The sequence below is a fragment of the Centropristis striata genome, chromosome 9 (genome assembly GCF_030273125.1).
Source record: "Centropristis striata isolate RG_2023a ecotype Rhode Island chromosome 9, C.striata_1.0, whole genome shotgun sequence".
NCBI lineage: Eukaryota > Metazoa > Chordata > Actinopteri > Perciformes > Serranidae > Centropristis > Centropristis striata.
This window is the reverse complement of record NC_081525.1, coordinates 8,284,246-8,428,424: the sequence shown is the minus strand read 5'-3', so window position 1 is coordinate 8,428,424 and position 144,179 is coordinate 8,284,246. Positions and strand designations below refer to the sequence as shown.

Genomic DNA, 144,179 nt, shown 5'->3' with positions numbered 1-144,179 from the left:
AGCTGACTTGTCTTAGCTAGCATTAACGTTGGCGCTTGTTCAGCTAACCTCTGCCAAACAGCACATCGTCCATTGAAATTTAACATTTAATCAGCCCGCTTCATATTGAAAAAACAATGGCAGAAATAAACAGACTTACTTGAGATTTGGTAGCTCCAGGTGGACTTGAGGAAGCCACGGCCATATGCGGTCATGACGGGCGCTCTCTCACCAGTGTGTTTAATATGCAAATGATATGCAAATCACACCTTCCTTGTCCCTCCCCTCAAGCCCCTCTCCTCTCCACGCCAAAAGAGTGACAGAAATTTGAAACCGGTGACGTTGTAAAAAATCCTGACATCAAGGAAAAATGTAAAGTTTGAAATTGAAAAACCAATCATAATGCATAAAAATATCTGAAATGAAATAATATAACATGATTGTGAGATTGTAATTTTTTAATGTTTGTGTTTTATTTTTCAGTGCCAAAACTTTTTGCTTCAATGCCAATTTTCATTTTCAATAAAAGTTAACTGTCACTGTATTAGCTCCATAAGTTTCCAGGGCTGCTGGATGGTATTGATTGTACTCATATACCAATGTAGAACCTTGGTGGAATAAATGGGGAGCTCTTCGGCTGTAGTCATTATGAATGGTGCTGTAGAGTAGAATAAAACACAGAAGTTTCATTAAGCGAAGGCAGGAGAGTCAAACAAACCCAGAGAACGTGTCGGTGTACCATATGAATACAAACGTTAACCCTGAGATTCAAACATCACTTAACTTCCTCATAACTACTTTGTTCACCTAACCAGGAACTTTTTTTGCCCTAGCCTTAGAAAAGTCTTTTGGATACAATTTAATGAAACTTTAGCCTTTTTTTGGTTTTACATCAGCAAACCTTAATGTCCTGCAACCAGTAGGGGGGCTATTTTTAATGTGCAAATGTGCATCCTATATTTTGCAAAATGTTATAGAGTATGCATTGCACATAGTTATTTAAAATTGTACAGTTGTGTTATTCATATGCAGATTAGTGAGACAGGGTTGGGACATCATACAAATTGTGCTGCATACGTTTTTTGTAGGAAATCAAAAACATTATATTAAACAGAGCTGCTTTCACTCATTTTGAACTTGGTTTTGCTAAAGTCTACAGCCCTGACTTTAAATCTGCTGTAAATTGCAGAAAGTTACACCAAGCTCACCTCGAGGCTTCTCTGTCTTCTCCTCACTTTTGGCCCCTGATGTTACTGTGTTACCATAGTTATCTATTACTCCAATAGAGGTTAGAATAATTATTTAAAAATGGGATTCGAACCATGGCAGGTGGTCAGGGATCAGCACCACCCACATTATTTACTGCATGACCTATTCCCTGAAACAAGGTGACTCCTAGCCCTCCATTAGTTTCTTGCTGTGGGAGTGAATTACATTTTTAAAAATCATATGAAATCATGTGCTACATCCTATAAAGCTGTTAAAAAGTTTGCAGCAGCAGACCTGTCAGTGAAATTGGTCGGCCCAGGGGAGGAATCGTTAAACCTTCCACCCTGTTTATACTGGAATCAGTTAATACTCATTCCTTTCAAAAGTAATTGTTGTACAAATTTGTTGTATTCCAGTCATATCAGTGGTCTTACAGATGGAGTTAGCCTCATGAGAGAGATTGCACAGCTCTTACCTCCTCCTCCTCCTCCTCTCGTCTGATCCTGCCAACATAGGGGGCAAGCAATTAAACTCCTTGTAGGAGTGAGGTTATCTCTGTGTCCATGACACGAGCACAACAACAGAGTCCCTCTGCAGGGCTACGTAAACAAGACGTGCCATGGGATGTTTGTAGCCTGTTAGGAAGCAGCTATCGGCACATGGAGGGGGATCAGGGGGGACCCAGCCCTCTTCTCACATCGGCATGAACAATACAGATTAACCTCAACAACACCCGTGGCTGATTAAGAGGCTCTGGAGGGCCCTGCTGCTGTTTTGGGGGGCAACTGTTCTGGTAAAAGGCATGCCAAAGGGCAACATTTTAAAAGACTAAATAATGAAGAGCGAACCTGTGGCCCTCTCATTACTGCACCTGTGATTGTGCGGAGATGTGGAGCCGTGCAGCAGAGCAGCAGCGGGGGTGCCGCTGCTGTTATCTCATGCTAAGATTGGAGCAATTTAGATCCAATCTCCCTCTCAGGGCTCTGACCTATTCCCCGCTCGGCTGGGAGGATATTTTTCCTACTGGAAACAAATGACCAGAACATTTCCAATAGTTTCCTGGAGCTCAGTGTCGTATAAGAAAGGGAAATAATTTAAATATCTTGTGTGTTTTTGCAAATGAAAATGAAATAAAAAAAATGATGGTCCTTGTTCAGTATTCTTTTACAGAAGAGTGCCATTACCTATTTGTTTTTATCATCATTATGTTTCTTTCAATCTCAGTTTTCACACAGGTTAATTTACATTCTGACCCACGGTGGCAAGTTGACATTCATCTCCCACTTGGGTGCACATATTTGGATATTTAAGCTATTTATTTTTCACAGTTTGACTCTCTCTACAAACATATATACACTCATTGAAATTGCCTGCCCACTCCATCATTTCAGCACTTACTATCCTTTAACACAAAATGTTCTGCAAAAACAACATGTGACTGAACATTTCTGCATTTATTCTATCAGTGCATCTATGCTATTGAGTTTCCACCTGGATTTTCTGGCCCAAATATCCAAAAGTTGTATTTTTTCCTGTAAAAAAGGAAGAGATAATGTAGAAAAACATGCATTATGGATGATTTATCAGATATTAATATATATATTTTTTAAAGATAATCTTTAATAAAGTATTTAATTATAGAGAAAAGTGTGTCTGTGTGTGTGTGTGTGTGTGTGTGTGTGTGTAACTAATGGATGCAGCGGTACTGTATTTTAAAATGAGAATAATATTCTGATTGGTTGCTGGCTGTATCCATGATGATGATGTTGAGAGGTCAGGTGACCGTCAGATTTTGGACAGCGACCTGTCTGAACTTTTACTGGTGCAGGAAGAAATTTAAAATGCTTTTAGAATCTGTAATCCAGATCATTATTAATAAATGTATACATATGTCTACTATAATAGAATAATGATTAAGATAAATCAGAATTTACATACTTTGTCCTCCAATAAAAGATGAGTTTTTATTTATTTATTTGTTATTTCTGTATTATTTCCTTATGCTTCTGCACCTTGTATGTACAATTATTTTTACGATGCCGGAATGGTTAGGCTATATTTATCACTGTTCTGTTATGAAACATGTTTAAATAAAGCTTTATTTAAAATAAAAAATAAATAAAGATTCAAGAAAAAAGAGAAAAAAAAACTTTTGCCGGTGACCGACTGCTGAGGTGAGCGCTTAATTTCTTTAACGGTGAGGAATAAAGGTGAACTGGGACTAAGGATGAGTCAACAACAACAACGCTTGAACTCTCTCACTACTTGGACTGAACTCTGAACTGGACTTTACTGGTGTCATGGAGCAGTTTTTCGAGAAGAAAGTGCAGAAAGAAGACCGGTGCACGAGGTGAGTCAGTGTTTTCTGTCGTCGCTCCGCCTGAGGAGAAAGTACTGAACTCATCTCATCCTCAAAGTACACAGGGTTCAGAGGAGTCGCGTAATGGCAACTGCATGATATTTCATACAATTTTACAGCAGCGGCTGCATTTAATGTAAACACTGTAGGTTTTCTCCCATGTTATTTACATAGCCTACATTATGGTCTGTCATAACTCGGTATATTATTTCTTGTTGTGTTTATACAATAATAGACATTAGACATTTACATTTGTTTAGGCCTACATATGTTTTTTAATAGTAATGTAAGTGAATAACTAATAATAGTAAATTAATATAAATAATATATATATATAGGCCTATATATATATATATATATATATATATATATATACATAAATAAATAAGGTAAATAAGTTTATGAAATATCAATAAGGGTTAGATTAGTTTAACGATGTACATACATATACAGTTACATAGTCAGGGCTAGCCCATAATTACATCTCTCTCTCTCTCTCTCTCTCTCTCTCTATATATATATATATATGTGTGTGTGTGTGTGTGTGTGTGTACATAAATATTAGGGAATAAAATAAACAAGGAAAAAAACAACAACAAAAATAGCTGCATTTCTTAGTATCCTGTATATGTCTCTATTTGTCTATTCTATGCCTAGAATAATGCATTTTGGTTTGAATGTTTGATTTGGAAGATTTTCATGATATATTTTATAGTTTGTTTTTATAGTTAGTTGCTAGTTTTTGGAAAACATTAGGCTGTTTACAAGGTTTTTTAAACAGAAAAACTGGGGGAGGCTGGGCAGTATGATGAGCTCACCTGATATTGTTGCTACTGGACCCTGGAGAGTAGGCCTACTGTTGCAATGGTGGTGTAAATCCTCTAAGATATCTATGGGTGCTGTCCTTCAGGTTGTGATCATAAACTATTATAGTATAAATCCTGTATGATGATGTATGATACAATCTATATACATGTGTTCATATTGTCCTTCAGGTTGTGATCATAGCCTGTAGCCTGCCAGTGTGAATCCTGCATAATTTACAGGTGTGTCCAACGAATGGCACACTAAAGACCAGTAGCCTGAGAGTGACGTTGGACTACTGGATTGCAGTGTTTGAATGCAGAGTGGGGTGTCACGGGTAGGGTTGGAAAATTTGGGGAATTTCCAAAGTTGGAAACTTTCCATGCAAATTAATTTTGAATGAATTTGAATTTGCAATTTGGAATTATTTTTGGGGGGGAAAAACGAGAAATTACAAAATTGAAGGTTGACCATTAACAGGGAACTTAAATATAGTTGGGGATAAATATATTTTACCAGAATATTGACTAAAACAAGCAGATTTCATGCAAGTACACTTGAATAGCTGCTATTCCTCAATCACATGCACACAGCACACTGCCTACTGCAGAGCTACTGAGGCCACGCCCCCTACCGAGGCCACGCCCCCTACATGCACTGTGCATTCCTCCATCACATGTTCAACTCAACATTTACATGTTGAATGGGACTTTTTTTGGAGGGACAGGGGATCTTTTCATTTAACATGTATGTCGACTAATAATTAACTCAACATTCATTTTTTTGTTCAATTAAATAAATAATTGTTCAATAAAATAATTAAAACTTGATCAATTTCTACTTACAAATAAGTCTCTTTAAATGTTTGATTTTTTTAATAATTCCAAAATTCCCAAATTTAACTTCCAATGGAAAGTTTCAGGAAATTTACCCGAAATTTTCCATCCCTTTGCAACCCTAGTGGGGGGCCTCCTAGATTTTGGAGGTTAGGAACCTTCACATTTGTAATCTGGGCCTGACTTTACAACTAAAGCAACCTGCAGTGGGGACTTCATAAAAAAATAGAAAAAGGAAGAGAGGAAAAAAAAGAAACAGTTGGAATTGTGCCCTCTGGCCTCACAGCTATTTCCCCCATTATGAGCCAGCACTGGCCCTGTAGGGCTTTCCTGCTTTTAGGCGAGCTGCAAGCCCAGAGATAGCCCCATGCTGGCCTATAGTGGTTTCGCTCATGTGTTGTAAACTGCTTGGGCCAAATGACACAACAGGGGACTTCACAGCTACACTGTGCACAACTGCCATATCTGGCTCAGCAGTACGTCCCATTACTCGCACCATAACTAGATATTTCCTTGGCTTAATGATAATATTAGATCAAATGAATAGACAAACATGCATAATCAGACCGATTCTGCATTTGAACATAATCCTGAGTCATTTTGCGAACGCAAATCAAATCCTTTTCACTCACTGTTTTGATTTAATGTCTTTAAAGAGAAAATCCAGTGGCATATGGTGGATGGCAGGACCTGTTGTCATGGGTTTTTAGTTTTTCTCACCTGTGCCAATTTGGTACTTACCGCGGAATAGGTTGCAGCTAAGGAGGGGGAAAGGTGAGGTACAGGGTATGTCGGTAACAAGCGGTGCAGTGAAGGATTGTGTCAAGGATTAGCATGATTTCAGCTCGTGTCGCCCACTTGCTCAAAGAGGCGCGGCACAAAGTGCAGTCTGTTCTCTGGGATTCTGTTGGCTTTCCCTGCAACCCTCATAAACAGATTCTCCTCAGAGTTTCACCAGCATTTTGACTTGCATTGTGTGTGGTTTTTATTTTGAACAATTTGTTTTTCTCAATAAATTCCTGAATAAAACATAAAACTCATTCCACTGTGGCTGCGGCGTAAATAAAAGAACCCAAAAACATTTTCACTAAATATCACACATTTTTACTATTATATGTCATGAATTAATTAGTTGCTCTGATCTTTTCCTTGTTAACGAACTTTAGTGAAGATCAAAGTCTCGGTTTTGGGTTTGTTTTAATCGGCTAACATGTTTTAATAGGTCATTCTGGGAGCAAAAGAAGCTGTTTTGAAGATTTAAAGAACCAATTTTTGGAAACATTATTAAAATTGACATTAATGTCAACCTTTTTTTGTTGTGTTATTTTAATTGATGTTGTGATAACGAGCAATGTTAGGGTGTTCAGCAGCACTTAAGAACAGTTTCTTCTGTTCAACAAAAAGAAAACGTGATTCAGTGATTTACCCCCAAAAAATTGTGAAAAGTGATTGTTTGTCACAATTCAATTAAATTTCAATTCAACTTTATTTATAGAGCCCATTTCATGCACAAGGCAGACTCAATGTGCTTCACAATGTATACACATAATTACAGTTAAAAACAACAACACAGAAAAACAAACAAAAATCAATTACAAATTAATTGAAGAGTGCAGGTAGACAAGCTATTCCATATTCACCACATATACACTTACTTACTCACACATGTGCACCCACTCCCACAACCACACATGCACACAATTCAACCAAATGCTGTAGAGAAAAGATAGGTCTTTAAAAATGGCTACTGATGTGGCATGTTTTACTGTGTCAGGCAGGGTGTTCCACTTTCGTGGGGCATAAATACTAAAAGCTGCTTCTCCTTCTTTGGATCTGGTTCGAGGGATGAGTAAGTTGCCACTGCCTGTTGACCGAAGTGTTCTTGCTGGGGTGTAGGTGTCACACAGCAACTCTCCACCACCTCTGGATCAAAGTTCACTCATTTTTATATTTATTGCCTGCCCCTCGCCCGACAATGCTCTCCTGGTCGGATTAAGTGATTTGCCACAATTTGTAGTAAATGACGGATGGTGGCCTCTCCTCATTTGCCACATTGTGTGTTTTCAGTCCGTCGCTTTAAAGGGAAATAAAAAAATCTGATTTGATTGATCAGAATAGTAAAAAAAATAACCACACATACAGTACAGGCCAAAAGTTTGGACACACCTTCTCATTCAATGCGTTTTCTTTATTTTCATGACTATTTACATTGTAGATTCTCACTAAAGGCATCAAAACTATGAATGAACACATATGGAATTATGTACTTAACAAAAAAAGTGTGAAATAACTGAAAACATGTCTTGTATTTTAGATTCCTCAAAGTAACCACCCTTTGCTTACTAGAATATAAGACATGTTTTCAGTTATTTCACACTTTTTTGTTAAGTACATAATTCCACATGTGTTCATTAATAGTTTTGATGAATTTACAATGTAAATAGTCATGAAAATAAAGGAAACGCATTGAATGAGAAGGTGTGTCCAAACTTTTGGCCTGTAAATAAACTGTACAAACTGTAAAAAATTGTCTTGGATTTAAGCTGCTTGTGCATAGTATATTATACGTTTTGCCAGAGATATATATTGAAAACATAATAACATTTTGATACTTTTGGCCCCTGCCTGAATTTGGAGATTATGTGGGCGTACATTTACAGTAAGAACATTAGGTCAGAGTTTAACTAGCAAATCTGCAAAATCTAATGAACACGTACAGACAGACTGGGTAAAGTTTGAATGTATTCCCCAAGTAGACATGGAGACTTGTTTCCAGTCTCTCCACCTTCCATGCAAAAAAAGTTATAATAACTAATAAACAAAACTATGAACACAGAGATGTATTTTCTTGCTAATTTGAGACCAGGAACACTAACACAAACCTTGTTGCTGTTATTCTTGAACCCTTCTTCTCCGTTTCACCTTCACACACAAATGCACAAACAAGCACCGAGAACACTCAGCTAAACCCTTTGAGCTGTCTTTTTTCAGCCGAGACAATTCATCGAGACCAAGGATGTGGCACGTAGTATTTTTTCACAGCACAGCCAACATTTTATTTGTATGACAAAAATAAAGAAAATGCGAACTTTTATGTTTATTTTTGCCATATTCACTGCTGCCTTTCAGCTCTTTTAATACTTGTTGTATTTCAATCTAATATCTACTTAATGCACTTGACATTTGACAGGAGCCACATCTTCAAATAAATGAGTGTTATAGGCAACTGCATTTCAAAGCTGCATTCAGCTGTGAGAGTTTATTTGTCTGGGTGTGTGTGAGTGTGTATTAGAGAAAGAGCATCACCCCCTGCCAGTCTCCAAGGAGAATAATTTTGTCGCGAATGATTTATGAGAGTCAGAACCCATATCATAGCATGATATATACAATACGCTGAATAAAAAAAAAAGAGGGCAATACTTTTCTGTGACCTCCAATGTGTCTTTCTGTAACATTTTGGCATTTCACTTAAGATGCAGTTATCCGAGGCTGTGCATGTTGGTGTGCAGGCTGCAGCGAGATGTTTGCCCTGTCACATTGTATGATCTGAAATGTGTAATAGCAGATCCCACTGCTCCGGTCCCTCTCTCTTGGGTCTCTTCTGAGGAGAGTGTCAACACAAACAAAAAAGAGAGCCACCCCACCACACAACACAGAGACAGAAAACACGATTATTGATGCTTTTTGTATTCTCAATACGAGGGCTGACAGTACAGATGTAGCCATTACAGAAATCCAACTTTTCTTATAGAGACACTGCTTGTAACTTTGGATTCTTGCCGCACTGCTGCTCCGGGGAAAATTTAAATTTTGTTCTTTCTTTTTTTTCAGCTGTCAAAATGCACAAGAGAAAATATGGCAACCAGTTGAATGAGACACAAGAGATTTGTATTGTGTGTGTTCTCTTTCAGATTTGAGGACATGCTGGTTGAAGCTGCATGATCGGGTATGGGGCTTAGAGAAGTGTTTTTCAGTAAAAGAATCAGGCCTCTGTGTGTTGTAGTAGCAATATGTTCAACATTATGACTACATACAAAAAAGTGACACTGCATGTAGGATAACTTCAATTAAGGCACACATGATCACATATATTCTTGATGTCATATTATGTTAAAACGTGCCATGGAATTGCTCCACACTGGGAGCATTACTTACTATCCATTTGTCACAGTGTCCCTACATTACATGTCATTTAGCTGATGCTTTTGTCCAAAGTGACTTACAATAAGTGCCTACAAACCCAGCATCACATACATCAACCTTTTCTAGTTGCGACCCCCCAGAATAATCAGGTATGGTGTTTGCGACCACATACTGTGTCATTTAATGCTATTTGGGTTCTACATAGCTTGTTATTAGGGGTTTGCCATATCGTATCATTCTGAATTATACCGGTATATATATTTTTTGAGTAAAAAAAATGCATTTCATGATATTGGCAACATTCTTCTTGAAGGAGCGGCGTAAAGGTTTCCCATTAATGACCTAGACCAGGGATGGGCAACTGGAGGCCCGGGGGCCGCATACGGCCCGCACCCTCACTTTAAGTGGCCCTCAGTACAACTACATGCATTTGAGCATGAAATCTTGTGCAGTATAAAAATGCACAAAATTACTTCTTGTAATTAATGTTGGTCTGCTGTTCTTGCACTGAAAAAAAAAGAAACCATAGTATGTGGTTATTTTTTATTTGCTTCAAACCGTTTATATTCCTATTTATACTGTTATACATGCATTTGAGCATGAAATATGTTAAGTTACTGCACTGTAAACATATTTAAAATTGCAGTTTCATCATATCTGATTAAGTGCACGGTCCTATATGTGGCCCTGTGGTAGTGTCCATGAAAAATTGTGGCCCCCTCTAGCATTTAAGTTGCCCATCCCTGACCTAGACCGTACGGCCCACTATAGTCTCATGTGCTGCGCTAAAGTCACATTTCAAGCTGCTGAAAGTATATTTACACTATTCATAATTTAAAGTTATTTTGCGTTGTGTTGCCATTGCATCAGCAGAGTGTCTATCACCCTTCAGTCAGTCAAACCCCGACCCACCTCTCCGTCCTCCTCCGAGACATGCTCGCACATTCACACACTGACACACGTGCACTGAATATACCAAGCTGCCCTCCCCATTGTGCTTCAAAGCAATTCCAGCATGGCAGAGAAACGTGCCTACCTGTCTTTATCAGTCCCTCCCCACATCATCTCTCTGTGTGCTTCTGCGTGTGTGCCGAATTAAATACTATCAACCTGTCCGGGCCGTCAGATCCAAACACACTGTTGCATTATGCCGTCCCTTAGCCGTGAGCTAACATTAACTAACAATTCAATTTGTGTTAATCATAAAAAGCTACTATTACTTCCTGTTGCTAAACACATGTAGCTTTCAAAATAAGAGCACAGTGCGTTAACAGAATCCACCACAGAATTTACAAGAAGACTGTCAAAATAAAATGCTACAAGAACTCTTATTCTCCTTAACAGTATTTCATTAAAATATGCAATGATTAAGATCGGTGTATATGATGGAATAGTGGCCACCAAAATTTGGGCTTTTATGGAGAAAAAAATTCTCCCGGGGGGCATGCCAAAGGATCACCCTAGCCAGCTATTTTTCCACACTGGTTGGCTCTTGACAGCAATTAATGTCACAGTAGCATAACAATAAAAATTCTATAATACAGTATCTCTACTATGAAAAATGTTATGTGAGGTGCTTGCTCTCATTTAGCTCTCAAAGTGCACAAGACGTGCATTTTACTTCTACTGGTACAAAATGTTCTCCTGGAGGAAATACTGGAATTGTTTTGTCCAATAAGACAAAATTCTCAGTGTGTTCACCTCACTGCAGTCTTTTTTATTTCTCCACAGTGACAGTCAAACCCACAGACTGATATCAGTTCAGTTTGACTGAATACTTTGTTGGTCAAACATGTATTGACGACAACAACTGCAGCATTTTATCAAACTTTCCTCAACTTAAAGCTTCACTGCTCTGAATTTTGTTGAATGAAACATAAAAAAAGCCTAACTTTGCAGCGTTATTTCGACAACTTCCTGACATGATATCCTGACACATGGTGCCTTACATCTTCTAGTTTCATATGATACGAGGATCTACAGTATATTCCTTAAAGTGAGCTCGTTGAGGCGTAAATACTAACAGCCTGCCGGCCGTCGTAACACTAAATATTGATACTTGGCAGCCATGAATCGATATAATATTGCCACGCAAAAAATCACGATACTATGCTCTATCGATTTTTTCCCCCATCTCTACTGGACAGTTACTTACTACTACTGATGTGAAACATTATTCCGCCGAATATGATGAGTATGAGCTAACCACAGAGCTTACTGACCCCCATTACTACTGTGAGCTCTGTTGGTCTCACTGCTCACACACATTTGTCCTTGATCAGCTGTTTAACCCTCTGTAGTCCATCTATTTATTGAAAATACATGTTTTATTTACAGCAATAACTTTATTTATATATGATATGTTGACAAGCTGAGAAAGCCAGTTGAAAGTGCAATCATAGGAGCTTTCAGTGTGCCATTTATGTTTCTAGACCATTTTTAAAATGTGAATTTTCTTTCTACAATGAAAACTATTACTATTTTTATTTTACATGCAAATAGACTGTTCAGCAGTTTTATTATTTATTATTTTTTTGCTGTTTTTGTGTGTATAAATGGTTAAAAAAAGAAGGGATAAAAGGTAAATTTCCATAGAAACGTGTCTTTTGTTTGTATATTCGGTTCCTGGCAGGTTTATACATTGTTAATTAAAATAAAATGAAAAATCTGACTGATAGCCAAGTTTGTGTCGAGAAAAAGAAGCCATGAAATGAAATGAATGCATTGGAAGTTGAACCAAAATCTCCTGGACTTCAGCTGTTTAACAGTGACCTCGTATGCACACCATCCAGAAACATTCACATTCTTTGAAATCTTTTCATTCACCTGAAACCATATAATTTGATATGACTTGAGTGGAATGACACAACCCTGGAGGTCATTGTCTCTCAGAATTAAGCGCTTCCTTAACATAAACTTTTTAATTGGTGCATCCAGCGAGTCCGACCAGGCTGTGATGCTTTTTGGTTGACCTACTTCTCCATCCTGCCTCAGCCGCTTCAGAGGAGTCTTAATTAGAAGCTAATTGAGAAGTTTAACAACATCCTCAGATCATAAAGTGGGAAGCGCTGCAGATATTTAAGATGTGAGGGCTTTAAACATTTACATGCCGTTCAGCTGGAACGCAGTTAGAAAAGCAGGACTGGATGGGGATGTGTCAAGCATTTGGGCACTTTGCTGGGCTTGATTGATCTGGGCCTCTGAGAGTTTCTGAGGTATTTTGGGACTTTAAGCGCAGAGAGGACTGTGACATCAATGCGCAGTCACTCAGCATCAGCAGATGTCTTTTTAGTGCTCGTATTCCTCTTATGTAGCTAGTCGATGGAAGTAGAACTCTTATTTTGAAGAGATATGTCCCTCTTTTATCTGCATACAATGTTCAGTGTGTTCTGAAGGCAGACTTTAATATTCAAGAACAGAACATGGAGAGGGGAAATCTGGAGTTATTGTGTTCTTTTTTCCCCCCCGAAGAATTATTATGTTGCCGCTTACAGTGTCACTTTTGACAAAGGAGACAAAATGTCTTTGGCTTCCATTAATGGATCATTTTAAAGCTCTGTACCACTACAGTCCATTAAATCTTAAAGGCATTTTCAACATCAGAGAGTCCAAAGAAGAGATAAGCAAAAAGGAGGTATGGGGGTGTATTGTTTCACTGTAATTAAAAAAGTAACTTCTAGTGCTCTTTAGAAAGGTTTTTATCATAGCATTATGTGAGCAAAGGAAAGTTCTGTTGTTTTACAGCCTGAGTCTTATTTTAGCTATCATTCTTATGTGTCAAGATAACACTTTACTCGCCAGATTAATTGCAGAGATGTAGGGCTACAGTGAGACCACTACACAGGGCTGCATGTGTATGGCATTAGAAACAATGAGTAGTTTAATCTAGTTATATAAAACACTTTTTGAGGGTGAAAATGAAGGTGATTGTGCCCAAAAGATCCATTTTGTATCATCCACTGAAGTTAATACGATGCACACACAACTCAGCTTATAGCAACATGATCTCACAGAAATCTGTGAAATAGCCACGGATTTTGCTTAACTCAAAATCCGTGGAATAGCCACGGATTCGCTCAAACTTCCGTGAAACTGACACGGATTTCGCTACAATGCAGGTTAATGACAGTCATATCCCGTGGCTATTCCAACATACAAAGTGATTATGTACATTCACTGAGTGAATATTTAGAAAATAAAACATATATTTCTTGCTAGAAATGTGATCAAAATCCATTTTTATGCAGAAACTAAGTCAAAATATTGATTTTTCACTAAAAATGAGAGAACTGTCCGCCATGTTTTTGTTCTGACTGCTGGGACCTTGAAAGTCACGTGACTTGGAACAAACCAATAGCCAAGAGATATGACTGTCATTAACTTGCATTGTAGCGAAATCCGTGTCAGTTTCACGGAAATTTGAGCGATTCCGTGGCTATTCCACGGATTTTGAGTTAAGTGAAATCCGTGGCTATTTCACGGATTTCTGTGAGACCAGGTTGACTTATAGGTAAAATTTCAGCTCTGCAATAAAATACACCATGCAGTGCCAGTGTCACCATGGCCCTGTATGTACATACCTTATATGAGTATTTTCATCTCTGTGGTTTAAGTGAGCAAAGATGGTCTAATCAATATTATTTTATGAAAAAAAATGATTAAATGACCATGTGAAAGGGATTGCTCATAAAGAATTATCACCCGACTCTGCAGATCCCCTAAACTTCACACAGCATTTTAGTTTCTTTCAGTTCTTTCATTAGTGTCCAAATGCAAAAAGAAGCTGTTTTTGGTATAAAAAAAACACTGTATGCGATTTGTCCTGCAACCAACGTGGAGCATTTAGCAGCAAAAGAGCCAGAAATCTCCCTCAGGGTATGGTGGAGACATAAACAGCTAAAAGGATCATAACTATTGGACTTAAACCCATCAGGTGGGCAGAAACAGGATTTCAAATGAATGGTAATGATGCATGTAATCTGCTGAATGTGTGAAGTTTGACATAAAAAACTTAAGCCTGTTGTGCAGCTTCAAGTGGTCAAACTAATAATTAATGCTGATATAAGGTTTGGCAACTAAAGCTCAATGGTTAAAGTCCACCTCCACTCAAAACAATTGTTTTTTTTTTATGTCGCCTAAAAAGTTGTGACCTTGACTGTACTGATTTGTATCTGAATAAACCTCTCTAGTGACAGACATTGCACACATTTCTCTAGATAGGTTGGTCGGTATAGGTAGTTAAGGTATGTCACATCTTCTGTATGTCTCCTTTGATGTGGATTATTTTGTTTAATTTTGTGGGAAGACCATGTTAAACACAATTTTAAAGCAGAATTCAGCTTTCAGAAAAGATTGGAATTTTCCATTTTTTTTCCACATTTTTTGCGGCGGTGCTGAAAATCCAGCAGCGCACCGCCGCAGAATACATATAGGCGCAACACTGCATATTCCTTTTTGGTTAATATGAAATGTATTTATTTAGTTCCAACTAAATAGCTGCTGGTTAGTGAACATGCTGGAACACATTGTTAAATATGTTTACTGAGACTGGGATGTCTGCACTCGAACCAAAATTCAAAACACCCAGAACTGTAAGAGTCAATAACCTTATTGGGGCTAAGATGGATAAACCAAAGGAAGTAAAGGCAAAATTTATTATGACCTCTTTGAATCTCGCACCCAACACATAGCCCATTACAAAAAAACTAAAAATAATAAAAACTAAACTAAAACTCAGCATTTTCAAAAGCTAAAAACTAAACTAAAACTAGCCAACTCACTCTAAAAACGAATTAAAACTAACTGAATTTGAAAACAAAAATTCACAACAAAACTAAAACTAATAAAAAAATCCAAAGCTATTATAACCTTGATCGGGATAACATCGTATCATGGAGCCGATACACTGATTGAGTCCTGAACAGTTGCATATAATATGTGTTTAAGCAGTCTGGAGGCAGTCTTTAAAGTATAGAAAAGAGAGGTTTCTGTCTTTTTAAATTGGCTACAAGATTGATGATGGAAAATACATAATGTTAGTGTGGCTCACTTCAATTATGGAGCGTGAGGATGCAGTTGACGCGTGTCTTAAGCCGAAAAAAATTCCACAGTTTCTTTCTTATGGTTTATAGAAAACCTTTCGTTTGAGCATGACAAACGATAAACTGCAGCAATCCAAAAAATAATAATAATTTTGAGCACGGTCAAAAACGAGTGTGCTCTACTCGTCTCCATAGTCTTAATTAAAACAAAGTATGCAATTATGTCGTTACACACGTCTCAGCCAATAAGAAGAGTGCAATTACTACTAACCAATAGGCATTCCTACAACCTCAATAAAGAACTATGAATCAAATCTGAATTATTTATCAGCTTCTCCACAATGTACAAAATGGCTCTAACACATAAGAAACAAATAATATTTCCACTGATCCCCTGATCTTCCTCTGTTCAAGTTGAATAACTAAAATAATGGACAAACTACAGAAGCAAGACTGAATTTCCCTTTCACAGCTACATGTAACATGGCAGTGACTTTACACTGTGCGCCGTGCCTTCATTAAGTGTTCACATTAGGCCTACACCATTACACTGCTGACACACATGACAGAACACTTAATGTACAAATAATTCCTGCTGGTTCCACTTGATGTGTTTGGCTGTTGTTCATTGTTACTGTGGTGGTCTCTGTGTCAGCCTACACACACACACACACTGCTACACACACACTCAGGTCAAATATCTGTGAAATATTTCCATATATATTCAGTGCTATATATAAGGTGGCCATATACCAGAGAAACAAATGAACCGCTAACTCAAAGGGACCGCATGTTCACTGGTCTTTCATCATAGGCGATAAAGCTAAAGGAAGAATTGTTTTTTGTTAATGCAGAAAAAGACAGACGATTAATTCTCTGCTCCTATATATATTTACACACACACACACACACACACAAAGACACACACACAAGCTCTTCTTGAAGTGCACTGTGGACTGAGGTAAATTTAAAGTATTCAGCACTTAAGCATTTATACGCTGAGTGTTTGTGTTTCCACTGTGCTGATGTTAACCAGAGTTTCATTAGTGTTTCAATTTTGTGTACTCCATCTATTTTAATGCCTTTATCATTCAGTGGTTATTATTGCAGAGCGGCGAAAGAACAGCCACAAAACTTGGGTGGCTGAAGATTTTCAGTAATTCAAAATAAAAGGAACAATCCAGGAACTTTGCCAGGGGATTTTCTTAATCAGCTTCTACTCTATTGCACCATCTGTTAGAGGCAACAATAATTAGCTCTACAATTACCTGTGAATGTATAACATCCTCTTAGGTAGGTATGATTACCACACTATACTTTTATTCTTTAACGTGACCAGTGTACCATCTGTAGAGAATGACCAGGGAGAACATAGGAGGCTCCACAGAGATTTCTTTGGAGATGAGAGAACATCATTTTATTCAGAAAAAGTTTTTCGATTAAAAAAAAAGAAACTATCTTACTACAAACCTGCAGCCGAGCAGTCATTTACCTTGAATACCCTAAAATCTACAGACTCTTATGCCCATATGTAATAGCCACTTGGGGCCAATCGTTGCCCTAAAAGGCTGTAGATTTAATCTTATTGCAAATACGAACACTGATGTGTTTTCTGTTACTCTGATGTGAGGCTCAGAGTTGAGATGGGGACAGAGGCACGGGTGTAAAAGGTGAACTCAGATACAACACAAAATGAAACGATGGGTTCCTGTAATCAAATGCAGGTGGGGGGGGGCACAAAGGGTGAAATTGCAAAGTCAAGTTGTAAAGCTTCAAGCTCATCAGTGATGTTGTTTCAGGTATGAATAATAATAATTTAGCCCATAAGAACCCAGGGTGACACCCGTGTAACAAACACTTTAAATCTTCTAGAATCTCCCATATTCAGCTTTATGCTTCACATTAACTCATTAAGTCCCTAAGTGACGTATACTCAACACCCTGGTGTGGTGGTCATGTGACCTTGACAAGAAGTGACTTCTCCAAAATGAGGCTGTGACTGGAAACAGAAATGTGACATTTTTTAAAAGCTTATTTTTTGTAACTAGGATAAGTTTAAACCCATTTAACAATTCTAATTCGTTAATAGGGTGTCCTGTATTGCATTTAACTTGTTCTGACCAAATTTCTTGAACAAATTAAATTCAAAATTTTGATAAATGTTATGGAGATGCAAAAGAAAAAGGCAAATTTGTGTCTCTGCAAGCAGAAAATGTGTCTAGTTTTTTTCTATTTTAAAATAAGAAATATGATAAACATAAATACCTATACGCCCATTGTAACGTTTATATGTCACATCACAGATCTTTTAAATTTAGGGGTAGTATTTTTTTTTAAAACATCAGAAATGTGTTCTATGTGGTCCACTTATAGAACACATCCTTTAAGGATAACTGGGTCTGGGTTCTTATGGGTTAATGGTGGACAAACAAACATTATCCTTCTTTAAAGGATAATCACTGCTTCTTAGGACTGTTTTAATGCTTTGGCTATTGTTTTTCGTTATTTTGTTATTATAATAAAGCAAAGCAATCGCTGACATCTGACTTACAGCAGTCAGAAAGATTGGAAGTTAATCAAATTCATTTGGAAGAGAAATCTTTCAACAACCTTCTGCTTCTACTTCAACTTCTTCAGCTTTTGGTGTTCAACTTTGACAAACCATATAAAAAAAAAAAGAATGAAAGAAAGGAAAGGAAAAACAAACCCAGAAGCACAGATTGGATTTGTCAAGTTAAGATAGTACACTCCTAAGATTGGCAAAAAGTTTGTTTTGGGAGGTAAAAAGTTTATTAATAACTTTATCTATATCCAAATGAGATATTATTTAGCAAATGAGCAACCGCTCTGCATAGTGAGGAGATAATAATCTTTGTTCCCTATCAGTCATCAGTAATAAAATGCAATCATATTATGGCAGGTAATTTAGAAACAAATCATTTTTGAAAGACAAGCTTGACAGACTTAGTGTCTTCATGCCTGGCTTAAATTGTTTGTCACTTTATTTCCATTAATAATGGATGTTTGAAATATTGCAAGGAAATTACTCTGCTTAATAAAATCTTTCAGCTGTCGGGATGTCCTCAATAAAAGCACTTTTACCAGAGCGGTGGGAAAAATAACTTGCGTTAATTTTGATTTTCAATTTGTAATTTGATTTGAAATAACGATAACCAGTTATTGGGACACGACATTTGACGGAAGTGTCAATCAATCTGAGGAAATACAGTGACTTTTACTAATTCAATGTAGCCTTCCAGATCCTGTGATAACTACGCAGGAATAACTTTAATTTGATGGAACTTTAGTGACATTCTTCCAATATCCTCTCGCTGTACTGTAGCCCATACTGTAATTTCTCAATCTTGCAGTAGACGTAGCCCTGTTTGAGAGTCTGCTGGTGTGCTGTGTGGTGGTGCTGGGGCTTGGCAGATGCATGAGATGGTGGAGGGCTCTCACTAAGGTGATTAATCAAAGCTGACATTTGGATGGAAATAAGCTAAGTTGGAGGGCTCATCTCTGTAATAACAGAGCGCTGCAGAGCCATTGTCCAATATACAGAGTTTAACCAGCATAAAGTATCGCAGCCGAGCCAGAATAGCTTCATATCAGGACATAATGTAACAGAATCATTAGCCCAAACTGCTCATTTGCAATGAAAAGTGTACTCAACAAACCATTCCAATAGAGTCCAAATTTGGCTCAGACATTAGCATTCTTTATTATTATATGAGGTCATTTATATGTAACTTATGTCTCCTACTGATGCTAGAATGAAGAAGCAGCAGCTTTATTGACCAATTACATGTCTCCCCTTACAAACTCATAATCAACAACAGATTTGGAGCTGTTGTATTTATTGTGCACAGAAACACAAAAGAAATCATCAAAAGAACAAAAACTGCAGAAGCATCATGTCTGTTTAAAAAACAGGAATAATAAAAGTATTATCAGGTCATTTTATGTCTCAAAGTCAACTTAGTGAAAACGTGGTGAAGCACATCTTAAAACCCTCATCAGTGGATAATGAGACAACAATAGGCTCTATATAAAAATGTTTATACCAGTTAGTGTTCAAAGTCCTTTTTTTAGAATATGGGGTTTTGTGGTCAATGGTCAATGGTCAAAACCCCTCCAGAATATTATAGCAATACACCAAGACCTTTGGAACCACATAGAAAAATCCATGCTGTGATTTTGGTTCAAAAACGTTTGTCATTTTGGAGATTTCTGTATTTGACGAGCACTAGAAACCCATGGATAGATACACCTAGGAAAGCTGAAGTTTCTGCTGAAGTTTCATGAGGCTGTGATTATCCTAGAGGTCACAGCAGCTCATTTTATACAGTCAGGTTGAGACTCATTGAATCCACAAGAGTCTCAGCTTTCCAGTGATACCCAGTTTATGTAATTCAAAGCCTGTTTAAGGACCTCAGTGTGCACTAATATTCACATACAGTAAGTGGAAACAGCACATTTGTACTACATGAGAAAAACTATGTGATTTCTGCCTTAAATTGCATGTTATGTTGCATGTTTTTTAAAAAAAAGCTCTTCTTTTTCTCTTCTTCTCTTCTTTAACCTATAGCACTCCTGTAGCGATGACAGTTAGCTCTTAAAGTTATGTACTTACTTGATTCCTGTGGTCTATGTCTAGTACCTTCAGGTTGAATGCACTTATTGTAAGTCGCTTTGGACAAAAGCATCAGCTAAATGACATGTAATGTAATGTAATGTAATGTAATGTTATCAGCATAAAGTAGTTATGTATGTAAAGGCGGGCTGTTGGAACACTAACTGAAGCAGCTGTGTAAACCCAATGTGCTGATGAAAGCCACAAGATGTGACTGAAAGTTTCAGAAAGTTTCCAGTGAGTGGACCCAACCTTGTCACCAGGATGAATGTTGGCATTGTATACGTTTCTGCAAACCACAGATATGTTGGATTGCTAAATTTCTGAGCCACGAATATGCTGAATCCGAAAGTTTCTGAATCACTGCAACCCGTCTTCATAACCCAAACACGTTGTGGTGACATCGCTGTTTTAAAAAGAAAAATTTGACCTCGGACAACACTTCCCACACCGCTCTCCTGGTTTAAAGTCCAGAGTTGGTTGGGATGTTGGACCTCAAGTAAAAAAATTTGTGTTAGGGTATGTGTTCCAATAATACATCTTAATACTTAATACGGAGTAAATTGAACACTAAATGTTATGTGCTGCAGACATGGTGCACCTCTTTATTTTGACCTTGAGGGGATTTTGTCAATTCAGCTTTGGCTTTTACTGATGCATCGGCTGATATAAATCATTGTCCTGGGGACCTTTTTAATGCTGCCCACAGCCTCCAACAGTCAGTCTCTGGTGGCCATGCAGAGGGATTAGAATCTAAAGCATCGACAAATAGCAATCAAAATGCTTAAAATAAGTTTAAGTGCATAGGTGCCTTGCTAGACAGACAGTGCTTGCACTTTTGGGGGAGATTGAATTTGTTCCATTGGGCCAGGCTGAGGGATATTATTCATTTCGAACCAACTTTCCACCTTACATAATCACCACTTGCTGTGCCTTTTAGGGAGGCTATTCTGTGGAGTGACAGAGTAAGTGTCAGAGTCACTATGTCTGCATAGCAGGGAGGTTATGGGTTTGCTTTGCATGTCAAGCAGTGCACGAGAGAAAGCGCCCTCACCAAAACCTCAGATTAAAATGAGGGGTGATTGCAGCAAACGATTTAAAATGTTTACGATGACATATATGTGCAGGGACGGTATATGGAAATATCATGCAGCCTTATTGCCAGGTAGAATGCTTGTTATGTATTCTGCAAAACTTTGAAGTTGTTATCGCAAATGGTAATAGTCAATGACTGAGAAAGGAAAGTACAAAAACAAATACTTGTCATCCAGGGAAAACACAGGTAAGCTAAGCCAATGTTCTAGTTTAATAATTAAACTGGATTGCTATTTCCTTTTACTCAATAACCCAGTCTGACTGTTTATGTTGGCCATTTCCTGTGGGGAAAGGGTGTTATTATGGCCTTATACCTTAGCAGTGACTATAATAACCGACCTGTCGGGTCTAATTTTCCCAAATGTGAGAGAAATATGACTTAAAACAACAGGAAGAGCTTCTTTTTCCCAATTTTAGTTCTACCAACTTTGCTCAGATTGGCTTGGCTAATTATGAAACTGAGGGAACAGGAATGGAAGAGCAGAACCCCGGATTAGAATCACTGAAGGAACTTTGAGATGTGGGCAGCGAATCGTGAGGTGCACCAGGAGCAGCTCTGATCCAGATCACTGAGACTTTGAGGGTCTTACTGTTGCTTGAAAGCACATCCCAGCTGTCAATTACCTGTGTGATGGGCTTTATCATGAGTGGAAATCAAAGAAAGAGCCATAGCCAGAGTAGAAAACTTGTTCCCATGTCCCTTTGCTATGCAACATCCGTTTTATATACTATGGAGTCAATTACAGTAAGGCAAGGCAAGTTTATTTGTATAGCACAATTCAACACAAGGTAATTCAAAGTGCTTTACATACGCATTAAAACAGCAAGACACAATTGAAAACAGTAAAAACAGTCAATTAAAACAGGGAAATAGAAATAAAAATCCAAATAAGATAAAATAAGATACAGCAGGATAAGAAAATAGATAAAATAATAAAAAGCACAAGTCAAACATTGCATAGTTAAAAAGTAAGGGCATGTAGAACCTGATAATGTAATAAATTCCCGTTAATGTAATAACCCCACTAATAAACCCCGTTAATAAAAATCTGCACTTGAGTCCATTGAAAATGTAATAAAACCTGATAATGTAATAACTTCCCGTTAATGTAATAAAGTGCATTTCCCAATAATGTAATACACTTTTTTACCAATAATGTAATAAAGTATAGGGTGAATTCAGGTAATGTGGGACACTTTTTGCAATTTTGACTTTGTTATATTTTTCTAAATTTAAAAATATTTTATGTAATTTCAGTCACATTACACCCATGGTAGACCAATAGTAAATGTTTTGATGACTATATTTACTTTAAGCAGGAAATGAACCAACCAAACCTTAAGTGTCTTACCTTAAGTGTTTGATCAAATCAAAGATGGCGGAAAATCCAATATGTAATAAAGTATTACATTATCAGGAAGTTATTACACTATCAGGTTTTATTACATTTTCAATGGACTCAAGTGCAGATTTTTATTACATTAACGGGGTTATTACATTAATGGGAATTTATTACATTATCAGGTTCTACAGGGCAGTAGAGTAGAGCAGATAAGTGTTAAAGTTAAGAGTACGCTGCAGTAAACAATAGTGTTTTTAGTCCTGATTTAAAGGAGCTGAGCGTTTGGGCAGACCTCAGATCTACAGGTAGTTTGTTCCACAGGTGAGGAGCATAATGACTGAAAGCTGCCTCACCCCGCTTAGTTCTTGTACACTGTAAAAAATAATCTGTTAAATTTACGGTAAAATACTGGCAGCTGTGGTTGCCAGAATTTCACGGTAAAAATTACAGTGAGTGGGTTTTCTACTGTAAATTTAAATGTAAATATCAGCAAAAACTGTAATTTAGACTGAGTAGTCCCTTTATTTAAAGGTAATTGTGTCCTTGAGGCAATATGGTATTTCTCCATTCATTCTACATGATTTTTTAAAATATTTTTACAGTAAAACTGTGTGTTTTTCAAAAATGTTGTTCTATTCTGTGATTTACAGTAATTAAAAGTGTCTATTATGGTGATATGCAATTTTTTATTTTAGGCTGTATTTCTCATGCAATTTGACAGCATTTTACTGTAATTTCTACAAACACTTTTTACAGTGTACAACAGTAAAACTCAACTGCTAAAAATGTGTTATGTGTTACCTAAAGTACTTGGTTAATGTTACAGAGGGACTGTGGCTTAGTGAAGCCTCATTTTCCGCCTGCCAAGTTACTATTTAATGTGCTGAATATACCTGTGCTGACTTTAGTGATGCTTTGTAGAGTTAAAGAGAATTCTCTGAGGTGCAATTATAAGATTCAAACATAACAGCAAAACCATCAAATTGGTATGCCTCGGAGATAGGCACTGAATCTGTTGTGATCTGTTTGTGTTAAAGGAATACACAGAAGGTTTCATGTCAATACCATATACAGTTAAATTAATCCGAGGCTCATAATGGCCTTCATCTGACTGAAGCAGTCTGGGATCGGCTTTGTGTTCCTGAATTTAAATGATTTTCTGAGTGTTAAAACAGCATGAAATTGGTTCTGTTTGCAAGCAATTCCTGGGACACATATTTCTTTTAGAAGAGGAGCACCAAATATTTCCAATCAGAAAACTCTGTGTGTTCAGTCTCTGTGGAGCAATGGAGGTGCTAGACAAAAAAGAACTCACTGTTTCTGGCTCATTTTCCATAAAACCAAGCAGCAACATTAAGACAAGGCCTTTAATTTTGGAACTCTTTCAGGGAAACGACCCAAAAAATGTATTTTTTGGTATCTCTCTTAGTGGTTATGAGCTTGAACTTTATTTATTGTTTCATCCACAGCCTGCTGCATGCTCCTAAGCTGGACATTTATAGCATATTAAATACAATAAAAAGGATATTTGCTCACTGATTTGTATTGAAGAGGTTACCATATATTGCTCTATTAAAATGCATAAGTGTAACTAGATGAAACCAAGACATCGCACAATCCTGCAAGTCACACAATATTCAGTATTACATTATCAAAGATCTCTCAGGATTCAATACTTGCAATAATCACCATCCACCATTAGGTTAACCTTTAAACTGTCATTATGGTGGAAGCAATGGTGGTCCTTTGCAGGGTAATGTGCAAAGAAATGCACCAACAAAAAGCAGTGAGGAGAAACATACAAGCTAGTAAATGCAGATGTAAACAATGCTGGATTTAAAATACTTAAAATTGTCATTGCCAATGTTAAAATACATTGTCTTAAAATTTTGAGATACTTGAACTTTACGCGGGTACTTCAAGTAGCACATAAAGTACGATTAGTATACAGTGCAGCTTTACTTTTACATTAACAGTTTAGATAAAACACATGGTGTTCTTATAAAACATGACATATTGTTATTTATTAAACAGTTCCTAATATGATTTATTCATTTAGAGATTTTTTTTACATTTATAAGTAAAATCTATCAGTCTTGTGTACTTTGAGAGCTAAATGAGAGCAAACACCTCACACAGCATTTTTCACAGTTGGGAGATACCGTATTATAGAATATTTGTTATCCTACTGTGACATTTTTAATTGCCGTCAATATGCTTTCCACTAGGACATGGACTAGCCAGCCAGTGTGGAAAAACAGCTGGCTAGAGGGGTCTGGGAGCATGCCCCCCAGGATAATTTTTTTCCATAAAAGCCCAAATTTGGTGGCCTCTCACTCATTCTAATGCCACTATTCCATCATATACACTGATCTTAATGATTGCATATTTTAAAAATTATTTTAAAAGAGAATAAGGGTTCTTGAATATTTTATTTAAGGCACCTTATTTTGACAGCCTTCATGTAAATATTGTGGTCGACACTGTGCTCTTATTTTGAAAGCTGCATGTGTTTAGCTACAGGAAGTTACTCAAAACAGTTAGTCACAGTTTAGTGTGATAAAAACAACTTTAAAAGCTAATGTTAGCTCGTGGCTTACGAACGGCGTATGCAGCAGTGTGTTTGGACCTCTGACGGCCCGAACAGGTTGATAGCATTTAGTTCGGCTCGCACACAAGCATACGGAGCGATCATGGGGGGCGGGACTGATACAGACAGGAAGGCACGTTTCTCTATCATGTTTCCATCTCATGTTGGGCAGCTTGGTAAAGTCAGTGTGTGAATGCGCGCGCATGTCTCTGAGGACAGACAGGTGGGTCGGGGTTTGACTGACTGACGGGTGACAGACACTCTGCAGAGGCAGCAGCAACACAACGCTAAAAAAGCTTTATATTATGAATCGTGTAAAAATACTTGCAGTAGCTTGAAATGTAACGGTAGCGCAGCACATGAGAGTCTGGCGGGACCATAGACTGTATATAAATAATGGACGTAGTCACCGTGACGTCACCCATTGGTTTGTGGACTGCCCGTTGGAAGCCTCGAGTTCAGCGTTACACTCGTCGCCATCTTGCGTCGCCATCTAGTTTCCGATACGCGGAGCAGACCATAATTGGACTGTGGCGGAGCGCGAGGGATCTGACGACACTGACTACAGCCTCTCTACACCGGCAACCTGACTGAGAGAAGCCACTGCTAATTCATGTTAGCATTAACTGGAGCATTAACTGGGATGTTAGTTTTGGCTTGCAAAAAACAAAAACAAAATGTATCTTTCTTACCTCAGAAAACTGAGCAGCAACTCCTTGGAGTGTCTGTTAGTCCAACCAAACGCTGAACAAGACATTTTACTGAACAAAACTTTCAAATAAACTGTCATCAAGTGAAAATATGGTGTGAAAGGGTCAAAGTTATGAGACCAAACCGCTAAACGTCCTCTTTTCTATTTATATAACGTTATATATAACTTTATTGACACGTTGCCGTGGATACGCTCTGCTTCTCTCCTGGTGACGGCTCGCCTTGTTAGTGACCTGTCAATCAAAGCTAGAAACGCCCCAAATCATACGATTCTTTATCTTCTATTTTCTTCTAAATGGGGCCCTTATTAGAACTATTGACATCAAATTATCTTGAAGAAGATTTTTTACTAGCGATTGAGACCATAATGTTGTCCCTGAAAAATTTTTCTGAGGTAATAAATCAAGTGAGAAGTTTTCAAATTTAGCACTGAAATGAATGGGCAGATTTCTTTTGCAGACAAACTTAGCACCCCCTATTGGAATTTTCGGTGAATTGCAGGCTTTATGCACTTCCTGGTGGCTTCCATGCTCAGGCACGGAGATTGCCGCCTGGGCGGGACAGATTAGAGTCTGGCAGCCCACCTGACTCCAGGTAATTAATGGGAAACCCTGGAATACTATAACACTCACAGTGGCCAACTTTATTCATGTAGTACTTGTATCTTTAATATGTTGCTGACAGTATATATAGTGTTATTATTATTATAATAATCATACATTTTATTTAGAGGGCGCCTTTCTTGGCACTCAAGGACACCATACACAAAATAATACATACACAATAAAATACACAAAATTAAGAACAGTAAGTGGGACAGGGCAATTGGCATCAGAGGGAATAGGCAGTTTTAAACAATTCAATTTAATTCAACTTTATTTATAGGGAGCATTTCATGCACAAGGCAGACTCAATGTGCTTCACAATGGATATACATAATTACAGTTAAAAAACAAAACAAAACAAACAAACAATTAAAAAAAACAATTACAAATTAATTGAAGAGTGCAGGTAGACAAGCTATGCCATATTCACCACATACACACTTACTTACTCACACGTGCACCCACTCCCACACAGTTCAACCGAATGCTGTTGAAAAAAGATAGGTTTTTAAATCTTTTTTTTTTAAATGGCTACTGATGTGGCATGTTTAACTGTGTCAGGCAGGGCGTTCCACTTTCGCGGGGCATAAACACTAAAAGCTGCTTCTCCTTCTTTGGATCTGGTGTGAGGGATGAGTAAGTTGCCAGATGTGTTTTGAGTTGTGATTTGAAATGGAGGAGTGAATCAATGTTTCTGAGTTGGGGTCGTAATGAATTCCAGAGGCTGAATGCTCTGCTCCCCATGGTGGTGAGACGGGCGGAGGGGACAGACAGGTGTATGGAGGAAGAGGATCTGAGGGAGCGGGAGGGAGGGGGGACATGGAGGGGGTCGGACAGATATGGGGGGCGAGGTTGTGAATAGCCTTGAAAGTTACCAGGAGGAATCAACACTTTCAGAGCAGGACCGTCTGAATGTTATCACACAATCTAATCAGTGACCACAAATGGGTAGGGGCCTTCTCTACCTTCTAGTAGGTTGTTATCAGCCCATTCAATGGCTGGTCACTGAAAACTAACCACTTTTGTTTTGTTAAAAGGCAGCAGTTTTATTGGGTTCTGCAAAAAAAAAAAAAAACTTCTTAGTTTCCGTTAGGGGGAAAAACACCCTAATTAGGCATTATACAAAATCATTTAAAAAGTAAAATAAATGCTCGTAAATTCTTGAAATGAGGTAATGACAGGGCAGTCTGTGGCCTAGAGGAACCGGGCTTGTAACTGGAGGGTCGCTGGTTTGAATCCCAAGACTGACAGGTCAAGGACCGAACTGCCCTCGAGCAAGGCACCTAACCCCCGACTGCTCCCCGGGTGCAGTGGGGGAACAAATTCACTGCTCGCTGTTCCCGTGTGTGTGTGCCAAAATAACTGAATCTTAATCTTAAAACATGACACACAGAAGTTAAGTGACTTTACTTCAAATTACATTATTGACTTGTGTTTTCTTTGGGCATGAACCCCGGTCTCCTGGGTGAAAGTCCTGGGTTTGTTTGAGCCATAGCCCTCCCCTCCCTCCCATCCACACGGTGGCCCTGAGAGCTCACAGCGCTACAACTTAAGAGCACACATTCAAATACACAAACACAAGCAAATTGAGAAAACATCTTCATCAATTTGACAACACGAGCGCAGCATTTAGAAAACGCGCTGCAAAGACCACAACACGATAAGAAAACGCGCTGCAAATAGACCAAAATTCAACAGAAGTATTTCCAGAGGACCCTTAAAAGTGATGCACACGTTAGCAACGATAAAAAATATCATTATCATGAAATAACATGATAATGAAAATTATTTAATGTTAATGATAATTATCCATTATAACGTGTAAGTATCATGTTATTTCATGGTAATGATATTTATTTCATGATAATGATAATTATCACGTTATAACATGAAATTATCATGTTATTTCATGATAATGATAATTATCACGTTATAACATGAAATTATCATGTTATTTCATGATAATGATATTCTCATGTTATAAAGTGATATGTAGCGTTAGCCCGCTAGCCCGTATCAATCACATTGCAGTTAAACAAATCAAATAAATGAATGATACACTACATTTTAGATTTAGGACATTTTTTATTTATTTACACAGACTAAAAAAACATTTTCTATATATTTTTCAGTATTTTGTAATATCATCAAGAATATCGTTATTGCACTAATACCCTGAAATAGCATGATAATCTTTTTTTAATCCCCTATACTGATAACAGACATTCGTGTGATAACTTCCAAAATGGATGGCAGGACTCTGCAGGCATTTTACAGTGTGGTATTTCTACAGACGTATGAAAAATAAGAAACAATGAACTCTGATTCATCACCACAATAGTATTTTGTGAGGAAAGACCGTTAAAATAACTACATTTGCTTCATTTTATTTCTAAGATATTTCCCAGTTTAGGCTTACTTGTTCACTCTCAACCAAAACTGATTACTTTGCCTCACTTTTACTGTAGCTTACCTAACCATGTGATAAACAGGTGAAAATCAGTTTATTGTCTGTGACTCTACTCAATTTCATGCAGGAGGAATGTAATATTATTTACAGTATGTGTCCAAAAACAGTAATGAGCATTTCAGAGTTCACGTTCAGTTCAGCTCAAGTTTTAACTCTCAGTTATATGAAGATAGATTGCTCTTGCAGTCAGCTTGGTAGAAAAGAAAATACCCTCACAGTTCAGTTTGAAAAATTATAAATACTCAATTCATCCTAGTGGGATTTGTTGTTTCCAATAGACCTATTTTTTGCTTTCGAGTTGTGACTAATTCAGTCAGGGTAGATTATTTTCGCCAGTCACCAGACTACAGCTCTGTGCAGAGGCAAACATGTGGCACTTTCTTGATTGATGGAATACAGCATATGCACAGCCATATTACTGTTGTGACAGCTGGCACAGTTTGAATAATTGCTTGCTTCTGTATCTTGTTTTATGCATAATTGGAGTATTTTTTTGTCAACAGGGTTCACTTTGCGCACGTTTTAAGTGTGTGCGTGTGTGAGTGACTAGGCTGATAGTTTGCAAACATGTGTGCTGTTGAGAAAGGATAGGTCTGGGGATGTGTGCATATGTGCACCCTGTATGTGTGGGTTGGTGTTCTGTCAATGCAGAATACATTAAACCAACAGATTGTTGTGAGCTGTAAAATCATTATTTAATGAAGCTATCTGCTGGCTGTTCTATGGTGTTTCACTAATGATGTAATTCCAAAAAATTATGCGATATTGAAGCCGGGAAGACATCTGTTTTCTTCATGGGCATGCCGTTGCCTTATCCTTAATTTATGCAATGCATATGAACATACAATATGGGCCTGTGTTTGAGTGGAGACGTCAGAATAATGCAGTTGCTATTAAGGTTTTGTGATTACTTTAATAGAAGTGTGATTTCAGAAACTCTATTAAAACCAGAAAGATCCCCTGTGTAGTGGATGTCCATTACAAAAATATCAACATATGACCAGAGGGGAAGTGAAATATGGAAATACTTGAATTTTCACTCTCACCTAAAACTTGTGTGTGTTTGTCTTTATGTGGGAGTAGCTTAGCCACCGAAGGCGAGTACTAACAGCAGCAGCTATAATGAAACTTCACCTGTTTTGATTTCCTATTTAAGCACCAATAGTGGCTGTGGCAGTGGAGGCTCCCTCTGCCTGATCGCCTCATTAAAGAGCCATAAAGCAGTTTGACACTCACAGGATGCCAATCCATCACAGCTAGGCCACTTCTGATGGGGGGGAAACCTCTAGGGGAGGCAAGCTGCAATGGCTTGGAGGAAGGGAAAAAAAAAATCCATGTCAAACTGAGCTGTCGTCTGGTGAGCTGAGATGCCAACACCCCTGAGGCGCCAGAGCTGGATCCAGATCCAGTAGCCGACTAACACGTCCCGCAAACTCATGAGCGAGGCAATTAGCAGGAGCCCCTGTGGATAGCACATTTCTCTCCCAATGATTATTTCTTTCACCCACCCCCCCACCCACCCTTCCCTCTTTCAGCCTGTCTTTGCTTCCCTTAAAATTCCTCAGCTTGCTTGCCAGTCCAGCGCTTACATTCAGCCATCAACACATTTCAGTGCAGCAGTGGTTGTCTGCCCAGGCAGTTGTGTGGCCCGTTCTTGTTAAACAGAAATGTTCCTCATTACTCTAATTACCTCTGCAGGAAAATGAAAAGAAATAAAATGCCGTTTGGGGGGCCAATTAACAAAATTGAAAGTTAATCTATACTGCGGGACACTCAAGCGTTAGCATTTAAAATGTCAACGCCTCGTCATTGTCAGAGAACAAGTGATTTATCTTTATCATTTAAAATTTCTCAATCAATAAAAAAATGCCTTATTTTGAATTTTGAAAAATTACAAAATGTTTTTGGAAAAGGATTTTGTCATTATTGGATGAGATAAACAGTGTATGCCAATGCAGTATGGTTCTAGCAGAACAATCAGACAATGACATTTTATCTTGTTGCTTTTTTTCACTGAACAAAATCATTTTCCCAATGCCTGATTACCAAGACACTGTAACGTAGGCTAGGTTTCATCAATAGACTGACCATTTTATTTTGTGAATTTGTGTCTGTTGAGGGATTGTCTTATCAAAAAAGTTTGTTAGTAATAAAGTGACTTTAAAACACCTACATTAAGCAATATTTCTGGATACACATCAGAGCCGGCCCAAGGCATAAGCGAACTAAGCAACTGCTTGAGGCCTCGTGGCCACTAGGGGGCCCCCAAGAGCAATTACCAATGATAATACCAATAATATTTTTTAATTTTTTGAGTGAGTGATTTGTGAGTGATGATTTCTGTATGATCAAAGATATGTAAACAGACCTATATATATATATATATATATATATATATACACACACAGTACAGGCCAAAAGTTTGGACACACCTTCTCATTCAATGCGTTTCCTTTACTTTGTGTTCATTCATAGTTTTGATGCCTTCAGTGAGAATCTACAATGTAAATAGTCATGAAAATAAAGAAAAACGCATTGAATGAGAAGGTGTGTGTCCAAACTTTTGGCCTGTACTGTATATTATACAACCCCAGGTCGCTCTTGTATTTGAATGTGCTACATTTTGAGATTAAAAACCATATGTGACACCCCGGACACCATTCATTTATTGGTATTATTTGTATTATTATTGCATTGTAATTATTTATGTTATTAACTTGTAATTAACAATCAATATTATTGGCAGAATAAAAGGGCCCAAAATCGAATTCTGCTTAGGGCCCCATGGGGGCTTGGGCCGGCTCTGATACACATGTTTGGTATAGCCACCTCCAGCCCGTTGTTATGGGTTACGTTAACTTTATGATACTCTAAATTACATATAATTACAATATGGTTTGGTACCAATCAAAAAATAACAACAAAAAACTGGGTAACAAGTTGGTTGGAGCAAATGAGAGGCCATGGTGCTAAAATCTGTATGCTGGATGTATATTTTGGGGAAACTGGTGATATGTGAGGCTATGTATATGTTGTTTGTGTTTTTCTTCCCCATATTGATCAAAAATCCCTTAACGCAGACGACTGCATGTTCAAATAATGTACAATAAACAATCAAAGTTAATGCTATAGAACATATAACTTACAGCATCTAACCTAGATACGACTTCTTTCCATCAAGTTGTGATTTATGAACATGGTTTCAACAGCCTCATAACAATAGAAAGAAAATATAACGAGAAAAACACACACAACCCTTGGGACAATATTTTCACAACACTTAATGATATTCTGTCATCAGTAACCCCCTAACCAGACAGCCTACATTTTATCTGTGCTGCACACTCACATGATGATATCAGTCACCTGCAAAGCAGAGATTAAACCCGTAACGGTTGTAACAAATATAATATGGTCGTAGTTTCACACTCATGTTCACATATTTACAATTACTGGATATACTCAGTTTGTTGTGATACAGATTGAAAGTAACCCTGGGCTTCCTGTGACATTTTTACTGTCAGAAAAAAACACTGGGTACGGAGCGAGAGGACGGGTTAAGTTTGGAAGGAAAATGTCACAGAACCTGAGGGACATGTGGTAAATAAGCCTTCCCTCCCTCTCCATAATGACACTGTAGGATGGCACAGTGCTTGGAAAAACAAAGAGTGCTCTTTTTCCCCAGGCCTGCACATGCTGTGATATTAATAAGTGTCCTTCATCATTTCCCGCAGTGGGATCTTGTTAACCTATGCACCACACCTAATCAATCCTGAGCAAAACAAACTGTGTCACCATCCAGGTGCTTTTACTTAGCCTGTAAGGCTAATAGGCATGCAAACATTAAATATCTCTTAAACAGAGAAAGTGTAAGCACTGCATATTTGCATTTGCTGAAAACATTACTGAAATGTATGTGTGGTGAAAGGATCTGGCATGATGAGCATTTCTAAGGGTCATTTGTTTCATTTCGTATCCATTTATTTCGGTCAATGCATGTCATTAAAACAGAAGTAACAAACCAGAAAAAAACAAAAAAACACAGTAAACAATAAGTAAACAGAGAAAGAAAATTGATAATAGACATTTGGACCGAAAAGGCTGAAGCATAGCTTATTACACCTACCCTGTTACAACTCAAGTAAATTTGAAAATGAGAAAGGTACAATCTGTTATTTATTCATAAAAGAAATAAGCAGTCACTCATTCTCCTCAACCTCCTTGACCCTGGACAGGTCTCCAGACTATCACAGAGCTGACACATAGAGACAGACAAACATCCACGCTCTCATTCACTCCTACGGGCAATTTAGAGTCACCAGTTAAACTTAAGATGCATGTTTTAGGACTGTGGGAGGAGGAGAGAACCCACGCTGACACCTGTGACCCTCTTGCTGTGATGCGAAAGTTAAAGAAGGTTGTGTGTTTTTTTTAAATAAATTTTAATGAAATTTTAATATTGATATTGATAGCAGCCTTAAGATGTATTCAGCTTTGGAGCAAAAGGCCAAAAAAACACAATTTTCCAAATATGAAATGTGGACATTGACACAATAAACTGAAAATATAAAATGTGGAATCTAAGAATCTAGGGTCATTGGCTGAAGATTGTTTGTTTGATTTTTGTTTAATTTCTCGCCGTTTCACCTTGAACAGCTGTTGTAAAAGAAGATGTAGAAGATGTGTTACTGCAGGCTTTGTGTGACTTTTAAACCTCAGGCTATACAGCCATCTTTGCCATCAGCTGTGCAGGGAGTTCTTCCTTTGAACGCTCCTGCTGGAGGTCACAGGTCACAGACAGTATCATTCATTTCATGGTGGAAAAAATGACTCAACCATTGATAACTGGCAGACATTCACTTCAGTTCATTGCTGTGAAAGATTGAAATAAAGCCGGTTCTGACCTACATGCTATACATATTCTGAAAAACCTTAAATATATATATATTAATTTAGTAGGCAATTGAATAGAAATTTTGCACAGCAACAGGAAAGGCTAATTAGTAATGGCTTTCAATAGGTGTCTGACAGTGCTGCACATACTGGAAAGCAGCCTTTATTAATCATGCCTTAAACTGATATGAAATTATAGCTTTCATTGTTGCAATAACTTTTTAATTGAATGTGTTTCTAAACAGAGTTCCACTGGTAAAGTACAAATATTTTTCATACGCCATCACTTAATAAGAAGACATACTGAATGCGAGTAACTGGACACTGGCATCACCAAATCCACAAAGTGAAATCAAGGAGGCTGCCTGCCTGAGGTCCTGTGAGTTTCCCCAATGGACCAAAGACAGGAGAATTCACAGATAATTAAACACGATGGATGGTTATAAAGCCACCAATTGCTTTATATATTACAGATGTTACCAAGGCTACATTCAGACTGCAGGCAAAAGTGGAACAAATCAGATATTTTTGTTCATATATCACTCAGAGCTGCAGTTTTTTAAACAGCTAAAATCACATGGAATCTGATTTTTTCTTCAAATCAGACCATAGCCACTTTAATATGTGGTCCTAAACCAGATACAGGTCTGAAGTTTTCCTATGCGGCCTCTCTGAAAAGTCACGTTTACATCAAACTGGAGCGACAATCGTCACAATTCTGCTCTGGCAGGAGCAGAAGTCAAGACTCTTGTAGGGAGAACACATTTCTCAGAGAAAGAAATATATATATCCTTTATTTAACCAGGTAAAAGTCTCATTGAGATTAAAAAAAAAAAAATCTCTTTTCCAAGAGAGACCTGGCCAAGAAAGCAGCATAAAAAGAGACAAGTTACAACATTTAAACACAGTCATCATAAACAATTAAATACAAATACAGCCATCACAACAACACTGAAGGAGCCTCAGTAGCCGACTTATAAGAAGCAGTCACACCGACCAAGGGAAGTTATTTCTTTGTCCTTTAGAATCGATTTATCGATCGATCGAGGTTTGAGGGAAGCAGCCCAAGAATACATTCATAGATAAAAACTAACCAATGAGACTGCCTGCGAACATACAAAGACGGCATTTCAGCCGTGGCATACAGAGTACAATGATGTGTACGATTTCCCAAGCCAGTTATGAAACGCAGAGCACAATGATAAACACAGTCCAACTTCTTAAAACTCTGATTAGTTGCATTCATAAAAAGCAGGTCACCGTAGTCCAGTAGAAGCAAGAAAGTTGCAGAAATGAAATATTCCCTTGACCGATTGGAGAAACAAGATTTGTTTCTGAAAAAGAATCCTAGTGGTCAAATGGCCAAACAGCACGACAGAAGAACATGACTACAATGTCATAGGGCCTGTAGAACCTGATAATGTAATAACCCTGATAATGTAATAAAAATCTGCACTTTAGTCCATTGAAAATGTAATAAAACCTGATAATGTAATAACTTCCTGATAATGTAATAAAGTTCATTTCCCAATAATGTAATACACTTTTTACCAATAATGTAATAAAGTATAGGCTAACATTAATGGAAGGTTTTTGATCAAATCAAAGATGGCGGAAAATCCAATATCGCCGAAAAACCCCATTGAGGATTTTTATTACATTATCTGGGTTATTACATTATCGGGAATTTATTACATTATCAGGTTCTGCAGGGCCTCAAAGCCAAATTTAATGACTCAAACCAACAAAGTTATCTTGTTCCTATAACCTGTCCGTTTTATGATAGGCTTGACTTTATTTTGGGTGACAAGCAGCCATTGGAGCTACTCGACAGCATGCTGCATGTGACGTCTTGTTGTTGTTCTACTGCCCTTGCAACCATTTCTGGACTGTGAGCAGTTCACTAGTTCACTGATATCACTGATATCACATTTAAAAAATAATGTGAACAGCAAAACAAAAAAATCGGATCGGATGAAAGAAATCCATATTGAGCATTAAGGCATGCAATGTGAACACAGCTAACAACAGTTTCAAAGCTTTCCCCTCATTTTTCTTTTCTTCTAAAGTAAAACGTTTAATTGAAACAAAAAGTGCACAATAAATACAAAGCTGTTGTGAGCCACGTTTCTCTAACAGTTGGTGTACTGTGAGCTAAATTGAATAGAAGTCTATTGCTGTAGGTGATTTGTTTACATAGTGTAACACTTGATTACTGAGCTGAAGCAGCACTTATGACCTCAAGCAGATTAGACAGAATAACAGAGTATTTCCATTTAACAGCGCACAAATCAGCTTGTGAGAATGCAGCTTACCTTGGGTCATCGCCCCCAGCTCCACGGGAAGAGATCTAACTGAATCAGTGACTTAGAGAAGAAAAAAAAAAAGAGTAAAGAATGAAGAGGATTGGTTCCTTCTGACTGAACACACTGTGATATATTCATCAATACCGTTGAAACCATGCAAGCAAGGCCGCAGATTGTTTAGCCGTTCTATTTTTGGCGAGGCAGATAGCGCCTCTCTTGTTAAATTCATCTGTCAATGCTGTTAGAGGAGGAGATAAGAGAAGTGGAGCGACCCCCGCGTGGAATCAGTCGAACTTGTATCGATCACTCTTCCTTCATTTCAGCAGGATGGTTAAAAATGATTAGAGTTCCGGAACTGAAGTTAATTCTCTGGGATTGGCTCTCTATAACAAGAGTGTGACATAATCAATGCAAATGATCTCACATTCCTGTGCTATCAAATCCCACTCCCCTCATAGGCAGAAGCTTAATCAAGGACTATCTGTCATTGTTTAAGCTTTGCATTATAGCTGTCTGCAAAGTCCTTACACAATGTGTCCTGCCAAGCATCCCGCACTGTGATTTTTAATGTCAAAAAAAAGCTGAGCTAATTTACAATGAATCTCATGACCATACAGAGCTCCACAGCTCTCTAGTCTTTCAGCTCAGTGGTGCTGGAGCAGGAAACTATTTCACAGTATGCACAAGAACCCCACTTCCAAAAAAGCCGGGACGCTCTGCAATACAATACAGAATCTATCTATAAAAGCAAGAAGCGTGTGTGTGTGTGTGTGTGTGTGTAGGGCATATCTCGCTGACCGTTAGTCAGACTGACCTAAGTTTTCGTATGTGGCTTGCGCATGGAACAAAGGTGTGCATCCTCGATTTTTGAAGATGTTTGAATTAACTTTTCAAAATATCATTATTTACGTAGGACGTGTTGCAGCATTGCACTGTTTCCGATCGGACGCCTTTTAGGGGAGCTCCGCCCCATTGTGTGATAGGCCTACACCTGGTCAGTAACACAATTCACTCTGGATTTCCACGCCTGACTCATCTCATCTATAAATCTATTTAGCCTACCCATCTTTCAGACTTTTGAAGTGCACTACAAGGTTTGATTTTCCAATAATATTCTAATAGTTGCCAGCGAATATCAATGTTCAATGTGTATGTGCTGGATGGTGTGCGTACCTTATGAAAAGTAAGTGTTTTATGGAGTTGCAGACACTGTAGAGGTGTGCATGTAATGTGCAAATTCTAGTTGCTATTCGCAATTAGCATGCTAAGCAGAGATTTAGCTTTATTCACTTCTTATGTTGCATCTCCCACTATACAAATACATACTTCATACGGGCATTGCACTAGTGCATCAAATTCAGAATGAATGCATATAGTTACAAAAAAATAAAGTTTCACACTTTGATCATTAGAATTAGCAAATCATTGCATTCTTTTATATTATGCCTTCCACAATGTCCCAACTTTTTTGGAATCAAGTGTACACCTAGAGTCCCATGTGCCACATACACATTCTACTCAGCAAGCAAGTGAGCAAGAAAGGAAGAGAGAGATTGATTCATGTTGTGTGTCTGTTTTTTTTATTTTTATTATTTATGCACCAGTGTTACCCATACAACAACACCATAAAACTTTGATTATACTATGGCACGTGTTTCTAAGATCAGCCAACAGTCCAAGTTTACGGAATCATGACTGTGGCTCTCATACAGTAGCTCATATTTGCAGAAGAGTCATGCAGAATCCACCACACACTGCCAGGAGCAGGACAAACTGCTAAACCAGTGACGCACATAGAAACACACTGCACTAATCAAAATAATGTAGTCATATCAATATGCAGTGTTAGCCCCATTGAATGCAATGATGTCAACTGCAAAACAAACAACAACTAGAAACCTGCACACACACAGAGAGATAAGAAGGCTGTATACAATTTTTTTTTTTTTTTATGGTGGAAGTGAAGACCATTGGGGGCCTGACCTGAAACTGCAGCTTGAGGAGGAGAGGAAGCAGAGGCAGTAGGCCCTGGAAAAGGTGGAGGTGTGAAACCCCAAAATGGCAAACCTGGAGAGACATCTGGAACAGAGCTGGAGCCACCCTCAAGAGTAAAACTGCTGAACAGATTGTGAAGGAGGAGGAGGAGAAGGTGCAGAAGAACGTGCATTTGAAGATAGAAAACAATGAATTTCTGAAACTGCAGTGTCGGTGTCCCAGAAGAAGAAGAAACTGAAATACTCAATAAAGAAAATACAATACAAAATGAATTAATAAAATGAAAGAAACATAAAAAAATAAAAATGCACTGGCCTAAAGTAGAATCTAAAAGCATCTGTTGGACAGTGTCCTGTTGTTGCCACAATATTGTTTTCAAACAAAAGCATAAAAAATAGATATTTGCTTGGTGCATACAGGATCTAGAATACCAGCACCAACTCTCTTTCAGTTTTCGATCCCAAAACTTTACCGTTGGTTCTCTCTCACTGTCATAATGCTGTCTGCAGCTACATCATGCAGCTTATTTCAGTGGAAAGTCCGACAAATAGCAGCTACAGCTGGTGAACATAATGGAACACGTAGGAGCCAGATTTCTCCCTCAGGAGCTTGCTAAGAGCATAAAGGAGCTGAAAAGACGAGCGACTATTTGACAGAAACATGACCCATAATAAAAGCAAATGCTCCATAACTGCATATATAGTGATAATATGTCAATGTTTTCGATTTATCTTAGTCATTGCACAGTGTTGCTGTGACCGAGGCGCAGAGTTCAGCAAGGTGACAAGCTGAGTGGAGGAAGTTGTTCCTGAGCCTGCTAATGCTGGAACGGAGAGTCCTGCAGTGGCTCCCAGAGGGGAGAAGGGTAAACAAACTGTGACCGGGGTGAGAGTTGTCCTTGATGATGGTGCGTGCCCTCCACAGACACGGCTTTGCACAGAACAACCTCGATTGCAGGACGCGGTGAACTGGTGATGCATTAGGTGGTTTTCATCACCCTCTGCAGTGCTTTCCAGTCCGAGACAGAATATTTGCTCTACCAAACAGTGATGCAGTCGGTAAGGATGCTCTGTGTTGCAGAAGAATAAGGTCACCAGGAGATAGATGAACTTTTTTGAGGAAGAGATGTTGTTGAGCCTTTTTGACCAAGGTTAAGGTGTCGAGGGTCCAGGAGAGGTCCTCAGAGATGTGAACTCCCAGAAACTAAAAGCTAGCTACAAGCTCAACTTCTGTCCCGTATGAAAGTGTGTGTACCACCTTCAGTTTCCCTAAAGTCTTGGTCCTTGGTCTTTTATAGACTTTGTTTTTACTGTGATTCCATTCATCTCCTTAGTACTAGACAGGACATATGTATATATAAACCATAGACTGTATATAAATAATGGACGTAGTCACCGTGATGTCACCCATTGGTTTGTGGACTGCCCGTTCAGCATCGAGTTCAGCGTTACACTTGTCGCCATCTTGCGTCGCCATCTTGTTTTTCGATACGGGCACATATTTGGACTGTGGAGAAGCCGCTGCTAATTCATGTTAGCATTAACTGGAGCATTAACTGGGATGTTAGTTTTGGCTAGCAAAAAAACCCAAAATGTACATTACTTACCTCAGAAAACTGAGCAGCGACTCCTTGGAGTGTCTGTTAGTCCAACCAAACAGACACCAAGTTCAAATAAACATTTAGTAAAAAAAGGCTTAAGGCACTTCCTGGTTTGCCTCCCTGCTCAGACCTGGAGGTTGCCGCCTGATATAAACCAATATTTTTTTGATAATGAACAGACAATATCTTTTGAAATTTTTTAAACCAAAACAGCCCGACACTCCCAACTTGCCAGATAGCCATGCTCTGTCCAGGCCCTCTGCGTCTGATACCGGTGTGCAAGACTGCAGCAATATTAAATGCTTGGAGTAATGTATGTAATAAACAGTGTAAATGACTGTTTATGGTGGGCAGGGTTGTGGTGGTGGATGGGTCAAACAAACCCCAGACTTTGACCCAAGAGTCTCGTGTGAAACAAAGTCAATGTTGTTATTTGGAGTCAATCTTCCTCTTCCTGTGTCCAGTAGTTGAGTGCAGAAATAGTTGTTTTCAAGCCCAAACCTGTTCTTTTACTCTGATACCGTTAATATTAACAGTTTCCTGTGAACACAGAAGGTTTTTTTTTTTAAATCCACTCTGTCTGTCTGTCTGACACGTTCAAACTAGTGCAAAAGGGTGTGTCTGGATCTGACGAGTTGGGATTAGAATGCATTAATCAAAAACAGGATGCAGGTTCAAATTCATTGTCATGTTTTCACATATGATTTAAACATTTTGGAACCTGAAAATTTGAATTAGAACAAATGTGAAATCTATGTGTCATATAGATATACTGGAATAAAAATGGACCTGACAGGACGAAAATATATATAGGCCTACCATATGTTTACACACGCACTAAATAATCAAGTATTGAAGCAGAAGAAGAAAGAAAAGATGAATTATCCTGCTTGTGTAATGCTCATGGTGTTTGTCTATATTTATGTGCAGAGAAACTGGATGATAGGACCTTTGAGAGACATTTCACATGTCATAGTGAGAAAAGCACAGGTGTGAATAATTAAATTATTGATGGCTCAATTGCATTTAGCCTCTGGTGTTGTGGAGCCGTCGTTAATGTTATCAGTAACACCTGTGCTGCTCGTACAATGACATGTCAGAACGTCTGCTATGGAAAAGATCTATTTGTGGACATTTATCACTGAAAACTGCAGTTTTCACTGTTCATTTCAGAAAATTATGCAATCAAATGGGAATTATACTTCCCATTACTCCACACCTGCTGCTGTAATAACATCACAGTTTAGCAGCATTCCTGCTGAGTTCTCATGATAGATGGCGTATGGAGGGGACGTGGCATTTTCACTCGGTGGCCTTGAGTCATTGTAAACATGACTTGTCAAAGTCAGAGGAAAGGCACGCTGAGGAGATGTGTCAGCTGCAATCAAACAGCACAGGGCAATTTAAGTGTCTAGAGTTTTGCAGATATTTTACCTATTATCTGACTGACAGTGAATGAAAGTCACTGAAAACAAAATCAAATGGTCGCTGCTGCAATCAGATTTCTGATCTCTTTTTCCTTTCCAATGTATTCCTCCATAGTTTTGTCTGGGGAGTTTCCGTAGCTGTTCTCGCCTGTTCAACACCTGTAGATCAACACAAAAATTGAGCAATGTGATGATTTACCACCCTGTCCACTCTCTATAACAAGTGCACTGCAAGTAAGCCAACTTGTATTTTTGGCCTAAAACAGTGATTTAAGTTGGTAAAACCTAGAAATATAAATTGTCTGCTCAAAAACAAGTTTGTGAGTTGTTGTTACTTATATCTTTAAGTTGGGGTTCACAACAAGGGACAATAGTTCTGCTAACTCTTATTTATTTGTTGTGAAATGCAGGAATGCGGTGAAATTCAGTCATTAGCGAAAGCTAACGACTAACTGATGCTAGCGGCTAACTGATGCTAGCAGCGCTGCTTGTTACAGCTACAAGAGTAGTCATTAGCGTATCAATGCTAACTGAAAATTGTGGTCGCAATATTAGCTGACAAGTTATTACAATGTAAATGATAAGTTAGTGCAACTTACAGTTGAGTTGACAAAAATATTCAGAGTTAAGCACACTCAAAAACAAAACTTAAAATATTTAGTTTAATTGTCCAACTTTAAATTTTATCGATGTTTGTTGCCTTGAAATTTTGAGTTCACCCAACTTTTCTTTTTTTGCAGTATGGAAAGACAACCAAAAACGCTGTGAAGTTAATAAATAGGAAGTTTGTTTTTTATGTTAAGTTGAAATCTAAATTTGTTACAGTCGAGAAAACATTAGATCTAATTCATGTTCATATAAGAATATTTGTAAAAAGCTGTGATTTTTTTGTACCTTTTGTTTTGAGCAGTAAGGTTACTGTGACTTGAAGAGAAAGTGTTTGTTTTTTTGCCAAGTTTTTTTGGGCCACAAGCTTTGAAGTAAGTTCCATTAGTTGAGGCTCACTGAAGTACCGAGCTACATCTCTTTACTGTAGTTATAGTTATGGATTAGGATAAATCACCATTGAACACTTTTGTAAGAACAGAACTGTGGAATAAAGATTTTTGTTTTATTGTTTTTAGACTGTATCAAGTACTGAGGAAGTTTGTTTTTCTTCAAGTAACTTGAAAATCGAAGGTCTTCTTGGCCTCAAAAAATACAAACATTCTTTCAGCAGTGATGCTCCACAACTTGGTAATATTGATTAAAACCAGGGATGCTAGCCAACAGCTGTGTGTTTCAGTAAGCGTTTAACACAGACTATTTTACTTCCCTTCAGGCATCTTTTAATATGTGCTGGTACGACCACCCCAAAGAAAGCAGAAGCAGAAACATAATAGCCATCGTGCCGGGCAAAGAAAATGAGGAATGCCAATTAATTTTTTGTGCAGTCTTACTGCATATCACACTCTTCATTATGCTGAGAATATATTGTTACTAAGATGGCCCTTGTTGTGCACTTGCCCCATTGAAGAGCAGAGACTTTATAAAAGTCCACTTGAGTTCTCAAAGTAATGGTAGACACTTCAAATTGCAGCAGGGATTACCGGAAGGGAAGCGACTGAGAAAACTCAACAGGGGCTTGTTAAACAACTATGGGGACGCATCACAGATTTGTTGGGCTCTGAGGTTGTCTGCAGCTAATACGGGGAGACGAGGAAACTCTAGTTCTGAGAATAAAAGTGAAAGTGCACAAATGTGAAAGTCTAGGCAGCAGAGGCTCTGGGACTCTGAGCTGGTTTGGGAGAAGGTAAACTACAGAAGAATTGGCAATTGGCCATGAACATTTAAAATCTGAAGCATTTGCTAAGATTTCTGCCCTCTGCCATCCTGCAGAGCAGCTTTTAAAAACATGGTTTGTTATGTTTCATGGGTATTTCACTGTGGAGGAACAGTATTAACTAAATAGTGTGTTTTGTTTTGCTCCCCCCCCATCGTTTTGTTAGTGAGCTAGCATGCAAATGATTTTGTCCTTTTTTAGTTTAGTATACATTTACAATTAACCCATAAAATGGCCATTTGTATAGCAAAACTTTGCTTTCCTTGCCTGTCTCCATGTGAACACAGAAACTGAAATTGAAGTAAATCCTTAATGAATGGAAATAAATGGAGACTTTTTAATGACAGCAAAACTATATGAAGACAGCCTGCGCATACACACTGTTTGCATGGACTTGCAGCCTTTCTGTAAAAACATTGGACAGTAGTGGTGGTAATGTGTTAAATCGTAACATTTCAGCAAAAAATGTGTTTTGGCACCACTGAGCATATTATTGGATAAATAAGGGTTATACTGCACAAGTTATGTGTGAGTTTGTTCACTGTTTAAAATAGTTTTAATGTTGTTAACTGCTGCTCCCAGGTTTATGGTAGGGGTTAGGGATTAGGGTTAGGTTAGTTTTAGGATTAGGGTTATTCCTAAATTTCACTGTATAATTTGCTTTTTCAAAAACAACCCACAAACTTTCCTTAATGCAGCTAAAATATTATCTACCAACTTAAAAAAATAATAATAATTACTTTCACTTTATATTGAATTTTCTTTGTTTATGTGCCTTTTAAAATTCATAATTACACTCGTGTGTCATTGCTCACGAGACTTCAGCACAGAACTGACTGAGGACACAGTCATAATGCATTAGGGAAATAAGATAGGCCTTAATTAGAAGCAGCAGAGACAGGGGAGCACAGGACTGCATGTGGGAAACACACAATGGGAGACCCAGGGACTTCTCCTTGGCAGTTCTACAATGATTTGCATCTCAATTCAAAAAGTTGCACAGAACAGGTTGACAGACGTTTCCAAAAGCAGAGAAATAAATGCAGCCTTACTTGAAATGGGAGGATACACAAACTATCAAACTGCTGTACCCTTTGCGGCCCATTATGCAATGGTCAATTGTTTAATGGTGCAGTCAGAAGGTCCTTGTCAACATAGGGAAGTCTGGAAATCTAATGTTACTCTGTCATATTTACCTGTTGTTTGCAGACAGGCCTTTATCAATCAGTTGGGAAAAACATCACCAGCACTGCAGTAAGTTAATAATTGAAACAAGGCTTTAACTCCTTTTCTTGACACAAATAAATGGAAGTTAATGGCAATGTTTGTAAGAGAAATCCATTGCACATCATTTGTTGAAACAAAATATCACCTCTCATAAACTAAATTTGGATATTAGGGAAGTTACCCTTATTTTTAACTGGTATCTAAGGGTGTCAGAATCATTTTTGAATGTAATATTTCAGCACATGCACCAGCACAATGCTTCCCATCGCTGAAGATCACAACTGCAGCATTCTGCACCTGCATCAAAAGAATATCCTATTCTCTCCAGGAGAAGTTTTTGTTCCGCAAGAGTTCTTTTGCATCATTGAAAGGAGTTTTTGAGCACAGCTTTTAAAGGGAAATACATTTTAAAAAGAGGCCAGTGATTTAGTTAGCCTGGAAATGAAACTCCCCTGTTTCTTATCCACATGTCCATACTGTGCTTCTGGACACAAAATTACAAAAAATTAGCATACATGCTCTGAGGACTGTTCACTGTGCTTTGTACCGTATCCCAGTGAACACAGTGTTCTACATTTAAAAAATACATGAAAGAAACAGACAAGTAGAAAAAAGCCACCCTGTGAGATAAAATTGAAAAAGTTAAAATTGATCAAATTAGTCTGATTATAACTTTTATGCATTAGCAAGTGGCAACGGCCAACGAATTTAGAAGAGCTTTAAACCTGCATTATGTGTAATTACATTACATTACATGTCATTTAGCTGACGCTTTTGTCCAAAGCGACTTACAATAAGTGTAATGACCAGCAGGGGGAGACTCCACTGGTTGTGAATAGAAGTCTAATTGTTTAGAAGTCTTTGAAAGAATGGCCCTACTTCCATAATGACTTTATGGTCTCAATCACTAGTTTTAAGCCTTCTTCAATACAGCATGATGTTAATTTAATTATTTTTGTCTACAAACTTGGACCCTGTCACAGTTTGTTTTTAGTTCATGAAACGGTAACATTTTGGTTTCCTAAAAATGTCTTTGGTTTTTTTCACCTTGCTAACCAAACTAGCTGATGGCTCCAACTTCTTGTCTTAATATGGCCACTTCTGGTTTCATAAAAGCAAGATGGCAAGAACCAAAATGCAAAACCAGAGGCTTCAAAACATTAGTCAACAAACCAAACAAACAGCTGACTTCATAAAGCAGGGGTGGTCAACCTGTGGCTCCAGAGCCTCATGTGGCTCTTTAGGCCACCTGCAGGGGCTCCCCGTCGCTGAGACAAAAAAATTATATATATTTTTACATTAAAATTTGTCAATGGTGTATACCAAAAACTATTTGTATTCTTCAATTGTGATATTGTATAACCTTTTTACAGCATATTGAAAAAAACTGACATTTAAGTCAACTTAAATATGCTTCATAGCTCTCCAGCCCGACGCCTTAACCTTTAAGTTTTGCCAACTTTGAGTTTAGTTTTGAGTTCCCCTAGATAGACTAGTTTTCAAAATTATATTAATAAATGCTCAATATGACTATGAATAATGTTGGTAGGCTAATTTAGACTTATTAGGCTGTTTAATTTTCATTTTAGGCTCAATATAAGGTTTGCGGCTCCATTCTGCGATTTTCTCATTTTTTTGGCCAACAGTGGCTCTTTAGTTAGTAAAAGAAAGAAAGATAGATAGATAGATAGATAGATAGATAGATAGATAGATAGATAGATAGATAGATAGATAGATAGATAGATAGATAGATAGATAGATAGATAGATAGATTACTTTATTCATCCCCGAAGGGAAATTCGGTTGTAATAAAAACAACAATAGAAAAAAAAAACACAGAATAGAACAAGGACACTTAAGAAGTTAAAAAGAAGAACAGAAGAACATCAGTTGGTAGGATGGTTGGCAGATGATGGTAATAATTAAACTGGTGATATGATGGCAACAATGCTATAGTGACTAGACGGTATATAATATAATAGTACAGTATATAATATATATAATATAATATGTAATAATAGATAAAAATATAAAAATAAAATGAAAAATATAAATAAAGTAATAAAAAGTAAAATAATATGATATATAATAATAATAGTAATAATAATAATAATAAATAAATAAGGCCGGTATAATAATAATAGTAGTATATTACAGTATATAGTAATAATAGTAATGGCAGCAACAGTATATATAATACTAATAACAGTAATAATATTAATAGCATAGCAAAGTGTCGTGCGTAGATTTAGTGCATAGATTTTAGTGCATTTCAGTAAAGTTGGTTCAGTAAAGGTTGCCCACCCCTGTCATAGAGGCTATGTCCACATCCTATATACAGTCTATGAGCTTTGGTTAGAGACAGTTTAAATCTTTATCGATTTGTTTCTGCTGGTAGAAACCGGTAAAAACTCATCTGAGCAAATTTGATGGAAATAGGAAAAGGTCACTTACTTGAAATCTTGCAGCATAACATGTGGTTTTTGTAACCTGCCGCCATCTAATTTACATACCTACTTGATTTCCAGTGGCTGTCATTCTGAGCAAACAAGGTGACAGAAGAGGAAACGACTTGCTGTGAGGCACCGTAGGCAAGAATTCAGCAAAGTGAGAAGGATGAACATAATATGATGAGTTGATATTCAGAGTGCGACGATGTTAAGGAACAGTCACCCCACTCTGCCACCACCAACCCCTCAGGCCTTCTCAGACTCCAGCTGACTCCTGCTTGATAGTAGTGTCAGTCAATGATTGACATTTGCTAATTTCCCACTTTTACACGGGCAGTTTAAGGACAGTTAAAGGCTCGAGGCTCTAAGCAGGAGTCCATGTTAATGACAGCCCACGCTGGGGCAAAATCAGCCTTAGAACAGTTCATGTGGGCTCCATCTTAATAATCGTCAATCCATGGCTCCACCGAGTGTAATTGGGGGAGTGTATTTCACTGGAAATGACAGAAAAACCTTTTGTATTGCAAATGGACAAATGAGAAGTTGGATTTCTTGCAATATTGAAAATACAGCAGGAGGCAGAATGTTTTATATTCTTATATTTCTACCAAACTTAAAACCAGTATTAGAAGAGCAGTGTGCCTCCAGATTCTCCTTCAGTTTCATTATGTGTGGTCATTTTCTATAATTGCTTTGATGGATTTTGCAACTAGATACTAATTGGGATTTATTTGTTTTGATATAACAAACCTTTTTCAGTCCTCACAGTGATCTTGTTATCACAGATGCAGCAAACCTGACCGATCAACAAGTGTGCAACAAATTCAATTCTTAGCAACACATTTAGTACCTCCATTGTCCAAGTTTTTTGAATGATATGAAATATACACCTTAACGCCTATATTATATCAAAAACTGTTTTATTACTTATACTTTACTTACTTATTCATCAGACAGTTGCTGTTTTCTCATTCTGTTGCAAACACACATCTGTTCAAATTGATTTTCATTACTTTTTCAAATTAATCAAAGCCAATGACTTCATAGAAAATTCTCAGCTATAACACTGCATGTTTTTCAACAACATGGTAAACAATAAGAACCCCTGCCATGTCCTTTTAACTGAAAATGTCACAAAATCAGTAATAACATCAGATTTAGAGTCTAGAGACGTATTCCAGTTCCAGCTCCAATTTTGAGATCCAACCAAGCTCTCTTATTTAGAATTTATTTTTTCTTGCTATTACAATCACACATTTCAAGCTATTTGGTTTCCAATCTTATTTAAAGTGAGTAACAGTGGAAGACATCAATCATAAGGTTGATGGCTGTAGTTGCAACAAGTTGATAACTCACTAGCACCTGTGTCTTTTCCCATAAACCCTGCTGCTTCCTGTTGGAAAGAGGATGTTGCTTCCACTCTGGCTCCCTGCTGTTTGTTTTCAAGTACAAAATGAGAGACCATTACAACCAATATGCATTCTGTCCAGGAAGGCTAATGTGAAAACTGTGTGAAATTTTGCTTCTCCCATAGTACAACTGAAAACAACAACAAACTAATATTGCCACCTCTCAGTTGCACACTTCTGCCAAGCAACCAAGTTGCAGATCCAGACTCATGTAGCTGTAGCATAATGCTTCAAATGTGGATGTTGCTTCCAAGAAGCTTTAAATTAAAAAAAATTGGATGCTTCACACACATTTTCAACCTAGCAGTTCAGAAGTTCTGTAGCAGTTACCACAGTTCCAAGGTGGGAACCCAATATTAGTGTGAAAAATTCATTGGCCATGTGACCCAATGTCTCCCTCTCGAACCTGGTCTCACAGGAATCCGTGAAATAGCCACGGATTCGCTTAACTCAAAATCCGTGGAATAGCCACGGAATAACTCAAATTTCCGTGAAACTGACACGGATTTCGCTACAATGCAAGTTAATGACAGTCATATCCAGTGGCTATTCCATGTATATATATAAACAATAAAACATAATGTGTAAAAACATTAAAAAGAAGGTAAAGAATACAAAGACAGAACGTATATATATTTTCCGATTGGTTTGTTCCAAGTCACGTGACTTTTAAGGTCCCGGAGGTCAGAACAAAAAACATGGCGGACAGTTCTCTCATTTTTAGTGAAAAAAAACAATATTTTGACTTTGTTTCTGCATAAAAATGGATTTTGATTACATTTCTAGCGAGAAATATATGTTTTATTTTCTAAATAGTCACTCAGTGAATGTACATAATCACTTTGTATGTTGGAATAGCCACGGGATATGACTGTCATTAACTTGCATTGTAGCGAAATCCGTGTCAGTTTCACGGATTTTGAGTTAAGCAAATCCGTGGCTATTTCACGGATTCCTGTGAGACCATGTTTTCCTCTCTGTTTCTGAGTTATGGCAAAAAAATAATGTCCAAAAAAGTGTTTTTGAAAGATCATTGTGAGGTCACTGTCAAGCTGACTTTTCACCTTTGGATATAAAATTGTATCGCATCATCATTTCATCCTTTGAGACATGTTGGCATGTGGTTTCTTTTAGTTATGGCTAAAAAACATCTTTTTGTGAAGTCATCTTGACCTGACCTTAACCTTTGTCTACCAAAATCTATTCAGTTAATCCTTGAGTCCATTTGGACATTTCTGCTAAATTTGAAGAAATTCACCTGTGGGTTGCCTGAGATACGCTCTCAAGGATGGTGCAGTGGCTTGAAAAGTATACTTACAGAATAAAAAATAACTTCCAGCGGAGGCAGACAGGCAGCATCACTAATGATGGGTTTGTTTGTGGTAGATCAATGTGGTGAAAATGTATCATTAAAGTATTTATATATATGTATGTAGTGGAGCCCTTTAACTATAGTTGGCAGCCTCTGAAAAAAAAATGTGCTGGTCATACTGAAGAGCAGCAGTTTGCTTTCATTCAAATAACATAAAAATACATTCTAAGAATAAAATGTTGCCAACAACAATGTTAGCAAAACCAAATGTTGTCCACATAATTGATGCACTCAGAATTAAGTTCTCTTGAGATCTGAGTGGTTACGATCGACCTGATACTTGGAAAAAAATAGTAAAGTAAAAATAAAAGTCTTAGAGAGATGTTAAGATGTTAAGATGATGTGTAATATAAAAGCTAAGCTTCCTATTTACATTTTGTCATGCATTTTAGAAAAAAAAAATAGTTTGAGCATTAACGCAATACATTTTAAAAGCTGAAAGAAAGATTAGTGTGATGCTCTAATCAGAGAACAACAGGTGAATCTGTTTAAAGTCTACACACCTGTGGCACACGCACACTCACACACACACACACAGGTGTGTTCATTTGTTCTGGCTCTGTGGGAAGAACAGAGATGGTGTGTGTGTGTGTGTACATATATATATATATATATATATATATATATATATATATATATATATATATATATATAGGCCCTTGTAATAACCATTAATTAACAAGTAATAAGGCCCTTGTAAATCCTTACAAGATGCTTATTAACATTATTGTGTGTTTATAAGCTTATATAAGTGTTAATAATGGCATTACAAACACCCATGACCCACGCATTATGTCTCTGCCATGCATTTATTAATCTTATTTTGTTTGCTTATTGATATTAAAATATATTTTATTGCTCATCTATTATAAGTTGACTATAAGTTAACTATACTTTTTGCTACTACCGGATCTAAAGCGAGAACAATGCCTAATTACTTGTTAATTAATGGTTATTAAGGACCTTATTATAAAGCGTTACCTGCACTTTTTATAATGTTAGAAAGATTGTTGGAATTGTTGAAAAAAAAAAAAAAAAGGCAACACACACATATGCCGACACAAAAAGCATAGGCTCAAGCACAATAAAAAATGAATGAATACAAAAATAAATAAATAAATAAATGCACAGGAATCAAAATAAGGATTAGAATGCAAACATACACCCAAAAGAAGTAACATTTTATTTCATGGCTTCTGTGTATGTTTCCCAATTTAAGAGTTTAAGCAGTAAAAAGAAATGACTGTGATTTTGTGCTTATTTAAGACAAAAGGTGTATTTGTAAGGATAATCAGTGTCTGTTTTTCAGGCACAATGCATGCTGGTTACATTCCCGTCCAACATCATCCTGACATGCTGACTGCAGTGACAGTTTCTTCAGTAGAACAGGACAGCTGCAGGTTTCAAAACAAGCCTCTACAGCAAGACTCTAATACACAGATACAGATGTGAGATTTCTGACAGCTTGAGCCCAGAGATCCTGAATGAACTCAGGCCAAATACAATAAGAAGGATTTTTTATTAATGTATTGTAGGTGTTATGAACACAAACAGTTTGGATACCAAGTGTGATGTGTAAATTTTCCTAAAATAACATCCGTACATAGACTCTTCCCAGACCATCGAAAATAAGGAAGCTTATGGCATGAATGGCTGCTTATTCTGACTTTTAGTTGCCAATTATGTATGATCTTAAAGATCCATTTATAGCGAATATAATATTTCTGTATTATTTATATATTTTATTCTGCATATTTGTTCCTTCTGCGTTATATAAGCGAACAACTGGGATACAATTTTGACATGCTCAATTCCCTGAAAAGAAAAATGTAATACCACATTGTATATTCCTTTTCGGATTAACCTTTTATTTATAGTTGCATTTTGATTTTCTGTCCTCTAAATATTTTAGAACAGGGTGAATTGGGCTATTCTGAAGAAGCAGTTTTTTTTTTCAATTATTTATATAACACTTTAACATATCACTCCCTAAACATTATCTTCATTTATACTGCATGATGGTCCTGTTTTACCTTGTTACATGTTTTATTCATAGCCAACATGAAGCTGAGCAGAGGTCTAATCAGCCTGAACTGAAAGCACCTGTGTGGGCCTTTTAACATGACAAGCTGTGAGGTTAAACACACTCGTGTTGTTCTCCACACGCAGTGCAACTTCTCTGCAGCTCACTCACTGCTATGACTTTACATGCATTTAAAAAAAACATGCCTTATGAATATTTTATATCAGTCCCTAGGGGAAATCTTTTGACATCAGTGAAGCAATCAGACGATGGCCACTTGTTTACTCACAGCTGGCTGCAAGATAGAGAACAGACCCCGTTTGTATAGCCATCAAAATCATTTTAAAATAAATACTCTATTCGCTGCCTTTCCAGCTCTCTTTGCTCAGACGTACAGTGAGTGTGAGTGACATGTCCACAGGCTTGTGAGTAAGGCCTGGGTCAAAGACTACTTGCAAATCAATCCCAGTGTTTTAATCTGCGTGCAGTACATGATGGCAGGGATTTACCGCTCCAGCACAATTAAGAGTGAGTCAGAGAAGTCGACAGGCAGTCAATCAAACAGAAATATACTAGGTTGACTTTCAAATACATTCCTGTTACCCTCACCAAACTAATTGCATTGATCTACAGCAAACCTAAACATCATGGCCCCTAAAAACAAACACGGTGTACTTTGGGTGGATGACTGATACAGTGACGACTCAAGCTTTTCATTTCCTTATGTTTTGTACAGATGTTCAATAAGTCTGGATATCAGCTTTGCAAAACGAGTATTCATTTATTTGCTCAAGGCTTGGGCTCAGGTCAAGAATACTCATTGTTTCAGGGCATGAAAGCTCTCTTCAGACTCCATTCATTTCAGGAAGAGAAACACACATTTATAGTTGATAGGTTTTTAAAAAAAAGTATGTAGAAAAAGAAAAGAAAAGCAAATGGGAAATGTGTGTTTTTATGATTTCTTTATTGTAACTCAGAAGGACTATCCAAAGCAAAGTACTGAGCAACAAATGGGCTGTTTGCAAACTGTTACATATTCATCAAACAAGGCAGAAATGCATTATGCTATATGTTGCTGTATGTCCTAAAATAAACTGAAATGGTTTCCAACATTTTTGCATATCTAAATTGTTGTGCACTTGTGAACTGAAAAACTTTACAACACATGCACAGCCAGGACATGTTATTTCCTTATTATGGGAAATGCGTTCTCTATTTAAACATCTAACCACCCAATTGTTGAGCCTTTGGCTTTTTAGCTGTTGCCATCTTGTTTTTGTTTTTTTTAACCAGAAGGAACCAGAATATCAACTTGCCACTTGAACAGCCAACATTTTAATAACCAAGATGTTGCAATGAACAACAATCAACTGAAAAGACTCTTTGAAAGGGTCAAAGTTTAAAAACACGTACAACAATCAGGTCAATGCCTTTTCATCCATGTTACTCCAATGGGACCATTGTTTATAAAATGAGTACCAAGCTGTTTTGAAGAACACTTTAAACTCACACGGAAAAATGTTTATTGACGAAATAAATCAAGTGAGAGGTAGATTCATTTTCTCATAGACTTCTATACAATCTGACTTTTTTGGGCAGCTAGTAAAGTTTCCCCCTGCTGGTCATTAGAAAGACTGCAGGTTTGAGACACTTTGGCTGCACTTTTTGGGTCCAGAGGTTGTGGCTGAAATCTAAAAAAAACAAAGGCTTTTATCTTTTTGAATTTGTGTTGTAGATCCACAGAACGTAAATCCATTTATTTGATAATTGATGAAGTAATTCAAGTCAAGAAAAAATAACATTCACTGGTGCCAACTTCAGATTCAGTATTCTTCAATTATTTACTATTTTCAACTATTTGTAATCACTTTATATACTTCCTTGACATCATGAATTAATCTTTCAGCTTTACTCCCTATTTTAAGTGAATCATTTATCATCTGCAAACTAAATACTATAACAATGCAGTGCGAGCAACACCTTTCACATTGCAAATAGCCTTTGTTTTATTGGTAATTTATTTTTATGTTATTAAGGCACTAAATTAACTGTGACTCTTACATCTGCTGTTGTTTTCTTCCCTGAAACACTGTTTACCTGTATGGTTTCCCTTTTAAATAAGCATAACAAGCCTGAGGATAAAGAGCAATACAGAAAATATTGATTCGTGGAGCTTTTAGCAAATTAAAAAGATGTATTGGTAATTTCTCTGGCAGTGTGCTTCCACCACAGCGTTTCCTTCTTTCCATTTAATGACTAATAGAAAAAAATAAATGTACTCCACAGTGATGCACATTATCCACATGCATCTCAAAGACCTGTGCGGTTATGGTGCTACACAACCAAATAGGTATGAGGTGATAAACAGGAGACACTTCAATTTAGACAATTAGGCGGGAAGTGTTTTATGTCAGCTGATTCATTGGCTCTAATGATATCACACAGTGACTGGTGGCAACATGCAGGAATAAAACAAGCTGGAGAGATAAAGGGCCCATAGATTTCTGTCCCTTCCTGTCCTGTCCTCCCTCAGCCGCGGGCCTGAGCGATGGCTCTCAGTAACTTATGTGACGGTGAAGTTATCGCCATGATTGATGGAGCCCCAAAGGAATCAATAGCTTGCATGCCTCCGACGAGGAGGAAAATGCCTACATATTTCAGAGCCATTAACTGACCACAGTTACCATACTCAGGGCAATGTTTCTCAATTTGACCTGCCTCTTCATATCAGGAGGTGGGTAAGATATGAGGAATCAGAGAATCAGATACACAATGCAAAAGCGCCTCGTGTGCTGCTCCTGCTCTCTGCTAAAAGCGTCGGGGGCCGAGCGGGAGGGTACGGCGCTCTGTTTCTCAGGTCAAAGGAGATTTGTTAACAGCGTCTGCTGGATCTCTGCAATGCCTTTCTAAGTGATAGTGTGTACGGGCAGGCTAGATGATTTATGACCTTGCCTCCCACAATCGTATATCGCTCTCCATTTCTGAGATACCACATGTAAAGCAAAGTCAATTAAATGGCTGGGTGACACGGCGTTTTATCAGAGGGGGCAGCATCGCAAATGAAGGCACTACCTTGGTCAGTCATTCGACCTTTAATTATCTTCCCTTAAAACTGGATTAGATAAAGCTTTGCACCCAATGGAAACATGTTGTTATCTATCCTTTCAATTACCCCGGTCCCTTGATGAAGGGGAGGAGAGATTATATTTGAAAGGAGGGAATAAAAAAGGTTTGGAACTCCTTTTGTAAGTGAACGATAGGGCCAGAATCAGTCAGAGTCTCGCTGGTTGGGAAAAGCCCCGATTAGACAGAGCGCGGTTCGCTCCATCGTTTATTGCTATGGAACCACCTAATCACCAGTCTTTAGCCTAAATGTTGTTTTGCTGCGAAGTAAACACTCTGATTGTGGGTGAGAGGATCTCCCCCAAATAATACATTGGACAGGAAAATGGAGACATGAGACCCTCGGAAGGAGGAGAAATCACCACTGGCTTTGCCTTGGTGATGGTCGAGTCGAGGCTTATTTTAGGACGAGTTCGAGACAGTTTCAAACCTCTTAAGTCATTGGATGAAAAATGCATTCAATTTGTCTGAGGTGAAGTTTTCTTCGGCAGCACAAAAGTTGTGAAGGAAATGCTTCGCTCGCTTTTAAAATAATAATAGAAAGCTTTTAAAATGGGCTCCGTGTGGATAAATGCAACGATTATCTGAAAGGCAGAATTCTTCTTTTCTCTCTTAATTATGTTTTTGTATGCTATTTTTTGTCCTGTCTTTTCATATAAGTTCATAAGTCATATCATATATATTTATTTTTAAACATTTTCTTTTGCTTTTTACTCAATTTTATTTATCTATTCATCACTTCATTAGTTGAGCTTTTGTGTCACAATGAGTTGTTTTGTCGAGTAGATCTACTTCTCACAGGTGTAACTGTTTTCCTGCTGATTGATTGCATAGTCCTCCATGCTCTAGCTCTGTGAGGCTGTCAATAGCCGTGTTTCCATTTAAGTTTAATCGAATTTGAAGCGAAACTTTGAAATGCTGCATTAAAGAAAATTTAAATTAGTCAGTTTCCATCAACTGGTGTAGATCCAATAAACAAAGCTGCTTAAACATACTTTGGTCAGAAGATGGCAGTGTAATGTGTTGCTGCAGGCTAATCTGTCAGTAAACAGTCGAAGAAAAAGAGATTGGGCAAGAGAGAAGAAAATAATAAAAATGAGGTTGCTAATCAGACAACTTTGGCCCCATGAGAGAAAATGTGTTTTCAGGAATAAGATTCAACTTCTAATTGTTCTTTCATGTCAGAGGAAGAACCTGGTCTCACAGGAATCCGTGAAATAGCCACGGAATCACTCAAATTTCCGTGAAACTGACACGGATTTCGCTACAATGCAAGTTTATGACATATCCCGTGGCTATTCCATGGATATTTTTTCCTATTGGTTTGTTCCAAGACACGTGACTTTCAAGGTCCCGGCGGTCAGAACAAAAAACATGGCGGACAGTTCTCTCATTTTTAGTGAAAAAATCAATATTTTGACTTAGTTTCTGCATATAAATGGATTTTGATCACATTTCTAGTGAGAAATATATGTTTTATTTTCTAAATATTCACTCAGTGAATGTACATAATCACTTTGTATGTTGGAATAGCCACGGGATATGACTGTCATTAACTTGCATTGTAGCGAAATCCGTGTCAGTTTCACGGAAATTTGAGTGATTCCGTGGCTATTCCACGGATTTTGAGTTAAGCAAATCCGTGGCTATTTCACGGATTTCTGTGAGACCATGTTGCAGAGGAAACAGCTGATCAGCCATGTGATTAAATGTTAACTACGTCAGAACTCATTTAGAGAAAGAGTTTCCATCTCCTGTTTAGCGCATTAACTATTTTTTTAAAAAACAAAAAAACACCTCCGGCGAGTGTAAAAACTTTTTTGCGCATTTTTGAAAGTTTTGTCGAATCTTGGTGTTTCTATCAAGCTTGTCTCAGGAGAATCTTCAAAATGCTCAAAGAAATTAGTTGATGGAGACACAGTTAGTTTATTATATATTTGGTTGCAAACAAAATATTTTATGAAGAATTGTTTGCCAATCCATTCAGTCGATGTTGAGAACATTAACTTGCTGGTAGTACTGAATGAAAATGAAGGAAGGCACCAAGCAAATCTGCTCTAAATGTGATGGCAAAAATTCAATAGTTGCTGAGATATTTTGAATGTGGACCTTGAGTCATGACTGCTAATGTCATGTTCTCTTGAGGGCTTTATACAGAAAGACAAAAGTATATTGGTTGGTTGTAATTAAATTTACCTCCTTAAAATGCTTTGGGCAAAACAAACCTTCAAAATGTTAGTGAGCTTCAAATAGATTATGCGTTTGTAAAATTAAGTTTTAAACCAACAATAACTTTAGAAACTACTACAGATTGGATTAGTTCATTAGATTATTATTTGAAAAAGTTTTTTTTGTGAAACACAACAGATCATAAATACAAAAACAGAAATATCCTGTCAAAAGAAGAACTAATTGGATTTCATCAGATAAAATTCAATCAGTACGTGCTGAGTGAAATCTATCCACTTGTGTGGAAGCACTAACTTCTTTTCAGATCTAACCGCACATGGAAGCCCCAAGAGCCTTGATAGCGAAATTAATCACAGCACTTTTTGGAAAGCGATGTCTCTGTAAACAAAATTAACAAAGCAGATGAGAGGGCCAATAAGGGCATGTCCCACTGACACCAAAGCATTATTGTCACAACAGACATGTACACAGCAGAATATTTTCTCCTTGGCATTGTATGTCATTATGAGGCCCAAGCAGCTGGGGTTCTATTAATTAACTTGGCAGTAGCAACGTTTGGTTTTTGTTCAGCGCCGAGTGCACAAGGGTGCTTTAGGGCTGTTAAATTAGGGCTCAGGAACAAGGGAATGCTTGCACCAGATTCAGGGAAAATTACAGCCAGTCAAACCATGAGGGAAGAAGTCTCTTCTGGAAGCTTTCTGTAATTTAACATGGCTGTCAATCATTGTTTCTAAAGGGCTACTAAATCCCTTGTCTGTAGCGAGGGATAAAACAACAACGCCAGAGACTAACGACAGCTCCCTTTCTCACTAAAAATCCCCCAAAACCCTGAAAAAACAAATGTCCAGGATTCAAATCCTTAATGGATGCTGATGGCGGAAAGTTTTTCTTGAAAGCAAGCCAAATAGCCGTGTTTATAATCCCGACAGAAGCACATATCAATGTATATGTGCAACAGAAACTTCCGATTATGTTCCTGAGGCTGGCAGTTATGTTATAAAATGACTTTGAGTTTGGACTTAACAGTTCACTGATGCAAAAAAATGCTTCTAGCAATGACCTTTCCTTGTTTTCAGGTTGGGGACCATGTATTTTTAAACTTTTCTATTTCCGATTCTATATATGTTCTCTGAGGTCTTAATTGATAGTCAGTTTCTAAATGTTATGCATGTGAAGGTTACCAAATCTTTCAGCAGCTGCAATAGTTTTCCTTTTTCACTGTAGTAAGTGAGCACTACCTTTATATTCTCACTGACATTGAACATTTGGCTTCCTGCAAATCAATTACTTGTTTTATTGAGACACTTGTCAGTAATATTTTATTACTAATCACCCCCATTAGCATCATTAATAATAATGTTTTGGATGCCAGTATGAAAACGACAACAAGATCTCCAACCGAAACAACAGAGTAGACCGTTTTATCATTCATAATGACACATAAGTGTTTGCAAAAAATGAGCCATGTGAGCGTTTTGTGGCTCACTGTACAGAGCAGAGTGTTCTAAAACTAGCACACACGTCATTATACATACACATACGGTTCACAGTTATAAAGAAAAAGCTGTAGTTTCTGTGTTAACTCCACTACCAGTAAATTTTCCCTGAATAGTTTTTATTGTGTCAATCATGAACTCAATCGCTTGCAGCATGACTAAAAACACTGTCCAGGCTTTATCCTGAAGAGTGTTTGCAGGCTTGTGAAAAGTATGAAATATTTTTTTGACTTCATTAATATTTATTCAGGGAGTATTATATGAATTTCAATAAAAAGGAAAGTAACTCTAAAGTTAGAGGCAGAAATTGTGAGGAAAAATCATTCAAACATGTTCACAGCTCTGCCCACTCAGAGGCTCGCAGGCTAAAGGATGTGAGGGCCTTTTTTCAGACTTTTTAATAATGTAAAATAACTTTAAACAGCAAAACACTTCTTCAAACGTCTATTTTCCGAACCATTTTCTTTCAAACGTCTGCCATAAATGTTCCATGTGTAATGCACAGTAAATGTACTTACAGATAAATGCTGCAAAGCAATGATCAGCTGAACATTGGACATGGTGCATTCACTGACAGAGAGTAGTGCAGTGAGAGATGTTTGAAGTATGTTATGGTAAATGTTATGGCATATATGAGCTAAATCACTTGACTGCTCTGTGAACCTACAGCACAAACCTCACAAGGGAAGTAATTAAAAATCATGGAGTGATAAGAACTGCTGTCTTACATAACACACATCAGTGAAATGTATTTTGAATACATAACTACATTTACAAACTTGCCAGTATGTATGTGTAAAAACATTTTCACAGAGATGGGAGACTAAAAAAAATGCTTAAACTACAGTAAACCCTAATGGTGTTTCTTTTCATCCGCATGTATAAGAGAAGGAGTGACGGGCTTCTGCTCTATGGCCAAAAAAATGCAAATCCATTTCGCTAAGCTCCACTGTAATTGAAGTAATTAATTTGGCCAGACAGATATAAGGGGTATTATGGTAATGTCTAAAAAAAGAATATCAATTTCTCTGCATAACGTTAGAAGCGGTGGTTTTAGTAATACTTCAGTGGGGAAAGCCAGGTTTTAGTTATGCTTTTAATTTGTGTGTTTAATCAGGGCTCAGAGTCCACAGAAGAATTTCATCAGTTTTATCCATGGGTTTGTGCACACGTTGAGATCTGCTTGCTGCTTTCGGATGCTTAAAAATTCCCTTTTCTAGAATAAAAAACTGGGCCTCATCTCAAACTGGTATAACTTTGGAATAATTCAGCTCATTCTCCCAGCTAATGTCCAGCAGAGAGCCAGTCTCAACACCCACACAGATTGTAATGTCACCGTTTGACAAATGGAAACCACACCTCAGCCATAACAGTTGACGTTGTTATGACTTTACACAGAGACAATAAGTATCTAAGCAGCAGCGGTCCATTATGATATTGATTATTCAAATTTGAAGCCATATAAACGTCTTCTGCAACATACTTTAGCACGCACATTCATGGCTCCTCCTCCTTCAGCTTCGCTGATGAAATGAAAGCTGAATATTTTGACATCTTTAATGACGGAGGAAGATTCAACAGCCGACCGGGCAGACAGTGCACCAGCCAGCTCATCCCTGATAAATTAACTGTGGACAACACAGTGCCAAACCCATCACTGCTTCGACAGCTTAAGTAGAGGTAGGTGTAATAAATGATTCAGTAGTCCCGAGAAGTAGGGTGTCAATTTGTAATGTCCTCCAAATGCCCAACCACCTCTGCCTACAGCCACAGAGCTTACAGATTTGTCTGAAACCAGCTGTAAATTTAATTTTAATGGTGCGACACCTTTCGCTGAGTCATGCACTTTCCCCCCTTCTCTGCTTTTTCCCCTCTCTTCTCTGCTTTTTCCCCAATGCTGTCACAAAACAGTCTTTCTCTCTGCTTTGTATTATCTCTGTCAGCACAGGGCCCATGGATCTATCAGGCCAAGCTGGGAAATACAGATAGTGACGGGGGTAATGTGGACCGGGTCACTTCACATGCCTTAGCCTGTCCCTTCTTCCAATGCTCAATCCTCTGCAAACCACAGGTTGAAAATTTATCTGTACGACTTCCACTCGGCTTTGTGTCATTTGTTTACTCTCTTCTAGCTCAAGCAAAAGGCTGGATAAGAAGAATACACAAGGGAAAATAAGACAAGACAACCATTCCATTTTCTAACACACTTCAGTTGCAGTGAGAGAGCTTTTCCATGTGAAACCCACTTCCCCAGCCCAAATCATGAAGTGGTGTTGCTAGGCCTGCCAAGATAATTACTATATCGACTTATCGTTCAATATATAAAAATGGACATGATAGTTTCTTTCTGGATTCAATTTATTGCCGTTTACATGCGGGACTTTTTCTGCTTTTTGTGTTGTTTCTAAAGTAAAGCTGCAAATGTTTGACAGGTAGTATGAATTGCTGAAAAAAAATCCCAAGCAGCCATTCCAGCTGTTTATATGTTATTTTAATAATGAAATAATATAATACATAATGTTTATCTCACTGCAGTTTTTTTGTTAACAGAGCCTGAAAGTTTATTTTATTTATTTAGGTTGTGGTTTATTTATTTATGTTTTATTCATCTAGGATATTTTAATATTTCTTTCCCACATTTCAATTCCAATGTTTAATATTCTCGAGATTAAAAAAATAATTGCTGTGGAAAAGGATTTACTTATTATGCTCTAATATCGTTCTAAAACTAAAACAACAACGATGCTATCGTTTATCGTGATAGTTTCTGGGAAAATATATCGTCCTAAAAAATGTTCATGTTAAAAAATTATCGTGACAGGCCTAGGTGTTTCAAATAGATGCCATTGTTTTGTTCTACTTGCCATTTTTTTTGTCTGTGACTGCATGTGACCATTAAATCCATGAGGTCTCTTTCTTCCATCATTTGTAAGGCTGTTCCAATGCACTTTTGGAAACCTCAGCAGAACTACATTACAACTCCATTGACAATGACCTGACAATATGTCTTCCGACAAAACAAACATGAATATAGAAATAGTTTTGTCTATGCAAGTACAAGCCTTGATGACTGAGCAGTTAATGGTAATGAACATCTCCAACCCTGGTACATGAGGTTTGGTCATGGACTCAAACAAAGACAGTCAGCCCTCTAAAAGGGTAGGAAACCAGTGAGGGAGCTTCTCATTTTGCTGCAAAACTGACTCCTAATGGTTGGACAGTGCATTCAATTGAACAAAGATGATTCAATCTTCCCTATTATAATAATTTTTACATTAAAAATACCTTGTAAAACGCCTGTAAAATTTGTTTTCACAGTTTGTTTTCCCAATTTTGTAGTCATTGCAGATCAAATATTGCCTAGATAATGTTCACAATTGTTGGTGCACAGAATGCAAGTTGTTTGGGATGGTGGTACTTTGCAAAGACTCCACATTTTGATGTTTGCATGTGGTTAAGTTTAGGCAATAACTTTCATTAGGTTTTGAAAAACACGTTTGGTAACGAGCTTTCTAGCATTAGCTTTATTAAACTTGGTCTCTTTTCCTAACCCTAACAAAAAGTGCAGACTGCCTCAACATGAAAAACCTTCAAAAATGAAAGAAAACAAATGAAAGCTACCTTGAGTATTAATGTATCCCCACCGTCTTTATTGAACAAAACAACAAAGCAAATAAAATGAAATATTTATAGCACCATTCGGTGCATCAGCAACCACCAACGGTAATGTTTTAGGATACTTCATTAGTTTTTATTATAAACTTTTAAACCTTTGACATATTTTTTTAGTGCATGGGCATTAACAAAATATTTAAACATATATAAACTGGCTCATTAACTTTAATGCAGGTATTATGAAATGCATGTACTGTGCAGCTGTGCTACAGTACAAAAGAAAATGTAATAAGTGTCTGCTGATTGAGGTCAACCCAATATTTTAAGGAATGAAATCAGGACTGTGAGCTAAAAACTTAATTGGGACATTGGTACTTAAAAGGGGATTGTTACTGCCAGGATGTTATTACACAGTTTCAATGCTGAGGTCATATTTTTGGAGCTTTTTGAAAGATGAGTCATCTCTTTGGTAAACTCTGTTTATAGGCTGCCATTGGTACAGAATGTTGCCGTTTACTGTTGCCAGTGATTCTTGGTTACTGAAGTGCTTAAAATAAAGCCTGTCCTGAGCTGATGTTTCATTCCACTAAAGTGCAAAACTAAACAAAGCTGGGGACAGATTTTCTGAGACTCGTGGTCATCAAACATTTACATGACAATGCAAAATGCAAGCTCAGCTGCGGTCTATTTGTTGCTGTCATTGCAGAGTAGAACAAGTGTACAGGCGAGGCTTCACAGGCGAACGAAGATGCACATCAGCTGCACATCGTGAGAGTAGCCTTCTGACTTCTCCTTCAAGCACTGATGTTGAGGAGAGCAACTTTCCATCCCATGTCTGGAGACAAACTGTGTGTTTGTTCTTTTTTGTCAGTGCGCACACACCACCCCCAACAAGTAATAGTGTTGATATGAGTTCCCTTGTACAGAGACAAGCTCTGACTGTTGTATTGAAAAGAGGAGGATGTGTACGCTGGGGTGGCCATGGGGGAGTTTTCGCTTTCATCAACGAGGTCAGCCTCTCAGCGAGAGCTTGTTGCTGCCTAGTAGTTTATCTGCAATACATCATCGGTGATGGATGGGTAATGGAGAAGCCATAGCCTTCTCATTCACAGCACTATATCATTTCTGATAAATCTCCAAGCTATCTGTTCATTGGGTTTCAATGATAGGCTTCCTCCATGGCAGCATACTCTAGGTATAAAGGCGCACTAGTCTTTCCATATCTCGCCTCTCAATTCCCCTTTTTTTTCTGGATGAGAAGTGACTGATAACGCCCGCGCTGTTAAAATGTGGAACTACAAAGATGGACACATGCTGTGCTGCAGATCATAATTATTTTTTATTGTTATTCTAATCTTTGGAACATTTTTACAAGGCATGTTAAAAATGAATACATTAACGCGTGCAACAAGGCACGCGTTGCAGTGGGAATTCTTTGTCAAATGTTTATTACAGTTCTGTTTTGTTGGCCAATGAACAGCTTAACAGGGGGAGCTGTAAGTTTGGTGTCTAACCTAAGGGCACTTTGACTGGAGTTGATGTTCGACTATTTCTGTTTTGTGTTTCGAGCCTGTCCAGGGATTTGTGCCAACAACTTTTCTCCGTCATGACTTTACTTCTCGAAAAAAAAGGAATCATAACTACATTTCCAGGTTTGATTCAACTAGACTAAAGCACTCTCGGCCTGCAGTTCTTATTGCAGCATATGAACGGGAAGAATAGCACATTATCTGTGAGATTGTGAATGTGATCTGTGTTTACTCAAGGGTAGACAAAGCGGCTTACCTTCCCCATCTCCCTCCACAGTTGTTTTATCAATCCTGCGATCCCACTGAATTAGCAGCCTCACTGTTAAGCGCTGAAGCTGTCATAGCATGATAAATATCTTGAATGAAAACACTGATTGCTATCGCAGCATAACTGTTGTTGCTTTCAGCCGAAAACAAGGTTATCTCACCTTTTATAACACTGCCTCTGGTATCAACTTAATTCCTTTTCTCATCAGGGTCATCATTAAGCCTCATATTGGCCATTACACAAAGTGTTGTTTATGGTATAATAAGTACAACAGTACGGTGCATTTGGGAACTGGTTATAATATTATGAGAAGTTCCGGTAGATTAAAACATTAACCCTGAGTACCATTAAGGCTTTTTTTCAGCACCCAGTAAGAGTGTCAATGGGGTGGGTCCTTTGTGTTCAATGAAGGGTAAATGATGATCGCTACTCCACTTCTTAAAACGTGAAGAGGGGAAGAAGCGGGAATTTGTTTTGTGGTGATACAAAAGGTAGAATATTCCCTTTGAGGAGTTTAAAAGTTCCTTCCGTTCATGAGCCTTTTGTCCTGGGTAGGCGGTGATAAGCATACACCATAATAAACAGGGTATGATACTGCAGCCGCTGGCTTATGTTCTAATACCAAATCTGTAGTGCTGCAATAGATAAAAGGTAACACAAGATAGCTAGAGGTAATCTATGTGAAGTATGAGGTATATTCATCCCCTGCACCAAATAATCCTGGCTGTTTTAAATATAGAATAGATAACTGCTGGTCTGATGGTATTCTGGGGAAATGATAGACGGTGAAATGGAGGCAAAATGAATGGGCCCTTAGTTGAACAGACCTAAATTCATTTCACAGGCCTAGTGGAATGGAGTTATCTGAATCAACTGTCCTCCATGGCTGCCTGAGGGATATTGGAGACGGCTAAGGTCAAATTATAGCGGGGTTCAGATTGTGTGCAACTGTGGAGGAATTGCCTTAAGAGTCCGACTGTCAGACATTCTGCTACAGGAAGATCAGCTGAGATGGAGCACAGCATGGGGAGAAAATGCAAATCCTGTTGTGTGTTAAAGTTGCTATTGTTGAGAATGTAAAATCAAACGAGCGTGCAGGCCAAACCGAACAGCCACCCCCCTAAAAAAAGGTTATATCTCTGATTCAGGGATGATTCATCTCTGACATGAACGTGAACTCTTTTTTGAACAGAACGCTGGCATTAAAAAAATGAGGAATGACAGTGAAAAAGGCCAAATGTTACACGTGACAGCCGCTCTCTCCCTGTTGGAGGAACATTTTCTGCACTCGTCCAGACAGACACAGAGCTGAAATGAATGTGAGGCTCTCCAGACACTCCCAGGTCGTCTAATGAGACTGTGCTTAAGGTGTAAATTAGTTACACAGCCTCGCTCATCACAGACACTGGAGCGGCAAATCCACCGGGTTGCTCCAGTTCCACCAGACATGATGGAGATCCATTTCATGAACATCACTCATTAATATGCTAATGGCGGTCATTAATGGTTGATAGCGAAATTAATGGAATTAGAGTACTTAGCGGGTCATGGCCAAGAAGAAAGGGACACTGTTTCCAATGAAGAGTCATTTGGCAGAAGAAGAAAAAAAACATCCTGTGAAATATCTGCTCCGGTGAAGAAAACAAAGTCACATAAGTGGTTAGTAATTATTATGTTTTGCTTGTTGTTATGTAAGGAAAGCACTCTTGATAATGCTCTGCTAATATAGATAATCTGAATCACTTATCCAATCAAGCATTTAAAGTACTTTTTAATCTAGAAGTTAAACTTTGAGGATCCCAGAGGCCCCACACAGTGTGAAGCTGGTGATTCAGCACCATGGACAGCACCCCCTCCACCAGCTTATTACCTCCAAGAACAACCAGAGAGCTGGGGTGGTTTAATAGGAATGATAAATGGTTTGGGAGGGAAACAACTCTGTCATTTTTCTAATTTAGGACACAGATGGATAAATACACTTAAGGAAATGGTTAAATTAACGACACCGTTTTAACAAGTTGTCTTTTTCGCGGCAACATACTGATCAGAATTGACAGTTTGGAATATAGAACGGATGCTGTGACACACCAAATCTGGCACAAATCTCTGCTGGGACGAGACATAAATCAACTTCAGAAGCACGGACAGCTACAGCACAGCACAGCATACTAAATGGACACTGAAATACATTGGGAACTGGGTTAATTAGCACCACACTGAGGCTGCCGTGCCTGTAGAATTCCAAGACCTGATTGCCTCCGCAGATTAATTTCTGCTGTTTCTGGGTAGATTTAGTCTTTTAGTTTTCTGGAACCTTTAGCAGGATAAGGAGTTAACACATGGCATATGGAAACCACCCACACTGTGCTGTATATGACCCAGTAGTTTATCAGTAGTCATAACATGCTTCTGTCACATAAAAACACTAATTAGAGTAACATTTGCATTTTGATATTTGATATTCCGTGTTCATACTAACAATTGAGACTTCTGTCTTAGCCATTAAGTGCTGCTTAGGGATATAGATAGATAGATAGATAGATAGATGGAATTAACATAAACAATGAAATAGAATAAAAATAAAGTCTATGCATAATATTCGGTGAAAAAAATCTGTGCAAATCTCCAGTAGTGCAAATTAATTGACTAAAATTATTATATATATGTTGTGTGATGGGCTGTCCATGATGTCAAGCAGTTTTAAACAGTTCAGACAGTTCTACTGTTATAATTCTGTCTAAAGACAAGAAAATCTGCTTTCAGGACCAGTTCAGATCCGACATGCTCCGCCACTGGTTCTGAGCAATGCAATCTGAAATGAAATCTGGTACCTTAGCATACAGTTTAACAGTGCTGATCCCTGTTACTATAATGTGTGCTGTCATAGTCATTATGAAAATGCCACCATCTATTCAGTCACTCTGTGCTGTAGTCCCTGCTGCAGCTCCACTTAATGACTCATGCTTCATGCATAGGCATGCTTCACAAGACAAAACCAAAGATGATTAGGCATTATGCTCAACACCTTCACTCTCCTCTTACTAATGTGACAGCTCAGACAGATAAGGACTCTGATGTTGACGTCCTCTCTTGAGGCGCGTTTTGGGAGCGGACCAGCCGGGCAGTTATGGGGATATTCAATTACTCCCATTGGCCCCCCTTTATAAATAACTGCGACATTAAAAGAACTATATTAGGGCATAAAGTTAATGACAAGGGTGTCATTTCGCTTAGTGCACACCGGTGCTTTTCAGAATGAGAGGGGGGATGTTAACAAAACGCTTGTTATCATTCTGTCCACGTCGTCCTCACTGCTCTGGCAGCTATTACAGAGGGTTACTTGTGTCTTAAACATGTGACTAAGTGAGAGAGGGGCACAGGGGAGAGCTCCGGCGCCCATGCCTGCTATCTGCTGCTGGGCGCCTATACCTACAGTCTCCACAGGATCCGGCTCCTGCGCTCCTCCACACAGCGCTGCGGAGTAGGCGGGTCAAGTAAGGGGAAAAAAACCGGCGCCGGGGTGGAATTCATAACGGGATATTTAACCATCTTCGTGGGGCGGCTGTCCGCGTCCCCGTAGCCGCATTCCGTCGCATCCGTCCGGCTGAAAACAAATGCGCAAACGCGTCTTTTTAATCTCCTAATCGACAGCCCCTTTGCGCTCCTTGAGTCCTCCTCCTTCTCTCTCTCCTCCTCTCTCCTCTTGACTACATCTCCTGCTGGATGATTTCATTTTGTAAAGTCATTATCCCCAGAAAGGTCAAAGCCTCTGCTTCTAGGAACTGAATTACAACGGGATAAGGCGACTTTTCACCCCCCAGCGAAAGTCAAAGTTTTCTGCTGGTGTAGAACCGAGCGACGGATTGGTCCGGAGCAGGCTTCCTTTCGCCGATCACTTTTCCCCTCTTCTCGGATCCCTGAGTGTGTACTAGTGTTTTTGGAGTGCTGTGTTTTTTTTTGCTCTCAGCGGAGTTGCTATTGAACCCTGACAAACAGTGAAATGAGTTTACATGATCGGCAGTTAAGAGCCACCGAGATTGCGCCAGAGAATGGGAAATACTGAGTTAAACTTTATCTGCTGTTCCAAACCGCGGTGAGTTCTTGCAAATTCTGTATTTTTATTTGTCGAATATGGATGTGTGAATATAGAGTAGAATTCCTTAACATCTAAGCAGCCTACCTGTGGATATGTTCTACTATTTTTTTCCTGGAAAATAACAACATAGCAGCAGTGTGTTTGACCTGGATAGCACTCCGAAATGTGCTGTGCTGTGACATGTGTGAAATGCTTTCTGAGGCTTGACCACAATTCAAGCACAAACTCCCACAAATACGCACACTCATCTGCACAAACACGACTCCAGACTCACGCCTGAACACACACACACACACACACACACATAGAGACACACACACAGACACACACACACACACACTTAAACTATGTTATGCAGCTTTCAGGGAAGCTTACACAATATTGCTTTTCATGCCTTGTCATTATATACATGAGCACAATCAGACTCATCTCCTCCCTTTCTCACTGCCTCCTCCTCCTCCCCCCCTCCTCCCCAACACTGCCACCTTTATCTGCCTTTCCAACAAACATCTCTAATCTATATTCCTTAGGGTGTATTGGCATTCTCGCCTGTAGAGGATCAGATCTCTAACACTGATGTGTGCACGGAGCAGGCTTTGCCAAACACCAGCGAGGCAGAAAACCCAGCTCGGGGGGGAAAAAAAGAAGTCCCACTGATTTCATAATTATACATTTGAGCCTTAAGCTTAAAAAGGCACATGAGTCAGGGCAGCAGATCATCAGCGGAGGCTCTGATAATGAGCCAAATGCCCTCGAAGAAAACAAATAACATATTAAATGCAATCATTTCCCCCTCAAGGGCGGGCAGGCATAGGTGTTATTTGTAGTATTTTATATTTAACTTTATATTACACCAGTGTCTTAGAGTGAATCACCCACTCCCGTGGAGGTTGTTCTGTAGCTGAGCTTTATGGTTGAAAAAGACAGTGAATCACTGCTGTAATTCTCATTGGCACTTCTGCCTAACACTGGCAAGTGGCAAAGCCTCAGACTTTTTATAGGGCCACAACAGGGCCACTGTTCAGCAGTGTCCTCATCTATCCTGGGAGACTGGTGAACCCGACCGTGTCTGGGCCTGAAAGGCACACTGTCTCCTTCTATGAAAAGAGAGATTTCTCTTCTTGTATCGCTCACCTGCCCCGCAAAGAACCACCATTTCTACGTTTTCACACTGTCATGACATCTAGCCAGGCTACATGTACGTGTCTGTGTTTGTGTGTTTTTGCATGCTGATGATAAGACCAGCTGCAGTTAATGGGCATGTACTTGAGAGGAGACAAATTGAGCTTGAAAAACACTTTTCAACGGCAACTGTGACTGAGCAGTGAGCCATCTAAAGGCTTCTAGACTAATGCCAACAGGAGGAATTACATGGCTGGGAGGGCTCCTTGTTCTTACAGTTCAGTGTTGGGTGCCTGATAGGACTGGTGAGGCATCATCTGTAGGTGTGATAGCTGGGGAGAGAATGGGAGAGGAGGGAGGAAGGGAAATGTGCCACCCCCCTCCCACAGCCACCGTAAACACACCACAAGGGAATGAAAAGACTCTGAGGAGTAAATGCAGTTACAGTTTGATGCAAAATGCTTCTCATTCCTTTGCTTTGGCTAAGGAGTGGGTGGGATGGTAGAAAGCTAACAAGTGTTTGTCTTAATGAATGAGGGCTTTGCTGTGTGAAATATAACTACAGCGTACTTGATTATAAAATATTTTACTGGGAAGTGGGAGTTGGAAGATGAAGGTAAAAATGAAGGCTGGAATAAGAAGATATGGGGTAGAAGGAATATAAAAATACATGGAGATAAAAAATAAGATTGACTATGCAGGTTTCGGTGGTATTTTGGGGTCAAGTTTTGCCAGGATCTTCTCAATATCCACAGCCCATTATTTTATGATAATGAGCAAACTGACTAGTTTGACTTCAATCTGAACTGATGGAGATGAGCGGTCGCAGGGAGTGAATGATAAAGCAGGAGAGATGAGAAGATGAGAATAATGCAAAAGGGGGAAAATCATGAAGAAAGTCTCATTGAGGGATTTCAGACTGATATGAGCGTTAAAATAGAATCTCGCAGATTAAATGCGACTGTGGCATTAAACCAAATGTCTCTCTGAGGCAACTGGTAATTGAATGTTCAAAGTGTGAACATGTTCTGTAAAGGCGCACTAATGGACAGAAACACTGCTCTTACAGTAAAGTAATGTATTCAGTTTATTATTCAGCTTTTTTACAAATCGAGTGCAGATTTTTCACACAAACTCTCAGGAAAACATCATCAGGCGTTCAACTATCATAACTATGGACTAAACCAAACACATGACAAAAATTTCTCTCCAAATTATTGTCACGTCACAGTTAAAGCTGCGCCTAAAAAGAACTACTTATGAGATTCTTTTTTTTTAATTATGTTTGTGTTTCCCTTTGTATTATACTCCACAAATATACAAGATGACACAAACACTAGCTGTTTGACTAATGGCCAGGCTTTTCTTTTTTTTGTTTTTTCTACATTAAGTAAGGTAAATTACGTTTATTACAAATATTATCCTTACAATGGAAGTTGATCTGTAAATTAATATAATGGGACATTATAGATTTTTTCAATTGCTTAATGCTCTGAAATGTTAAATGACAGTAAATGATAGAAAAAAATGTAATGTAAAAAAAAAATGCAAATTATAAACAGTAAAAAATATGTCAACAAACTTGCCAAACTCACGTCATATTAAAGTAAAAAAAAACAACTTTAGTTATTCTACATGGTACCTTATATATATATATATATATATATATATATATATATAGATATATAGATATATATATATATATTATTTATTTATTTTTTAAATACAGGTATTTCCTGTTTATTATCCTTATTTCAAAATAAAGTAACTTGGTTGTTTACTGGTATGAGACAATAAGTTGGCAACTTCCACTGCTACCAGACTCTTTACAGTTTTCTTCTTATTTTCTTAATATAATTTTTACAGTGTACACCTTCATGCCTACCTCTTTTATAGTAAAAAGGAAGTAAGAATAAAATCAAATTCATTTTAACATGCTCTATATGTGCACGTCAGTGTAGCAGTAAAGGCCACAAGCAAAATAGCAAATAAAAAAAGCCAGAAAGAAGAGCGCAAAAGCAAACCAGTCCTTTTAATTTAAGAGCTACCTTTGTCCCTGTTTGTACAAGGCCACCAGCAGAAGAGATGTATTTGTGTTTTACAGTGATTTATAGAAGCCTCACTCTCAGTATGTTCTTGGCCACTCTGTGATATGCAGCCGTATAAAAAACGTGCAGTGCAGAAGTTTACAGTCTGGCTAGCGATTATTAAAGTGACTGTTCCCCTGTTTCTTTTCAACTTGGAGTTTTTTTCATACACAATAGCTTAAAATGATTTGCTTCATCGCCCTTGCAGATTAAAAATTGCACACTTAATTTAACACATGTACACACATATAGAACACCAGCTGAGTAATTGATTGAATTCGCCTAAAAATTAATTTCCTTTTGCTGCCACCAAGGAGAACTAACACACACACACACACACACACACACACACACACACACACACACACACACACACAATGTATTGAGTTGGACAGCTGCACACACTCACTTCCGGTCTCCAAATCAATTCTAAACAAACCTTGATTTTTAAGAAGCTTAAACAGACGAGAGGATACATTTTTTCCAAATCATTTTCTTCATCTTTTCTTAATGATATGAATTTTTGATGGCACTGTGTGAGGTAACTGAGCTCATTGCTATCCGTCTTCCATATTTAATTACCAGTGTTGTAAGAAAAAAGGAGTTTGCTGCATTTGTTGTCAGTATTTCAGCCAAATGTCCATGTTGTGGTTGTGAGAGGAAGGATTTGTTGGCCTGATCTGTGTCCATGCTGGCCTAGAAGATGTCTACCGCAGAGTTACTCAGCCTTAATAAGCTACGGTTTTGCTTTATAAATAGTGGTAGAAAGATTAAAGACATGGTGTCTGATGTGACTTATGCTCCTTAAATAGAACTCCAACAAACAGTACCTCAGTGTAAAGCCCCAAGGTGCGTCTGTGGCACCAACACTGGCCGGTTTCTGTGCTGCCTGGCCTCCTTGCTGATCAGCTGCTTTCATCTCATATGGAGAAAACACAAATATTGGACAGTTTAAAATTCAGTCTAACAGCATCAGCATAACTCAGAGCTTAGAGCACATAACCTAGAATCCTTCTTTTATCTTAACATATTCATATCAGCATGACACTCAGTGACTCATTTTACAAGAGTTGCTTTTTAACCCCCTCACATATGTTTTCTTTGAAAGATCACCATAAATACAACATTAATAGTAGAAAGAAAATGTAAAAATAGGGGTTATCGTCGACATGCTAACTTCCGAAAGTCTTTGAACGGATCATAGGTTACAAAAGTTTCTGGTAGAATAACTTTATTCTGCACGTCTTATTTGAAATGTTTCCAAAAAGAAACCATTTGGAATAACTAGATCCTGCTAAAGACATTAAATTCTGATCTTCAGAGACACTGTGAAGCCAAGATTGATTCTGCTGAGACGAACGGTCACGTGACAAATATTCACTGAAAATCTGTTTACACAGAGCAGAGAGGAGAGGACAGGAGAGGCTGGAAACATGACAGTACTTCAATATGTACAATGTGTGGAGCAGTTATTGTGAAATAACTTCAATCAAGTATTGAATGCATATAGATGGACATACTTTTGTAATATTCAATTTTTTGAGACAATGAATTTTAGGTCTTCATTAAATGTAAGCCATGATCATTATAATTAGAATAATTAAAATGTTTCATTCTGTGTGTAATGGATCTATATAATGTGTTATTTTCACTTTTTGAATTGAATTACTGACATAAATGAACTTTTCTATGATATTCTAATTGATTGAGATGCACATGTATGAATTCTATTTCATTTCAATTAAAAAGAGATAATTCAATTCAACATACATTTTTTTTATGAGTTTTACGATTTATGTCATAACTGTGTTATTCTGCACAAAAGATATGTTTGTCTTCACACTTCTAGCCATGATTTTGCTGATCCCATAGAGCTGCAGAATATATTTTATATATTGCAGTGAAATACAACAAGGCCACAGAGAGTAAAATGTAAAAAGAGCAACAACAAAAAAAACAGCTTGTTGGGGTTCAGAGGGTTAACATATTTCAAAAGCCATCTACAAAAACATCTGTTTGGGGTCCCAGAGACTCCAGCTGTTAAAGCAGGTTAGATACAATGCATTTTATATGCTCTTTAACCGTGATTGATGTTGGCAGTATTTTTCACGCAGCAGGCCTGCCCCCCCCCACCCCCCAACCCCCATCCCCCAAAGTCCCCAAAGACCCCAATTAGTCTCTTTGGATTTCAGTTATGTGCGATTTTTAACAATTTGTTCAGAGTTAGAAATCCCTGAAGCCAAAGGCAGAAGACACATCAGTATGTACGATAACATACTGTACATTTTGTCAGTTTGGGAGACAAAGGGAATATATAACTGCTGAAGAATATCCCATATAACACATAAAATATTAACAGTAATAACTTCATGGTACTGTCTGTCTCAGATTGTTTTCTGATCAGACGCTCTTCTAGCTCATTCTGTGCTCTCTTAAAGTGTGACGAAATCACTGTTGAAACATTATTATTTGTTTATGATGTGATAAAGCTGTGGTCGCTTTTGTGCCTTGACCTAAACAAACTCGGCTTGAAGACAGTGTCACCTTATGTCGTCCTTTGTTCCAGTCAGAAGTCCCATGACATCACTGCTCGAGGGTTTTAGTCACTTGAACATGGACACGTGTCATTTTGTGCTGCTTACTGAATAGACTGATGCTGTGGTTCCTCTGGGAGATCTCGCTATCAGTTTGTGGCAAAGAGAATGGTTACCGCTTCTTTTAATTGTCATAAATTGGGTTTTTAATAAGGTCCGTAAAAAAAATGAGAAAATGTAGTTAATGTTGAATGTTGTTAAAATAGAGCAGTGGGGTCTATGGGATCCCAAACAATGAGGCAGGTTTAACCCTCTGAACCTGCCGGGTTTGAAAAAAATACACTGCAAGTGAGCAAATACAATGGCATACACAAAAATACACTGTTTATCGTAGAAAGACACATACAGACATTAATGTTGATATTTTGACTTCCCCACAGTCCTTGAAAGGACCATTAGAAAGAGTAACAAAGCTTAAATTTGTGATATTTCTGTCAGAATGTCTTTATTCTACATGTGTCATTTAAAATAAAGTGATTTTACTAACCAGATCCTGTTAAAAAATATTAAATTCTTCTCCTTGGCGGCACTGTGCAGCCATAATTGATTCTGCTGAGACGAACGGTCACGTGACAAATATTCACTGAAATTCTATTTACACAGAGCAGAGAGGAGAGGACAGGAGAGGCTGGAAGTAGAAGTTGTAAAAATGCAAATCGTTAAATATGTATAGCATGTGATGACCAATCTTTTTAAATGAACAAAATTAATAAGCATGACACTTGTGGGCACTTGGGATAGTGTTAAATATACAAATTCCATTTTATTCCAATTTATAAAACATAATGTATCAGAGAAATTCAACTTGTAATTATATTTTTTTTAGACTTATGTCATTTTCACTGTGTTATTTTGCACAAAAGACATTTTTGAGTTGTTCCCCCTTCTAGCCATGATTGTACTGATTCCATAGAGCTGTAGGACTAACTAGTATACAGTGGGGTGAAATACAAGGCCACAGTGAGTAAAATGTATAAAAGAGCCAAAAATGCTATTAAACAGCTTGTTGAGCTTCAGGGCTTTAAAGAATAAATTGTGTTTCCTCTTATTGAAACCATATCAAAATATACAGGATCCCCATATATATAATTATTCATCATTATAGCAGCAGTCCATGTAAATATCAAATGTAAATAGATCATTTGTTGCGTGGCTTCACTAAAACTCATTAACATACAAAGAGGATTATAAGAGATAAAGAATGTTGCAGCTAAAATGCAAATCATCATAGTTTAAGTCAGACTTTACTAAAAAAAATGCAGGAGTTATATAAAAACAAAAGTTAATGTGCATGAAATTATGGTTCATAATGTCCACGTTCTAAATCTTAATTTAGACTTGAAGCCTGTAGTTAAGAAATATGTCTTGTTTGGTTGAAATTAGTTTCACAACATCTCCAGGAGGCTCAACAGTAAATCCAGCAGTCCACAGAACAACACCTACACAACACACCTGTAAACACACTTTGATTTGACCTACCCCACAGCAGCACAGCACTGTTGTACAGATAGATACAAAGCAACAGTACATGTGTGTGTTCCTGATTGTAAGCGCTTACAAAGTGACATTTTTCGTCTTTGATGTCTTCTTCCGAGGACACTGCGGGAGCTCATCCTTTGTATTTGTTTGTAAGACAGCCGGATGAGTGCAACTGGCAGTCATATATTATAATTTCACAAAGGCAGTGTTTTACCCCTGGCGCTGGTACGAGAGGTATTGTTGACAGTTGCAGGAGGGAAGATAACTGGGTTAATTAGGGCCAAAAACCTCATTAGTCAGCACGGAGGGGAAGATGTAAAGTTTATCAGTTCCTGTTTCACTACTTTGAGGATGGTTTTGGGGTTGGCTCGCAGACAAGTTACAAAGTGGATCCTGTTGAAGAAATCCTAATGAAATGTTTTAATCAAACCCCCACCCCCTGCAAAGCGTGCACATCCCTTCCATCTCTTTTCTACCATTGTTTTCCTTCAAACGTGTTCAAACTGTGAGATATCACAAAAAAGAGACTCATTTCAATTTGCATACTTGCTTTGCCAACAAAGAGAATCTGCTGTGGTGAGTGTTCCAATCATGGATACGGACACACACTGCACGGAACCACGCACACATGCATACGGACACCCACACACACACACACACACACACACACACACCAGGCTCAGGTAGGTGACCGTTACAGCTCTGGCATCCTGCAAAAAGCGAGCAGATGTTTAGGGCCTGAATCCTCTGTTTTGTCCCAGTCTCCAATGAAAACGGCTGCTGAAACTCTCAAGAAAGATTAGCCATGGGAGTTCCCACATCTCATCAAGCTTACTGTATCCTCCAAAAGACAGGGTGAGAGTCAAGATCCAACACTGCAGTCAGTAGCCAGGCCTCTAACTCTGAGGGGAACGTGTAATTCTGGCAGTCACACAGATTTACAGGAAGTGCTGCAGTACAGCTTGAAAGACATGCTCCCAAATCTTGTGAAGACAGATAAATGTGTTCCTCAAAAACGCACAGATTGGTAGGAAAGGCCAATAAATGAGGCTGCTTCGGATGTTCCTTTTTAATAAAATCAATCGAGATATTAAGTCAAAGTGGCAAGAGTGGTAATTTAGTTAATTTAGCTCAAGAACTCACATAATTCATCACATAATCACATAATTTCTTGCGTAATGTCAAGAATATCAGCAACCATGGCTTCTATGGAATTATCTCTTTCACTGAATGACACGTTTTCTAATGCTGCCAATTCAACTCCATATCAGTTGAGGTCCTAACATCTACAATATTTGTTATTCTATTGATTGAATGCTTGTAGAAGAAACAATAAAGGGACCCGCCATCACACACAGGTTCCAAATTGCCGCAGGACACACAGGACCAGACTGTGTACGTCATACCTTAATGTAACCACCAGTAGTGCTTGTAATGAAAAATGCCTTTGACTCAATGTCTCATCATTTTGTTGACTCTTTTTTAACATCATGCCTCAGGGAAAAAACACTTTGAAATATGAGTAAATTACGAGTATGTTTTCCTTTTTGCTTGACTGGTGGTTTTCCAATGTCGGCTCCTGTTTTTTCAATATGGAGTTGCTTTGATTTCTTAAATAAGTTTATTATGTGAAGTTGACCAAATCTCTTTTGAAGACATTATACTGCAGTCAATGAGCTAATAGTGTATCTTTGGTTAAATAAGGTTTAATTAGGTTTTCTCTCAGAACCACAAACAAACGTTTGTTTTCTTAGTAGATGCTATAAAAATGCAAATAGCTCAATACATTTGGCATGTGGATTTTTATTTTTCTAATATTCATAATACTTGTAGGCATTTGGGAAAATGTTGTATATATATATATATATACATTCTATTTCATTCCAATCTTTAAAAAATTATTTGTCACAGAAATTGAACTTGTGTCTTTTCTTTTTCCTTCTTTTTTTAATGATTTATGTCATTATTACTGTGTTATTCTGCCCAAAAGATATTTTTGAGTTGTGCCCACTTCTAGCCAGGATCCCTCTCAGAAAATCTCATTTTAAACTCATTTGACAAGTGTGTGCTATACTCCAGCAAAAAAGTGAAAACAGCAGCAGGGATACACAGCACTCTCTGCCATTGATCCGCTGGGGCTTTCGGTCAAGTAATGACGAGACATTAAACCTTTGCAGATGACAGGAGTCATCACAGCAGACTTGTTAAGTATTTTTGCAGCTGAAGTATTTGATATTCAGTGGTGCTTACTGAATATAGCCTGTCATTATGACGGGCAGTGGGCGTAAAAACGTTGTAGAGTTTGATCCACTGTTGGCTGTGCCTCACTCGAACGGCCATTTGTTTAACACCCTCCTTTCTCTATCGAATTGGCAGAACATAAAAGACTTCCAAACGGATATTTCCCCCCTGCAGAAATAAACAGGACCTTGTCATAGGCATCATTTAGAAGATAAATGGCAATCTGTGTCCTTTGTCTCTACTCAAACAAAGGTTATGTTTCCTGTGCAAATACATTGGATATTTTTGAAACATATGAAAGAAAAATTGTGCGTCACATGGCAAGGCTGAGGCGATTGTGCATGCTGCCTGTTTATATCACCAGAGAGACATTCCTAAACCTTGAGGGCCCCATAACGGATGATTCTGAAAGCAGGAAGAAATGTTTCTGACAGCTCATACCGTTTTTAATTTAACTTAAAATTATGATTACCTTGGTGCTCTGAGAGAATGCCTGGCAACAGTTTTATAATTTGCAAGGATATTATGAAAACACTAGAAAATAAAATAGTAATTTAACAGCTTAAAATCTACCTGCATGAATACATAAGGTCTGCGTTTGTTGTTTGATGCCACATCGTGCCTCTCGCTGGTATTATTCTTGGCATTTGCCTGCTCAGGGAGCGAAAGTCCTCATTACATTCATGTGTGGGAAAATCTATTCCCCCATCATTTGCACTCTGCTCACAATTCCATTGAGAGGACCTCACAGGAACAAACAGAGCTTTCATTTTATACAGAGGTTCCAAACAGCCCCGGGTTATTGGTGGCCCACGTTGTGCAAAATCATATTTGAGTGGATTCACTGCAGCCCGGGCGCCTGCCTACCGCTTGGATTGAAAATTCTTTCTTGTTGTATCACCCAAGATTTCATTTGTTGTTTCTAGATTATGTGAGGGCTTCCTGCCTCAAGGAGGAGAATTTTCTAACATCGTTTGATGAAAAGCAGTGTTTGCATAAGGTTGGAAATGTGACATAATGCCCTTGTAAGTGAAAATGGCATGTATCTGATATCTTCCAGGCAGCTGATAACAAAGGCTTAGTGGATGGCTTTGTTTGGGGCGATAATGTGATTATAAGGCTGCTGCAGACCTGTCTGAAAACAATGAATGTTTATAGACAGGACTGTCATAGCAAGTGTGCGAAAAAAAAAACAAGGAGGATGTGACTCAAAAGTGGGTTTTGAGAGGTATTTGAGGATGCAGAGGAGGAAGAGAGTGGGTTGTTTGAGGAAGGAGAGACAAAAGAAAAAGACAAAGGAGTGCGAGAGGAAGGAAAAGAGAGCAAGTGAGCAACAGGGAACAGAGAGTGTTCTACTGCATCAGCTTTTTGGACAGCTGCCTGTAGGATGATAGGATTAAAGAGTATTTTAATATGACCTCTGTGCTCTATTTTGCTATTAACACACCTCGCACTCCCCTCAGAGAAAGGTCATCCCATACACAACATGCAGCATGTAAAGCAAGGCAGAGTTTCACCTGTTATATTTAGTCAAAGTGGAAGTGAAGGGTTGTTTTGGAATCGGCTAACAAAAATGCACTTTTAGCTGTTTTGAGGCCAATTTTAATGCAGCATAGACACATTGTCATGAATTAGCATAGAGAAATATATTCTCAAACCTTTAAGATAATAAGCTACAAGTTTAGTGTCAGATTTTGTCAAAACCGCACACAAAGTGCTCACTGTGTGGCCCTCTGCTGCAGGAATGTTGCCGTTCTTGAGCTCATCATATGGCAGAAGATGACAGCTCCGTCTCTGTGCAAATAAACTATTCAACACTGCTGCAATGAGAACAGAAATTGCAAAAGGACTCGTTCACAGTTTCACTGCATCAACCACAAGAGAAGTTACGAGAGAACTGGGGAGAATTTGCTCCGTCTTGGTGTTGAGTAACTTTATCCCTGCCTCTATTTACTGTTGGCAGCAGTGCTCTGTGTGCCGGTTTATACCGTAGATTGTAAGGAACGGACGATGCATCTCCACTACCTCCTACTGTATAAAAGTAAAGCCAATTATCCAGGATTTGGAGCCAGACGCTGTGAACTACTGAATGGGTGTCAAGTTGCCACCCAAGTCCACGACCAATCATGACTCAGTTACAGCTGTCCATCCTGATGCTACACCCATGCACTGCAAAAAAAAGCCAACTTGTATTTTTTGGCCTGAAACAGTGATTTAAGTTGGTAAAACTTGGAAATATAAATTATTGACATTGAGGGCAATAATGTAAGTTAGCACAGCAAAGCAAGCCAGTTGTATGTTCAAAAACAAGTTTGTGGTTCACAACAAGGCACAGTTCTGCTCTTATTTCTTTGTTGTGAAATTCGGTCATTAGCGAAAGCTAGCGGCTAACTTATGCTAGCGGCTAACTGATGCTAACAGCGCTGCTTGTTACAGCTACAAGAGTAGCCATTAGCGTATCAATGCTAACTCAAAATTGTGGTCGCAACATTAGCTGACATTTCATAACGGCGTTACAATCGGGCCAATTCAGCACATTGCAGAAGTTAGCAGAAGCAAGGATTAAAAGTTATTATAACTTATAATGTAAAATTATAAGTTAGTACAACTTACAGTTGAATTGACAAAAATCTGAATTCAGAGTTGAGCAAACTCTAAAACAAAACTTAGAATATTTCGTTTAATTGTCCATCTTAAAATTTTATCGAAGTTTGTTGCCTTGAAATTTTGAGTTCACCCAACTTTTCTTTTTTTGCAGTGTGTTTAATGGGATAAAAATACCATTTAAAACCAAACCTATCAGAAAAATACTTTGAACAAGCATCAGTGTGATATGAACTACCTATAATGACAGAAACCATCTTTGGGAAAAGTTTATTTGACATACTTTTTATACTTTGTCCGTGTCCTATCCACTTACATTGAGTGGGTGGAGTTTATGACCTATACTGCTGCAACCTCCAGAAGTGATTGAGGTGTTTTGGCTTCAATTTTTGCGGAGCTGTCAAGCTGTCCATCTTTATATGCAGTCTATAGTTCAGTACTTGATGTGAAACATCAGAGTAAGTTTAATGTGAACAGAGACTTTGTGTCCCACATTGTGAATATTATTGTTCTGCTTATGATTTGGCTGCAAAACCATGTTGAACCATCACAGTCTGGACCTGTCAGGGTTGACAGTTGGGATATAAAATAATAAAGTGTGTGATTTTTATTTTTCATTATAATTATTGGCCTTCTGGTAAAGTCTCTGCCAATAACTCCCAATAACATTATTTGAAATGTGTGATTTTTACAGGCCAATCAAATGCTTAAATGTTCGGGTGCTTTGTCAGATGAAAGCCCATTTCTTTTTTGAGGTTTGTCTAATCATTGCATACCTGTTTTCTGGTGTGTTGTTTTTGTCTTCCTACCTGAAAAGAACGAAAAAAAAAACATGTGGAAAAAGTTGTTATGTATGAGGTAATCTGACTCACTGGGTGTTGACTGTTGGGATAAGCCTGCCATTGCCTATTTCTACTATCTCCAATATCTGTTATGCAGGGACACTGTCTCTGCATCACCCGAGATGATTGTGATTGGTTTCTAGAAAGCCAGAGCTTTTATTCTCTGCAGCCAGACCTTTCTCCGCAGTGTGAGATGTGTGATGTATTTGGTCTTTGTTGGATTCATTAAATTTATGATCTAATATTGAAACATGATCTGGACATACCATAACACAAATAGTCTCAGTTTAACCAGAGCCTCCTCAGTTCTGACCATGGAAAAGCACTGCAGACTATTGAAAGGGATTAATGCAAATACTATAATCAGAGCAGGACTCATTTTCAGCCGGAGAGTTTCTTGCCTTAGACCAGCCCACTTTAGTTTACAACCTGTTTTACTGGAGAAATATGGCTTTATTTTGTAAGCCAACTAATGTACAGTGCACTGTTTTTCTAGGATATCATCATTTCCAATGCAGTGTTAAGAACTATAGCTTCACAACTTTCTTTTTTTCTCACAAACAGCCTGCAAGAACGAGAAAATTTTAAGTGAGTTTGGCACATTTGGTTAGGATTTAATTTTTTTCAGGCCTTTTCAGTTACACCTTTACTCTTTTTATTGTCCATATGGTGTTTTTAAACCATTTCTCTTCATTTCTCACACTGCAAAAAAAGAAAAGTTGAGTGAACTCAAAATTTCAAGGCAACAAACTTCGATAAAATTTTAAGATGGACAATTAAACGAAATATTATATATTATATATGTTTGGTTTTTGAGTTTGCTCAACAAAAGATTTTTGTTAGCTAGCCGCTAGCATCAGTTAGCCGCTCGCATCAGTTAGTCGCTAGCATCAGTTATCTGCTAGCATCAGTTAGCCGCTAGCATCAGTTAGCCGCTAGCATCAGTTAGCCGCTCGCATCAGTTAGTCACTGGCATCAGTTAGCCGCTAGCATCAGTTAGCCGCTCGCATCAGTTAGCCGCTCGCATCAGTTAGCCGCTAGTTTTCACTAATGACCGAATTTCACCTCTTTTCACAACAAAGAAATTAGAGTTAGCAGAACTCTTGTCCCTTGTTTTTGAGGAGACAACTGGCTTCATTTGTTGTGCTAACTTACATTATTGCCCTTAATGTCAATAATTTATATTTCCAAGTTTTACCAACTGAAATCACTGTTTTAGGCCAAAAAATACAAGTTGGCTTTTTTGCAGTGCACTTCCATCTTCTACCTGAGCATTTTTTTCCCAGTTGCACATTTGAGGTGAACCTTTTTTCGTTGCATCTGGCTGCTTAGACATGGCATACCCTCTGGCGTCAAAAGGCAGAGAACCTGCTCTTAATAAGGGAAGGCAGACAAGTCGGTCTATGTGGGCTCATAAGATTTGTGAGCAACGAAAAATCTCAGCAAGTATTAGAAGATGTTTCAAAAGTACGTACGATCATCATTTAGCTCGAGAGCTGAAACTGGATGTGGCTCAGTTCATGGAGTACGTTCGTAAGACACTGGTACTTTTCCTGTGCCTCCTCCACTGAGATTATGCAGCTGTCCAATCAATCTATAAAATGATTGTGTTTACCGAACCTGTCACTGTCTCTTGCTGCCCAACAACCAGGCAGGTCCATCGGGAATCTTTCATTTTCTCTCCAATAGGCACTCTGTCCCTGGATATGACTGGTAGTTGGCCGCAGGTGAGAAGAAAAAGAACATGGATTGAAAAGGACAATATCTGTGGTTGATTTTTACATTTTATTTTCTGTCTAAACTACAAATACAGACCAAATAGTTTGGTCTTTTTCTATGAAAATAAATTATTCATAAGGAGATTTACAGCCAAATAAGGTGGGGTTTTTTTTAACAGTAAACAGCAAGAACTTCACATATTTTTGCACTGAAATCCCATTATTTAGATTGCTCACTAAACATAAAGATAGTGTATACACACACACACATACAGACACACACACACACACACACTCCAAATTTCCAAAAGGCCAGCTCTATTCTTATTATAAAGACTCAATTAAAATCATCCAGAAGAGATAGCAGGTTAAATATTGAACATTTAGGCATGCAGGAGGAACATATGATCGCATTTAATATTACGTTTTAAATCTGTTTCTTTCTATCTACCTCCAGCTGTTGTGCACTCTTCCCATGCTGTCTGCTGTGTTTTCTGAGAGTAATGATTTTTGAAACCCACGCACATGTGCACACGCCCACACACACGGTCATATGGCTGAGTTAACTTGACAGATTGTCATCAGAATACTGTAATGGGACTCAAACCCCAACACACACACACACACACACACACACACACACACACACACATGCACACAGCAAAGGAGTGTCACTGCGGGGAGATATGATTGACGGGTATCGAGATGGTGATGGATACTAATGTGCGCCCTGGACAACAGTCTGAACAGCAGGTAGTCTGATAAAACACTGCAACCGAGACTTTGTATTTTACCAACAGAAGTGTGCCTCTTTGTGTGTGTGTGCGTGTGTGTGTGTGTGATTTGCATGCAAGTACAACTCATAATAGTTGCTCTTACAGTAAAGCAAGTGTTGAAATATGATGAGTACAATTTTGAAAACAGCAGCACAGCAATTACACGCTGACTTACAGGGATGAATTCACAATTAGAATCGTAACTTTTACCAGTTTAGAAGCAATTGTACTCGGCGAGACTTTTATACCAGAATATCTGTGTAAATCACAAAGTAAGGCTGCAACGGAAATGTGTTATATCAAGTCTGCAAAACTTCTTGTTCTGGTTTTGTATAGGAAAATCCTAGCTCCCAGGAAGCGATGACTCATAACAAAAGTAAAATAGTTTGTTCTAAAGAAGCTCAACTGTTGTCTCCTCAAAAGGAAGATTGATTGATGCACCGCACAACTTCTAAGTGCTGTAACTTTCTTTTATTTGGTGATTTTTTTTCTCCACCAGAGCAATTCAGTCTTGAAGAGTGTAGGGTAGCATAGTTACTTCTAAGATTGATCAATCTCTCATTCATTTGAACAAATTATCATCAAATCCTTAAGTGTCTAAAATGTACGAAACATTACAGTTTTATCTGATAATTCAATTAACATTTTGTAATCCCAACAGTCTGACATTACTTATTTTTCTCTTTCTGTGTGAAATAATTGTTTTGCCAAAGGGTTGGTTATTTATTTATTTGTTTTGGATCAGATTTAGTATTTGTCCTCCACTGTTATCTAATCATTAGAGTCAGCCAAATATTATTAGGTAGATTGATATTGCAGCATCCCCAGACGTGTGTGTAGGAAGCCTCCTAGCATCCACTGGGGCATCACACGTACTGATTTCTAATGCTGTGCTTTATTGTGTACAGCACAATATTTCTATACATATAGAGAGGGTGTCTTCATAATTAACATGAACAACAAATTTTAGCAATGTGAAGCCCACTCAAAATCTGTGCATATCCTGCCTGATCCCTATTAACTTCAGTGAAAATGATAATGCTTGCAATTAAATGTACTGCAGTTAAACAACTGAAGTTGAATGAAATGAGAGAGATGAAGAAGAACGGTGGTGAACTTTCATCCGTCCTGGTTGAATTAACTTGAAAATGTACATCTGTTATAATAACTTGGTTGAGTTAAAGGTCATTCCATGGACTTTTTTTTTTTTTAATCCTTACAATATATATGTAATAAGGTCATCTGCACACTACTGTAGTGTGACACAGCAGTTCACAGCTGCAGGGCATCTTTATTAGCCAACATGGTCTCACAGGAATCCGTGAAATAGCCACGGATTTGCTTAACTCAAAATCCGTGGAATAGCCACGGAATCACTCAAATTTCCGTGAAACTGACACGGATTTCGCTACAATGCAAGTTAATGACAGTCATATCCCGTGGCTATTCCAACATACAAAGTGATTATGTACATTCACTGAGTGAATATTTAGAAAATAAAACATATATTTCTCGCTAGAAATGTGATCAAAATCCATTTTTATGCAGAAATTAAGTCAAAATATTGATTTTTTTCACAAAACTGTCTCAAAAGAACTGTTTCAAAAGAACTGTCCGCCATGTTTTTTGTTCTGACCGCCAGAAAGTCACGTGACTTGGAACAAACCAATAGCCAAGGGATATGACTGTCATTAACTTGCATTGTAGCGAAATCCGTGTCAGTTTCACGGAAATTTGAGTTATTCTGTGGCTATTCCACGGATTTTGAGTTAATCAAATCCTTGGCTATTTCACGGATTCCTGTGAGACCAGCACTATATTTGATTATCCTTGCTAACTTTTTAATGATGTAAGGGAGAAATTTCATATTGCTGTATTTATGATGTCAGTGGATGATTTAGTGGGCAGACTGCATTGTTTATATGTGTTGTTATACAGAAAAGGTTTCAGGAGTCACCTGAACAGGTGGTAAATTGGAATATGTCAATGAGAAAATGATGCTGGTGTTCCACAATATTTCTGTATCCACACATTCACTATTTCCACAGTTAGTTATTGCCAGTGAATGTGGTAAGACTGAGTGACACTGTGTGCACTACTGGTGAAGGTTCATCCAATTTAAACTGAGTGTTGTGGATCAAAACAGGAGTGAGTGTGGTGGCAACATAATGAAGTGTCTTTGATCAAGACACTAACCCACAATTTTCTGTCAATTAGCGTTTGGTGCTTGCATGGCATAGTAATGTGAAAATACTGCCCTGTGAGATAGTATTTCTTTTTTACAATTAACACTTAGAAATGACAAAGGCACTTGACAATAGCAGGATAGTACAACATGTACAACATGCAGTAATGTGCTGCCCACTCCTTCTTGCATGGTGTGCTCACTTAAAAAGGATGGGTTAAATGCAGAGGTTGAATTTCCCCATTGTGGGATTAATAAAAGTAATTATTATTATTATTATTCATAATAATAATAATAATAATAATAATAAACTACACCATGGTATTTCATTTTCACTCTTGTTCTTAAGATGTCCTTCATTTACTAAATGAACCAAAACACTCATAAGAAGGAAGATCTTGGGTTTATAATAAACATAATAAAACATGAAGCTCAAGATATTTAGTCAATTCTGGTCTATAGATAAATCCATCAAGTGCATCTTTGGATGGATGGAAAAAACAGCACTGAATGGAAATGCTATTGACTCTTTACAAGGTCCCAACCAAAGATCAAGATGAAATATTTTAGAACGTGTGAATTGTTACTTAGGTGTGTAAATATTATATTTTTACTGTTTTTTTTCATTTGCTCCTTGTTTTAGCGCCACTCTGACAACATGTAAAGGCAAGTCACAGAGAGGACAGAGAAAAAGAGACAGTGTTTACAAAACTTACAGCTGGACAACGTCATTAATTTCGTTGCTAGGAAAAAGATGCATCTGTCTCATGCTCAGAAACATTTGCTATCTCACAGTCTCCCTGTTCTTTTACCATGTGAAGTATTTATCACATTCATTGATGAGTGGCATGCTTTTCTGTGCAGTGAAAATTCATTGTGTCGCTGCACAAACCATGGGAACATATCTGCAGTGGTGGCATTGTCGCATTGTGTTAAAAGGGGCCTTGAGCTGACTGCTTCAAGTACCTTGAACAACAGTAAATAGCATATATGGAATGTATTTAAAAATAATAAAACAAAACCGTGAAAGGAGCAGCAGGAAGTGAGTGTTTGCCTTTTGAATTGACATGTCAGTTCAAGTCCAGCTTCCACACGGAGCTGTTAAAGTTCTGTTTTTCACTTCTGTTGGATGTGTGTGTTTGTGTGTTTCCTTATCTGTGTGTCTGTGTGTTCCTCTAGGTGCTCGGGGGGCGTTGAGGTGATGCAGGTCCCCCGATCATCCCAGTGGAGGAGCCAGCTGACGACGAGTGGCTTTGGCTGCTGAACGCCCCCCTCCCAACCATCACCACCCTCATCCCTCCCTCGCTCCCTCCATCTCTGATGGCTCTATGGGGCGTCGTCAGCCTCAGCCTTCACTGCTGGGTGTGTTTACGGTCTGTGGTAACGGCAGCAGCAGCAACAGCCAGCCTCCCCAATGACAAGCCCGGGGGCCCCCTGGACTGGCTCCTGTCTGATAAAGGACCTTTCCACCACTCCCCAGAGTACATCGACTTTGTGGAGAAGAACCGGCAAGGCTTCTCCACCAGATACAAAATATACAGGTGAGTCACAACAGCAGGATGTAGAGGCACTTCAAACTTTATTTAATCCTGCTGTATAACTGCTCCTTTCATATGCATGACAAACCTCCAGCAGCCACATCAAACACTCTCCATGGTTGTCCTTCCAAAGATCAACTGTGTGTAAATAAAGGCCACATACATAATATGATTATGTTTATGTGTTGACATATTTAGATTAGGACAACTCACAAAGTCACAGTAATTTGTCATTAGCCTCTGCCGGTACTCAACAGCACTTATAGCTGCATGGTAAGATTCAGCTCATTTAACATGAACAAACAGCTCAATGTTTATTTGAAGCATTAGCAAAAGATGATGAAGATGACATGAGCCACTGGCACTAAGAAGACATTAATGCTAGCTGACCAGATACTAGCATGCTGACAGCCCAGTCAGATGTACCACTAATTGAAGGTGCAATTTGGAATAACTTGAAATACTGTCCCCTGTCCTTTGAGCAAGTATTGCATGTATCTATTTATTTTTTCCATTATTTTTGGGCATTTTTATGCTTTATTGATAGTGACAGAAAGAATGGAAGGTGGAGACACAGTGAGCCAATGGGACGCCCCACGTAATTTATAATTTACTAAATGCAGCAATTAAACTCGTCATGCAGTAAACTTGCAATGTCCTAAAATGACATAGGGAACTTCCCAAACTAAAATTTAGGCCATGCAACACCAGAACTGAGAGACTGTTGCAATGGACGTGTCCCCGGAGAGTCTTATCTCCACCCCAGGAGAGATTACTCGCCCAGCAGAGTGCACAGATAGCAGGAGCCGGGCCGAGAGGAGGCAGGGGGATGCCATGCAGAGTCAGGTTTGCAATCTGCATGGTCGCCATGGAGCTAGCAGGCTGCATCGTCTATTCTGTCACTTCTTCACACACTGTTGATTGTGTTTGTTCATTTTTAGAAGGTTTAAACTAAAAAAATCCAGCCAAACCTTACAAATTGCACCTTTAAACTGCAAATCTGCAGGTTAAACAGCAAAGACATGAGCCAAGTGTTTGAAAGAAATAGTTCTGGGAAAATGCTTCGGACTTAATTGCTTTTCTGTCAAGAGCGAGATGTGAAGATCAATACCAGTCTTGTGTCTGTATAATACGTTTGATGCTACAGCTACCAGCCAGTAACTTAACATAAAACCTGTAAACAGAGACACTAGCCTGGTCCCCTAGAAGTTATGTGAACACACAATGAAAGTGCATTTTCAATTATATTTTAAGGGAAACATATTCTCCCGGATTAATTTGTTGATGATGTTGTAAGTCCACGTAGGGAGAAGGTTGGGGTGGATGGATGTGTTAAACAAATGGTACTTTGACCCAGAAGCCCACTGTTTGTGTCCAGTGTCAAACCAACATTGACTTATTTCACTAATGCAAGTACAGCAACAAACATATTTATATTTACAAAAACCATGATATTTGAAATTAGTTTTATTTCCAACATGGTCTCACAGGAATCTGTGAAATAGCCACAGATTTGCTTGACTCAAAATCCGTGGAATAGCCACGGAATCACTCAAATTTCCGTGAAACTGACACGGAATTAGCTACAATGCAAGTTAATGCAGTCATATCCCGTGGCTATTCCAACATACAAAGTGATTAAGTACATGTATTTAGAAAATAAAACATATATTTCTCGCTAGAAATGTGATCAAAATCCATTTTTATGCAGAAACTAAGTCAAAATATTGATTTTTTCACTAAAAATGAGAGAACTGTCCGCCATGTTTTTTGTTCTGACCGCCGGAACCTTAAAAGTCATGTGACTTGGAACAAACCAATAGGAAAAAATATCCATGGAATAGCCACGGGATATGACTGTTATTAACTTGCATTGTAGCGAAATCCATGTCAGTTTCACGGAAATTTGAGTGATTCCGAGGCTATTCCACGGATTTTGAGTTAAGCGAATCCGTGGCTATTTCACGGATTCCTGTGGGACCAGGTTCTTTATTTCAGTTCCTAATTTTAACCATGTGTTTAAAACTGTGACCATTCTCAAGCAGAAAATACATTTAGTTTACTCAAACATTAGATTCAGAATGCAGCTTTATTGTTTGGAGACAGTGTTGAGCTTGGCCTATAGCTGGGACCAAAATAAACAAAATCTGCCTGTCCAGCTCTAAAGCTCCCTCATTAACTGGCAATTTGTTGTCCAATTGTCCCTTAATCAATTGTCATTTACATGCATGAATAAGTTATTTATATATTATTATTTCATATGAACCATGCAGTCATGAAAGTGTTTGACCCCTAAAAGGTTAAACTATTTTCAAAGCCATGAAACAGTTAATTGTTCACAGCCACAGCTCCCCAAAGGTTGAGGACCTCCTATAGCCATCAGATAAAGTCACTGCAATAATTATGCATGATCATTTCATCATCATTAATTCCATAGTGTATCCTGGTTTGGCGTAAAATAATCTGTGTAGGGAGTTTTACAATATAAACACAATGATTCAGCATCTTTCTTGGATGTTTCATTAACACTGAATATTTTCTGTAAGTACAATAACGCTATTAACAGTCAGCTGGTGCATATTTTGAGCTCTGATTAAGAGAAAAATATAGATTTAGATACAGTACAGGCCAAAAGTTTGGACACACCTTCTCATTCAATGTTTTTCCTTTATTTTCATGACTATTGACATTATGTACTTAACAAAAAAGAGTGAAATAACTGAAAACATGTCTTATATTCTAGTAAGCAAAGGGTGGCTACTTTGAGGAATCTAAAATACAAGACATGTTTTCAGTTATTTCACACTTTTTTTGTTAAGTACATAATTCCATATGTGTTTATTCATAGTTTTGATGCCTTCAGTGAGAATCTACAATGTAAATAGTCAGAAAAACGCATTGAATGAGATGGGTATGTCCAAACTTTTGGCCTGTACTGTAGGTGTTCATAATTTGTGTGAAACATGAACTTTAGCAGCCTCAAGCCCACCGAAAATATGTCCTTACCTGACCCTTAATCAAGCTCTCTTGTGAAAATGATATTGCAGTTTGCAGTGAAATGTGCTGCAGTTAAATCAAGTGAAGTTGAATTAAATGAAAGTACATCTGTTATAATATGTAGATTATGGAAGCGATTAAAGTTTAGGACAAGGTCATTCTCAGGGCATTTTATCCTAATAACATACGCAGTGTGTGTTACTACAGCAGTGTTTACTGCTGCAGCTGCAGAGGGCTTTTATAAGCTTTTCCTCTCTAACTTTTTTTATTGTAACATCACTATATAATGTAAGGGAGAAATTCAATACTGCTGCATTTCCGATATTAGTTCACACAATGGACAGTACGCTTTATGAAAATCCTATTCATGGTTATTTAGTAGGCAGACTGCATTATTCAGACTGTTGTCATGCAGAAGAGGTTTCTCACAGACGATGTTCACAAGATATCTGGCCCGTGCCTCGACAGAAGCAGACATGATGTATTTTATGCAGGCACGTTGCTATCTGCTGGCTGTACATCACGTTCTGCTGCCTTCTCAGCCCTCGGGGTGTCACCTGATCAGGTGGTCAACTGAAATATGTTGATTAGCACTGGAAAAAAATGATGATTTGTCATGACAGCAACACAGTCTGAGGTATCGGCATGCGACCGAATTAGTGGAGATTGTGTCATGAATCATATCCGTCGTCGTTTAGGAGGATGTTGTCCAGGCTTCAGGAAATAGACGGACAGGGTTCCTGACATCTATGGATCGGTGCAAGGATGCTTTATGGCTCCGGTGATCGTCTGCCGCGTTAGAGCTTTTTAATACTTCCTTCTCTGGCAAAAGGCAGCGATCCATTGGAGCCGAGCTGCATGGGCGGCAAGATTAATAGTCTTATCATGTGGCCAAGTGATTAGTGAGCTCTTAGTACTTATTACTCTGCATTATCACAGAATCCCCTGAGAGGCTTCTGTCAGCTGCAAGGTTGTGTTTGAGGCTCTCTAGATTACCTCAATGCGGCATTGATTAATAGTGATGATATTAAAAGGAAAAACTAACCTAAAAAGTAAATAGCCTGTAAATCTTCTTAAATTGAATTCAGTTGGATTCAGTCCCATTCGATTTCAGAAAGGAATCTGACACAGACGGGAGGGATACAGCTGTGGGTACGCTTCTGTTTTTTCTGTTTTTTTTGCGAACAATATCTCTCTTTTAGTGCCTGCGTTGGGGAGGTGAAATGTGGTGATGATTTTCTGGAGCTCACACACCTGGAGCTGGTTCATAAAAAATTCAGAAGGGTTGTTTTATTAAAGAAAGTGGGTCCGATGCAATATTCTCTCAAGGGGGCCAAACTTGTTAGCTATGCTTACACTGTGAAACAGAGGTCCTTAAATTTCCAAATCCAGCTCTAACCCTCATGTACAAACAAGAAGACGGAGCGATTCTCTGTGGAAACGCTTCCCAAACTCTCTGCCTTCTGTAAAAGGCAAAGAAGTGTCTACTTGTTACTCCCTGACACAGGTTGAGATGTCAGTTTTTTGGTGAACTTAGAGTGTTTCATTTGAACAATTGCAGAAAGATACTTCTTACTTTTTGTTCGACAAAATGTGTCGAACCTCTCAATGCATGAGTTGGTTAAGCAGCCGTACAGGTAAGTTTTCTGATTCAGATGAAAAGTTTCAAATTCTACATAAGCATTCAAATACTATAATAATATTATATAAGTATTATATAATTTACAGAATTATATTACAGTGGTAGCTGTGTAGATTACCGGCTCATTAAGAAATGACAGTTGATGGGTGAAAATGTACAAAATATACAGGAATAAGACAATAAACTAATTACTTACATGATTACAAGAATATCTACTAAGTCACACAAGGTCAGATATTTGTGAGAAAAAAAAAGGAGTAAGACTTCCTAAAAACTTCCACAGCACAGTAGCTGAAGCTGCTATCAACACAGATGTGAAATCATCAACAATAAGTAATTGCTTTACACTCAAAACGAATGACACTCAATTAAAACTTGTGCAAAAAATAACCCTGGGGGGTGTTAGAAATGAGTGAGTTACATTGCATATAATGTCAATAAGCATCACTGTGCATCAACACATAATAAATTAAAACAATGGGACTGATCTCCAATTAGTTTATTCTGCAAACCGGAGCATGTAGGACAAGCCCACCCTTTGAGTTTAACTTGATCAAAAGACAGCAGCTTCCTGTTTGATATAAGAGCCACTTCAACCACAATGAACAACAGCAGATTTCCCAAACCACAGGGGAGTCTGCAGGTGCTCTGAAGAGGGTTGAGGTGAATGTTTTAGAGCGACTCCCTCAGCGGTGCTTCTCAACATCCCACTGCTACATTCTTACTGATGTTCTTTGTCTCGCCTCGTCTCCTGGAATATCCTCAGAGGTCTTGGCACCTCCAAGTTGTCTTTGTGGTAAATAAGTTGGTGAGGGAATGGTAATAAATGGTAGCCTTTCACTGTTAAACCCTCTTGGATCACTTTAATATACTACCCTTTAAGGCCATTAAGGACAAAAATGTTCACTTCCAAAATAACGCTATAAAAACTTACAGATTCATATTTTGTTCTACTCGTTTCTACATATACCTCTTAGACAGTGATTCCCAACAAGGGGGGCCCGACCCCCCCAGGGGGGCGCCAAAGATCCAAGGGAAGTTGCGAAGCCCTCTTGATTTTAAGGGATGTAATAAATCTAATGTGTTAAATATTGATGAGTCAGCATTTAATTCATTAGTGGGCAGTGGCGGTTCTAGACCAGTTTTACTGTGGGGGCCAAGGAGGGGCCTGTGTTTAATCAGAGGGGCACATTAACAAATGGAAAAGATTATATTTAAGCATTCAAAACCTTTATTTTAGCGATTTAAAAATGTCATTTAAATATATTTGGAAAGATACAAATACATTGATTGAAACAATGAGACTTACCAACAATAACAATTATTTTTGTACGACAATGACATTTGTCATTTTTGTGCACAATCACTTTCTTTTATTTTGAAAGCTTTTATTGCACAATAAGCTATTATACAATGTACACATTCTGGGTTCATTTTGTGTACAATAAGATATTGTTGATTGAAAATAGAAAATAGGTAAGAATTGTTCCGTTGTTCATCGTTATAAATTTATCATTTTATTATTAATTTGACACAGGGGCCACAGCAGGGGCCAAGGGCTTCTTCACAGGGGCAGTGGCCCCTGTAGGCCCCTGTGTAGAACCGCCACTGTTAGTGGGACAAAAACAACTAAATTAGGGATACATTAAACATTTATTCATTTATTTAAATAGAAAAATCACTACAGAAAAGTTTGAAAATAAAGGCTATATCGCAAAAATAAGGACATGTGTCCTACAGTACACAGGTAGCCTCACCCTTACAACAGAAACACAGAGCTAATGGGAAAATGGCGAAGCGTCAGGGAGACGAAAATGCTGAATATCTCAAAAAGAAAAAGAGAGGGTACCATGAAAGTCACATTGAGTTCGGCTACATAGAGGCAATTGACAATGGGGGGGTCGCCAAAGTTTACAATGGTAAAGATGTGGGTCCCTCAAGAAAAAGGTTGGGAACCACTGTTTTAGACAACTTCAGCCCTGCTCAGAACTACCAAACATTCAACCACTTTGAGGATTTAATCCTTTAAGGCCAGTTTGATTACTTGATGTCATTTTTGGTATTTGTGGGAAAAAAACAACAACACAAAAATTAATTATTTTCCTTATAATAAATGGGGGTGGGGTGGGGTGCTTGGGGATTTTTATAGCAGTATTGGATAGATCAAAGATTAGCCAAAATATTGACTGTGATGCATTATTAGTTTTTGTTTAAAAAATTCAAAATTATTGCCAAAACAGAAGTGAAAAATGTCCCTAGTGATACCAGAGAGTTAAACACTTTGCCCCCCAGCCTCTGTTTAAGAAATCCCAAAAAGAATTGGCCTTTTTGTGGAGACATAACATTAGATATCTTCCCACATTAATTGCTCGGATTTTACTTTAATTCTCACTTTTATTCAATCTGTTAATGCTGCAGGCAACTGGAGACAATTTATCTCTGGTTAAGCTTTCTCTTTAAAGTTTGATTCAATATAGGGCATGAAAGTGTAAAAGGAGGTGATGATTCCACTGTACTGTAAATAGCGGGAAGTCTCATTCCCTTTAAATCCTCATTTCAGGTTCTTAGACACACTAGCTAGCGGCATGGATAGATGGTAGTGTCAGCCTGTTGAAATATATCCGTCTGGACCAAAGGGCTGAGAAGTATCAGGTGGATTGCCAGAAAAGTTTGCAGACATCCAAGGTCCCCAGAGGATAATACTGACTTTGGTGATGTCCTAACTTTTTCCAAAAGCACCACAGCAGTGAAATGCCATAACTTTTTTCATGGATTGCCATGAAATATGATTCGGATGTTGCTGTCACTCCCCCAGGATGAGTTGGAAAAGTCTATAAAGTACATTTATCAGGTCAGAATTTTAATTTGTCCAATAATTTAGTTTCTGACCAAGTACCTGCAAAACAAGTGACATGTCCAGTTAGCATGCTAGCACAATAAAAGATGGTGATCATGGTAAACATTATACCTACTAAACCAGGGGTGGACAGTTTATTTAAAGGGGCCACATGAGATACTGTGAAGGTTGCAGAGGGCCGGACCAATACTCTGAACTCAATTATGCTCAATATTATTTCATGGCTTTATAAAATGCAGTAAATTCTCTGATTTTGGGCTGCTACTGGTAAAAACACATGTTATGATAAGACTTTCCTATTTATTTTAAACACAGCATACATTCAAACCACAAAAATAATATAGAGCATGTACAGGTCCATCTCAATAAATTAGAATATCATGAAATAGTCAATTTCCAGTAGTTCAAGTAAAATAGCCCCAACCAAGTATTGAGTGCATATAGATGGAAATACTTTTCAGAGGCCAACATTTCCATATTAAACATACTTTCTAAAATTTGTCTTTTGTAATATTAATTTTTTTTGAGACACTGAATTTTAGTTCTTAATTAAATATAAGCCATAATCATTATAATTAGAATAAATTAAATAAATTAAGACATGAAATGTTTCATTCTGTGTGTAATGGGTCTATATAATGTGTTATTTCCACTTTTTGAATTTAATTACTGACATAAATAAAGTTTTCTATTATATTCCTATTTATTGAGATGCACATTTTATGTTCTGCAGTTGCAGCAATTTATTAACATTATGCAAAAAGCAAAAAGTGTTTTTGCCAATGTCACAGTGGTTTCATGGAACCAGTTTCTGTGCAGACATCACCATGAAAATAAAACTACTGCAGTTGTATTGATTTCTAATTTCCGGGTAACCTCACGCGGGCTGGACAGGGACAGCCAACGGGCCCCTAATGCCCACATTTGGGCTAAACCGTTAGCATGTTAGCATAGACGTTGTGATTGTCATACATGTAGCAAAGTACAGCTTCATAAAGCTGCTAACATGCCTGTAGTCTTTTACTCTTTCGGACTTAATGTCCCCTGCTTTTGCCTTGTCTGACTGCTGCTAACAGATACATTATTGATAAACTATATGCTACAGTTTTGTGAGAAACTGTTGCATGAAACAGCAGCTTTAGGATTATGAAACTTAAAAGTAAACAGTTTCTCTTGCTTTAGCCACATTATGTTATAAATTGCAGTTATTAAACAAAAAATGCTGCAAAGAAAAAAAAATGCTATTGTGTCAGCAGTTTCTTTGCTGAATACTACACATTGTGTTTCGTGTTACATCAATAATTGTCAGCGGCCATTGCTCAGACCCAACAATAGCAGCATGGACAGATAAATCTTAAGCTTGTGTTTGTTGTAAATGATCATTTTTGACCGTCACATCACTTTGTGCAGAAAAGAGGGCAGAGGTGATTGAAAGTGACAATATTATTTTCTGGTCTGGTCCTTCTCATGTGTAGTCCCGATCTCTACTAAATCCTAATAAATGCTTAATGACAGCAGAAGATGGATCACCAGAATTGGCGCTTGGAGTTTCAGTGTTTGAGCTACCTCAGCAGTGATAGAGTAATGAATTCACACCGCGTTAGCCCTCTACTTAATTTCCCGCCCTTCTCACTGATTGAATTTGAAAGAATTTTTAGCAAGTAGTGTGAAGGAAAAGGAAGAGGGTCTGTGTGCTCGTGTCTGTGTGTGTTTTTTTGGGATTCATCGGAGAGCATACCCATTGCTTCTAGTGCAAACACAATGTGGGCCTTCCGCCTCAGCCACCTGTCCTTGGGAAACAGTGCCAAGGGAAAGCAGCCACATTCACTAGGGTGAAGCAGGGGTGGTGACATGTATTTGGCTGCTTGCTCAACATATTGCATTTGGATGAATGCATGTGATTATTTTTATGGGATCAGATTTCATTATAAACATCATTTAACTGTGGAAATTCATTATGCTTATTAAATATTATTAAACTGCTTAAAGATTAGGCCGCTCGCCAGCGAATAAATCGTGGATACATGAAATAATAGAAGCAAAGCGGTGAAAGAAGTATTGGTATCCTTTTACTTACATAAAAGGAATAAAAATACTCCAATCACAAAAGTAAAAATTCTGTATTTGAAATACTACTTAATACTAAGATATCATTTAAAATATAAAATGTAAGTATTTCTTTTTTAGAAAAAAACTGGCTCTTGTAACATATGAATTATTATCTATTTACTGATGCATCAATGCATACATTTCCTGGCTTTGCTTTTCAAGGTGAAGCTCATTTAAACTACTTTTTTACAGTAATGTGTAGTCCAACCTCTGGGTTGGACACCATCCAAAGGGTCATAAGATAAATCTTGGGTGTTGTGAGATGATCAATGATGTAAGAAAAAAAAGAAAAGTTCTGCTGCAACAAATGTGCCTTTATTTTTTGGGGATTTTTCTCTAGTCTTTTGTGTAGAAAAGTGAAATGATGCAATAGTTCACAAAAAAAAAAAAAAAACATCTGGGAGGGTGCAAACAGCTCAATCACATCTGACATGTGATAAATGATCACAACAACACAATCCCTAATGGTTGCCTACTACTGCTTTAATTCTTAGCAGTGCATTGCATTACATAAGCTTGGAACATGTTCAGATCCGGAACTATATTTTAAATGAATACAATGGGGTAAAACATTTATTTTCGATCTGATAGTCGAGTGAAGTAGAAAGTAACATTAACAACAGTTTTGCTGCACTTCTACTTTATTTACTTACAGTACTTGAACAGACGCAGATATGATGAACCAGCCAAGAAAAAAAGGGGCCACTTTGAATTTGGAGAAAATTCATCAACTCCAACAGCTGGGCTATGATAGCGTCCAAAGTGTTAAACTGATGAAACGGATGTACCTTGGCGAAAAAAGGAGCAACGAAATTGATAATAGTAATGACTAAGCCGGTTGTAGGAGGATTGCAGCCCCTAAAGTCAACTTTGTGGTGAAACCCATTTCATTTCCTCCTCTCCCTGCAGGACGAACCATTTGGCCTATTGGGGGTTTAAGATAAGACAGGGCTAGCTTATCACAGTCAACGATAACTGAAGAAACGAACGACAGCGGGGATTTGCGAATACTCTTTCTATACCTGTTCTCTGCCCCCGCCGCTCTCTCTCTGGCTCCCTCCTTGTGTATTCCTCATTTTCCACAGAACGTGCTGCAGCTTTGAACTAGTGCTTTCAAGCTGCAAAGCACAACTCAAGAGACACAGTGTCCCATTTGAAGAGGTCATTTATTTGTATGGCATGCAATGAGGTAAAGATTAATAGCTACACTAGATATATCTGAGCAAGAGATTAGTCAAAGGCTTTGTCTGAATACTACAGTGTCAGCAAAAAGGTCAGTGAGTACCACATATCCATTTAACATCATTATGTTTACTTCCCACACTCTGCCTACAGTCTCTGCTTAATATTGTGTGGATCAGTGTCTTGGTTTGTGATTATATAACAGAAATTGAAATTGATGTGCGTTGCGATTCCTTGCCGCCACTTTATTGGAACTTGTGTGTGCAGCAGTGGAATTCTCTGGGATTTGCACTGTGTATCATTCAAACATCTGGGTGTTTGAGCTTTCCTCATTACTCCTGCTTTAATGTGATATATACCCTTTCAAAAGGCCACACTCCCTCCATCCATCATCAGCAGCCAAGGTTGTTCAACCCGTTCTGATTACAGCAGTCAAGCTTTTATTTTGGAGAGAGAGGAGGGCAACATTTGACTGATAGAACAACACAGTTCACATAAATTCACTGAATGTTTATTTCCTTGCCACACAATGCAATCTGACAAATTAAGGCCACAGTCAAGACAGTTAATCAGGTTTATTTTCACGGGGGTCCTGTGTGGTTTTTATGTCCATTTCTTATGGTTGCTTTCTAAACAGAATCAGAATGTAGCTCTTCAAAATGTTTTAGCACGAAACAGAGTGCTCTCTAAATAGACAGCTGGCTCTTTGAGGAACATTTTTGCCGTCCCTTTCTTCTCATATAAGCGTGATTATGTGAGTAAATTGGGGGCAGTGCCAGGCAGATAGTAAAAATTGGCACCGCACTCCTGTAGCCTCCCCGAGAAATTTCAAAGTAATCACAAGCGATCTGTTATAATTACAGCTGTGATATCTGTCTGTGACTTCATAACTGTCTCTTTATGCATTCATTGCTATGCAGATTTGTGACACAGGGAGAGTGCTTGCAAAAATAAATGCAGTCTTGCCCATGGCCTGATATCAAAGTTATCCTTTTTTAAAGCATCAAAGATAGTTGTGGTTTTCAAACAGTTTCTTCATTTCCCAAGTACATATTTAATTAGTTCTAGTTCTAGATACTGAAACAGGTTATTTCTCTGCAGGTGGGTTTTCTTATATCTTTTGCTAATTTTCACTTGCATCACGACATCATTAATACAAACACACATAAATAAACGGCCTTCAGCTGAGTTATTCTTACTTCCTCTAACTGATGATGAAACAGGACGAGCCCTGCTTCTAATCAAGGTATCACCTTCTTTGCTATCAATATTATATGAAGAAGATATTACTTTCAATATATATACTGTGTGCTTACATCAAATATTGATTTGATTTAGATTTTTCTTCTGTTTACTCACTTTGCATTTTGTTAACTGACAAAAATAAACTATTATTTTTATTTTGGAAAGCTTTATTATTTTACAGCATTTTTCACACCTACCTAAGACTTTTGCACAGTACTTCAGATTAAAAAGTAAACTTTTAGGCAGTCAAATAAACGAAAGACCTTTTATAGTGAAACATCCCTTGGCTTTATATGGCCTCTAAAATGAAATGTCACACTGTACATACTGGTGCCATTTCACAGTTTTACTGGCTTAAACAAGTTGATTTTATCAATATTGTTTAAAGCTAAATGATAAGACACAGATGACATACAGTATGAGCCAAATCTGTGTAGAAAATGTGACTTTTAACATTAGTATTGACTCTCTTTTCTGGCATCAATCTCAATTTCTCTGAGTTCATGGCTTTTCTGTTCTTTGTCTAATGGCCACACTGAACTCTGAAAAGACATGGAATATTATGTGCTAAAACAAGTCAAGGTTCAACACCAAGACATTTTTTGGGAACTACAGTGCTTAACAAATTTATAAGACCGCCTTTCATAAAAACAAGAAAACATAAATATTTTAGAAATCTAAATTTTTAAAACTAAAAAGTCATTTATTTGGCAAATAACAAAGTGAATTTATCTTTTATAGCCAGATGTGAGCCGGCTCACTGGGCTTCTCTGTGAAGTCAGAAATGAATCAAGCTGAACATTCAACCACTAAAACAATTTTTTGTTGAGGAATGGAAGTCAATAACTATCATTTGACATATTAATCAAGGAATTATAATGTGTTTTACTATTTTTACAGGGTTTTTTTGTAAAACAGTGAATTTGAAAATTCATAGATAACAATAATTATTATATTTTCGCATACAAAATATAATTTGGGTTAAAGGGCTTCAAAATACTGCTGTATTAAGCATTACAGACATATAAAACAAATTTGGACAATTACTAATACTAATTACTAATCTAATACATTTGTTAAGCACTGTACCTTAAAATTTAGATGCCTATAAATTGATGCTAGAAGAAAATGCTGTTGTTGCTGATGTTAATTTAGGGCGGCTGTGGCAGAAAAAAATGGTGGTCTAATACATTTGTTAAGCACTAAATCTTTTAATTTAGACGCTTATAAATTGATACTAGAAGAAAATGCTTCAAAGCGATAATTGACTGAGGCAATAAGACTCAGATTTAGCGAATGCCTTTTTCAAGAGTGATAAATATAGGAGCAATAAGTTAATGTTCAGCTACCACTACATTAACACGAGCAAAAGCCAGAGAACAGCACCATTACAGCTGAGTATGAAACAGTACAAAACAACAGCCTAAAAAAAGGAAGTGTTCTCCTTCGTGTGCTCCCCAAAATGGGTAGGATTTTCCTAAAACCAATCAATCCCTCTCAATCATTACTTATGATCCACAAAAAGTTTGTGGCATGGGCAAGATCTGCAGGGACCCTGTCCTCAACCTGCTACTTCCTACTATTTTCTCTTTCCTTTTCATTTTGCTGTGTTCAGGACATTTGTGGGCATTGCCAGGCTGACACCGTAATCGGTGTCATCTGAGTCGGAAGCTCTGGAGGCTCGGCTAAATTCTCCTGTCGGGGCACAAATACTCAGCCTATTAGTTTGCAGGACTAAAGATTGCTTGTTGCTGTGCTGAGGAGGAGGGGGCATCTCTCAATGCTGTGTTTATACACAATGATTTTAATCACCACTGCATGTCACTGCCATGTTACATGTTTCCCTGGAAACATAGTTCCGCAACCCAAGAAATTACACTGAAAGTAACCTTGGAAACAGTGTTTGTCAAAAGAAAGTCACCAAAAGGTCTGTTTGGTTGTTGTTCTGGAACTTTTGATTGCATCACATGATCTTCAGTGGAGGACTTTTTGTCCATGTTTGAAAAATGTACTGCAGTTGACAAAAAGTGGAGCAACTGTCGTCAGATTTTGATGGAAATCTAATTGGTTGGTGGAAAAACACGATATCATCTGTTATATGTGATCTCCATATTTTAGGCCCTTTTAGCCCACAGCAGAGATTTATACATATATTTGGAATTCTTCAGCTGAATGCTCACTTCTGGGAGTGTACTTCTGTAAAGCAAGCTGTTTTGACCTTGCATTTTTGATCTTGTGCTGCCTTAGTCAAAAGGAGTATGGCCGTTGGTTCTTTTCTCCAATTTGTTATGACAGCAGGTTAGCAGTGGTCAGAGCACAACTTGTAGCCTCGCCTGCTCGGGGCGAGTGAAAGCACCTCATCGAAATGTGTTCATCAAATGTTTTTCTATGGGAGGTACAGAGCCCAACAACCTGGCATTGCAGTTTACTGGGTACATGTGCAGGCAATGATTGTGTTTGGAAGTTAGACACAAGGTTAGAGCTATCTGTTAGCACAAACATTGGACGAAAGAGCCTTTACAAGGTGAATGAGAACGTGGATATAACTTCAAAGGTTTTGTTTCACAGTCTCCATGGTTTCCATTTCGCTCTCTGTCAGCCTGTTGTAGGTAGGGCATGTGTTGTTTCCGTTTTCACTGTTAACTTTCCATCTTTAGAAATGTAGGTAGCATGACTCTTGGGATGGGAATGTCAGTGTTTCAGTCAGTCCACTACTGAAATATCTCATCAACTACTGAGGTTGATGAGGTGGTAATAAAGTGCCTAATGAGGACCAAGCAGAGGAAGCATTGTAAGGTCTGTGAGGCCGTTAAATACATTGCGACATGTGAATAGAGATTTATTTTCACTACTAATATCTCCGCAAAAAGCTGTCATTTTAAAAAATTTCTCCCTCATGTCCAGTGGTCATTTCACGCTTGAACTATTCACTACACTGCCTCTCCAATTTCTGGTTGTACTGCTCCGTTTTGTCCCCATCCATACAGAACAAACACTCTTTTTTGAAGTAGAACTCAGCAGGTTAGTGAGTTTTTCGTGGCACTTTTGTTTGAGTTTTAAATAAGATTTTAGCTGTTTTTGTTTTGGTTTCACTCTGGAAGTGGCGATTGCCAGCTGTTAAGTGATTGGCTGATCCCTTTAACTTTACAATAGATCCACCAGCGGGTCAAGTCGTGATTTAACCTCAGACATTTTTGGTGATCCCTCAACTTCTCCACTATTGCCATCATCACTTTTCCGTTGACTTCAGCTGTGCTTTGTGTTGAGTATTACTTTGAAAAATTTTGGCTAGTAACTAAACTCACATATCAGCATTGTCATTGTGAGCATGTTACCATGCTAACACTGGCATTTCTCCCAAGGCCTACATACAGCCTCAAAGAGCTAGCACACCTGCAGACTGATGAAATATCGAAACTCTTGACATTTAATGTCAGAGCTCAGAGCTTATCCTAAAAAAAGAAGTTTCTGATTTAGTTTTATCTTTGCTTTTGCTCCTTTGGTGATTAACTTCACACTCATGAGGCTCCTTCAAAGCTTTCCAGTCATTAGAGCCTCAAATCAAAACTAGAATGATAAAAATGAGTTAGTTCTGCTATCAACGTTTCTGAGAAGATATTTTGTTTCCAGTCCCAGCTGCAATAAATGCAACATTATGTTGACCAAATAATGATAAATGGTGGTTTAGCATTTAAATGTCTGTTATTAATCTTGTTCTGATTCAAAACAACAGATAATGGAGGATTTTTTATGATCATTTCAACAAACTAAATGCATCATATTGAGATTCTAAAACAGTAAACCAGCTTATTTCTCTCAGATGACTTGTTTGACTTTGCAGAGCTGTTCAGATGAAGGATGCCATGCACACCTCTCTTCTCAAAACACAATATCCTCCGCCTAAAATTTGTACTGCTTTGCCAAATGTCAGACAAACAAAACACATGTACGTCTAATTTTAATTCATAGCATGATCTCTCTCTCTCTCTCTCTCTCTCTCTCTCTCTCTCTCTCTCTCTCTCTCTCTCTCTCTCTCTCTCTCTCTCTCTCTCTCACTGTCAAGCTGAGTGTGGAACTGCAAGTCAAGCAGACACAAAAGTATCTGTGAAGGACACTTCCTGTGGAAATCTTCCACTAAACACCTTGAACTTTCTGGAAATGGAATAACTTTGTATATGAGTCAAAGCACTGTCAAGTACAATACTGGTTCAAAGAGCTTTCCCTTGGGCAAGTGTTCTACAAAAAAATACTAGAGAGAATGTGAGCAGGGTGCCAGGCTGGTCTTTACTGATTGAACATCCATATCCTTTGGTTCCTCCAGTTCAGTTTACCATGCTGCCTTTGACATATCTTTTTTTTGTTGTTCCTTCAATAATACATGTTTTAGGTTTTTATATGAAAGTACAAAGTCACAATAGCTTAAAAAGCTGGAAGAGGGAGATAGGCAAGAATAAAGTCTTAACAGTATACTAAGCTTTATTAAAATGTAGCTCTCTTCCTGCTGCTTTGACTGGCAACATGTTCACCCTCTGAACCCCAAATGTAACGTATATTTTCTTTGAAAGATCACCAAAAGCACACCGTTTATTGTAGAAAGAAACTGTAAAAACAGGTATTATTGTCAGGATGTGATGTTTCCGCAAGTTCTCGAACGGATCATTGCTTATAAAGGTTTCCGTTTGCAAAAGTGACCCAAACGAAGCTTAACATTTTGATATTTCTGGCAGAATTGCAACACTTTATTCTTCATACATTCTACAATAAACCATTTGGAAATGTTAAAACATTCAATTCTGAGCTCAACAGCACAATGATGAAGCCATGGTGGATTCTTCTGAGACGAACAGTCACCATGTGACAAATATTCACTGAAATTCTGTTTACACAGAGCAGAGGGGAGAGGACAGGAGATGTCATAAGTAGAGGTTTCAAAAATGCAAAAAGTTCAATATATATAGCATGTGTAAAACCAATTTCCTCCCCTATATGACACTTATGGGCACTTGGAAAAGTGGATATATTAATTCCATTTTATTACACACAACATCAGAGAAATTGAACTTGAATTTTTTCTTTTTTTTTATGATTTCTTTCATTCTAACCATGTTATTCTGCACAAAAGACATGTTTGAGTTGTTTCCACTTCTAGCCATGATTGTGCTGCTTCTCTATTGCAGTGAAATACATGGACACAGAAAGTTAAATATAAAAAAGGCACAAAAAACGCCTTGGAACAGCTTGGATTTCTGTCTTCAAGCTTTCAAATATGTGATGCATTAAAATGTCCACATAAATTACAGTCAATGAAGCATGAGGGATTCATATAAGTAGAGCATATAAGCTGAGGTCAGACATGCAGCTGTCAGAGGGAAAGAGAAGAACATGAAAAGGCAACAAAGGCTGACACAGTCTTTTGTTCTCACTTCCTTCAGTTTTATGACATTTTTGGTCCCTCTTTGTTTCTCTCTCATTACAGACTGCGTGCTCTATTTGAGCAATGGGGCTATTTCTTGTACCACCTTGTACTTTATTCATTTGGATGTATATCTCTGTCATGATGGGCTATTAAGGAAAACATCTGTCAGCTGTGTAGCAGGAGCACATTTTCGTCCCAGGTGACAATCACGGTTTCAGATGAGGTTTTTTTCTGAATGATTCCTCTCACCTGCTTTCTCTCTTTTTCTCATTCTCTCTTTCTTTCTCCATCACTTCACTTTCACTTCAGTTCAGGCTGTGTCGGCATGGTCGAAGGATTCCTTACATTGCAAAACCACAGTGACATAATGAATTAAATGAATCTCTCTCTCTCTCTCTCTCTCTCTCTCTCTCTCTCTCTCTCTCTCTCTCTCTCTCTCTCTCTCTCTCTCTCTGCTCTGTCTCACTCTTCTGATCATTTATTCTGCATACATCCTCAGCTTTAGGCAAATGATCTACCTATACAATGGAGCTATATCAGAAGCAGAGAAGGTGAATTTGCCCTCTGCAGGCTCACATATTCTACCTGTGTACTTACTGCTATTATGATTATTTCTCTATTAATCTGTTGATTCGTTTTGGACTAATTCATTAAGTCTTTTGTTTATTCAATTTCCAAATTATGGTAAAATCAATCAAAATGTTCGATAGCTCAAGGCGACGTTTTTAAATTGCCTGTTTAGTTCAACTAACAGTCCAAACGCAGAGATATTCGTTTACAATGATATAAAAAAGGGAGAAGTAGCAAATCTTCAAATTAAAGAAGATGGAACCAGTCAACATGAGCTTTATTTGGGGCCCAAATGACTTCATAAGTGATTGTTCGAATGTTTTATGACCTTTCTGTTAATAGACTTCTTCTTACTACGCTCTTAACTAAACTCCACTTTTAATACAAGTGATATTTAACGTTGTTTTTGTGTTTTTATTTTCCTAGGGAGTTTGGGAGATGGAAGGTGAACAACTTGGCAGTGGAAAGGAGGGATTTCTTAGAGTCTTCGTTACCTCTGACTCCTGAGTTCATCAAGAACATTAGACTCCTGGGCCGCCGGCCCACCACCCAGATGATCACTGACAACCTCATCAGGAAGTATGGGACTCACTTCCTGTTGTCAGCTACACTGGGAGGTAAACATAAAACAGATGTTTTAGTGAATATAGGGTGATTACACTGTTTGGATTTCGACTAGGTAACCAATTGAACCCTTGGGATAAATTGGCCAACTAACAGTACTGTGTTTGTTCACTAAGCCATGCACCTCATCATTTTTAATTTCAAGCCTTGGATCCTAGCTCAAGCTGTATGTAATTTCCACTAACAAAGAAGGAACATTGAGAAATCACAGTAATCATTTGAACAATGGGTCCTTGATTTCAGGCTCATTGTGAGTGAGCGATAGACAATATTGCTGGAGGAAATGGTTACTCCTGCTGGCAGATTGTATCATCTGTAGATAGTTAGACAATTAAGAGTAACTAGTGCAGTGCCCATAGGAAGTATGTATTCGTTAGCATGCTAATCGTGAGATAGCACATTACGCAGTATACTGCACTAAAAGTACATTAACATGAACCCAAATAGCTGATATACTATATTGCATGTAAGTATCTCATATCAAATGATTATGGGCATTACGCTAAGCAACATGAATGTCATCCCTGAATTACATAGTAATGCAACATAAGAAGCGAATAAAGCTAAATCTCCGCTTAGCATGCTAATCGCAAATAACAGAATTTGCACATTACATGCCACACTACAACGTCTGCAACTCCATAAAACACTTACTTTTCATAAGGTACATACACCATCCAGCACATACACATTGAACATTGATATTCGCTGAAAACTATTCGAATATTATTGGAAAATCCAACCTTGTAGCGCACTTTTAAACTTTGAAAGATAGGTAGGCTAAATAGACTTACAGATGAGATGAGTCAGGCGTGGAAATCCAGAGTGAATTGTGTTACTGACCAGGTGTAGGCCTATCACACAATGGGGCGGAGCTCCCCTAAAAGGCGTCCAATCGGAAACAGTGCAATGATGCAACACGTCCCACGTAAATAATGATGACATTTTGAAAAATGAATTAAAAAATCGTAAAAAAATCGAGGATGCACACCGTGCACATCGTGCCATGCACAAGCCACATAAGAAATCTTAGGTCGGTCGGTCAGCGAGATATGCCCTAGCCTAGACACACACACACACAGACACACACACACACACGATCACATATCACAGGCGCTTCTTAGATAGATGATTGCAAAACTTTCTCAATAAAAACTCTAAGCTATTGGACCCAGGTAACAGTAGCTGACTTCATGTAAATATAGTGTTTTTGTTTTATTCCAGTATACAGATTATTAGTATTAAATTGTAGCAGTTGTAGTAAAACATGTGCTTTACTGAGCTACTTCCCTCCCAGATGATATAGGCTTTAGTAAAGTATACAATTTGTGTTGATAAAAGCTTTTAGAGTTTGCTCCCCTAGGCATTGGGTATGGAAAACAGATGGACATGGCACAATAACTCGGTCACAGTAAGTAACTGAATAACACATCACTGCAAAATATTGTGCCACTGGCAGCACAGATATCACTCTTCAGAGATGTACTGTATGAATATATGTAAAAAGCCTGTGTCCTGTAAAGCCTCCACTCCAAGCCACACTCACCCCATTTCTGGTTTTCTGCAGTGTGATGAATGGACAAGCATTAATGGTCCTCTGAGTGAAGAAAAAAGAAGGGAAAAAAAAAAACTAATTTAAGATGCCAGAAAGGTCCAGGCAAGTCTTGCAAAGCCGATTTGCTTTTACAGAACAACACTTGTCAATTATTTCAGACCTGGCTCCTGGCTTAGAAAAGGTCGCAGTTGTGAGTGGCTGCATAAAATGCAACCTTACCAGCTGCCTGAGCCAATGCAGCCTCTCACTCTGGCTCCGAGCCAGCACTTAGTGGTATGAAGAGAGGAGGATGAGGAGTTTGCCTTGGATGGTTGCCAGAGATATGCCTCTGTGGTTCTGAATGGATTGCTTCTGTGTTCGGAAACATATGGACTTAATGAAATTAATAAATAGATTGTGATATTAAGAGGTTGCCCTTCAGCAGCTGAGGAAGAAAGGCTGCGGGCAGAAAAATGGCCCTGAAGCATTAACACTGCATTACAATGAGGAATATGATGTCCAGTGTCTTGGGGACTCTCAAGCAAAGAGTGTGCTGCAGCATGGCCCCGGGACTTATGAAGTGCTGATTGCTATGATCCACGGTGAATGATACAGAGAGATGTGGCTTTTCGTAATTGTGGTCAAGTGTCTTTATACTTTAGACGCTCCTGTATGGCTGCTATGCTCCTGTGCTCTTAAGCAGCTGGAATTTAATATATGCTTTTCAACTGGAAAATAGCAGGTGGCACGTTTGTAACATTAGGGTGTTCAAATGTAACAACTACAAAAAAAGGTATCATAGGCTGCCATGAAAAGAGTGCCAAATGCAGACAATCAAACCTCATTAACAGAAAATCTAAGTGAAAAGGTCTGACACAGTTGGCACGCTTTTTGATTGACAAGTGATTTGTGGGAAGTGCAGCGCATAAACACCTCAGCAACGAGTGCTTAACTCCAAAGATAGAGACAAACAGCAGACATCACTTAAGATATTAACTCTTTGATTTTCTGTCAGAGAAGCAGCCTTAAAGAAGTACTTTAAAATAGAACATAATGTGGATAATGTGCACACCCGAGACCTTTGAAGAAAAAAAATAGCATTTTAAAAACAATTTATGTGCTTCCGTGCAGGAGAAGAGGCCTTAACGATATTTGTGGACAAGAGGAAACTGAGTAAGAAAGCAGAGGTGAGCGATTACTCGGGTAACTCCTCCACTGTGACTCTGGAAGCTCTGCACCAGCTGGCTGCCTCCTACTTCATCGACAGGGAGAGCACTCTGCGCAAGCTGCACCACATCCAGATCGCCTCCACTGCCATCAAGGTAATGCTTTTTATAGCTTTTTTGTTGAGGCACCCTCACAGACTAAATCATTGATTATCAGACATTAAATCAGCCGAAAAATGAGGTTAATATGATGTTTGACAATAAGCTAAGATGGCCTGAAGCTAAAGGCTGGTAGTGCTGGTGGATGACTGCCTCTCCTACTTGTTAGGCAAGTTTCTGTTGCATCGTTTCCTGCAGTATCTTTTCTCATATTGTCAACAAACAAACAAAATAAACTGAACACATCCCCTGTGTTTGCTTCGTACTAGGTTCAAAACAGCATTTGCAAAATTAGAATGCAAACTAAGATCATCTACATTTATGGAAGTAAGAACTATCAGAAAACATTCTATATATCTACAGTCACCAATGGAGATATATAGTCAACACACTTTTGAAATTGCCGTCCTACGGATTTTAAATAACCAACAAAGCTTAATTAGGCAAAATTGTGATACAAAAAACTAGAACATATTGCTCAAATGACACTAGAGTGTGTATGATCTGTATAAAGGAACATATTCTCCTCTAAAACGATGCTTCAACAGCAGCAGAGAGCAAGTCTTCTGTTGTTTGGAGCCTGCAATCACAAACATAAGACCTCATCCTCCTGTCTCTTCTTTATCCTTTGTTATCAAGCAGCAGTCTGGCTTTGACTGTAAACATGAGCATGCACAAAATCACGGTACATGATTTCTGGGTTTAAGGATTAAAGATGTACCTCTCACTGCCAACTGGAGCTGCTGACAAGGGAAGCTGCCCAGAGAAAGTCTTCTTTGAGCGAAATCAAAGCACAATTATATCTGGAAGTGAGAGGATATGATAATCTGTCCTATACTAACTATATTAACCCTCTATGGTACGGTGTTGCTCTCAGGCAACATATCAATTTTTGGCCTGTCAAATTTATACAATGCATGTTTTTGAGTGATGCAATACTTTAAAAAAAAGGGAAGAGTATAGGGAACCAATAACAATGCTTTAATTTGTCACATGATCTCCAAGAGGCCATATTAAAACCCTATTTTGCAGACTTTTCCAAAGGAAACAGCTTTGCCATTTTGTGCCACAAAAAATCACTCAAAACGTCATTTCCTGGCCCTTTTCCATCTTGAAAAAAAGATATTCCTGCTCATAGGTGAGAAAACCTTCATTTTAGATAGTTTCATAAACTAAGACTGTTCAAGACAATAATTTCAATGGGTCGTTGGTTCAGGCAACATTCAGTTAAAAAATGTCCTTTTATAATGTTTTTAAATTTAAAATGTTATGTATTGTACCCCGTTGAAGCTACTGAATCTTTTACACATGTTTATGAAATAAATAATGTTAAAATAAATTTTACAAACTTTCTTTTTCACTTGTGCACCGTAATGGTACAATGTTGCTTACGGGCAACAAACCCCAAAATCTTCAGATTATGTTTATTTGAACCTGGTCTCACAGAAATCTGTGAAATAGCCACGGATTTCGCTTAACTCAAAATCCGTGGAATAGCCACGGAATCGCTCAAATTTCCGTGAAACTGACACGGATTTCGCTACAATGCAAGTTAAAGACAGTTAATAAGTTTTCCTATTGGTTTGTTCCAAGTCACGTGACTTTCAAGGTTCCGGCGGTCAGAACAAAAAACATGGCGGACAGTTCTCTCATTTTTAGTGAAAAAATTAATATTTTGACTTAGTTTCTGCATAAAAATGGATTTTGATCACATTTCTAGCGAGAAATATATGTTTTATTTCCTAAATATTCACTCAGTGAATGTACATAATCACTTTGTGGTGAAGATCTCGGCAGAAAAATATGACTGTCATTAACTTGCATTGTAGCGAAATCCAGTCAGTTTCACGGAAATTTGAGTGATTCCGTGGTTATTCCACGGATTTCTGTGAGACCATGTTGGTTTATTTGGTCTATTTCAAGACAAAAAAAGACACTCCAAACATTTTTTTCATAATGCGCACCATAGAGGATTAAAAATTCTCAAACATGTGGTGCCAAATACAATGATAACGCAGATGAAAAAGCAGTGGAGAATGGTGGTTTTTATCAGCCTCCTTGTGATAAGATGTGATCTTCAGCCACCGTGAGTGCATCACATCTGTAGGAAGCTCTATGATGAGCACATATGGCGAGGGGGAAGATAAATGAATCCTGTGAAACACCGCTTGTGACAGGTTTCTGCCTCCGGTTGTCACCTTCAGGCAGCATGGGGTTAATAGGGCTACGGCGCGGAGGCTGACCCTCCTTTCTGCCTTTTTCCTTCCTTGGAACACAGCGGTGGTCTTCTTGTGAAGTGTGGCTTTCTCTGCTGTAGCAGAACATGAATCAGACTCCCTGTACTTATATCAAAGCTCTGTCCTCTCACTACATTGTGTTCAGGGAGGGCTGGGTATTTCTTTTGCAGCTAAGGTGGGCGCATCAGAGGTGCAGAGGCAGATGCTTTTGTCTGTTTCATTTCTTGGGAATTAGGGTTTTTCTGTAGCTACAGAGAGGAAGAGAGAGTATGCTTTCATGCTCCAAAGGCAGTCATCTGGCGTAACTGACAAGTAGGAAGTGGAAAGAGGAGAGATTCACCTCCATCACTGGTAGAAAGTGAGTCAGAAAGGAGCGACACATTCCTCCACGCTTGTGCATCGTTTCCACAGGGCGATGACCCACACACTGCCGGAACAGATACAGCTAAGCACTCCTCTGCATGAATTTGAAATCGAACAAGTTGAGGTATGAATGAGAGAGGGCTGGCGAGGCGAAGACCCCCCTGCTGTCTCCATGCAAAGGGGTAATTGAAGCTCATTTTGGAGGAAAAGCCTGTTACTGTAGTGGTGTGCTGGGTATTGGCTGTGGAAATTCTGGGTCTCTTAAAGAAGTCATGGTGCAGAGCAGTGTGTGATCAGGTCGGCTTGTTTGTACAACAAGTAATGACTCCAGTTATTTGAGAGAGTCGGGGACCATTTTGTTACGATTTTGAAAACTTCACAGACTGAATCGAAGCCGAAATCCCCACCTGAATCAGGCAATATTTGTTACACGCAGTGATGAACAAGGCGACAGACTTGATCGAGTAAACAGCAGGAATTCATATTTTCATCTCGAGGGCAGCCTCTCGATTGTACCGTGCTCTCATTATGGTCGAGAAATACATTTTTGTGCTCCCCGTCAGACTCAATCGATTGTTGTCTGGACTATCACAGAACAGATAGACGGCTAACTCGATCACCTATGATCATACTCAAACAAACATTTTTTATAGCATTCTTCTGGCACAAGGACACCAAATAGATTTTTTTATTTCTTAAATGGAGTGAATGTGCCACAGCAATATATTTCAGCCATAAAACACTGAATACATTAACGCTCCTCATAATAACACACTCATAAACAAAATCAATTTAAGACTTAAAGCTGCATTAAACTGAATCAAATGACTATGCAAATCACCAACTCACTGCAGCTTTTCAGCCTTATTTATTCATCCAATTGTTTTGGTTTTTGTGGCCCACAAATTTTTTGTTTGATTCAATCCAATTGTTCCAATCAGACCTGTTCTGAACCACAGAAAGCATCCATTTCCAACAAAAAAGCTCTGATGAACACACTGCATGCCTCCTGACCAGCACCAAACAGCAGACATTAAATGTTTCCAAGTTTTAAGAAATGTTTCTGAGGAGCTGGTGGAGACCAAACCAAAGCAAAGTAATATTGGACTTTCCTCAGGTGAATAATATCTACATATAATAATTCAAGAGTCTGCTAAATGACATGTAATGTAATGTAATGTAATATAGGCTTGTTCTAATGTTGCCCCCTCACCTAACACATGTCACAACACACATACTGTGCAAATCTTTTACTACCTCCAGCAAGAAAGATTTTCTTGCCTGTTACAGAAAAACTATATTAACTTGTGATTTTCATGAAAACTAATGAAAGTGAAGCACAAGTTTGGATACATATCACAGGATACACATATTATTTTTCACTTTCATAAACATTGGAAGATTGGAGTAATTGGAGTATGTGGTTTTAACTTTGCAGGTTCCAGGGTTTAGCAAACGCTTGGATCTAGACGGAGTCGTAGAAGAAATTGAAAAAAAGATTAAAGCAGGTTTTGAAGCACAGTCCCACACAGCGTGTGTCTGTATCTGCAGAAGAAAATGTGGCTAAAGTGACCAAATGCACCAATTATAATTAGATTTTTAAAAATCTGTCAGAGCAACATCATCTACCAAAGAGCATGTTTAGCAGTTTTACTTAAATTCTCAGAATCAAATCAACTTTATTTCAAATCAACTTTATTTATAGAGCCCTTTAAGACAGCGTTAGCTGATACAAAGTGCTGTACATGGCAGGACAGACCAACAATAAAAACAATAAAAATAAAGAACAAGCAAAAACAACTAAAACAAGGCGAGTCTCATACTGGGTAAAAACCAGTAAATAAAAGTGGGTTTTAAAATTAATCTGTGTTTCTTTACCAACACCACTTGACACAACACGCTTTCTACAACAACTTCCTCTGAATTTATTATTCATTTATGGGGTTTTGTTTAAAAAAATACCGCTCATTGTTCCCCATGATGCAGTTCCACTCTCCACCTGAATTGCAACTGGGGTGCTGTTTCCCCAAAACAAAAATATAATTCAAACAAATAAATATGATTACACATTTCAACCACGAATCAAGTTTTGTGGGGCAGGGTGAGAGTATGCATGGTCAGAATGTTTGCAGCTGCACAGGACTAAGTTCTTGTAGTTTGTTAACGGGTTAACTATAACATGACAAATTGTCAGGCAGTGTGTCTACTGCCATCTAGTGACATTAAACCATTTAAAGTGCCCATAAAGTAAGAACACCTCTTGCAAGCAATTTCCAGAACCAGAGACATAAATAGTAAAAATGTATTTTCAAGTGTGTGCTTAAGGTTTCTTCTAATTCAAAATACTTCCTCCATCGGAATTACTCATCTGCTGTATGAACAAAACATTCTTGTTTATCTGCCTCTCTTGCTCCCACTCTGGTTTTTGAATGAGTCACCGAAATACTTTTGGTACTGTAGCACCTAGATGTAAAGTTCACATCATGAAATAAAAATATTCCAAAGAAAATCTTCTGCAAAGCTCCACTTTCTGTCCTTTTTCCTCAGTCATGTGCCAAGATACAGGTGGCTAATAATGTCCTATTAAGTATTTTTAATATACCAGAATGTATCTACAGTGAATAGCAGCTGCTATGCAAAGCGGAAATTGAATGCTCTGCTCATCAGTCAATGTTTTGCCATATGGCATATCATATGGCATATCAAATAATTCCTTATAAGGATTCAATATTCATGTGGTCTGAAACCCAGGGTTGTATCTCATTTCCTCATATTCATATCAGTGTTAAAATCCCGCATGAGGGAAACAAGGGACTTATAATATGATATGAATATTATTGTTGAAGAATTGCACTCAAATTATCTTCATTTTCCTTTTCTCGTTCACACAGGATATTTATTCTTCCTCCCACAAACCCCTTTCTTGTGGATTAGGCTTTTGATTAAAGAGCCCCATACTGAGGTTTCACTTCCCTGCAGCACTGGCCTCATATGAGTTCCCAAGCCCTTCAGCCCTCTATGATTGTGTTACTGATCGACTGACCCTCATTGTCTCGCCTCATCCATCTGTCACTTTACACCAACTGTCCTCTGACAAGCCTGACCAGGACAAATCGCTGAACAAAATATGGTGTCCCAGAACCACAAAGAGAGAAAAATGAGAATCAGTTAGATGCTCTCCACCGTGTCACAGCAAGAAAAGGGGCAGCGCTGAAATAAGATCTGTTCTTGCAAATGAAGTGAAAAAGGATGCTTTGCTGGAGCTGCTTTGTGGCAAAAGGTCAATTGAAATGTCTCCAATCAGCAACAAGACAAAAAGAGAAATGTGGAGTATTCTCGCAGATAAATGAGTGCAGCAAAGCACTCTTACAGCAATTTGGAGGAATCTAAATGAGCTTAGCACAGTTTTTCGTTTCTTTCACATTCTCAATCGATTATGTAGAAAGTACTTCATTTCAAGAGAACACAGACGCCATTTATGTCACACCATGCACATTTTCTTCATTTTGTATCTGGAATTTACAAGTGCACTCAAAATATATTGTACTTTGTAAAGAAATATAACTGTCTTTATTTTATTTTTGTCTTTATGTATCTATTCCCTTTGTGCTCTCCTCATCACAAAACAACATACCATATAACAACATATCATATATATATATATACATACATGGTATGTTGTTTTCTACTGTTACCAAATCATTTACAAGTGCAGTTATTCTGTACAAACCTTTTTATCTTTTAAAATCCCAATTAACAATTCTCATAATTCTTTTTATATTTATTTTTTCATTTATACCTTTATCTATATATTTATTCATATTCATATATATGCATTGTTCTGCACAAGCCATTTTATGTTGAACCACCCCCCCCCCCCCCACACACACTCACACACAATTTGTTTTTATTCTTTTTTTTCATCTTTTCTCTTTTTTCCCTCATTGTTATTATGTTATATGTATTCGTCTGTTTTTTTCACATTATTTTATTTGTTTGTTCATTTTATTTCTCTTTTTCTCATTGTTGTCGTTGTGATTAAGCTACCCTATGTTGCTGTTTTGTGGTTTCCAGTATGTTGTTTTGTTACCAAATCAGCATAAGCCTTTTTGTGTTGCAAAATGCCAATTAACAAAATTCGGGGGGAAAAAATAGAAATCTAACTTACCCATGTTCTAAAATAGATGCTGTTGAGAATTTAAATTGTTTATTTGTTGTTGCCCAGGTGACAGAGACCCGCACAGGTCCTCTGGGATGCAGTAACTATGACAACCTCGACTCTGTTAGCTCTGTGTTGGTTCAGAGCCCTGAAAATAAAGTCCAGCTGCAAGGTGTGTGTGATTTTTACCACTTTTATTGTGCTTTCAAAGATTTCTCCTGGAAAGTGTATGCACATGAAATAAACAGCAATATCAGAGAGATTTATAGAATTCATTGAGTAAGTTATAAGCTCAGCCAGCATATTGCCACTGCACTTTCTCTCCGTGACGATACTAAACCTTGCTTGGTTTTACAGGCTTGCAGGTGATCCTCCCAGACTACTTAAGAGAGGGCTTTGTGCAGGCTGCTCTCAGCTACATCGCCTGTAATGGAGAGGGGGAGTTTGTCTGTAAGGACAACGACTGCTGGTGCCACTGTGACCCCAAGTTCCCAGAGTGCAACTGTCCCTATATGGACATCCAAGCCATGGAAGAGAGCCTGGAGAGGATCACAGAGACCTGGGGGATGCTCTATAAAGAGTTTGAGGAATCAGGTAAAAAAGGAAGGATTTTTTTTTTTGCTCTCTCATCCCAAATGCAGGAAAATCAAACTTTAAATCCATAAATCATTCATATGAGAGGGAGTGCGGATGAATTCAAGTGTTTTATCTGCACCGATAAATCCAAGTGAGGTTCCTATATGTATGTTCCTCCCTATTCTGTGATTTATAGGTGGACTATAATAGCTGGTTGTGAATCCTGGGTGCTGGAACACTATCTGCATAAAGGAAATTAACAGTGAGACAGGACCGGATTAAAAAAAATCAACAGCTTTCGGCTCAGGTAGTTTACAATATGTCTAGAGCAGATTAATCAGCTATAAAACCCATTTATTGCCAGTCCAGCTTTTCATATCACCGGGGAAACAGAGTTTGAGCTGAGGCTCTTAGCATAATGTTTGGTTATTATTGCTGTGCTCGGTCACCCTGCCTTGGCGATTATTACTCAGGTGAAATCAAAATGGCTGTCGTTTTTTCCACTCCTCAGATTTGTATGAAATATCCCTAAGTGCAATTACTTTCAAAGTTTATGTTTTAATAGCTGGGCGTGAAGTGAGGGCAGGAGCGTGCCCAGAATACAAACACCTGCAAGAGCCATAAATGTGTCCTTCAGCGAGGGATATCACACACTTTTATTCTGCTGCTTTTTCAGCCGAGGGAGATGCCAGGAAGTAGTCTCACCATTGAAGAAGATGGAGATCAAATAGTGCTACGAGTGCTGTTGTTAACCTTGAACCAAATGGTGACAAAACAGGACATAACAGGATCAGAAATCCAAACACGTAGCTATTATTTTTCAGGACTTTCTGTCTGCTCATTGTAACAATATCTGGCTGTTGCATTCTCACACAGTGGTGGAAAGTAACTAAGTACATTTACTCAAGTACCGTACTTAAGTACAATTTTGAGGTACTTGTACTTTACTTGAGTGTTTCTATTTTCTGTAAATGTATACTTCTACTCCACTACATTTTGAGGCAAATATTGTACTTTTTACTCCACTACATTTAGCTGACAGCTTTAGTTACTTTTCAGGTCAAGATTCAACATAAAACATATGATCAATTTAAGGTGATTAGACTTTTTTTATTTTATCAAATCTTATAACAGTATATTAAGTAGGCTACTTAAATGAGCCATATCTTTACAAAATTAAAACCCTGCTTACATAAAATCATCAATACAAATAATGTAATAAGATATTTAGAATATATAAAACAATCTGAATGGGTCCATTCGGCATAACCAGTACTTTTACTTTTGATACTTTAAGTACATTTTGATGCTGATACTTTTGTACTTTTACTTAAGTAAGTTTTGAATGCAGGAATTTTACTTGTAGTGGAGTAATTTCATAGTGTTGTATCAGTACTTTTACTTAAGTACGGGATCTGAATACTTCTTCCACCACTGTTCTCACAGAACACGATCAACTTATTTCATGTGTAATTAGGGAGACATTGATGAGGTGAAAGATAAAAACAAACTCAAATAGAAATATCTAAAACACACAAGGGTGCAATGTAAAAGGAGAAATAAGGAGGTCCACCCTTAGGAATATAAACATTTTGAAGGTAATAATACTTTTACTCTCAGCACAGAGTGTTCAGTAGCAATGCTGTATCAGGGAGACTTTATTTAGCATTTTTTCAACAATGCTATATCATGGTGGTTATTATGACACTTTGACAAAGTATCCTTACATCAAAGTTTCCCTTAAATATCTTGCTTTCTGCTTCACCGTGGCCTTTTACCACCTTCTTAGTGCCATTCTGGAAGCTTTTGCTTTCCTTTTTTCATTTTATTCAACATGAGAAAAATGTTGTGGGTTTCAAAGCACCACCTGCCAGATGCTGTGCCCCAGTTCTACTGTAGATACTCCAAAGTCCACATTTCTAGCACAAATAGAACAGTCTGCCAAGGTCTGTTCAATTGCAAAGGTTCCCTCAGTTGCAACAGAGAAATGCAGCCATATTTTTTTCCTCGAAGTGGAGGACACAACTTGTGCATCCTCTGTGTTTTACAGCTTCCCACAGTCCAATGAGCACTGGCCAATTTTTTAATGGAGCATTGAGGTGATATTCATCAGGTCATAAAGTCAGAACATATAACGTGGCTGGTAATATATTGTATAAAAGCAATATGTCCATCATATGTTGAAGTAATATGCCACTAAAATGAAGCACTTTATATTGCATGTAGTGTAGAGCAAGGTTATTATAGTTAACGAAAACTAACGAAATAACAAAAACTAGAATTGAAAAAACATTTTCGTTAACTGAAGTAAAAATAAAAACGATAACTAACTGAAACTGTATTGTGTGGTTACAAAACTAACTAAAACTAACTAAAATTATAGAGAAAATCTCCTTAGTTTTCGTCTTTGTCAACTTTCTTCATACGTTGGTTGATATGAAATCTATTTAATCTATCTGGTTTTATGAATTAGTAAACTTATTGGGGCTGAGATGGATAAGACAAAGGAAATAAAGGAAACATTCATTGTGACCTTTTTGAATCTGGCACCCAACAAATACCCCATTACAAAAACACTAAAACTAATAAAAACTAAGCTAAAACTAAGCATTTTCCAGAAAATAAAAACTAATTAAAACTAGTAAACTCACTCTAAAAACTAATTAAAACTAACTGAATTTGAAAACAAAAAATCACAACGAAATTAAAACTAAAGCTAATGAAAAATCCAACACTATTATAACCTTGGTGTAGAGGACTGTGGATACTAACAATTCTTTTGGAAATAAACATGCCAATGCTGTATTGATGATAGAAAGATGAGAGACACTTATGTATTGTGTCTTTTCTGTGCTTACAGATGAATTCAAGGCATTTTATTCAAGGCTGCCACAGAACTATTTCCTGAATGTGTCAAGCATCCAACACTTGTGGTCAATGGACAACTTGTTCCAGTGGAGATATGAGCAGCTTGAGAACAGCATGCGGGTCCTCTCCAGAAGAGCCCAGAGAGTCATCTTCAAGCTCTTCAGCCTCAGTAAAAGATGTCACCGACAGCCCCAAGTCCGCCTACCAAGAGAACGGTAACGTAACCGCTAAATCACATTTCTCATGTGTACGTTAACTATATATCCCTGATATGTATTTTCAGTTTGACAAAGCCTTGATATGCTTTAGACGAGGTAACTTTGATCCTGAGTCAACCTACTGCAGTCAACATTTTGACATAAAAGAAGGTTTTATTTTTTTGTAGTTCTCTTTGGTACATTTTTTCCCTTTCTGCTTCCTATGAGATTCTGCCATATTTTGCCCAAAGCTACTGTACATGGAGCCACAGCCTGCATATCGTTCTATAGAATAATCCAGGGGCGTAGGTGGCAGTAAACAAGCTGCCATTGCTGTGGTGGTATTTCACTGCTATACCCTCGCAATACCCCTTTAATGTATATAAAGGATTTCATTTTATCTCTTTTGTACAGCTTTTGCAAAAAAAAAAAGCAATATGCAACATGTTGAAATACAGTGAAATGCCATTAAAACAGGACAAATATATATGATAAAAGAGGTTTTCAGTCAAATTAAGCCCAGTTTTTTTTTATTTTCATGTGCAGATCGCATGTGACTGTACCTGCCTCAGTTTGCTTTTATCAGCTGCTCCAACTCCAGAAATCTGCAAGTTTCCGCTACATTAAATCTTTATATGGATTCATGAAATCTTCATGGAATCATGAAATCTTCATTTAATTTCATTGGACTTTATCTCCATGAAACCCCTCTGAAACCAAACTCTGCATTGGTTTCATGGCCAAAAAGAAGAAAATGTAATTTTTACAATTTTATATTCTCTCTTCTTCTGAGATTTATTAAATACTGTATGGCCAAGGTTTAGTTTAAGGAAGTAAAACTTTTTGGTGGAGGAATATTGCCTTCAAAGTTAAATCAAACCAATGACGATTGTTGTTAGAAAACAGTCTCTTGAGTCAAAGTTGGGTCTTTTATACAGCCTACCTTCCACTTTGACATCCTCTGGGACTCTTTGTGATGGTATAACAACATCATCCACCTTCAGCCTTTTCTGCTGAGATAGGACAGTTATTTTCCTCATATCAGCAAGAGGTCACTTCTCAGTGAAAAAGAAAAACACATCGGCCATTTCAGTGTTTGGCCAATGCTGGGGAGGACAAATTTCTAACTACAGTGTTTCAAGACAAGTAAAATCAGACTTCCTTCCTCCATCAGCAACATGGTCTCACAGAAATCCATGAAATAGCCACGGATTTCGCTTAACTCAAAATCCATGAAATAGCCACGGAATCGCTCAAATTTCCGTGAAACTGACACGGATTTTGCTACAATGCAAGTTAATGACAGTCATATCCCGTGGCTATTCCAACATACAAAGTGATTATGTACATTCACTGAGTGAAGATTTAGAAAATAAAACATATATTTCTCGCTAGAAATGTGATCAAAATCCATTTTTAAGTCAAAATATAGATTTTTCACTAAAAATGAGAGAACTGTCCGCCAAGTTTTTTGTTCTGACCGCCGGGACCTTGAAAGTCACATGACTTTATATGTCATTAACTTGCATTGTAGCAAAATCCATGTCAGTTTCACGGAAATTTGAGCGATTCCGTGGCTATTCCACGGATTTCTGTGAGACCAGGTTTGTTTCAAGACAAGTAAAATCAGACTTCCCTCCTCCATCAGAGAGGATCCAACCACTGTCAGTCACAAAGCGTTTGGATTGACTGAGCTTCCAGGCTAATGCCAGTGATGCTGGAGAGCACAACACATAAATCAACCAGCAGATTAATCTATACAGTGCATTCTGTTTAATGTCCAGCCTCTCTCTCTCTCGGTTTCACTGCTTCTTCTTTTCTCACAATCACCCCACCACCACCACCACCACCACCAATCTGTGTTGTCCTCTCCACCACATTGCCAAAACACACATTAATCACTGATCTGTGCAAGTGATATTCCCAACCGCTTGCAAGGAAACGAAGTGGGAGCGTCATCGCCCTCACCCAGGCGGTGTTTATCTATGTTATTACCGCCGCGTCAAGTATGAAGCTTTCCCTTTCTTTTCTCTCTTCACAGAAATATCAATACTCAATAGGAAGACTCTGAGAGTGGAATGTTTGTCAGTTTTGCCTGCGAGAGAAACGGAAGCTCTCGAAAAATTCCTCACTCCTCCCTTTAACATCCTGTTTGAGGCACTTGAGATAGATGAGAGATATGTGATTGATTTTGCTTCCTGGGGGCTACTTTTTTTTCTCTCTGCACTGACAATTATGAGAGAATAAGCCCGTAGAAGTAGCAGTCAGCTTGGCTTTTATTAGGCGGGTAATGATAAGACGGCACTTTGTGCTCAAACTTTTGCCATTAGGCATAATGATGCACATTGTCATTCAAGTGATGTTTTCAGTACTTCTGCTTTAATCAGCTTAGAAAATGCCTTTCTTGTGCATAGACTTCTTCCAAAAAGAAGGTGCTGGATTTTTTTCATATGCGTCAAGTTCTTGAATGCTTCACTGGAGGAGTCCTCTCATCTTTGTTTGACTGCTAAGAGAGTGCAATTAAGATTTGACTCTAAAAATGTTGAATAGCTTTTTAATTAACTTGTCAAGGGATTCAGTAGATCAGACCAATTTTATCTTTGCTGCCTCACGCTGTTTCAATTACATGAACTCGTAGAGAAGAAAAATGTCCAGAAGGCTTGATTATTGCACATCATGACGCTGGACTCTTCTTCCTTTCAATTTTTCACATTGATTGCCTTGCCTTGCTTGCTTTAGCTTTGATTGACCAATTGACTTGTTTGAACATGAGGTAATAAGAAATGTTCTGGAAATAAGCACAGCTGTGTAAAATGTTCTTGTTCTGAAGTCTTGTTCTGACAACAGTGGAAGGAAGTGAGAGTTGGACAGTGGTGCCAGGAAGATCTGATGTGTTTGGGCGCTTTGTGTGTGTTTAGTCCATTTTAATCGGACTCTGATGCGGTTAAATCCTTGTTGCAGTTCGTTTGGCTGCTTGTGAACGCTCCAGTCGTACTCTTGTGCCAAACGATTGCACTGTGAACGTAATCCAACCAAAATTCGACCCAATTAAAGGAAATGAACCAATACACAGTGGACTGTGGGATACCTGCACAGGCATCAAGGTTAATATAGTTAACGAAAACTAACAAAATAACGAAAACTAGAATTGAATTTTTTTTTTTCGTTAACTGAAATAAAAATAAAAACGAGAGTTTTATGAAACTGTATTATGTGGTTATAAAACTATAGTGAAAAAGTCCTTCGTTTTCCTGAACTTTTTTCATACACAACCCAGTGTTTCTATTTCTCCACCGCTGAGTGTGTGTATTCCTGCTTTGTGGGCTTCCGGGAGAAGCGCGATTGAAATTACCGTAATGACACCATATTGGCTGTAAAGAGCAACTTCTCAGCTTTCAGAAAACATTGGAATTTTCCCGGTAGCGCAAACCGTTTAGTTATTGTGGTAAAAGTGTCGCCAGCACAACACTCTTTGGATGTTGTGCTTTCACTGTGTGCAAGGGAAAGTCTTCAATTTGGCCATGATATTACAAATCACATTTTTTTGCGGCGGCAGAATACATGTAGGGGAAACACTGCATAATCCGTTTTGGTTGATATGAAATGTATTTATTTAGCTCCAACTAAAAAGCTGCTGGTTAGTGAACATGCAGGAACACATGGTAAATATGTTTACTGAGACTGGGATGTCTACACTTCGAACCAAAATTCAAAACACCCAAAACTGTAAGAGTTAATAACCTTATTGGGGCTAAGATGGATAAACCAAAGGAAATAAAGGCAAATTGTATTATGACCTCTTTGAATCTAGCACCCAACACATTACAAAAAAAAAAAGTAGCACTAAAACTAATAAAAACTAAAACTAAAACTAAGCATTTTCAAAAACTAAAAACTAAACTGAAGCTAGCAAACTCACTCTAAAAATGAATTATAACTAACTAAATTTGAAGACAAAAATCCACAATGAAATTTAAACTAAATCTAATGAAAAATCCCAAACTATTATAACATAGGCAGGCATTTGTGAGATTAATTGTGCTTTAGTTTCACTCTACCACGGCTACCATGGAGCTAAAGCTAATTTGCCATTGCAGAATTATCAACAAAATAACTTAATATTTGCCTTCATGATAGAAGCAGATCGTGTTAGCAGCATCAAGGCTCTCCTTCTCTGATTATACAGCTGTCTGATCGCAGCACATCATCTGTGGAAATAATGTATCAGCACATTGTTGATGACCTGGAGCCTCAACTCGTTCAGAGCATTTCTCTCCATATTAGTTTGGTGAACACCAGAGCAGATCACGGCCGCTAGAATCAAATGTACTCGGTTTGCACTCGGCTCCATGTTGCTTTGTTTACCTTTTTCGCTGCCAACTTTTCAACCAATAAGAAATAATAGTGTGAGTAGATTTCCAGCCCTCCACCTTCGTACACGCCCCTGTTCCAATCTTTTTATTTTATTTGGTCGGCTCACATTTCTGCACTGTGAAAGCAAACCAGACTAAATACAAAAGCAACCAAATTGACTTGGGTTGCGAAAGCGCCCTTTGAGTGCACCCAGTGTAGCCGTTATCTAAAAGATTTTCAATGTGTGAAAATAGAGTCCAGTTTGTAAAACACCAAAGTTTTATAGCAAAGCTTATTCATACCTTACACGGCTGTGTATATTTTGGGTTTTTGGATGGTTGTGGTGGTATTTTAGACAACATTGTGTTTCCAACTGTTTTGGTAAGTGCTTTTTTTCTGTTTCAACATGAATATGAACAAAGCCAGGTCCATAAAGAATGGTTTTCACAGTTTGCAGTTGAAGAATTTGACTGGATGGTGCCCCTTTAGGATGAACTGGAAGACCAGATATAACCCAGGTCTTATCACCGATCGTCAGTTTTGTACTTTACTAATGCTCTTGTGGCTGAATGGGAGCAAATCCCTGCAGCCAGTTTCCAAAATCTTGCAGAAAACCTAAAACCAGAAGAGTGCAGGCTGGCATAACAACAGATTATTGCTAACTGATTGACAATGACATGCTCAATTATCACATGAGAATGTAATGCTTGGGTGTCGATATAATCTTGGCCAAGTATTTTATATTTCTTCAACCAATACTCTGGGTCTTGTGTCAGGGAATCCAATATTTTTAATTTAAAAGTCCACAAATCTCCAGGAAGTCCCTCTATCTTGTTTAAGTCCCAGAGTTTTTCCCTTTATTAAAAAAAAATACTATCTGTAGAAAAAGAGCTTGAGTGTCCTCTGAATAACTTGCCGGGAGATTATTATAAAAAGGGTTTTTTTTTCTCCAAAAAACAGCAACTTTATATTTGGCTGATTTCATTTTCAGAGTTGCCTGCTGCTTTGAAAGTAGCACAGAAGTTTGAATACACTGAGTTACAGCAGCAATTTGGAGGAAGAGTTGCAGGGAGCAGGAAGGCTGTACATAATCACACCAGGGAACTAACAGAACAACTGCAGTCTTGTCTTGGTGACTGCTCTGCTCCGCTGAAGCTGCCGGAGGTGAAATGCCTTGCCCACAGGTAGCGTGTGATGGAAAGGAAGAGCCTTTTCGGATCATTTCCCATGACCGCTTTTTCCATTAGGGGGTTTTGATATTCAAATCAGTGATTTTCCTGAACTCAGGCTTGCTTCCAACTGCCAAAAACACAATAAGATTGGGATATGGAGGAAGGATGCCCCAAATGTAATCCAACAAACATTTTCAGATTAGCATAAAGTTTACCACAATACACCCTTCATCAAAGAAAACCCTTTTTTTTTTCTCTGAAAGGAAAGCCAGCGGTATATACTGTGAGTTTCTTCTCTTCAGCGAGCAAAGAGGATAAGAGGCATAAAGGGATCACAGTCAAGAAAGTGGTACAGACGGGAATCAAACTCTGGCCCACATGGGGGGAATTATACGTATGTCTGAGAGTCAGTTACCCTACGGCTGTAGCGCACGTCTTATATTTATGTCACAAACTGATCAAAGACTTTGTCTCTCTCTCCTGTCTCTCACTTTCTCTTCCTCTTCAAACACTGATGTTTGTGCTCATATTTTTTTAATATCTAACCTGCACCCATTTGGCACTTTATGACAACACAAAACTGGAATACTCCACAGGGATGTCAGGCCAGTCTGAATTAATAGCATGAAGGTATTTACAACCATGAGGTCTTTATCCTGCTGGAAATATTCAACTTCACTTCAGCACAAATCTTTAGCTGTGACATGAGGAACACATTTTAATAGCAATAAATCCACAAGTCATTGGAGGAGTGACCTCAATAATCTGATTTAACAGTGTTTTGGGTTTTTATGTTGTAAGCAGTATTCTATTGCGTATTGCAAAATATGCACTGAAAAATAAAGATTGAATATCTGTTGAAATAACTGTTATGTAACTTTCTAAAAAAAAACAACAGAGATCTTTGGACCTGACCTTAGCCATGCTTACTTGAATCCTCTCGGGCCTGTCTGCATGCTGATTATGCTTTATATTTTTTTAATGAGCAAGCTGTCTGCACACCCAGACAGGTGTCCCGGACCTAATAAGTGGCTACCAATTAAACCAGCTCATCCTATAAGCCCTGTTCAATAACCACTCTCTCTCTCTCTTCCTTCTTCTGTTTTTCTTCTGTCCCTGGTGCAGGCCTCAATCCTACTGGCTGAGTCATTTGCAGTCTCTCCTGTATTGCTCAGAGAATAACCAGATTGGTACATTCTCTGAGGAGCTCCACAGCTGCAGCTGCCGGTATGAACACAGCCCCTGTCAGCTCCCGCCGCCCTGCTTGATTGGGGAAGGCTCAGCCTGCGCAACATGTGCGCCAGACAACCACACCCGCTGTGGGAGCTGCAACCCAGGCTTCGCCCTGACACAGGGGGCATGCAGGTCCATGGTGGCAGATTCTACAGAAAACTACCTGGGATTCGAGACGGACCTCCAGGATTTGGAGCTGGGCTACCTACTGCAGAGATCTGACCGCAGACTAGAGGTATTTTCTTCCTTTAGCCTTTTGTTTAATCATGTCAGCCTGACCCAGAGCTGAGCTGTCTTTCACAGCAGCATCCTGGGGAGGATGTACTTACTCATGGGAGCCACTCAGCATTTCAAAGTCTTGCCCTTCTGGCTACTGAATAACTTCATAGTTTCCCTATGCTTTTCCTTGTATTTATCAAAATGCATTGTAGATGTTCTCTATAGCTGTGGAAGCTGATGGTTCAAACAGATAATATTAAACAAAACCAATTCAGATTTTGTAGTGATTTGATCTATCGGTGATGGTATGTGGTTAGTCAGTCATGGTAAAACATATAGTCTTACTTTTGCCTTAATGCTTACTAGTTACAGCAATTGGTTAACAAAACCTGGTCAGTACCATAGACTCTATAAATAATGGACGTAGTATCGAGTTCATCATTACACTCGTCGCCATCTTGTTTCCGATACGGGGAGCAAACCATATTTGGACTGTGGAGGAGCGAGAGGGATCTGATCACTGACTACAGCCTCTCTACACCTCAACCTGACTGAGCAAAGCCGCTGCAAATTCATGTTAGCATTAACTGCAGCATTAACTTCATGAGCATGAGTTCAGCATGAACAGCGACTCCTTGGAGTGTCTTTTAGTCCAACCAAACGCTGAACAAGACATTTTTACTGAACAAAACGTTCAAATAAACTGTCATTAAGAGATAATACAGTGAAAGGGTCAAAGTTATGAGACCAAATCGGTAAACATCCTTTTTTATATCTATATAACGTTATATATAACTTTATTGACACAGTGCCGTGGACATTCATTTCTGTTCTGATGACAGCTGGCATTGTTAGTGACCTGTCAATCAAAGGTAGCCACGCCCCAAATCATATGATTCTTTATCATCTATTTTCTTCTAAATGGGGCCATTATTAGAACTATTAACATCAAATTGTCTTGAAGAAGATTTTTAACTAGCTATTGAGACTATATTGTTGTCCTAAAATGAATGGACAGATTTTTTTTGCAGCCAAACTTAGCGTCCCCTGCTGGAATTTTCGGTAGAATGCAGCTTAAGGCACTTCCTAGTTTGCCTCCCTGCTCAGACACGGAGATTGCCGCCTGGTCAGTACCAGCAGTGTGGTATGAAGTAAAACCAAAAAGTTCTGGTTTTCACAACTTCAACTTTAGGCGCAAAGCAGACATTTGTGTTGTCCGGAAAGTTTTCATTTATTTCACTGCTGATGCTTCTTTAAAAATCATTGGGAGAAATAGTCTTTGTGCTTCAATCATGAGCATTCCACGCACATAATCCCAATCAGTTGTTATGATGCTTTATGTTGATACAATTATAATGTTTTACAGCATGTACGTACTCACTGTGTTCATGAGTCCAATGCTGTTTTCATGTGTCTGATAGGTCCATGCAATATTCATCAGCAATGACATGCGACTCAACAGCTGGTTTGATCCATCGTGGAGAAAGAGGATGCTGCTGACGCTGAAGAGCAACAAGTACAAAGCCAACATGGTCCACATGCTGCTGGGAGTATCCCTCCAGATCTGCCTTACAAAGAACAGCACCCTGGAGCCTGTCCTTACTCTATACATCAACCCCTTTGGAGGGAGCCACTCAGAGAGCTGGTACATCCCTGTCAATGAGAACAGTTTCCCAGACTGGCAGGCCACCAAGCTGGACCTGCCCTTCGAGTGCTATAACTGGACTCTGACACTGGGCAACAAGTGGAAGACGTTCTTTGAAACTATCCATATCTACCTTCGGAGCAGGATAAAGACTCAAGATGGAGTGAATGACAGCATATATTACGAGCCCTTAGAAGTGACGGATCCTGCTCGGAACCTGGGCTACATGAAAATCAACAGCATTCAGGTCTTTGGCTACAGCATGCACTTTGACCCGGAGGCGATCCGTGACTTGATTCTGCAGCTGGACTACCCATACACCCAAGGTTCCCAGGACACTGCCATGCTTCAGCTCTTGGAAATACGAGACCGGGTGAACCGGCTGTCCCCTCCGGGTCAACAGAGGTTGGACTTGTTTGCTTGTCTTCTGCGGCACCGGCTCAAACTGACTGCCAGCGAAGTGGTTCGCATTCATGCCTCCTTACAGGCCTTCAGCTCACGTCTGCCCAATTCGATGGATTACGAGACCACCAAGTTGTGCAGTTAACAGCTACTTGAAGGGATAGCCGGACTGTACATGGCCTGAAGGGGAACTCCTGGACATTAGGATGGTGCCCAATGTGGTGCTGATGCTTACAGTCGTGCTCCGTCTCTTTGGATTACCAAACTGTATGGTAAATCAGGAGAATACCAGCTGTGGACAGCTGAAGAATGTACTCATCTGGTTGTTTTGGTTTCTGTTTTGTGGCAACTACCTGCCGTGCTATATCATAAAGAATGAGGTGGATCAGCAAGAAAACGCACAACTGTTTCACAAGAACGAACCTTTCAACAAAAGAATTCAACAGTAGAAAGTCAAATACCGCGACATGAAAGTTGAACCATCCTGTTTCAATATGACTCTGCTCATTTATACTGTAAGTACCAGTGCCAAATGAATGGACATTTTATGGCAAAATGGTACAGTATGTTTGTTTGTAACTTTTATATGTTCCTTTGCTTCAGTGACAGTGCACTTTCCATAAAGACCAGAATACAGTGGTGTCAGTCAAGATTTTGTAGATAAATTGATATTAAAACATCATGTTATAACAGATTCCAGCTGTTTGAATATTTTTCATGATACTTTTAACAACCTTTCTTCGTATTCTAAAATACACAAATTAGAGGCGGGGTAAACTAGTTGGATTAAGTAATTGTAACATCCACACAGGTTACTTCCATGTGCACATTACAGCGCAACTGTCATTGCTAGTTACAGACTGATGCAGTCGTCATTGTCATGCTCAGTGCCCATTTGTGTTCTGTAGGCATGTTGGTCTTAAAATGAAGTGTAGTAAGGCACACTGTTGGCACAACAACAAAAAAACTGGTCTAAAGTCAATGATGCAGTATTTCCTGCTTTTCAAGATTCCCAATGCACTCTGCTTGTTACGCACACAGGAATGTGCAGCAGCTCTCCTCCTCAGTTAAATAGGTTATTGGTGCATTCGCTCATATGCAGTCAAATGGAGTTGTAGGTGGTCTGCTTGTACTCTTTTACTTTGTGCACAAGCAGAATCATTTCCTAAGCAGAAAACTGTTCGCTTCTCCAATCTGCTGAATCTGCCATTTGTATAGCAATGTAGCAGGTGCAGGCACACCTGGCTGTTGAAGTTAATGTAAGATTCCACTCTGATTGGTTTAATTATTTCACACTTGTGATTTATTAAGAGTTGAAATACAACCCTTTTGCCCCTTTGCCTTTACTGTGCACTCATATTATGCACAGTTAAACTTGCAAAACACACCCTAAACGCACTTGTGCTATGTCCTTTAGACCATGCATTATATACTGTTTAAATGTGGACATGCACAGAAAGTCTGATTAAAGAAGCTGTCTTTTACTCCATTCAAACTAACAAGGTAACAGGTTCTACATGTAGTCCTTAAAACAAACTGCCATTTATCTTTTTAGGGTTACTGTCATAATGAGATTAAGGTGAGTACAATAAATATCCTCCCTTTTTCTGTGTTGGTAGTGTTTAATCTACTGAAAATGAAGACTACATTTCCTATGGACACTATTTGTTTCCACAGGAGCCTATTTGTTCCCCCTCTCTTTAAGAACAAACAATTAAGTTAAACACTATGTAATCCAGTGAGGCAAACTATTGTGAAATTGCAACTATACAGTTTTAATAGTAAAGAGACGTGTATTACTTACAGTTTTACTTGCTTGCAGTTTTCCTCAGTAAAGCTGAAAAGCCATGAAGCTCATTCGCTATCAGTTCAAATGCAGTGGAGCATAACACAACATGCAGAGTGGAAGTGAATAAAGGTCAGGGTCCGCTACAGTGAGACTGTCCTCCCCTGAAAGTGGACCCCATGTGTTGTTTGTACAAAACCTAATTACGACCCATATGTACGTGCCCTCTAGTACCCGTAGTAATTATGAACGGCGCCAAATGACATTGCAGAGTGTGAAAGCAAAAGGGGGAAGCAAGACAACTGAGTATAAAGCACAAACAACAAAACAAACCTAGGACTTTTACCCAGCGTGTAGATAATGTTTTTTAAAGTAGCATCACTTAATATCTATGCTTCACAATTTCATGTCAACATCTACCTTTTAAAGCCTAATTTCCACCGGCCGCGTAACGGCTGCGTCGCGGTCACCGGATCTGATCGCTGCTACTCTAATCAATGAGACCATTTCCATCAGCATCGCCCCAGCCGTGCCTCTCCGCTCTGCAGCGCCATCAATCCATAGCATTTCTATTTTTGATGCGAGCCGTTGCTAAATCGCATGAAGCTTAATAGAGCAGATTGCACCAGACAGGAAATCTAACAATACACTTCCGCCTCCTTTCGAAACACAATACTCAGTTCATGTAGCCTAAAACTACTTCACATCAACATTACGTTATGAACGGGTTTACCAGATCAGCAATCAATCAATCAAAGTGTCTCAGAGGGTGGGTGACATGGATGACGAGAGACTGATTGTTGAAGTGGAACAGCATACAATCATTTATGACATAACACATTCTTTCTATAGAATAGAAGATATATAGATGGCCAGATCAACAGATCTTCCATGTCGGAGAACCAAAGTAAGCTGTTTACGCACAGTTTATCACAGGATCTCGCGGTCTCCCATAGGTTCAGGATTATCGCGTGTTCTCGTGATCTCGTAGTATTCGGCTGGCTCACTACGATGGCGTTACGAGCCCGGTGGGGATTGATGCCAGGCAGAGGATGGAGCAAAACCGCAGCGCAGCCGGTACACGGCCACTACGTCCCTGGTGGAAATCCCCAGTAACACCTAACCATATATGTTTTTTGTCCTGAGATAATTAGTTTTGTTGCCTAAATGAAACTGCAACAAACATACATTTACGTATGAGGACATGTTGATCTCCCTGCGAGCGTAAAGTCGTTTATTTATGAACTGTGGGTGGTATTTAAGGGCAGGAACAAATGACATATGAGGTGGTATAGTTTGGAGGACTTGTTGGATACAAAACATGATGAGAGTCCAGGTTCCAGAGTATTTTGCTAGTAACATTACACTGATTGTGTTGTAGCCACCTTTCCCAGCTTCTGTGATAAAAATGGACACCTTGCATTCTAATCAGTGCAGCTGACTTCAGCTGTATTGTAGCTCGTTCTTCACTCACGCTACATAACTGCGACCTCAAGCCTTTCCCCAACGCTTTAAAGATTTTTTTTTTTTTAATAACTAAGACAAACAGATAATGCTTGTGTATTGGGCTTTGAGCTCTGTCAAACATGTCTTGAGTGCACAGCAGTGCTGGGGCTGAACAGATTCAGTGTAGACACTGACAGAGGACAGCAGCTGCTGCTATTGTTCTGCTGATGAGCTTCTTCTGTTGCATGGCCAGTTTAGACAAGGTGATGGGACCAAATACCAATTAAGCTCAGGCAGCACACAGCACTTTCTGTCCAACCCAAGTGCACAGCAGCTCAACAAACTATTGTTAAACTGTGTGTGTGTGTGTGTGTGTGTGTGTGTGTGTGTGTAGAGGCGAAGAAGAGAAAGCAAACTTTTAACATTAGTGGCCATTTTGTACCAACTGTGTGTGTGTGTGTGTGTGTTCCAATCTTTTTCTAACCCTGAGGCAATTGTTTTAGTTGCCTGACCTCAACAACACACTGACTATAGGATAGAAAAACCACCAGATCTATCAGAATACTAGTTAATTTGCCATGTGCACAACCTTTGTTTATATATTAGGTGGAATCATAAATGTAGGTATAACTTCACTGCATTGTAGTAGCCATGCATCTGTATTTTAGGTTCATTAAGACAGTGTGACATCATCTTTAGCTTTAAATCATTTTTATTCAGTACACAGACATATAATCACCAACTCTTGCTAACTGTGTTTACCACCAGTACCAGTGTTTAATAATGAGACACAACGCTTCGCTGGGTACACTCTGAGCCTGAGCAGCTGTTAACGAGGCAAATGTGTTTCAATGGCCACCACGAATGGCACCAAAACAGAGCTTTTCACAACTTAAATGTGTATAATGGCACTAGCAAGCAAGCTAACTAGCTAGCTCATTATTTTTGCTAAGCTGTACATAAGTGAGGCAACACGGTGGTGTAGTCAGTAGGTCAGCAGTTTTGCCTCACAGCAAGAGGGTCGCCGGTTCGAATCCGGCCTGCAGCTCTTCTGTGTGGGATTTGCATGTTCTCCCCGTGTCAGCGTGGGTTCTCACCGGGTACTCCCGCTTCCTCCCGCAGTCCAAAAACATGCACCTAGGTTTAATTGATGACTCTAAGTTGTAGGTGTGACTCTAAATTGTACAATGCTGTCTCTATGTGTCAGCCCTGTGATAGTCTGGAGACCTGTCCAGGGTGTACTCGCCTCTCGACCCGAGTTCGGTAAGCGGTTAAGGAAGATTAGTTTGGCTTTATGCCTTATAGTGTGAATGGTGAAGTTAGAACTGGCTTGGAGGAATGAAAGTAAACAAGTTGAAGTCAAACTATCTTTATTATCAACTGCTAGTGACAAATATTTGTACTTTGCTTTAAAAGATGTCAGGTTAAAAAAAAAATTCACGTTAACCCTTTGATGCACAACACTGTTAAAAAATGACCCGCATTCATATCCCATGTTATTTAATACTTGCTGTGTGTTGCTCTATTCATATCAACTTATTTTATGATTTAATATTCCAAGTATTCTTTAGAGATCATTATTTCCATTTTGCCACTCATACTTTATGAAGAAAAAAACGTTTTGTATTATTACATAGCTAACAATTTGGCTAAGTAGCTTGCTAAGCTAACTACTTAGCCAAGAAGTTAGCTACGTAGTTACTTTAGCAAGCTACTTAGCCAAGAAGTTAGCTAAGTAGTTAGCTTAGCAAGCTACTAAGCTAAAAAAAATGGGTATGGATAATTTTTTACCCATATAGTGCATTCGAAGAGTAGTGACACAAAAAGGGATTTTATTAAAAAATGAATAAAGGAAAACATAAAATTAGGATGTATGATGATAAAAAACAAACTAATTGAGGAAAGCCTGGAATACTGAATGATGAAAATAAGTTATTGCAAAGATATAGAACATAAAAACTCTGTCGGGTCACTTTAGACCCATGTTGTGCATCAAAGGGTTAAATTAAGCTGGGCAAGTGATTGAAACATATACTGTAAATTGAGTCAGGGTATGTGTGGAGCTGTGTAGGTTCTGTCTCAGTCATGGGCAGAGTCCAGCATTTTCTTCCTAACATTACTTAAATAAATGCTCCCAGATAAATAATGATTAATTGATGTTAAAGAGATGCTTCAGTCACAGATCAAACACCTCTGTGCTGTAGGTCAAAGACTGTGTTTGCATTATTAATGTCAGGTATAAGATGCCACCTCTAATCTGTTAACGTTCACATGCCTTCGTGACACCGCAGACCAAAGGGAAGTCAAAAACCTGTGAAGGTTAACAGTCTTCACCTCAATTTGTCTGTTCCTCCCATCAACTCCAACTCGTGTCAAAAGCTACGTTAGAAGAGGGCCGTACATGGATGAGTAGCGTTTGATGAGATGTGTGAGCGCTGGAATGTATTACCAAATGTCAGCACGTCTTTTCCTGGATAGAGCCGTGTCAATTACATGGGGGAAGTGAGTGCTTTAGCAAAGCATGAAAGGAGCAGGTGGGGAAGAATGAGCGACAGGTTGTGTTTGTGAGTCTGTGGTGACTTTGTTTCAACTTTGAGGTCACAAAAAAAACCCAACAACAAAAAACGTCCTCTCACAGCTGGTTAGAAAATCCTTTTGTGGCTGTGTGCAGTGAGGGAAAGGATCAGAAAACAGGAAACTGCAGGAATAAAATACTAATAGATTTTACTCATATTCAACAAAAAATTAATTAGACATCCGCACAGTCTGAGTAATTAGGGATATGGAAGTTTTGTTTTTTTTCAAAGAAAAATGGAAATGGAGGGCTGAAAAATAATTCTCCTGTCCCTACAGTATATGTTCCTTCTCCGGCAAAATAAAAAGTTCCCTAGGTAGCATATCCATAATTATGATTTTTAACAGCACTCTGCTCATTGTGCAATTACTTGGTTCTAAAAACCGGCCCTGCAGTCGTCATTATACATTACTGAGAGCTTCTAAATGCCTAAAATGTTTTTTTTCAGCCGTGTTTCTATGGAGCCCCCACCTTTTTACACTGTGAGTGGGTGGCAAGAGGCAAGCTTTGATTAGAGAAGCTGTGACCTTTAGTAATCTGTCAATCAAATGTATCAGAGGCGAGAAAAGCCCATCCGATTCATTGTAATCCTGCTTGATTAAATTCTGTTTGTGATTCCTGTTACTTTGTTTTATTTATTGTTTCCTTTCTGTTTTGAGTGAGCCTGGAGGGAAATTATACTCAAAGGCAGAATATTAATGATGACCTTGGACAGCATAAATCAACATTTAGGAAATTAACAACTTGCATTAAAAGATGGAAACCAAAGAGACCAGGCTGGTTAATTGGTAGAACACTGTAGAGCTTTCTATACAAATGGCTTTTTAAGACAATAAAATAGATTATGCTTGAATTAAAAACAAACTCAGACCACCTGGTTTGTTCTATATCTGTTGAGCGCTGCAGTTAAAAACATCTTTACTATGATCTACTGAATTTTGTGAATAACTTAGAGGTCTGGTGAGGTATAGTTATGAGAAGTAGACTAGTTTAATTGTTTTTAAATGAGTAGCCACAGAATCCAGAACAGCATTGATTAGTTTTTCAAAAAATAGTTTGGACATAAATATGTGTGCAGCCAAGCCAAAAATTTATGCTGAATATATGTGTGAAATATTTGTGGATGATACATTTCTGTTGTTTCCTACAATATCCACTTCTAGCAACAAAAGCATCACAGTTTTTCTTCCCCATAGAAATTTGTTAATGTCTAAGACAGCAGGAACAGTAAAATTGTTTTGCCTGAACCAACCACAGATGGGTCTAACAGGCTGGGCAGCTGTGGCTCAGACGGTCGCCCACTGATCGGAAGGTCGATGGTTCGATCCCTGATGGCGGTCTACATATCGAAGTATCCTTGGGCAAGAACCCTAAATTGCTCCTGATGCTGCGACATCGATGTGTGCATGTTAACTACAGATTGTAGGCAACAAGATCTCCAGCCTAACACCGGGATTCCACTGGATGCGTAACGGCTGCAGATGCGTCGTTGGAGCCGTTATAATCAATGTGTGAGATTCCACCGACTGCAGATCCGCTTCGTAGTGAGTCCGACGTCGCATGGCCATCCGACAGCCCTCCAACACTTGCGCAGAGCTTCTATTTTTGTCAGACGACGGAGCATGGCACATAAATTCAGCACAGAGCAGATCATTCGGGACAGGAAGTCGTGCACAGACACAAAATAAAACATCCGGTATATTTTCAAAATAAAATAACTCAGGTTAACGGCGGATCGTATTTTACAACTTGAAGATGTCATGATGGGCGGGGACAGAGCTGAAGTTTATTTATATACAGTCTATGAAACAAACAGAGGTCACTAAGTGACCACCTCCTGCAGCAACAGCACATACACACTGTACTGCTACAGAGCTAACTGTAGCTATCTGCCGCTAACTGCTCGTTAAGACCGAGTCGCTGGATTTGTCTCCAGATCTTGATTCTCTTCCGGTTATATCACTTGATTACGCGTGAATTTCGCGAGATCTCGTGCGTCCTTAGGACTCTGATGTCCGCAACAGCTCGACACAGACGGATCCGGTGTGTGTTGACGGACTGCGGAGATACGCAGTCGTTGCGGACGGACCCGTTTCGGAGTCGTAACGCATCCAGTGGAATCCCGGTGTAAACAACAGAATAGACCATTTGTGAATACCACCCATAACGACACATATGAGCATTTCATGGCTCACCATACAGAGTGGATCATTCTGAAAATAGTACACACGCCATTTTACATACACGAACAGTTCGCAGTGGTAAAAAAAGCTGCAGTTTCTGTGAATTTAGGCAACAAAACCACTGACCTAGGTTTAGTGCAAAAAACTTCCTGGTTAGGAGTTATAAAAGACAGTTTAACCAGGAAATAAATGTATGTAAATGCTGGAAGTGATGCAGTTACGAGGGTAACATGAGCCACAGAAGTTAGGTAAAAAACACAAGTTACATAAAAAGTTGTTTACTTTTGTTTTTTCGCGGGACACGAACCTCGTTCTCCTGGGCGAAAGTAAGCTGATTTAAACGATCGGGCGATCATTACTACTATCTGCAAGATGGTGCTGGAGGAAAGTCTAAAATGCAAATGTGAGTCATATTTTGACATCCATTTACCATTTACATTTTGGTTCATTCATACACTGATTTGATCAATGCATTTCCAGGGGTCCTTCGAACCAATTGACACATTCCACCACTGATTCGCTCAATGCACTTTCATTGAAACGCTGCTCTATTTACCCATGCAGCATTTTCTCAAATGCAATTATATAATCAAAGAAATGAAAATGAACTAATTTGGTGATACAGATATATGAAAATTTGAAGGCTTATTCAAAATGTAATCTTAGAACAGGATGCAAGTACTGTTCAAAAACATTTCTACGATGCACTGCCACTTCATAATTACAGTTAATGTGAAAGCAAAGGCTGGTGGACTGTGGCATTCTGTTCTCTTGGTGCAAACTGCTATCGAGCTGAGTCAGGTTGCTTCTGCTCTCACATCTGTCACTGTGTTTCCCGCATTAATTCCTGCTCACATTTGCACAATTACGGATGCACACACCTATTATGACAACTCGAAGAGATCATTAATCCCTGAGTGGAGATTAGTACAAGGTCTGTTTCGTTGTTTGACAGAGTCAGAAAATCAACAAACATCTTTGTACACGATGATACCCAAGTCCTGACTAAAACCCAATACAGAAAAAAAACATCTACTTGTCCAAATCTATACCCCTTACATTGTATTTTTGCAGGCAGCTTGAATGTCAATGTCAGTATGGATGTGTATTGTACTGTAGCAAAGTGTATGGCATACAGCTTCCATACAGAGCAAACTTTTCCTCCCCGGGGACCCGACAGTGGAACGAAACAGAGAACAGGAGGAGGAGGCAAAAGGTAACTGTCGCCTGCCAATAAATCAATATGCTGCTTTATTACTTCAGAGAACAAAAGGCTCTGCAGCGAGATCGATTGCACCGCCGAGGAGCCTCTGATAAGAAAAAAAAACATATAAATAAATAAAATTCTCCTGGCATTTGGCTGCTCCGTCCCCCGACCAGATCAGCATCAATTTATTACTGATGTGATGGTTTCCGCCTGATGTGTTTTTGTATAAGCACAAATCAATCCTGAGTTTATTAGCCGCTATGATGCATTGTAAAATGACATTACTCAGGGTGCCAGATGAATGCCATTCATTAGGAAGTAAGGCTGCATCGACTGTGGATGTGCAGAGAATAAGAGGGAAAGAAAAACACGGACAGAGAGTTAAAAGTTTTCATCGTCAGGGTGAACTTTAATTGGTTATTGTGTTTTTCAGTATTCATTTTAAGACATATTACTGTAAATATCAGCAGGATAGATGGATAGATAGATAGATAGATAGATAGATAGATAGATAGATAGATAGAAATGACAATGCTTGTGATGTGTTTGTATGACTAACAAGGGAAAAAATTAAGTCAAATCAACATAAATCTTGTCTGATATCACGACATGAAAATTTGTGATAATAGACCAGAAAAAATCGATACCAAAAGATAATAATCTCTCGATAGATAGATAGATAGATAGATAGATAGATAGATAGATAGATAGATAGATAGATAGATGGACAGATAGATAGATAGAATATATTGTAACTGTTTTATCATATGATTGTCAGTTCAATCAGTGCGACAAGCACAAAACAAAATTCAATTTTTTTATTATTAAAACAATGTACTAAAGTATCAGAATCTAAAGTAGTATTAACCAAATTGTAATGCAGAGATGACTTAGAAATCACCTATATTTGATGTTTCAAGTGTATAGTTTGTATTCTGCTCAGTCCTATTTATTCATTTCTTGTTGTAAAGTAAACAGAAGACGTGTCTTAGGAAATAGCAAATTCAGTGTCCTTGTAAGTCAAAGCACACAGAGTGGAGGAAACAGCATGGAAACAACAGCACGGAGGGTGAGGAACTGGCTTGGACACTGCTTCTGCTTTCATTATGGAAATATTGTTTCAAACATCACACACAACACCATTGTAATAAACACTGTTCAGGCAGCCAAAAAGAACACAATTGTGCCATGCCAGAGTAGAAATGCTGCTCGTAAGTCATCAAAAGCCCAATGTGAACAGTTTTCAGAGCATTGCTACAGCATATGTTCCATACAGCTCTGCAAGGGTCACTGGGTTTAGCTTTCCTGGGAAGCTGCATTGCAATTAAACACAATACAATGATAATGTATCATACTGTACATGCCTGATGATGAGGTCGCATATAAAAACAGACATATTTCTGCTCTTTTCTCTGTCTGTTACGAGGAGGGGGAATCAGCAGAGCACACATCTGATTAGGTTTGATGAACCCTGTTGGATGGAGGAGTAAGTGGAACACCAGGACATTTGCATTGGGTCCCCAGAGTCCACATGGCAGTGAATACAGAAAAATAAAATAAGGAGGGGTAGAGGGAGAGGAAAAGAGAGGCGTTTTTCAAGCGTTTTCATCCAGATAAATTATAGATTGCATTCTGGAATAAAATCCAGCAGCTTGCCTGTGTTTGTTTTCACCACAATGCATCAATGCAAGTGATAGTCAATAATCAGATCTAAATATTAATACGCAGAGCCTTCTGGCCCCGCAAACAGGCATTTAGAGATGAGATGACAAGACGCACAAGAATGCGGTCGGGCTTAATAGGATAATTGGATGTGAAACTGTCATTCCACCTGGTGAGTGACTGTTTGTGAGAGGCGAGCGGCTAGACAGCAACAAAAAAAACCAACCTAATCAGCCCGGCCCACTGAGAGCCATTTTATGCTGCAACATCAATTACAAAAGAATTGCTTTAGGGATCCTCTGGCCAGGCTTTCCAATGCATCACTTATTAGACAATCCTTTGCTGTGACATGTACTCATCAGAGGACTGAGGCACCGGCAGCAGACAAGGTCATTTATGAATTATTTGGATTTGTGTCACATTTTCACAAATATGCTGCAACACAGTGAATGTCTGCGTCTCTCTGTCTGTGTGAGAGGGGAGTGGAGCGTGAAATCAGCACTATTTCTTCTCTGGTTAACTGAGGCCGTACAGCCCTGTGAGTACAGACACTCTTACCTAATGGTTATGAAACATCAGACTTAATGATGCTAATTCTGTCAGAACATAGGCATTTAAATTGTGCTCATTATGTAATTTTCTGCCACACTGTTAAAACAACAATCATATAAAAGCCGTAAAAAAAAAAAGTCTGGCAGCAAAAGTTGCCAAACACTTAGTGTCCAATAACAATAAAACAGCGTACGTTATTTTACAGATATCTTCTTAAATTATGGATAATGTACAGTAAATATCTATATTTTAAATATATAAAACATGACCTTTTTTAATATGACGCTACACTGTTTTACTTTAGCTGCTGCCAGACTTTTTACTTTTTAAAGTTTTGTTTTTTTTACGATTTCTTAAAAACAATATGATGTGCATTTTTTGTATCTCTACATATAATTCACTGTAATCTAACATCCAAGACCATAAAGCAATTGAATGATACTGTAAAAAAACACACATTCATAACGTCCCATTATATTATTTTACAGATTTCATCTTTCATTTATTTAATAGTTGTAATAAAAGTAATGAACCATTGTTGCACTTAATGTAGAAATAACAAGAAAAACCCTGAAAAAGAATTCAATTTCCGCAAAAAAATGTTGATTGACATTGACTATTGATGACAGGAACAATGCATCCATCCATGTCATCTCATCCATAAGCAAAGCAGCACACCCACTCATAAAAACATTGATCCACCGCAGCACTAATGGTGAAAAACTCCACAGGGTGCCTTTAAAGTACCTCCTGGCTGTAAAAATATGAGCTACGATAAAACCTTTGCACCAAAGCCTGCCTGTGTTCAAATATTAATTATTGAATGCTACAGTGTCATGAAAATAGCCTGTAATATGATTCATATGGAGATGCTATTTTGCTTATGACTTATCAAGGTTAATGCTGCACGTTGATCATATCTGTATATTACAAGGTAGCAGTTTTATCTCTGCTCCAGCTCCTCTGCTCCTCATCTGGCACCAGTTTAATTGAAAATGCCTAAAGATCAATAACATATCAAGATCAAATGAGATTATTATGTTTTGGTATTGAGTTTTTCTGGTCTATTATCACAAATCTTCATGTAATGATATCAGACAAGATTTATGTTGATTTGACTTTATTTTTTCCCTTGTTAGTCATACAAACACATCACAAGCATCATACTATCTATCTATCTATCTATCTATCTATCTATCTATCTATCTATCTATCTATCTATCTATCTATCTATCTATCTATCTATCTATCTATCTATCTATCTATCTATCTATCTTTCTTACTTTCTATCTATCTATCTATCTATCTATCTATCTATCTATCTATCTATCTATCTATCTATCTATCTATCTATCTATCTATCTATCTATCTATCTATCTATCTATCTATCTATCTATCTCTCTCTCTCTCTCTCTCTCTCTCTCTCTCTCTCTCTCCATCCATCCATCCATCCATCCATCCATCCATCCATCCATCCATCCATCCATCTATCTATCTATCCATTAATCCATCCATCCATCCATCATCCATCTATCCATCCCGCTCTCTCTCTATCTCTTTCTCTCTCTCTCTCTATCCATCCATTCATCCGTCTATCTATCATCTATCCATCTATCTTGCGTCTGTTGTGATTAAAGGTTTCTCTCGAGAATTCATTTTAATGTCGTAATTGCTACAAATCACATAATTAAAAACAACATATATTGCAGGTTTTACCAAATCTTCATTCCTTCTACTTCTATGTATGTAAAAGATTGAAAAGAGCTAATCCAATCACTTCAGAGGCAAACAGGTCTTAACACCCTCGAGAATGATGATTCAAGAATAGAAAAGTTCATGAAAAAAAAGCAATACTTGTTTATGTTTGTTGAAAAAGCTCCCCATCCAATGACACACACACTCCAAATCAAATCCCAAGCAGCCTGGAGTGCTGGGAAATGATCATTAGGAGCCTCAGTGGCACTTGAAATGTCGCTGTTGACGTGCCGCTCTTCATAACCTCGTGGTGATATGCGTCAGCAATTAGAGAGAGAAGACGCGTACCAAACAGCCGGGATAATTAAGGTTGAACCAACAAACATAATCAACGCCCAATCAGCCTGTATTGTGGCTTGAACACTGCTTACTGAAGAATTCTGTGAAAATTTTCTATATTCTAGTTTTCTGTATCCAAGGTGCTGAGAGCATACATTAGCTACATTCATTTTCTTGTTTTTCGACATAAAGTGCAAATACTGTAAAAAAAAAAAAATATATATATATATATATATAGATAGATAGATAGATAGATAGATACACACATTTAATTTGATTAAAAAAATGTAAAGAGTGATTGTAAAACAAATGATAAAAAGTCTGGCAGCAATAGTTGCCAAACACTTACCCTCATTTTAAAGAAAAAAGAAAAAAAAAGAACTTTAGTTATTCGATTTATGTATGTTTACATACAGATATGTACTGTATATTATTTGTACTTCTAAAGAAATGATCTGTAAAATAATTTATTTTTGGTTGTTTACTGTTATTTGATGATACGTGTTTGGCAACTTTTGCTGCCAGATGTTTCTCAGTTATTTTTGTTTAACCACGCTCAAAAAAACATAATGTGACAACAGACATCTGTTATCATTTCACCTAAGTTCCATACTCGCTTCAGTGTAGCTCGAGAAAGTGGATCTTGAGATTCTTGTTTTAGCTTCTGGTGAGGTTAATTTCTGGTGTGTAATTACTGTTAGAAACAAACAACACTCATTACATGTTTTTCTGTTTGTGAAAAAATTGGTTCAATGGCTAGTCTGTTTATTAGAGAAAAAGAATGGGAACCAGGTAGTATTCTATGAAAGTTTGGGATGTGTTCACGCTGAAAAAGTGACAAAATTAAGTGCACACAAAGAGTTCAATAATCAGAATATCTGATGGATTTTTGAGCGCTGTTGACGGACACTATTGTCCCACAGTACAATGCACAAAGGACTTGGAAGAGTTACGAGTAGATGTAAAAAATAAATAAATAAAAATAATGATTTTGGATAGTGGAGCGAGACAGCACAATAACAATCTTAGAAAAAAAACAACAAATAAAAGGTAATAAGCCTTGAGGAACAACATTTTTATTTCTCTTTGCAAAATGTAATGATGGGAGCCTCGACGCCTTATCAGTCCTGTGTAACCCCCCCACCCCCACCCCCCTGCTTCTGGCGTCATCGCTCAGTCCTCACCAATCTTCACCCTTGGCTTTCATTTTGACCTCATCTGCACACCTGTAGTGTGTGTTGGTATCTAGCACAGTTGTGACATTATCATGATGACAAAATATATCCAGGCAGACATATAAACAGCTACACTGCAAAAAAAAAGAAAAGTTGGGTGAACTCAAAATTTCAAGGCAACAAACTTCGATAAAATTTTAAGTTGGACAATTAAACTAAATATTTTAAGTTTTGTTTTTGAGTTTGCTCAACTGTGAATTTCTCTGGCACGATTGTAACGCCGCTACGAAATGTCAGCTAATGTTGCGACCACAACTTTGAGTTAGCATTGATACGCTAATGGCTACTCTTGTAGCTGTAACAAACAGCGCCGCTAGCATCAGTTAGCCGCTAGCGCCAGTTAGCCGGTAGCATCAGTTAGCCGCTAGCTTTCGCTAATGACCGAATTTCACAACAGAGAAATAAGAGTTAGCAGAACTATTGTCCCTTGTTTTGAACCCCAACTTAAAGATATAAGTAACAACAACTCACAAACATGTTTTTGAGCAGACAACTGCCTTCCTTTGTTGTGCTAACTTACATTATTGCCCTAAATGTCAGTAATTTATATTTCTAAGTTTTACCAAATTAAATCACTGTTTCAGGCCAAAAAATACAAGTTGGCTTGCAGTGAAGCAAATCCCTCAAATCGCTTCTGTGGTTGTGTTGCCTTTCAATGCCTATGCATGTTGTATAGACCTTTATTTTGGTAAGTATTGGCGAAGGAGTCCCGGGTTAAAGAAGGTCATTTCCTGTTAGTCTCTTGAGGAACTGGCTGTATCCCAATCTCAAGGATCCTTCCTTGGTAGGATCCTACCTTCGGAGTCGGGTCCTCCAGAGACGAGGCCAGAGTCCTTCCTATCACTAATGCACAAATGGAACAGCCTTCTGTGTGTGCAGCTGTGCGTCATTGTGTAATTGAACGTCCTGCTTCAATTCAATTCTCCTTCAAAATAACCAAGACTTAATTGAGATCAGAGGCATACAACTATGAGATCTCCTCAGTTTATCCCACTTCTCAAGTTTTGCTCAAATGGTTTTCTCAACTCAACCTCCTTTGTCTTAGTGATGTCTTGTCTCTTTTTACCTTATCTCTTGCTCCTAAGGTTTGCTTAGGAGAAGTAATTCAAAAACAAATGATCACAGAATGATACGAATATCAGAAGCTCAAACTGATCTCAAGAGATGAGATTGAGCACCACATGAGCAACCCATTTTTCCTACGGGACAGTAGGTGTTTCCAGGATCACACACACACAAACTCACAAACAGTACCAGCCATATGCTGTTGCGGCCGGTAATTACAAGTGTCACTCACTTCAAAGCCACAGTTTGATTTACATTCATCACAGGTTGGATCATTTCCTGGTGAAGCAGGCTGATACCTTGTATGCTTTATTTACTGTGGCGATTACTATACAGTTTATTTTACATAAAGATTTTATATAGTACGTAATTTACACACAGTTACAATGGTAATAGTAACTTTATTAACAATAGCGCTCAACACAAACTGTTTTATTCATGAAATGAAAATAAAGTAAAGACATTGACAAGGGTTAACCTGTACAAATCTTCAACTCTCTAACTCTTCAAATCTTCAAACTCTACCTTTAGAGACTCAACTAGCCTAAAGCAGTAGTTCTCAACCTTTTTCAGTCGCGTCCCCCAATTTAACATGCATGTTGTCCACGACCCCCGCTCACTGAACACAAAAAAAGACACAAAATGACTAAAAAAAGACACAAA

The 144,179-nt window shown here is 38.3% G+C and overlaps 1 protein-coding gene across 1 annotated transcript; it reads left to right on the top strand.

Annotated features, from left to right (window-relative positions):
* The first annotated feature begins 67,071 nt into the window (after positions 1-67,071).
* LOC131978005 (BMP/retinoic acid-inducible neural-specific protein 3-like) lies at positions 67,072-131,307 on the top strand. Its single transcript, XM_059341495.1, has 9 exons — positions 67,072-67,656; positions 86,487-86,848; positions 105,290-105,480; positions 108,153-108,343; positions 115,172-115,277; positions 115,463-115,699; positions 118,542-118,764; positions 125,397-125,739; positions 127,145-131,307. Exons 2-9 carry the CDS (start codon positions 86,628-86,630, stop codon positions 127,913-127,915), a joined length of 2,283 nt encoding a protein of 760 aa, XP_059197478.1. The 5' UTR covers positions 67,072-67,656; positions 86,487-86,627; the 3' UTR covers positions 127,916-131,307.
* Positions 131,308-144,179: the final 12,872 nt, after the last annotated feature.

Coding starts and splice junctions, on each gene's coding strand:
- LOC131978005 (XM_059341495.1), top strand. CDS start 86,628: ATGGCTCTATGGGGCGTCGTCAGCCTCAGCCTTCACTGCTGGGTGTGT. Junction 86,849..105,289: donor ACCAGATACAAAATATACAG/GTGAGTCACAAC, acceptor TTATTTTCCTAG/GGAGTTTGGGAGATGGAAGG. Junction 115,278..115,462: donor AAATAAAGTCCAGCTGCAAG/GTGTGTGTGATT, acceptor TTGGTTTTACAG/GCTTGCAGGTGATCCTCCCA.